The 144,179-nt window shown below is 40.4% G+C and overlaps 1 protein-coding gene across 2 annotated transcripts; it reads left to right on the top strand.

Annotated features, from left to right (window-relative positions):
• Positions 1-49,377: 49,377 nt before the first annotated feature.
• On the top strand, positions 49,378-125,329 carry LOC126194661 (proteoglycan 4-like). 2 transcript variants are annotated; one of them, XM_049932862.1, is made up of 9 exons: positions 49,378-49,567; positions 70,957-71,092; positions 71,175-71,349; positions 71,467-71,629; positions 72,282-72,408; positions 72,791-72,971; positions 88,565-89,422; positions 91,726-91,915; positions 121,796-125,329. In XM_049932862.1, exons 1-9 carry the CDS (start codon positions 49,561-49,563, stop codon positions 124,477-124,479), a joined length of 4,521 nt encoding a protein of 1,506 aa, XP_049788819.1. In that variant the 5' UTR covers positions 49,378-49,560; the 3' UTR covers positions 124,480-125,329. The 2 variants fall into 2 exon arrangements, with proteins under 2 accessions (XP_049788819.1, XP_049788826.1); XM_049932869.1 differs by lacking the exon at positions 88,565-89,422 and having other exon boundaries at positions 49,383-49,567.
• Positions 125,330-144,179: the final 18,850 nt, after the last annotated feature.

Genomic DNA, 144,179 nt, shown 5'->3' with positions numbered 1-144,179 from the left:
ATAAAATTTGTATGTGACAAGAGTACTGAAGAATTGTTTTAAGAGGTATTGAGTATGAAAGGCGATACAGAAACAGTGTAAAAGCTAGACAGTTTTCACAGCAGAATATAAGGAGTAAATAATCACGATAAAATAAATAAATACAGGATAAAGTGAGGAACAGAATACAACAGACAGCGTGGGAAAAATTGGCCAACTAAGAGGATTAAGTAAAGTTTAGAAAAGAGGACGTAATGAGCTGCGTTTGGTCATTTAATATTAAATCAGAACTGTGGACCAGATGTTTATTGATTTTCAATGATTCCAACAGATTAAGTTTCAGGCCTTTATTTGCTTGGTGGAGGACGTGGGACAATGGCTGAGTGCAATGCAGAAGTGTATCCATAATAATTCGGCGACCTCCAGCTGCATACGTTTTTCTGGCTGATAGCAACTAGGTTGACTGAACATGATCGCAACTGGAGGTTACAGAATTATGACTCCACTTCTGCAGAGCATATACTGAGTGACGGCTACAGCTACCAGCCACAGCCCCACGTGTTCCACTCAGCAAACAAAGGCCAAAAACTTAACCTGTTGGAAGCCCTGAAAATCAATAAACGTCTAACCCCGGCCCTGATTTAATTTCAAAAGACCAAACACAGCTAAATAGGCCGCCTCCTCCAAACGTCAGTTAATCCTCTCAGTTGTTGTGATTGTCTGTTCCATAGATTCGTTTGTTACAAATATCTATCTTTTACTCCGTATCTGTACCATCTCCAATATTATGTAAAACGTCTTCAAGTTATTCTTCAGTACCCTTGCCAAATACTAATTTTATTTTATTAGGATTGTTAACTTAATTTAAGTTATTATATGTGTGTGCTATCTGTTTTGTCAGACTGTAAGGAAATCAAGACATCAGTCGCAATCGGGCATTGAAATAAATTAAACAGTGAAAGTCGAAAATTTGTGTCGGAGTCGAACTCGTACCGGATCTCCCGCTTAACACGAGCAGTTGCCTTAATTGGCTTTTTTTAAAAAAAGAGAAGAAAAAGAAAAAGGAAAAAAAGCTCGTTGACATTTGAAAACTTGCGTTTTCTTCCGACAGTTTGGATGCAAATCATGCGTTATGTAACATTTTCATTAATATCGGTGCGGAAGATTGGTGATCTTCACGAGAAGGCGAGTGATGAAGTTTTTAACTTGCCCGCAGAAGTAAAAGTCACATAATATCTCTTATAATAATAAAAATTAGTGAACATCGAAATAGCATAGTAAATTCGTTAAGCGTTCCTGCAAATACAAGTGTCTTTTCATCATATTACCATTCAAATGTAATATGTACGAAATAATAAGACTAATGTTCGAAAGAAACATAAATTACAAAAAAATATGAGCGGCACTCGACCCAATTCATTTTTTATTTTTTATGTTTTTCATTTTTTTTACAAAAAGGAATGTATGGGGGCGAAAGGCACACAAGATTTATACATTATTATATTATGTACCATCATCACCAAAATAACCAACAATTAAGATCAAATAGAACACTGTCGAGGCAAAAAATAACGATGTGCAGTTGTCATCAATAATAAACAAAAGTGGAAGTACGGACGACCTCCTAGCGAAACAAACAAAATGGCATTCACACGCCGCCAGATTGTGGGTAGATGCATTCAGAATCCCAAATCAGTCAGGCAAGTTTGATGAAAGAAAATGAAATGTGTGTGAAGTCTTATGGGACTTAACTGCGAAGGTCATAAATCCCTAAGCTTACACACTACTTAACCTAAATTATCCTATGGACAAACACACACACCCATGCCCGAGGGAGGACTCGAACCTCCGCCGGGACCAGCCGCACAGTCCATGACTGCAGCGCTTCAGACCTCTCGGCTAATCACGCGCGGCGCAAGTTTGATGTTGGTGGTTCAAATGTCCGAGTCTTGTCATTAAACACTGACAATGAAATGACCAAGTCATACTCAGGACACCCTAGTTGAAAGTAGAGGGGAGAGGAGGGGTTGTCCAAGAAGGCTACTGACAAAGTTAGTATAGTGTTGACGCTATCTCGAATTATGCAAGTGAAAAGTAAAACGATCTGGCAGGAATATCCGAAAACCGAGAAAGCTCTTATCTCGTTAATGAAACAAGTGAGAGATCGATAGACCTTTTATCCAATTCCCTGCATTGGTCCTCATAGGTGGGGAATACATTTCATCTAGAAACAGATGTAACTTCAGTGCAATGGCATGAGGAGCTGTGTGTACAAGAGAGACAGGCATTTACGGAATCAGCTGACACACCTCCGCAGAACATCCACGTTCTCCTTCGTTCATCAGTTTCACATACAATCCACTGCTGGCCGTGGACAGGTGGATGTCAACAAGATCTTGATGATCAATCTGCGCTTCGTCTCTGATAAACCATTCAATTTCAAGTATTTTCGGTCGTGCGTATTCAGTCGAAAACCTGATATTCAATACCGATTTTCGGTGGGCATAAGCCATTCTGCTTCTAAAAAATACAGCTCGCTATGGCAGCTGACTCACGTAAACAACACTGTGAGTGATCTGTGTGGTGAGGACGTAAACAAGACGTCCATTCCACTACGCTGCCAGTGACACACTGCCGTCTCGGTCATTGGACACGCTCAATAAGTGATCCAGATTCTCAGCCTGTCACATGCTATTAGCTTCCCTGTACGTCCACATCATCGCTAACAACATGATCTGCATTGCTGCAACAGTTCAGACGCAGTGTGCATCAGGAGTCATCTTCGCTCATTACTACACTGGTGTCCAAACTTAAAGCAACAAACCGCTATTCCCTGTCCTATGTCTAAGTGACGGTATAATCATACCAAATGTCAACAGATGTCCGTACGATCTTGTTCTGCACGGAAGATGGCTTTCAGGTCAACGGAAAACCACGCCAGCGATGACGGCAGGACACCCATCAAACGGGGTAGTATTTGTCGGGTACTTCCACATCCACAATCGCCGTTTACACAGTCATAAACGGAGCAGTATGGAACCCCTGTCAGACTCTCTGCAGTGGAATGGCGTAGGAGTAATGGAAGCAGGACAGTCGGAAGCTGATATGGCCCAACGGCTTAAAATGAATCCTTATGTTGTTTCACGGATGTGAAGATAGTTTATAGAGACTGAAACTGTATCCCAAAGACCGGGGCAGGGCGGACAACGTGTTCCATAGGAAAGAGAAGACCGTTATTTGGCGGGAAGGGTACAGCGGTACCGCCTCAGTAGTGCACGGCGACTGGCATCTGACCTGACAGCATCCACTGGAGGTATTGTATCCAGGCAAACGGTGTAGAGAAGGCTTCAGCAGAGTGGCCTTTACTTTCGGAGACTTGTTGTATGTGTCCCTCTGAAGCGCCTTCACAGAAGGGAACGTCTAGACTGACGTCGTCAACATGCCACCTGGACAGTCGAACAGTAGGCCAATGTTATACTCACAGATGAATCCCGATTCGGTCTGGAGAGCGATTCTCGACAGATTTGCCTCTGGAAGAAACGTGAAACACGATTTCGGAACCCAAACATTGTGGAAAAAGGCCTATATCGAAAAGGATCCATAATGGTGTGGGCAGGGATTATGCTGGCCACTCAAACAGTTCTTCATGAATTTGTATGGGTGAAACAGTGAGGTTTAACTGCTGACAGGTATCGTGACAAGATCTCAGGACACATGTGCGATTGTTGTGAGGTGCTGTAGGCCCACACTTTGTATTGATGGACAAGAATGCTCGACATTATGGAGAGCACAGGTGGTTGATGTTTTCTTGGGAATGAAAGATATTGCATGCATGGCGTGGCCTGCTTGCTCTTCTGGTCTGAATCCCACAGAGCATGTCTGGGATGCATTAGGGATACGGGTTGTAACACGTTAGCATCCACCAACCACTCCCCAAGATATGCGAGCAGCTCTGCTGAAAGAAAGGGCGTTATTGCCCCAACAGGAGATTGATGATATCGTTCACTGCGTATCCCGTCGATGTCAGGCCTGTGTTACAGCCAGAAGTGGTTACATCCCATACTGAGCACATCAATCAGTTGTCGGAATGTGTATACAAATCCGATAAGTAGAAAATAAAGAAGAACATTTTTGTCTACCCTTATGCATGTTGCAGTTATTTACGTTCTGTACTCTGTACATTGTTTCTACTTTACTTTCACCTGTTTATACAGTTTCATGGCAAAATAAACGCAGCCTTGCAAAATGTTCGTTTGTTGCTTTAATTTTGGACACCAGTGTATATACGTGCCCGGACATCCGAGGCACTTCCGGCAACCACTTGCGGTAAGCAGTAGATCTGGGTTCGAATCTCAGTCCGGCACAAATTTTCAACTTCTACCACTGAATTTATTTCAGTGCCTAATGCCTTGATTCCCTTACCTTGTTAATTTAACCTGTTTGAAAGACACTGTTTTTTCGAATTTGTCTTTAATGTATTACTGGTTTGACCCATTTATATGTATTTACTGTTTAATATTTTAAAGGCATTACCACTGCACTGTCAAAGATAAGATTTACCCTATGTTCATGTCTTACTGTCGATGTGTAAAATTTTTTCAGTGTTGTTCATGAATATTGTACCACCTTTGTACACGAAATTTAAGGCCCGATGACGGCCTAATAAGCCGAAAACAACAAAATAAATTAATACTGTAGAACATCCACAATACTGTGCTTTTCGGAAGATGTTTTACTAAGAAGCGATGGAAGAGTCTGTTAACGTGGACAGAGAAGAGCTGTACGTTTCGTATAGCGTCTGTTTCAACAACACGTAAGTGTCACATAAATGCTCTTAAAATTGCAAGGGGACACGCTCTAAGAAAGTTGCTGTGCATTGCAGAGAGCCTTATTGTCAATATTCCGAGATCTGACGTTCCAGTATGGAACAAGAAACGTATTACTCCCCCCAACGTACAACTGACGCTGTGACCTCAACATTTATTTATTTACTGCTGCTGTGACCCAAACTTGCAGTATCGTTACCTCATGGGGTTATATAACACAAACTGCAACTGTGGCAGATATTAAAATACGCATTGGTCCAGTTATACAGTGTTGAACATGTTTGCTACAGCTATAATAATCTCTGAGACCCCACCAACTAACATTTCAAAAAATATCAGGTTTACTTGTATGTCACTTTGCGTGGATGTGACATCTCATCTAGGAATTACGACCTGGATTCTTGAAGTAACTGGCGCTCCGGCGCTATTCAAGAAAAACGAAGTATAACTACTCGCTATAACGATGTATTATATTCCTACCGTCGGACTACTTCTTACTTACTTTGTCTCATATTATATTATCTAGTCCACTGTGTTTCAGAAATGAAACTATTTCCTTCCTCTCAGCGAGCGATGACCACTGACTGTGTCATCAGGGAAGTTTTCCTGGTATCAGATCAGTGACTACATCCTCAGAGTGGCGCGGCGCCAGCTTCCAACAGCGGATTCCCAGCGGTCTTACTTTGTCAGTCCACCTAATTTACAACGTTCTTCTGTAGCAACACATCTCAAATACTTCGATTGTCTTCTGTTCCCGTTTTCCAACAGTACATGATTCACTAACATACGATGTGTGTTCCAAGCACACGTTCTCAGAAACTGCTCCCTGAAATTAAGGTCTATGTTTGATACAAGTAGACCTCTCTTGGCCAGGAACACCCATCTGCCTTTGCTAGAATGCTTCTTATGTCCTTGTTTCTTCCATCATGTGTTACTTCGATTCCAAGCTAGCAGAATTCCTTAACTTCGTCTACTTCGTGATCACCAATTTTTATTGTGTATTCCTCGCTATTCTCAATTCTGCTTCTTCTCATTACTCTAACGTGTCTTCGGTTTATGTTCAATCCATATTCTGTACTCAGTAGATCGTTTATTCCAGTCAACAGATCTTGTACGTCTTCTTCGCCTTCGCTGAGGTTAATAATGTCATCAGCAAATCTTATCATAGATGTACTTTCTCCCCGAATTTTAATCCCACTCTTGAACATTTCTGTCGTTTGTTTGAACAGTAGAGTGAAAAATTTCACCCCTCTCTTACACCCTTTTCAATGTGATTGTGGCCTGTAAGTGAGAAAAGGTCACCTCGATCTCTTCCTTAGTTACACACACAAACACAATGAGGCATCTTGAACAGAATGTCCTCCTAAATGCCAACCAGCATAGATTTCGAAAACAGCGATTGTGTGAAACCCAGCTCGCACTTTTCACACAATACAAACTAAAAACTTTGGATCAAGGTAGTCAGGTAGATGCAGTATTTCTTTATTTCCGAAAAGCATTTGAGTCAGTGCCACACCTACGCTTACTGTCTAAAGTACGATCTTATGGGGCATAAAGTGAAATTTGTGACAGGATTGTGGATTTTTTTGGTAGGGAGGGCGCAGCATGTTATCTTGGATAGAGAGTCATCGTCAGATGTAGAAGTAACTACAGGTGTGGTCCAGGGAAGTGTATTGCGACCCTCGCTGTTAATGTAGTATGTTAAGGACCTTGCAGACAGTACTAATAGTAACATCAGACTTTAGCATATGGTGCAATTATCTACAATGAATCACTATCTGAAAGAAGCTGCATTGGGATTAAATTTCAGGGAGAAAGTACATCAAAGAGAAGACTCGCTGATGACATTATGCTTTCAACCGCCAGGAAAGTTGACAAACTCATTACTGTATCCACAGACACTATAAAATCGTTCAAATGGCTCTGAGCACTATGGGACTAAACATCTGAGGTCATCAGTCCCCTAGAACTTAGAACTACTTAAACCTAACTAACCTAAGGACATCACACACATCCATGCCCGAGGCAGGATTCGAACCTGCTACCGTAGCGGTTCCAGACTATAGCGCCTAGAACCTCTCGGTCACACCGGCCGGCACAGACACTATAAAAGTGGATATGTACTGAAGAGACAAAGAAACTGGTACACTTGCCTAATATCGCGTAGAGCCTCCACGAGCACGCAGAAGTGCCGCAGCACGACGTGGCACATGGACTCTCCTGATGTCTGAATTGATGCTGGAGCGAAGTGGCACCGTGAATCCTCGAGGGTTGTCCGTAAATCGGTAAGAGTACGAGGAGGTGGAGATCTCTTGTGAACAGCACATTGCAAGGCATCCCATATATGCCGAATAATGTTCATGTCTAGGGAGTTTGGTGGCCAGCGGAAGAGTTTAAACTCAGAAGAGTTTTCCTGGAGCCACTCTGTAGCACATCTGGACATGTGGGGCGTCGTATTGTCCTGCTGGAATTGCCCAAGTCCGTCAGAGTGCACAATCGACATGAATGGATGCAGGTGATCAGACAGGATGCTTCCGTACGTGTCACCTGCCAGAGTCGGATATATACGTATCAGGAGTCCCATATCACACCAACTGCACACGCCCCACACCATTACAGAGACTCCACCAGCTTGAACAGTACCCTGCTGACATGCAGGGTCCATGGATTCATAAGCTTGTTTCCACACCCGTACACGTCTAGCCGGTCGGTACAATTTGAAACAAGACTCGTCCGACCAAGCCACATGTTTCCAGTCATCAACAGTCCAATGTCGGTATTGACAGGCCCAGGCGAGGTATAAAGCTTAGTGTCCTGCAGTCATAAAGGTACACCAGTGGGTCTTCGGCCCAGAAAGGCCATATCGACGATGTGTCGTTGAATGGTTCGCACGCTGACACTTGTTGATGGCGCAGTATTGAAATCTGCAGCAATCTGCGGAAGGGTTGAATTTCTGTCACAATGAACGATTCTCTTCAGTCGTCGTTGGTCCCGTTGTTGCAGGATCTTTTTTCCGGCTGCAGCGATATCGGAGATTTGATGTTTTACCGGATTCCTGGTATTCACGGTACACTCGTGAAATGGTCGTAAAGGGAAAATCCCCACTTCATCGCTACCTCGGAGACGCTGTGTCCCATCACTCGTGCGCCAACAAACACCACGTTCAAACTCACTTAAATCTTGTTAACCTGCCACTGTAGCAGCAGTAACCGATCTAACAACCGCGCCACACACTTATTGTCTTATACAGGCGTTGCCGACCGCAGCACCGTATTCTGCCTGTTTAGATATCTCTGAAATGAATACGCACGCCTATACCAGTTTCTTTGGCGCTTCAGTGTGTAAGGGACAGCCTGGAAAGAATCCCTGTGAGAGTAACAGCTACCTCATTCTCAAATGGGTGGTGGTGAGGAGGAGGATAAAATACACTCCTGGAAATTGAAATAAGAACACCATGAATTCATTGTCCCAGGAAGGGGAAACTTTATTGACACATTCCTGGGGTCAGATACATCACATGATCACACTGACAGAACCACAGGCACATAGACACAGGCAACAGAGCATGCACAATGTCGGCACTAGTACAGTGTATATCCACCTTTCGCAGCAATGCAGGCTGCTATTCTCCCATGGAGACGATCGTAGAGATGCTGGATGTAGTCCTGTGGAACGGCTTGCCATGCCATTTCCACCTGGCGCCTCAGTTGGACCAGCGTTCGTGCTGGACGTGCAGACCGCGTGAGACGACGCTTCATCCACTCCCAAACATGCTCAATGGGGGACAGATCCGGAGATCTTGCTGGCCAGGGTAGTTGACTTACACCTTCTAGAGCACGTTGGGTGGCACGGGACACATGCGGACGTGCATTGTCCTGTTGGAACAGCAAGTTCCCTTGCCGGTCTAGGAATGGTAGAACGATGGGTTCGATGACGGTTTGGATGTACCATGCACTATTCAGTGTCCCCTCGACGATCACCAGTGGTGTACGGCCAGTGTAGGAGATCGCTCCCCACACCATGATGCCGGGTGATGGCCCTGTGTGCCTCGGTCGTGTGCAGTCCTGATTGTGGCGCTCACCTGCACGGCGCCAAACACGCATACGACCATCATTGGCACCAAGGCAGAAGCGACTCTCATCCCTGAAGACGACACGTCTCCATTCGTCCCTCCATTCACGCCTGTCGCGTCACCACTGGAGGCGGGCTGCACGATGTTGGGGCGTGAGCGGAAGATGGCCTAACGGTGTGCGGGACCGTAGCCCAGCTTCATGGAGACGGTTGCGAATGGTCCTCGCCGATACCCCAGGAGCAACAGTGTCCCTAATTTGCTGGGAAGTGGCGGTGCGGTCCCCTACGGCACTGCGTAGGATCCTACGGTCTTGGCGTGCATCCGTGCGTCGCTGCGGTCCGGTCCCAGGTCGACGGCACGTGCACCTTCCGCCGACCACTGGCGACAACATCGATGTACTGTGGAGACCTCACGCCCCACGTGTTGAGCAATTCGGCGGTACGTCCACCCGGCCTCCCGCATGCCCACTATACGCCCTCGCTCAAAGTCCGTCAGCTGCACATACGGTTCACGTCCACGCTGTCGCGGCATGCTACCAGTGTTAAAGACTGCGATGGAGCTCCGTATGCCACGGCAAACTGGCTGACACTGACGGCGGCGGTGCACAAATGCTGCGCAGCTAGCGCCATTCGACGGCCATCACCGCGGTTCCTGGTGTGTCCGCTGTGCCGTGCGTGTGATCATTGCTTGTACAGCCCTCTCGCAGTGTCCGGAGCAAGTATGGTGGGTCTGACACACCGGTGTCAATGTGTTCTTTTTTCCATTTCCAGGAGTGTAGTTTGCATCTCACGGCACGTTAACAGCCAGATAATATTCAAACAGTAAGAATACGATCACCTAATGACTTGCAAAAGAAAAAAAACCTTTAACATAATTTCAAACCTTTTCTCGCTGAAAAAAGTTCATCGCGTACTACATTGCCGCTGTTCGTGCAGTAAATCTGCCGAATCAGGCATGACGTTTCAAATTATGACTTCTTTACTCCTAGCTCTATTCGCAACCCATTTTACAGACAGTATTCACTTATACCACTGAATGTACCTGAGCCGTGCGTGGCTCATGTTAGTGCCATCTATTATGTAGCATCTTGTTTTACTGTAAGGCCCCTCGTCATTTCAAATTTCAATTACTGGTGTCACTGAAATTACTGTCTTGCCTGCCCGTGAGTGGCAGCAGCTGAGCGTATCGATATTTGCCCTGTCCTATTATCTTTGCTGGACGGCTGTTACTTCCCCGTCGTGGTGTGTCGTGGAGGGAGATCGGACCTTGAGTCGTGGAGTTGGAACGCGGCAAAAGTGCAGACGTGAACGGAGCGCTAGGGAGGCGCGGACAGCCAGTACTTGCCGACCGCTCGCGACTCAGGATGAACTCTCCGACGAACAGAGATGGCAGCGTGATCGACGGTTGGTCGGTTGTTCAGTTGGTCGCCTCTTTGGGCGACTTGTGTTTGGTCTTTTGACCGTTTCTGGGCCTCGTCACTCGGTCATCTCGCTGGACACGGCTCGCTTCCTTCTTGTGCGGAGACGTCGTGGCCAATGGGCAGGAGCTACCTCTGCATAATTGGGTCCGAGCCATTGTTCGCGGATCGCCGTGTCTCCCAGTTCCCGACAGACAGCGGGCGCTCATGGTTTGAGTGCCAATGACCTTCGTTGGTTGTTGCTTGGTGTGTGTGTTTCGTCACCGACCGTCCTTCGGGTTTGTGTGTGTGTGTCTGCCGGTGATTTGTTCTAGTTATTCATCAGTGATTCGTTTTACGAGTGTTCGAGTTTCTTGTGGCAGTGTTTCGTGCAACACTGTTTACCCCGTGTCAGTTCGACTGAGCAATGCTTAAATGCGGTAATGCTGTCTGCATACTGCAGTAGCCAGTTGGTCGGCTGCGACAGAACAGCGAGTGAGTATTTTCTTACCGAATTGTTACTGTCCGTCACGGCGTGTAGTTCCACAGCTGTTGTGATGTTCATGTACGTCAGTAGTTATTGTACCGTTGCTTATTAATAAACTAATATTCGAAGACGAGTGTTACTGGTCTCTTCGCCTCGCTGGCACTTTGATTGTGGTGTTTTTGGTCTGGTAACCGAAATCAGATAGTTGATTGGTTCCTCGGCTGTCTGTCGGTTGGGTTGCGTTCCGATTAAGAGACTGTTGGTCAGGCTGCCTGTCTCGCCTAAACGGGCGTTAGAGTTACAATTCCAGGCCGACCCTTGGAAACTTATGAGCGCCATTCCGTATCTGTTACATAGTAACTTCCCGGTTTGAGTTTCTTTTTTTTAATTTATGAATTTGGCCAGCTATGGACCGCATACAACTTAAGACTTATGGCGTTTCTTTTTCTTCCGTTCTTCCCAGTGCTTGTTCATTTTCTCGCCAACTGCTCGTCTCTGCTCATCTGTCCACACTCTCTTGGGTCGAGGTCTCTGCTCATCTGTCCACACCCTCTTGGGTCGAGACTCATTTTCTTCATATTTTGCGTTTTCTATCGGTAGCCTGAAGTGATTCCTGTCACGTATTATTTCTTCTGTAACACCTATTTTGTTGGCATCTTTCTTTACTGCTTCTATCCATCCTACAGTTTTTTTCAGCTTACTAATGTAATTAAATATTTTCTTTGTAATCCGTGTTTCTTTCGTTCTTTTTAAATGTCCATAAAATTTTAGCCGTCTCTTCCTCATTGTTCAAAAATGTGTGTGAAATCTTATGGGACTTAACTGCTAAGGTCACCAGTCCCTAAGCTTACACACTACTTAACCTAAATTATCCTAAGGACAAACACACACACCCATGCGCGAGGGAGGACTCGAACCTCCGCCGGGACTAGCTAGACAGTCTATGACTGTAGAGCCTCAGAGCGCTCGGCTAATCCCGCGCGGCCTTCCTCATTGTGTCTGTGATCTTTTCTGTATTTTTGTATAAGTCTTCATTTCTCCTTTTAATCCAACTAATCTCCTTGTTTTTCTCAGGACCTAGAACTTTTCTTAGTATTTCTCTCTCTCTTTTTTCTAGTTCTCTTAATTCGCCTTTCTTATTCAATGTTAGGCACTCTGATCCATACGTTGCTTGTGTCCTAATAACTGGATTATAATGTCTAATCTTCGCTTGTATGGATATTGATTTCTTATTGTAGTATTTTTGTGTTAATTTATATGCAAATTCTAACTTTTTTATTTTTTCTTTATTTTTTTGTGTTATGCAGTCCATTGGCTTGGATCCACTCCCCCAGGTATTTGAATGTATCAACTCTTTTAATTTTTCCATATTTTGTTTTCATAAACTTTTCTGTATTATGTTTGTGTTCTATATACTCAGTTTTTTCAAAGGATTTTTTTAGCCAAGTCTTTTCAGCAATTGCGTGTAACAGATCAAGCATAACTGTTGCGTCTGTTCGGTTTTCAGTTATCTGTTCGAGTTTCAGTATTGTGGTTAGTGTGTGGCCTTCAGCCGAGTTTTAATATATCCCGAATTAATGTTCTTGTCTTGCCCTTAAGGCATGAGCTTGTTATCTTTTATATGGGGCCTTCAGCCGAGTTTTAATATCTCTTAAATTAATGTTTTTGTCTTGCCCTTAAGGCATAAGATTATTATGCTTTTGTTTAAGATAAGGCCTTCTGCCTTTTGATCGAAACTTTTCTTATTGTCTAATACGCGGCCTCCAGCAAAGTTCCCTTAAAATTAAATTGCTAAGGCCTTCAGCCTATCTAGATTGAAGATTTAGAAAATACTCTTGAGTGAAACCTCCAGAAGAACCTTGTATTTCAATTCTTGCTTAGGCCTTGTGTCTTGGATTTTGAGTGTGGCCTTCAGCCGATCTAAGGTTAATCAAAGGAGGTCGATTAAGGTTTTGAGTGTTTTCACCCTTGTTGTAATATTGTGTGTTCATGAATAAAGTTTGTATGCTGAGTGCAACTGACAGCAACTCATTTTGACCCCTTTTCACAACCTAAGCCGCTCTGGCCTGCTAGTCCAGGCATTTCAGTACCTGCTTATATGATTGTACGACACATAAGTCAGAAGATGCGACGTCAGAAGACTGAGAGGCGTGAAAGACTGCCACGTCATGCTGACGTTTTAATTTATTACTTCTCTACTTCTAACTCTATTCACAACACATTTTACAGAACGTATCCACATAGACCACTGGATATACCTGCAAAATCGTGTCACTGTACGACACATGTGAGGAGCGTTCAATAAGTAATGCAACACACTTTTTCTCGGCCAATTTCGGCTGAAAAAATGCGGAAGTTGTTGTGGAACATCGTGGGATGTTGCCGCTTGAGCCGCTATAGCTTCATTAAGTTCCGATAGGTGACGTCGCTGTAGATAGGCTGCAAAAGATGTCTGTAACAGAGCTGCGTTCCAAGCAGAGAACTGCCATTGAGTTTCTTTTGGCGTTTGCGGGATGTCTACGGAGACCTGTTAGTGAACAAAAGCGAGGTGAGAGGATGGGCGAGGTGCCTGTCATCATCGCTACAATGTCGCGCAAACCTGTCCAATCTCTCGCTTGCGGCCGGCCACGCACAGCTGTTTTGGGAGACAATCTTAGTAGCACTCTTACATTGTTTGCAAAAAATGGTTCAAATGGCTCTGAGGACTATGGGACTTAACTTCTGAGGTCATCAGTCGCCTAGAACTTAGAACTATTTAAACCTAACTAACCTAAAGACATCACACACGTCCATGCCCGAGGCAGGATTCGAACCTGCGACCGTAGCGGTCCCGCGGTTCCAGACTGTAGCGCCTAGAACCGCTCGGCCACTCCGGCCGGGCCATTGTTTGCAGATGCTGCTGCAATAAAGTCGTCAAATGGTCAAAACAAATTGCAAAACGATTTAGAGGAAATATCTGTGTGGTGCGAAAAATGGCAATCGACTCTAAATAATCAGAAGCGTGAAGTCATGCACATGAGTAACAAATGGAATACGCTAAATTTAGGTTGCACGATAAATCATACAAATCTAGGGCCTATAAACTCAACTAAATACTTAGGGATTACAATTAGGAATAACTTAAACTGGAACGATGACACAGATAATGTTGTGCGGAAAGCAAACCAAAGTATACGACCTATTGGTTCAAAAATGGTTAAAATGGCTCTGAGCACAATGGGACGTAACATCTCAGGGCATCAGTCCCCTAGACTTAAAAATACTTAAACCTAACTAACCTAAGGACATCACACACGTCCATGCCCGAGGCAGGATTCGAACCTGCGACCGTAGCAGCAGCGCGGTTCTGGACTGAAGCGCCTAGAACCGCTCGGCCACAAGGGCCGGGTACGACCTATTGGCAGAACACTTAGAAAATGCAATAGGTCTATGCTTGTACGTCCTCTTCTGAAGTATTGCAGTGCAGTGTGGGATCCGCATCAGATAGCATCGATGGAGAACATCGGAAAGTTCAAAAAAAGGGCAGCTCGTTTTGTATTGTCGCGAAATAGGGGAGAGAGCGCCACGGATATGATATGTGAATTTGTGTGGCAATCACTAAAAAAAATGCGTTTTTCGTTGCAGCAGGATCTTCTCATGAAATATCAATCACCAACAGTCTCCTCAGAGTATGAAAATGTTAAAAGTTGGCGCCCACCTACATAAGGAGAAAGATCATAACAATAAAGTAAAAGAAGTCAGAGTGCGCGCATAAAGAATTAAGTGTTCGTTTGTACCACGTGCTGTTCGAGAGTGTAACGGTAGAGAAACAGCTTGAAGGTTGTTCGGTGAACCCTCTGCCAAGCATTTGCAGAGCAATCATGTATATCTTAAAGTTGATCGATAACTTCTGACGTCGGTTATCTTTGGTTTCTCATGGAGCTAGTGTTTACAGAGTGTGTTGTGTGTGTGTGTGTGTATGTGTGTGTGTGTGTGTTATCTTTCCGGAGGTTGCACAGCGCCTCCTTGCTGTATCCCTACAACGTACCATACGAATTTTCCATTGATGGAAACAGTGCTGGAACTTTTCCTCTCCTTGATGACACATGTCGCTTTTTCCTACACTCCTTCAACGGACCGAAATCTTGTTCTTTTTAGGGCATGTTGGACTTGGGGAATAGATAAAAGTCACATGGTGCTAGGTGAGGCGAATAAGGTGGATGCCCTAACACTGAGATGCTGCGCATCGAACCCATGACTTATTATTCCACATTTCGGGTCGTTTTTTCTTATTTTCTCATGGAGTTGAGCAAGGACCTCAAGATAGTAACGTTGATTAATAATTTGACCTTCGATAAGCCAGTGAAAATACACAATTCCACGAATATCGAAAAAAACTATCATCATCGCTTTGAATCTTCATTTGCTCATTCGAGCTTTTTTCGTTCTCGGTGAAGATGGGCGCGTTCAGCGCATGGATTGGCGAGTGGTTCCTGGGTCCTAAGTGAAAAAAAACAAAATTTGTCACATGTTATCATTCTTTCCAAGAGATTAGGATCATTTCAATGGTATTCAAAATGCCAGTATAAATATTTTCGTAAGGTTCTTTTTTATCGATTGATAGAATTTGCAGCACCAGCTCGCACATACTTTTCTCACGATAAAGTCGTTCTGTAGTATTTGCTTCCTTCGTCAATTCCTACTGTTTCAAAAATCAATCGAATACGCAACCGACTGTCAGATCGAATCAGGTTACGCACTTTTTCGATATTCTCGTCCATTTTTGATGTTGTTGGTCGTCCCGGGTGTGAGTCATCTTCATCGTCTTCTCGGCCATTTTGGAAAGCCTTGAGCAACTACAAAACTCGTGTACGTGATAAACAGTGTTCGGCATATACTTCTTTTAGTGACAAAAGGTTTTCAGTAGGAATTTTTCCAAGTTTCATGTGAAACTTCAGAACAATTTGTTGCTCCATTTTTACACTTATCATTTTTTTCCCGCAAAGCGAAATAACAGCAATTACGCAAACGAAGGCCACGGCCACACTGGTTTGTCCACAGATACCAGAGGTGCTACATTCGACTGAGAAAGTGTCACACTTCACAGTTACTGGTCGTTCATATTTGGAGCATGCTTACTTCCTCTGTGACAGCATCAGACCCGTTATTTTTTAGCCACATCTTGTACATACCTAGGCGAAGCCGGATATTCAGCTAGTATTTTTAATATATAGGGCCACACTCCACACTTTGGAGTGTGGCCCTATACGGATGTGAAACGTGGACAATTGAAAGAGAAGCGAGAAGACGGCTAGAGGCCCTGGAAATGTGGTGCTACAGAAGGATGATGAAGATCAGCTGGAGAAACAAAGTAACAAATGAAGAGGTGCTTAGAAGAGTGCAGGAAACCAGATCTCTGTGGAGGCACATCCAAACAAGAAGAGACAAACTTGTAGGGCACATCCTACTACACAACAACGTCGTTGGAACAATAGCAGAAGGAGCTATTGAGGTAAGGAATCGGCGGGGGCGACCAAGGATATCATACATGCAACAGATCATGAATGATGTTGAATGTAACACGTACGTGGAAATGAAGAGGAAGGCAGACTGAAAAGAGGAATGGCGCTCTGCTGCAAACCAACCTCAGGGTTGAACTCTAAAAGAAGAAGATTTTTAATAAGTATGCTGGGCTTCACGTCGTGGCTGTAGATCAGAGGAACACTGATAACATCCAGAAGTACAGAGATGAGATACTGCAACCAGATAGTAGATTTTTGACAGGCGCAGTTGGCCAAGAACTTTACATCAACGTTAATTTTCAACCGCATGGAACTACTCCAGTGAATGAATTTGTGAAAAGTGATGATATTGACTTCTTGGACTGATCAGCTTGATTTCTGGCTCTGAATCCTATGAAGCATTGTTCGCAGTGTTAGCTGCCCCAAAAGAAAGTTTTTTTGTGCTCTGCGTTTTATGTCATTTTTCTGAGAAATACTGGCGCTACAGTGTTCATCTTTGGCACGCTAATGTAAAATGTAAGTGAAAAATCCATGCATTTTGCACGCTTATTTAATTATATTTATATGTACAAATCGACTTTCGTTATTTTCTTTGTGTGTGAGTAAAATCATGTGTGTCTGATAAGTTCGCTTAGGAAGGTCCAAAACTTCACGTACAATTTAGACTTTTTTTCGTGTTAACTATATAAAAACTTGTGAATGAGTCGTGATATATAGTTTATTTTTGTACGACGATTGCCCTGAAAAACGTATTTTGTGCTACAGCGTCAGTTGCACTAATCAACGTCTTTATTTTGTACAGTAGTATCCTCGTCTGGGAAAAAATTGTATACGTAAAGTATTAGTTTTTATCTGCGTGAATGAGCGCATATTTTTGAGAATTTTAGGATATGAATGACAGTAATGCAAAGCATATTTCGTAGTACGTCGGCGTTTGGGAATTACATTCACGGTAGCACATATTATAACTAACATTTCCGGTACCACGCAGTTTTTCTCTTTAAATAGGAATGCATAATGTCTCTATTTGTCGTAAATCAACGCTATTTTTGAGTGTGTTAGCGACGATAATAACAACAAAGTTTCAAGAAAGCAGTAATTTTTGCTCTAGTTTTTTTTTCTGTTGCCTGAACAGAAATCTCATTTCGCATATTAAATGACTCTTAAAGGTTCTTAAAGAAAATCAATAATATTTTTACATTAACAGATCCAAAAATTAAAAAAGAAATAGAAACGTTTTAAATTGCTTATTGTTCAGCAAAACACTGCACCAACGCAGATCAACTGCGATTGCTGTTCTCGAACACAGGATGAGCTAACTGACGTTTGAAAGCAGCAGCAGGAAATCGCCCTTACTACTGTCAAACGGCTGGAATCTGTTGCGAATGGGTATGTTTGGAGGGCTCCCGAGACCCATTTACTAGAGTTACCAAAGATACCTGCGGTAGTACTATCCTCTCCAGAGCATCCTGTCTCCACAACAGAAAGTACGGCATTTGTCAGTACTCGTGCACAGGACTGTGATGGCGTTTCAGTGGTAGAGTTAGGAGCCCTCCACAGGGGACACAGAGACCAGGGAGAACTCAGGATGGAACACTCATCGCCCTGGCCAGCAAGGTTGGAGTGCTGTCTTCAACAGAAACGGAAACTAAGCCACTGTTGTGTCCTGTGCCAAGGGAAGGTAAACGCAGATGGGTACGGTTCTATTAATGTTCGACAGTTCAAACATACAGGGTGTTACAAAAAGGTACGGCCAAACTTTCAGGAAACATTCCTCACACACAAAGAAAGAAAATATGTTATGTGGACATGTGTCCGGAAACACTTACTTTCCATGTTAGAGCTCATTTTATTACTTCTCTTCAAATCACATTAATCATGGAATGGAAACACACAGCAACAGAACGTACCAGCGTGACTTCAAACACTTTATTACAGGAAATGTTCAAAATGTCCTCCGTTAGCGAGGATACATGCATCCACCCTCCGTCGCATGGAATCCCTGATGCGCTGATGCAGCCCTGGAGAATGGCGTATTGTATCACAGCCGTCCACAATACGAGCACGAAGAGTCTCTACATTTGCTACCGGGGTTGCGTAGACAAGAGCTTTCAAATGCCCCCATAAATGAAAGTCAAGAGGGTTGAGGTCAGGAGAGCTTGGAGGCCACGGAATTGGTCCGCCTCTACCAATCCATCGGTCACCGAATCTGTTGTTGAGAAGCGTACGAACACTTCGACTGAAATGTGCAGGAGCTCCATCGTGCATGAACCACATGTTGTGTCGTACTTGTAAAGGCACATGTTCTAGCAGCACAGGTAGAGTATCCCGTATGAAATCATGCACATACTGACGAAACTGAAATGAGCTCTAACATGGATATTAAGCGTTTCCGGACACATGTCCACATAACGTCTTTTCTTTATTTGTGTGTGAGGAATGCTTCCTGAAAGTTTGGCCGTACCTTTTTGTAACACCCTGTATGGCGAATGGTGCTATCTCTTAAGGAAATTTTAACAAAATTAGAAGGGACACCAAATATACTCAGTGGGCATCACCGGAGACCTCGTTCAACATTCCAGCAGCCATTGAAAAACTAGGTGAAACCAACTGCAGACTGTGGTTCACATTGCAACAAACGATACTTGTCGTCTGGGTTCCACGGTCATACTTGGATCGTTCCACTGACTGACAGAGAAGGCTGAGATGACAAGCCTTGTTCACAGTGTTTCAACAGAGCTCAAAATTTTCAGTGCTGCCTCAGAACTGATCGTGGCCCCTGGTAGTGAGTCGAGTGGAATGGTTGAAACACAGACTTCGAGGGTTCTGTGACGAGCTATTTCGACTTCATAGACTTGCACCATAGGATTGGGAACTGTAGGATCTCCCTAAGATCATCAGGTGAGCGCTACGCTTGGTGGGGCGCACAGAATGTTTTTCTTTTTTTCTTTTTTCTTTATATTAGACGACTCTCCATCCAACCCAGATAACTAAGCTGCAGAACATCAGAAGTGTCAGTAGAATATCCAAAGAAATCTCATCTACAGGCGATAGTCTTACAGTCGTAGTCGTCAACTGCCAAAGTACCAGAACCTGAAGCGCTCCTAAACAGCAATGCTCACATAACACTGTGTACGAAAAGTCGATTAAAAGCCGATATTGATAACAGTGGGGTACAAAGTAGACTAGCCTCCAAGTGGTGTACCCCGGGCAACGTAACTAAGTTACGGCTAAATAGTCTACAGATATAGGCTGCTGGACCTCTGGTGGTTGCAAATTACCTTAGGATATCCCAGCTGTTAGAGGATACATAGCAATGAAGCAAAACAGTTCTGCCAAGAACTACCTGACAAAGGACTTAGGGAATACCCTCCGGCTCTTACAGCTAAACATAGAGGGAACAAGCAGAGCAAAAAGTGAGTATCTCACTCAAATATTGATTGAAAACAAGGTGGACGTTGTTCTACTACAGGAAACCCACTGCTCAGACGAAACCCAACTTCATTCCAGGTGTGAGCTCTCTGGCTACACGTTAGCTGCTGCGACATACCATGCAAGTTACGGATCTGCAACATATATCAAGAATGATGTTGAAGAGGTAACAGATGTCCAAACAAAAACGGAAAATAACATCCATACCATCAGGCTGAAAGTCGCCAACACAGAGATTGTGAACATCTATGAGCCCCCAGCACAACCATGGGTAAATGAAGCTGCTCAAAATATTCCACATCCAGGAATAGTAATTGGAGACTTCAACAGCCATAACACACAATGGGGCTACAGAACCACGAATGAAGATGGTGAGAAAGTAACAGAATGGGCTGAAATGGAACGCCTTTTCTTACTATTTGACGGGAAGGACAAAGGGACATTCCGCTCAGCTAGATGGGCTCAGGACTACACTCCCGATCTCTGTTTCGTTACCACTAACAACAAAGGGTTACCCTTGCAGAGCAGCAGGAAGGTGCTCAGTGATTTTCCTAGAAGCCAACACCGACCTGTACTGGTGAAAATTGGACTCGAAATCCCAGTTGTGAAGTCTATACCAAAGCCACGATGGAACTTCCAAAAAACCAAATGGGAAAAATTCTCTGAAGAGGTTGATCATATTATTCAGTTTATTCCACCTAAAGTTAGGCACTACGACCGCTTTGTTAGACTAATTCATTCCATTGCCATAAAACATATTCCAAGATGCTACAGAGAGAACTACATTCCTGGATGGAGCCCTAGATGTCAAGAATTGTATGACGAATTTAAAACGACTCGAGACACCAAGGTAGCAGATGAATTGATTTCGGCCCTAGATTCAGCTAGGCAAAAGAAATGAATGGAACTAACTGAAAACATGTCCTTCCAACACTCGAGTAAGAAAGCTTGGAATTTATTAAGAAAGCTTGGCAGTGCCACAAAAGTTAATATATTATCAGACAAAATAAATCCTAACAAAATAGCAGCCAGGATTGTTAATATAACAAGAATACCAAGCAACAACAACAAACAGAAAGCCAAAGAAATAAAACATGAGCTAAAGTCTAAATTGTCTCAAGCACAGCCTTCCGAATTTGCACAGAAAATCTCTGCAGCCGAAGTTGTTTCAGCCCTAGATACTCTGAAATCTGGTAAAGCGGCTCGTTGTGATGGTATATACCCGGAGTTTCTTAAACATGCTGGCCAAGGTGCAGTGCAGTGGCTAACTGCACTGTTTAATGAAATTCGCGCAACAGGAAGACTGCCAAATCTTTTTAAGAAAACTAAAATAATTGCCATCCTTAAACCGTCAAAATCTGGTAACAATCCTGAAGACTATAGACCCATTGCACTTCTAAGTGTCTGCTATAAACTGCTGGAGAGAGTACTCTATAATAGAATTGCACCAACTATCCTGAAACACATTCCTGCAGAACAGGCTGGCTTCAGACGAGACCGCAGTTGTAGCGATCAAGTGCTAGCGTTGGCAACATACATAGAGAAGGGCTTCGAAGACCTGAAGAAAACAATGGCCGTGTTTATTGACCTAGCATCAGTATATGATACAGTGTGGCGGAAAGGCATGCTTCTTAAGTTCTTAAGAATAATTCCATGTAAAAGAATTGCACAACTACTCAATAACATGCTGTCCAACAGGAAATTCCAAGTTCACCTAAAAGGTCAAGTAAGCAAGGTATACAATTTAAATGACGGACTACCACAAGGATCAGTATTGGCCCCCCTACTTTTCAATTTATATGTCGCTGGCTTGCCAGAAACGAAAGCAAGAACATTTATCTATGCTGATGACGTAGCCTTGGTGACGCAGGCTAACGCTTTTACAACTTCAGAAATGGCTCTCACTCAGGATCTGCGAATTCTAGATGAATTTTTTAATGGATGGCGACTCAAAGTAAACAGAAATAAAACTAAATCCTCCACCTTCCATCTGAGTAATAGGCATGCTCGCTATAAACCGCAAATTTCCTTTAGAAATCAGTTGCTGTTAAATAACCCATTCCCAAAATATCTCTGCGTGACCCTGGATCGTTCGCTAACATATAGAAAACACCTAACTGAAACAGCTTTAAAAATGAGAACCAGAAACAATATATTACACAAACTCTCCGGAACAAACTGGGGAGCTAAGGCATCAGTACTCAAAACAACTGCCCTCTCACTTGTATACTCTGTTGGGGAATTTTGCAGCCCAGTATGGCTGAACAGCGTTCGTACAGCTATGGTAGACACACAGCTGAATGTAGCCATGAGAAGCGTATCCGGGACAATAAAATCCACACCCACAGAATGGCTACCTGTTCTGTCTAATATTGCACCACCGAAGTTACGACGACAAGCAGCGTTGAAAAGGGATAGGGAGAAATACTCCAAGAATCCCGAGTTACCGCTACACCAGGACTGTGATGCTACTCAAAGGCAACGTCTTAAGTCCAGGAAACCCTCCTGGAGACTTGGAAAAAGGCTTACTTCTGAAGGATTCCAACCAGAAACAGCATGGCGGGAAGAATGGTTCGTAGCCAATCCAGATTCTGCAGGTCTCATTGCTGATCCTACACGAGTCCCTCCTGGATTCCACTTACCTAGGAGGTCGTGGACCACCCTAAATCGCATAAGCACCAAGCACGGAAGATGCCAAGACTTGAAGCATAAGTGAGGAATCGCTGAAAGTGCCAAGTGTGACTGCGGACACCAACGACAAAGAATACACCACATAGTCACAGAGTGTCCCCTACGGAAATATGCTGGAACTCTGACCAGCATACACGAGGTCTCTGAGGAAGCAATCTCCTGGCTGGATACTTTAGATATTAGCCTATAGTTTTTATTACAACTTGAAGCTCTGTTTGTCAATATTACTGTTTATAAAAACCACATTTTCTCTTTTACATGTAACTCGTCCTAGTGTTTTTATCCATATGTATATTATTGATTTATCGATCTAATCTAAGACTTTTATTACCATAAATGAATGTAATCTATTTTATTTGTAGTATATGCATATTGTGTTACCAGTAACATCATTGCTGTTCAATTCAAGTAATGTATCCATGATGCCAAACGAAATAATAATAATAAAAATTGATAGCAGTGAGATTTTTTAGGAAAATTTAAGTGTATATCAAAAGGACAGGATAATGGAAAATGGAGGAGGTTGATTTGTCGTAAGAGGCAAGAAACTCCGATCAACCGAGACAGTAGTTGAAGCTGTATACGAGATTGTTTAGGCAAGACTCAATATCTAGGGTGTGCATAAATTTATAACTGAATCTGATTTTTTTACTTCAGTTCATAATCATACTTTTTTGTCCTCAGTTTGTCACCTATTTATTTCGGTTAATGGCGACCATCTTCAGTCTTGTTAAAACATATCCTGATTTAATAACTGAGACCTTCTGTCGACCATCAGACCTCCAAATGTAACTGAAACCTTTAGAGAATACCTCCTTTCGCTAATACGTAAGTTTCTTGATCATAGTATCATCATTGTGAGAGACTTTAATCATCCAAAAATCTATTGGGATAACTAGAGTTTTATAAATCTTGGCTGTGACTTGACATCCTGTGAAACATTGCTAAATGCCTAATATGAAAAATACCTAACCAAATACTTCCGCGGAAACACACTGGCTGGATGTCAATATAACTTCATACATGTACACTCTATCGGCAAAAAAGTGAAGCACCTGGAAGAGACAAAGGTATCATCAGGAGTGCCCAGGGAAGTGTGGTATGATCGCTGTTGTTCTCTACGTACAAAAACGATTTGGCGGACAGGGTGGGCAAGTCTGCTGTTGTTTGCTGATGATGCCGTGGTGTACGGTAAGGTGTCGAACTTGTGTGACTGTTGAAAGATACAAGACGACTCAGACAAAATTACCAGTTGGTGTAACGAATGGCATCTAGCCCTAAATGCGGAAAAATGTAAGTTAATGTGGATGAGTAGGAAGAATATATCTGTAGTGTTCGGATACAGAATTACTAGTGTCCTGCTTGACACAGTCAAGTAGTTTAAATATCTGGGGGCCGGCCGCTGTGGTCGAGCGGGTCTAGACGCTTCAGTCCGGAGCCACGCGGCTGCTACGGTCACAGGTTCGAATCTTGCCTCGTGCATGGATGTGTGTGATGTCATTAGGTTAGGTTAGGTTTAAGTAGCTCTGTCTAGGGGAATGATGACCTCAGATGGTAAGTCAGTGCTCAGAGCCATTTGAACCATTTTTTAAATATCTGGGCGTAACATTGCGAAGCGATATGAGGTGGAGCGAGCATGTGAGAACCGTTGTGGGAAACACCAATAGTCGACTTCGGTTTATTGGGAGGATTTTTGGGACAGAGTGGTTCACCCGTAAAGAAGACCACGTATAGGATGGTGGTGCGACGTATTCTTGAGTACTGCTCGAGTGTTTGGGATCCGTTCCAGGTCGGATTGAAGGAAGAAATCGAAGCAATCCAGAGGCACGCTGCTAGATTTATTACCGGGAGGTTCGAACAACGCGTATTACAGAGATGCTTCACGAACTCAAAGGGGATACGCTGGAGGGAAGACGATGTTTTTTCGATAAATTCTATTGAGAAAATTTAGAGAACCGGCATCTGAAGCTGACTGCCGAACGATTCTACAGCCACCAACATACATTGCGCGTAAGGTTCAAATGGTTCAAATGGCTCTGAGCACTATGGGACTCAACTGCTGAGGTCATTAGTCCCCTAGAACTTAGAACTAGTTAAACCTAACTAACCTAAGGACATCACAAACATCCATGCCCGAGGCAGGATTCGAAACTGCGACCGTAGCGGTCTTGCGGTTCCTGACTGCAGCGCCTTTAACCGCACGGCCACATTGCGCGTAAGGACCACGAAGATAACATACGAGAAATAAGGGCTCATACGGAGGTATATAGACAGTCATGTAAACTGAAGGCGGAGAGGGGAAGAAAGGAAAGGAGAGGGGAAGGATCAGTACTGTCAGCTGCATTCGGACATTATGCGGAATCAGCGGCGACGAGTGAAAATGTGTACCAGACCGAGATTCGAATCCGGGATCTCCTGGTTAGTAGGCTGTTGCGGTAACCACTGTGTAATGTGTAACAGCTGTGGATTCTGCGTGGTGTCTGTTCTTTGGGACATGCAATGAATCCACCTTCTTCGCACTTGTCCATTTTCTCCATATTCGCTCTTCCGAGATTCCCTCAGGAGCTCGGACGTATTTGTGCATCGGCAGTGGATAGGTGGCGCTCAATGGGAATTTGGATCGGCCGTGAGGCGAGCCGAGCTGGTCCGTGCAGCTGCGATGACACTGTGTCCCGGATGGCCTAGTAAGCAGGAGATCCCGTGTTCGAATCCCGATCCGGTACACATTATCACTCGTCGCGGCCGATTCCGCGTAATGTCCCACTGCAGCTGACAGCAGTGATCCCTCCCCTCTCCTTTCCTTTGTTCCTCTCACCACCTTCGCCCGCATCTCGTGGTCGTGCGGTAGCGTTCTCGCTTCCCACGCCCGGGTTCCCGGGTTCGATTCCCGGCGGGGTCAGGGATTTTCTCTGCCTCGTGATGGCTGGGCGTTGTGTGATGTCCTTAGGTTAGTTAGGTTTAAGTAGTTTTAAGTTCTAGGGGACTGATGACCATAGATGTTAAGTCCCATAGTGCTCAGAGCCATTTGAACCATTTCTCTCCACCTTCAATTTACATGTAATGTATAACAGCTGCGGATTCTGTGTGGTATCTGTTCTTTCGGACATGTCCGACAGCACACAATCATATAATGTAGACAGTCGTTCTTCCCTCGCTCTATTTGCGAGTGGAACAGGAAAGGAAATGACTAGTAGTGGTGCAGGGTACCCTCCGCCACGCACCGTGCGGTGGCTTGCAGAGTATTTATGTAGATGAAACATGATCGGCTGTCAGTGTAACTTCGTAAAGGTGCTCACCGTCAACGGGTATGCAAACGATTAAACTTGCACTTCTCTGTGACAGGTAGAACGGTCGTCAGATTGTATTAGAGTTGTTCGTGGTGAGTGTTGTTATCAGGTGTGGTAGGGCATATAAGGGCCTGAACAGCGTTAAACGTTGAGTGATCAGTGTGAAGGACGCACAGATGCCGCACACTCCTATGAGACAGCGTTACCAGCACCTGAAACAGTCTGAAAAGGGTCTCGCCTTGTGGGTGTGCATTTGGCTGGCTGGTCGAATCGCTCAGTATCCATATTGCTGGGGCTTTCGGATGTGACAATCACCAAGTGACGATCACTGTATTTTACACCAAACACATCGGAGCCCCTTCTCATGTACACCTGTCGTCTATAACGACAGGTGGACATCATGTAATATTCTGTGTCATCCCGCACTAGCAGCAGCTGTCCTAGGGATTTACCATCCCGCGCATAGGCTGTCGTTAACACCACAACACAAACGGCTGCGTTTGGAGCGGTGCCGCGAGTGGGATGTATGGAATGCTGATGAATGGCATCGCGTTGTGTTTAGCAACTAATCGCGGTTCTGCACTACCTACGAGGTGCATTCAAGTTCTAAGGCCTCCGATTTTTTTTCTAATTAACTACTCACCCGAAATCGATGAAACTGGCGTTACTTCTCGACGTAATCGCCCTGCAGACGTACGCATTTTTCACAACGCTGACGCCATGATTCCATGGCAGCGGCGAAGGCTTCTTTAGGAGTCTGTTTTGACCACTGGAAAATCGCTGAGGCAATAGCAGCACGGCTGGTGAATGTGCGGCCACAGAGAGTGTCTTTCATTGTTGGAAAAAGCCAAAAGTCACTAGGAGCCAGGTCAGGTGAGTAGGGAGTATGAGGAACCACTTCAAAGTTGTTATCGCGAAGAAACTGTTGTGTAACGTTAGCTCGATGTGCGGGTGCGTTGTCTTGGTGAAACAGCACACGCGCAGCCGTTCCTGGACGTTTTTGTTGCAGTGCAGGAAGGAATTTGTTCTTCAAAACATTTTCGTAGGATGCACCTGTTACCGTAGTGCCCTTTGGAACGCAATGGGTAAGGATTATGCCCTCACTGTCCCAGAACATGGACACCATCATTTTTTCAGCACTGGCGGTTACCCGAAATTTTTTTGGTGGCGGTGAATCTGTGTGCTTCCATTGAGCTGACTGGCGCTTTGTTTCTGGATTGAAAAATGGCATCCACATCTCATCCATTGTCACAACCGACGAAAAGGAAGTCCCATTCGTGCTGTCATTGCGCGTTAACATTGCTTGGCAACATGCCACACGGAGAGCCATGTGGTCGTCCGTCAGCATTCGTGGCACCCACCTGGATGACACTTTTCGCATTTCCAGGTCGTCATGCAGGATTGTGTGCACAGAACCCACAGAAATGCCAACTCTGGAGGCGATCTGTTCAACAGTCATTCGGCGATCCCCCAAAACAATTCTCTCCACTTTCTCGATCATGTCGTCAGACCGGCTTGTGCGAGCCCGAGGTTGTTTCGGTTTGTTGTCACACGATGTTCTGCCTTCATTAAACTGTCGCACCCACGAACGCACTTTCGACACATCCATAACTCCATCACCACATGTCTCCTTCAACTGCCGATGAATTTCAATTGGTTTCACACCACGCAAATTCAGAAAACGAATGATTGCACGCTGTTCAAGTAAGGAAAACGTCGCCATTTCAAGTATTTAAAACAGTTCTCATTCTCGCCGCTGGCGGTAAAATTCCATCTGCCGTACGGTGCTGCCATCTCTGGGACGTATTGACAATGAACGCGGCCTCATTTTAAAACAATGCGCATGTTTCTATCTCTTTCCAGTCCAGAGAAAAAAAATCGGAGGCCTTAGAACTTGAATGCACCTCGTAGACGACCATCGTCGGCGAATATGGCAGCAACCCGGAGAGAGATCCCATTCACCCGCACTGTCAGAACGGCACAACAGTGGTTACTCCCGGCGTCGTGGTGTCAGCAGGCACCGGGGTATGACTTCAGGTAACGGCTGGTAGTGATTGAAGAACTCTTAACGACGCAGTGGTACGTCACGAACATACTGCGGCCTCATGTTTTACCTCTCATGAGGCGTGCTCTGCGCTCGCTGATGATAAAAAAAATGGCTCTGAGCACTATGGGACTCAACTGCTGAGGTCATTAGTCCCCTAGAACTTAGAACTAGTTAAACCTAACTAACCTAAGGACATCACAAACATCCATGCCCGAGGCAGGATTCGAACCTGCGACCGCAGCGGTCTTGCGGTTCCAGACTGCAGCGCCTTTAACCGCACGGCCACTTCGGCCGGCTTCGCTGATGATACACTCCGTCCTGTACTCACCCACCGCGGCGCTCGGGGCACAGCATAAAGTTATAACACCTGATGATGGACATATAAGAGCCCGAAACCGTTCCTGTTTTAAATAAAAAGATCTTACAACTGAAGCGATAATTTCGACCTCTGCTCTTATGAGGGAGTATCGTGGTGCCTTTTTTTGCAACATGATAATGCTTGTTAACTCATGGCACGTGTCACTACGAACCATCTGCGTAGTGTTGAAGTACTACTGTGGCCAGCAACATCCCCAGATCTCCGATAGAACACGTATGTGACCAGCCTGGACGTGAGCTACGTCCTAGTGACAGTACCCAGGATGTCAAACGCCAATTACAGCAGGGGGGGGGGGCGGGTGGGGGGGGGGTGCAGCTTGCTCAGGAGAGAGTAACACTCTTCCCAATAGAATCACTGCATGCATCCAGGAGGGAGGTGTAACGTCGTACTGATATGCGGGCTCATGCATCAAGCCCTTCGTAAATTTCAGTCGGTTTTGTATCACTGGAATAATATCACACACTCTCTCAACCTACGAGCTTTCGTTTCTTTTCCCACTCTCCTTCTGCGTACTTAATTTTTTTTGGTCAGGCAGTGTACACTGGATCCAACTGCGACAAACAGACCTGAACTCTTTGAGGATATCGACGATGAGACAGCAGTAGCAAAAATTATTACCAAAATACAAAATTAAATTAAAACATGTAGAAGGATTTATTTATTCGGGCAGAGAAGATAAAGAGGCAGTAGTGTCGTATCTCAGGGAGTAACTCGAGACATTTAGCTATGGAGAGGAGCATGCAGCGAAACTGTGGCTCTAGTTTCAAAGAACAGTTGACCATGCATTTGATAGATATGTATCTAAAAACAATTAATGATATGAAGAACCTTCACGGTGTACAGTCTCTGTAAAGAAACTTCTGAAGTAACAGAGACTACTGCATTCCAGGTGTAAGACAAAGCGATAGACCATAGTTAGAACGACGCTGGCTGTCAATAGGGTAGTGCGTAAAGTCTTCTACGACTCCCGTAGCAGAATATTATAAAAAGATCTCTCACAAAACCCAAAGAAATTCTCGTCATTTGTAAAAGCTGTTAGTGGTACCAAAGTTAGTGTCCAGACACTCAAAGTCGGGACCGAAACTGAAATTGAGGGATGCAGAACAAAAGTAGAAATGATGAATTCCGTTTACAAATACTCCTTCACAAAGGTAAATCCAGGTTTACTTCTCCAGTTTAATTCTGGCACTAATGCAAAGATCAGTGATACAGATATTGCCGTCAGTGGTGTTGAGAAACAACCGAAATACCTAAAACCGGACAAAGCTCCAGGGTCAGATAGAATCCCTATCAGGTCTTATGCCGAATTTGCGGTTAAGTTAGCCCTTCTTTTAACCATAACATGCCTTGGAGCCCCTCATCAGAAAATCGTGACAAGTAGACAGAAGAAATGACAAGTCACACGAGCTTAAAACAGGGATAGCAGAAGTGACTCACAAAACTACCGTCCAATATTCTTGACATCTATTTGTTGTAGAATCCTAGAACATATTCTGAGTTAAAACGTAATGAAGTATCTAGGTATCATACAGAATTACCTCCCTCGTGCTAACCAACCTGGATTCCGAAAAAATCGATCATTTGAAACTAAATTCGCACTTTTCTCACATGACACACTGAAAAACGTGGATCAAGGCTCTGCAGCGGGGTGTGTACTGTTATGAAACTTCCTGGCACTATTTCTTGATTTCCAAAAGGCATTCGTCTCAGTACCACATCGGAAGCGCGATCGTGTGGTATCAAGCCAAATCTGTGAGTGGATTGACGAGTTTGTGGTAAAGGGGACCCAGCATATTACTCTGAATGGAGAGTCATCGACAGATGTAAATAGAAGCAACTTCAGGTTTAACACAGGGAAGTGTATTGGGTCCGTTGCTGTTCATATTGTGTATTAATGAATAGTAATAGTAACCTCAGACTTTTGCAGATCATGTGACGACCTATAATGGAGTACTGTTTGAAAAAATCTGCATCATTATCCATCCGGGTCTTCATAAGATTTCAAAGTGGTGCAAAGATTGGGAACTTGCTTTTAATGTTCCGAAATTTACAATTGAGTACTTCACAGTATTATACGTCTACAATATCAGTGAGTCACAGTTAGACTCGATCAACTCATAAAAATTCCTGGTATAAGAATTTGTAACTGTATGAAGCGGAAGGATGACATAGGGTCGGTCGAAGGGAAAGCATGTGGGACACCTCACTTCATTGGAAGAGTATCACATTAATGCATTAAATCCACAAAGGAGATCGCTTACAAAACACTCATGTGACCTACCCTAGAATATTGCTCAGCTGTGTGGGAGTAACAACGGATATTGAATGTACAGGGTGGTCCATTGATCGTGACCGGGCCAAATATCTCACGAAATAAGCGTCAAACGAAACTTGTCTAGCTTGAATGGGGAAACCAGATGGCGCCATGGTTGGCCCGCTAGATGGCGCTGCCATAGCTCAAACGGATATCAAATGCGTTTTTTTAAACAGGAACCCCCATTTTTATTACATATTCGTGTAGTACGTAAAGAAATATGAATGTTTTAATTGGACCACTTTTTTCGCTTTGTGATAGATGGCGCCGTAATAGTCACAAACGTATAAGTACGTGTATCACGTAAAATTCCTGACAAACATACAGAATCCTGCAAGCACTGAGATACCAGGGGGGAAAGTCTGATCCTTAGTCAACTGCAGTGAAATGCCTCCCATTCTGGTCGGATAATCCACTACTGCGGTTAGCCCAACTTGAGAGCCAATTTGTCCTGGGCGACAATACCTCAGACGAAACAAATTATAGTTTTTTGGTAACTGTGAAAGGAGGCTGTCCTATTTGCCATGACGTTTTTCAGGAAGCTTTGGCCATAAATGTGAATGAAGTTGTGAATTTGATAAATGTCCTCAACTTCTGTAATATCGATACAGTCATATTCTTTGTAACACTTGTTTGAGACCAGAGATGTTGGTCAGAGTAGTTAACTTTGCTTTGTCAGAGTAAGTCAGAGAGCAGCAGTAGCAGAGTATGGGAATGTACTTCGTTTAGAAGGAATGCAAGTTGGCTTTCCGTGCAGTGGAGGCAGCATTATTTAAAAAGAATTTTATAATAATATGTTTTGATGGAAGATATTAAGCAAATGAAATTATATTAACGGAAGAATGATAAAAGCCAACTTTTAAGGTAATTCAGCTTTTATTTTTGTAACTGTATAGCTTTTCATTGTTGGAACACTGCGTATAGTTGAAGTTTGCTGTAGAAGTTTTATAATGAAGCATATGGTCTTGTCTTATAGTCGAAACAAGTGTCAAGGGAGGCAATTTTACACAGGAAAGTTATTAAGAAATATTTGCTAACTTGTCTAGCTGTGAGAACTTTATGAAAAGGTGTGTTGTTATGGTTTAATGAAGCACAGTTTAAAAAGTCTTTCATCTCGTTTATCAGTCGTTAGATTAGTTTCCCATTTTCATTTACTTTCATGACTGTTTGCACAATCTCTTTGCACGTCGCGAATTTTGTACTGAGAAACATTTATGGAAATTTGATTTTTGACAGTCACATCATTATTCCTAATAGCAACAAGTTGCAGACCTGACGAGCGTTCCTTGCGCACTGGTAGGCCAATAAATTAAATTACCATCAAAGTTCATGTTCACTGCAGGGCACAGAGACTTGCAGAGTGTGTCTATGAAAGTAGTATCTGTTCGGAGGCTTAACCCTTTGAACGGAACATCGGTCTGAGATACCGCCATAGTTGACATTAACAATGCTAACGGCGCTGCATTGTTCGTGAGGGTGGGGAGAAGCCCAGTAATCTTCAGTCGGGTCCCGAACCGCAGCTGGCCAACAACGTATTGTCGGCGCATGCATTGTTTTCAAGTAAGTAGAATTTTTGTTACGTATTGTCGGTCTGTGAGACCGTGTTCCGAAAAAATGCATTCCCCTCCCGGTCTGACAGACCGGGTGTTCCTAAAAGTGTCAAATTTTTGCCGGTCTCCCAGACCGGTGTTCCTAAAAGTATCACGCATTTGTCGGTCTGTATGACCGATGTTCCACTCTTTGAACTCTTCTGTTTTCTGTGTAGCAACATTTCATCTATTTGATTGAAATTTTTGCCACCACACGATGCTTAATACTTTTGTGTTCATAGAAGAACGAGAAAAAAGTGTAACAACTCGTATTTAACGTTTTAATTTTTCCTCTTTCCGTTTTTCACACACATTCTCCAATTTACCGCGCAAACTTATTACAGCGATAGAATTATCCCCATTAAATTTCGTTAAAACTCATTTTTCCCTTTTTCCTTGCAGGTTTACAATGGAAGGTCCGAAATATGTTTCAAATCGGTCGAAAAGAATTGTAGCCCTTGCACGCTCTCAAAATTACCTTGAAGAATCAGACTCGGAAGTGGATTCAGATGAATCATGCATTCCAGATGAGGACCTTACTATCCAAGATCCTCGCAATGAAACAGATAATGACGATGACTCTCCCAATGATGATGATCGCGATGATGAAACTATTCGAGAAATATTTGAAGTCGAAAATACCGCAGTTCGCGAAGAAACTGGAGAGCAACCACAGTCTGACATAACTTCTGGTGGAAGCAGACTAATCACTCCACAGAAGCCTGCTGATGTTGCTAGCTCATCTACGCGTTCTGATGACACTCTAGATGAGAGTCGTCTTCCAGTTTCTTACTACGGAAGAAACAAGTGTTTCACATGGTCATCAACTCCTGTTCGCTCTAAGACGCGAACAGCAGCATCCAATATAATAAAGGTACGGCTATCAAAGATACAAGGGCCTGCTCTTACCGTGGGGAAAAACCCACTCCCAGGTGAAGTGTGGCGCCTTTTGTTTACTGACGACATGATTGAGACGATTGTAAAGCATACTAATGAAAAGTTGGCCAAAATTCGTTCTGTTATTGAACTAAAAGAAAGTGTAGCTTACAGAGACACTACTGTGCAGGAAGTGAACGCTGTGATTGGAGTCACAGTTCTTTGCAGCATATTCAAATCTGCGAGGGAGCCTATGACCTCGCTGTTTTCCACTTCGGTCTTGGGGAGGCCAATTTTTCGATCAATAATAACAGAAAAGCGATTAGGAATATTGCTTAGGGCATTTAGATTCGATGACTCGAGCACGAGGGAACAGAGGGAAAAATATGACCCAGCTGCTGCCATTACAGACATATTTAATAAGTTTATTTGGAACTGCCAACAAATTTATAGCCCTGGAGCGCATTTGACAGTTGATGAAACTTTGGTGCCTTTCAGAGGGAGGGTTAAATTTCGTATATATATGCCGAATAAACCGGCTAAATATGGCATTAAGGTCATGGGTCTGGCAGATGCACACAATGCATATATTTACAATGCCTACATCTACTCCGGCAAAGGCTGTGATGGAGCCACACTTTCTACAGCAGAAAAGAAAAAGAGCATTCCCACGCAGTCTGTAATCCGCCTATCTAAAGGGCTGTATGGCACAAACAGAAATATTAGTTGCGACAATTGGTTTTGTTCTGTGGAACTTGCCCAGGAGCTACTAGCTCACAATTTGACATTAGTTGGGACACTAAAAAGAAACAGACCCCAGATACCAGCAGAATTTCAAGCAAGAAGCGATCGTGAAATTGGGTCCAGCCTTTATGGCTTTACGAAAGAAATGACTCTGCTTTCTTATGTCCCAAAAAGGAATAAGGCAGTCCTACTTCTTTCGTCAATGCATCATTCCAATTACACTGACGTTTCAAATGATAAACCTGAAATCATATCTTTTTATAACGCCACAAAAAGTGGAATAGACACGCTAGATATGAAGTGCAGTGTTTATTCTACTAATCGCAAAACAAGAAGGTGGCCGTTGGCTATTTTTTACCACATGGTGGCCATGGCTGGATCAAACGCAAGTATACTTTATGGACTTTTTGGAGAGAAGAAAACCGTATCACGTTTTGATTTCCTGAAAAGAGTTTCTCTATATTTGGTCTACGATTTCGTAAAATCCCGACTGGCAATCTCCAATCTGCCTCAAGAGCTACAAAGTATTATTTCATCTTTAGAAGAAGAGGCAGCAAAAGAAAAGCAAATCGTTAGCCAACGGAATAAATTTGTTGTTCGAGTTGATGAGTGTCCGACGGACACACTTGGTAAAAGAAAAACCTGTCGATTTTGTCCATATCAAAAAAAGAGGAAAACTGCCTACAAGTGTATTTCTTGCGAAGAACCAACGTGCTTGGAGTGTTCACGAAAAGTGTGCAAGACTTGTGCAATTAAAAATAAAAGTTAAATTTTTTCTTTGCATTACATTTTAGTATTCATTTTCTTTGTGTTGTAACTATAATAATGTAAAAAAAAAGTATTTCTAAAGGAGTAATGTGTAAACAACAAAACACTGCAAATTAAAGTTTTTCCTAGTAATAAACTTGAATTTACTGGTATTTTAACAAATATTATGGTTCAAAAACCTATTATTATGTTTAATTACACCTTAAAGAGAGAGAGAAGCAACGTAGAAGTGCGGAAAAGTCATAAAAATAGAGAAAAATACACTTTAAATGTCCTAGCGGTCTAGCAGACCGATGTTCCATCTTACCGCCGAGTAAAAGATGTTCCGGTTAGAGGGTTAATACCAGTAAAACATTTCAGTTAAGTTCTGTCTTGTGAATTTTCAAGCAGTTTTATCAGAAAGTCAGATGCGTTAATTTTTATGGTCATTTCCTGTATAATTACAATAACAGTTCCGGTAGAGTGATTGTTTGCAATATTAAAGATACAGATTAGCAATATTCAGGATCAAATTTTAAACTCAGTCATTTTGTTTTGCAGTCAGATGACGTATGTAAATTTCATTGAAAACGGATTTCTTTCTCGAAGACGAATTGTTTGATGTACCGGCTAATCTGGATTTCGTATCGTAAAGCGTGAGCTCCACGTATTTCTGTTCAAAACTAAATGTTGACGTAGTTCTGTTGCCCCGCACTGTGGTTTCGTATTTCAATATGAAAAATAAGTTTTACTGATTTCTCTGATACAAACTTGGCATTGCGAATACGAGTTTAAGTATATAAGAAAATTTCAACTGTATCTGACGAGCAAAATGGTAGGGTAGTACAAGAAACACTAGCTTCCCCGCCGATCACTGAAAAACACACCTCTATCACGTACGCACATGTAATGCGCATGTCTTATTCAGAAGCTTAGAAATTTGAAAAATTGGCCCGCACTGAACAACTGCCGACAGCACACGTCCTCAGCTGCTTCGTCGTAGTTGCGCGCTGGAAAGCAAGGCAGTTAACGACGATATACTCCGGAATATTAAACTGAGGTGACAAAAGTCATGAGTTGACGATATGCACATACATAGACGGCGGTATTATCACATAGACAAGGTATAAAAATCTAGTGTATTGGCTTAACAGTCGTTTGTGCTCAGGTGACTCACGTGAAAAGGTTTCCAAAGTGATCACGACCGCACGTCGGCAATTGACAGACTTGGAAACGCGGAATGGTAGTTGGAGCTAGGCGCATGGAACATTCCATTTCGTAAATTGTTAGGTAATCCTATATTACGCGATCCACAGTGTCAAGAGCGTACCGAGAATACCAAATTTCAGGCATTACCTCTCACCACGGACAACGCAGTGGCCGACAGACTTCACTTACAATCCGAGAGGAATGGCGCTTATGTAGAGTTGTCGGTGCTAACAGACAAGCGACGCTGCGTGAAATAACCCCGGAAATCAATGTAGGGCTTACGACGAAAGTATCCGTTAGGACAGTGTGCCTACGGCAGCAGAAAATCGACGCGAATGCCTTTCGTAACAGCACATCGCCTGCAGGAGTTCATTGTCAATTCTCATTAATAGAACAGTCTTAAAAACAAATGAGCCACGAAATAAAACATGGTAGTTCACGGCTGTGATGTCAGCGCGAGCCAGCTCGCAGGAGCAGCTGTGTTCAAATGCGAGATTCCTTAGTGCGCCTGTGCCTATGGGAAGCCTGTTAGCTCGGCAAGAGCCCCAGACCCCGTGCAAGTGTCACTCACTCCATGCAAATGTCTCTCTGTGCAAGTGTTCCAACCCCGCCTGCTGCGCCTCCCCTGGACTGTGACCATATCGGATGGATCCTAAATAACTGGAAAACCGTGGCCAGTTGGTAAGAGCTGATGGTAGGGTTTGAGTATGGTACAGACCCCATGAAGCCATGGACCCAAGTTGTCAACAAGGCACTGAGCGAGCCAGTGGTAGCTCCATAAATGGTTTGGACTGTGTTTACATGGAATGGAGAGTGTCCTCTGGTCCAATTGAACAGATCATTGACTGGAAATGTTTACGTTCAGCTACTTCGAGTCTATTTGCAGCCATTCTTGGATTTCATGTTCCCAAACAATGATGGAATTTTTATGGATGACAGTACGCCATATCAGAACATTCTGGACAATTCGAGCGAATGATTTGGCCACCCTAATCGCCCGACATGTATCCCATCGAACATTTATACGGTATAATCTAGAGGTAAGTTCGGCACAAAATCCTGCACTAGCAACACTTTGGCAATTACGGACAGCTATAGAGGCACCATGGCTCAGTCTTTCTGCGGCGACAGCCAGCGACCTGTTGAGAGCATGCTACGCCGAGTTGCTGCACTAACAAAGGGATCGTAAGAAGTGTAAATAACGGATGGATTTTGATGGGGCTCAGATATGTTGTAGAGGGACATGCCCTGAGTATGAGGCTATCCGCTTTTTTTAGCGACGGGCTTTGGTCTTCGAGAGAATTGATTTTGAAGTTCACTGCACGCTGTAATATGCGTAACTGTAGCCCTGATCCAACAAAGAGAGCGTGGCGCAGCGGTTATGGTCTGCAACTACGACGCCGTCTTTTTGCTTTTTTTTATCAGATTAGTCGGATACTTTTCGATTTTATTTTTCAGAATATCAACAAACAGTGAATGACGTGAAAATTAAATACTACGGAAAAACAGAATATTTCTTAATAACTTCACTACATTGTACAAGAAGTAATTCAATTTTCACGTCATTATTATAAAATTTTACTCGCTATCACCTGCATTGCTTGCTATGCCACAACAGAAATCCGGATGATATTTGTCATTAAAGTAACCGAAACACAGTGTTCTACAGCAACAAGCACATTTCATAAAAGCTACTGTCTTGCAGGCCCACCGAGTTTTTAAGAGCGATACCGGAAAACATTGTTCATTTAAATCTTCCATCCATTTACTGTGATCCATTTGCTTGATCATATTCGAAAAAGCAGGTGCCTTGAATTGATGCAAAATAAATGAGTGTAGTTTTATGGAATCGTCCCTGGACACGATTGTTCCGTTAATCTTCAACAAATCGGGAGCATTCTGGATTTTCTCCGTGAAAACTTTAATCTGTAGGTAAAAATATACGTCACAAGGCTGGCAAAGTGGAGTACACTTTGGTGGAATAACTTTTACGGTGCAGGTGCATGCTTTCCTCTCATCCACGAATATGTGGTCGTGTACGGTCAGATCAGTCTGCCCTCCCCACGTATATAGAAATTTTTCCTGTCCCACGTACGGAAGAATCACAGATTTTAAAAAATCTTCGTACACCAGTTTCGCGAATTTCCCTGTTTTCGTGCATGACACAGTTACGTTTTTAAATTTGAGGATTAATTCATCCACTCTTTTCTGAACATCAGGGCCAAATTTTCCCGACGGTTCCTGTATACATAAAAAAACGTACGGGATCACCTTTCCTGACGCAGTTAGTCTGTACTGTGCTGTGTACGAATGACATATCTTGCTTAAATCTTTCCTCTGCATGAGAACGGTTCTCGCCCCTTTCACTGAGAGGGATCCATTCCATGTTGAGTGATACTGACAGCCCGTTTGATCGGTTTTGATTACGTAGTCGAGGTTAAAATTACCAATAAGTATTTTCGTTTGTGTCCTCTGGTCCAATTGAACAGATCATTGGCTGAAAATGGTTATGCTCGGCTACTTGGAGACTATTTGCAGCCATTCATGGACTTCATGTTCCCAAACAATGATGGAATTTTTATGGATGACATTGCGCCATGTCAGAACATTCTGGGCAATTCGAGCGAAATCTTCCTTTCCCTGATTTTATGCTTTTGTTTAAATCGTTCGACCCATGCCGAGCTGGCCACGAAATTAAAGGTATCGGATAAAAGTGGAACAGCAGCGTTCATCGCTCATTGCTCTAAAGTTCTGGCTGTCACCTGCTCGCGGAAGAAATTATATTATGACGTTCCACCTCGTTTCGCATCCTTTTTTCCATCGATATAGCATTGATTTATGTTTTAATCGAGAGACGCCGTAGGACTGCAAACTTTAGGCTTCGTTTCGGATGAGCTACTGCAAGAGCGACTGCTCATTCTTTGTAGGATAGAGGCACATGATCTGCTGGTTCATACGCGAATTTGTCGGCGACGAAATCGCCGTCTCCCTCCACCCCCTCCACTTACTGCAAGGTAAATAGCTTTATATTATATCGATTCGTCCGCAAGAAAGAGAAATCCACACAAAAGTGAAACTTACCGCCTCATATTCGTGCACCTCGTCTTCTTCGTTAATAAATAATAATGGCGTGTGACGAGGGCCTCCAGTCGCGTAGACCGCTCGCCTGGTGCAAGTCTTTCGATTTGACGCCACTTCGGCGACTTGCGCGTCGATGTGGATGAAATGATGATGATTACGACAAAACAACACCCAGTCCCTGAGAGGAGGAAATCTCCAACCCAGCCGGGAATCGAACCCGGGCCATTAGGATTGACAGTACGTCGCGCTGACCACTTTTTTTTTTTAATCTCGTTTTGTTCGTATTAGTTCGTTGAATCTGCTCGGGGCGGACGTCGCAAGACACCCGTTTCAGTTCGTCGTTGATCCATTAACTCAGTTTTTTTTTATTACAGAGGGCAGCTAACCCTCTGACCGAACACGCTGAGTTACCGTGCCGGCGTCCACTCAGCTACCGGGGGCGGACGCCTTCTTCGTTGATGTTTAACAATTCACCGCCATAAATGATCCGTCTCTCGGCCAACAGGTCTTGTATTGCGATACATATCTCACTGCCAAATACAATTGAATTAGCAAAGATCGTGCTGGGCGGTGTATTTGTTAGAAGATTTAAGTCACGAAGCAAATTTTCTGCGCATTTGATGGCGTTAGTGATTTCGCCTCTCGATTATTCATTCAACTCCTCTACCTCTGATGTATTTTCTTCTGGATGCACTCCTGTAGACACATTTGGATCGTCCATTTCACTGTATTCTTCGAACGCGCAAGGCACCAACAACGCGTTGCGAGCAGCGGACGTTGAAGACAAATGCAAACTAGCTGTTTACGACCTAGATCACGGCCGTTTGTTTGACCATGGCGATACATGTTCATAACACGTAGAGGACTAGGACTGTCCGTGCGAACTCTGTGTATTACGACATTATACCGCTGTAGCTAAATAAAAGGCGGTGACCAGGGCGATACTCTGTCACAATACGCAGAGTTCGCACGGGATTTCCGCGCGGTCAGTCCGCTTTCTGTTTGACCGAGCCTACACAATTTAAACCTCTTAACAATTTCGCACAGTTTACACGTTTTGTTGATATTCTGTGAAATAAAATGGAAAAATATCGAACTGTTCTGATTAAAAAAAAAAAAAACACGGAAGGGACCCGAACACAGTACCTCCAGCGTCGTAGCTGTAGACCGTAACTGATGCGCCACGCTCACTTGGTTGGAACATGGTCAACGTTACACATATTACAGCGCGCAGTGAATTCCAAAATCAATTTTCTCGAAAACGGGCACCCGTCGCTAAAAAAGCGGATAGCCTCATACTTAGGGCATGTCCCTCTGCAGCATATCCGAGACCCGTCAAAGTCCGTTGTTTTACACTTCTGATGGTCCCCTTGTAAGCTGGCTGAAAGGAGGTCCGGCACGATATTAGGAGGTATCCCATGACTTTTCCACCTGTCGCGCTTGCCTGCGTTTGCACAGAAAATACAGTTGATATAATATTGGATTATGTTTTAAAATCAATAATTCTAAAACCGCTAGTAGCTTGAGTGTCGGAGCCACACTCATTAGGTAATATACCACCGTCAATTTTCCTCGACAAAACACCTGTTTTCTTGCTTGAAGAGAGGTCTCCATCCCTTATTACCAAGCTAGTTTTGAAGTTGTTTTTACGACATCGAGAAGAACGCCATTTCTTAAACTTTCTAAACACTGTACTGGAACGAGGCATGGTGCAGATTGTAATAATTGATCTACACACATGTTACTCCTTTGCGACCACTTGTCAACAAGCGCCATAAATCAAAGAATACAAAATCAGTGGCAGAGGTGATATTCCACGGCCTTCACGATGTTCTACACAAACATTCCCGGCATTGTGATTGAATAAAACTGGAATAAAATGATGCAGAAATAAATAATATGAGGGAGCATGGTACAAGAAAGCGCGTGACACCGTGCAAGCTTTTGCCAGTTATTGCTTTTATTACACTTAGGAGTGGAAATGGAACGAAATATTCAGGAATTGAAATTTAAGTACTACACACATAAAAAAAAAGATTTGCGTCAACTTAGTTCCGAGAGCTGCGGAACCTGTAGAGAAAATTGGAATAGAGATCAACATAAACATCATTTCTGGCCTTTTTATTGCTCATGAAAACGACACATTGCATGTTGTACCACCAGACAGCGAGACCTTCAGAGGCGGTGGTCGAGATTGCTGTACACACCGGTACCTCTAATACCCAGTAGCACGTCCTCTTGCATTGATGCATGCCTGATTCGTCGTGGCATACTAGCCATAAGTTCATCAAGGCACTATTAGTCCAGATTGTCTCACTCCTCAACGGCGATTCAGCGTAGATCCCTCAGAGCGTTTGGTGAGTCATGTCGTCCATAAACAACCCTTCTCAATCTATTCCAGGCATTTTCGATGGGGTTCATGTCTGGAGAAAATGCTGGCCAATCTAGTCGAGAGATGTCGTTATCCTGAAGGAAGTCATTCACAAGATGTGCACGAGGGGGGCGCGAATTGTTGTCCATGAAGACGAATGCCTCTACAGTATGATATCGATATGGTTGCACTATCGGTCGGAGGAAGGCATTCACGAATCGTACAGCCGTTACGGCGCCTTCCATGACCAACAGCGGCGTACGTCGGCCGCACAGAATGCCAACCCAAAACAGCGGGAAACCTCCACCTTGCTGCACTCACTGAACAGTGTGTCCAAGGCGTTCGGCTTGACCGGGTTGCCTCCAAACATGTCTCCGACGACTGTGTGGTTGAAGGCATACGCGACACTCATCGGTGAAGAGAACGTGATGTCAATCCTAAGCAGTCCATTCGGCAATGTTGCTGGGCCCATCCGTACTGCCCTGCATGGCTGCAAAGATGGACCTCGCCATGGACGTCGGGAATGAAGTAGCGCATCACGCAGCCTATTGCGCACTGCTCGAGTCGTCATACGCCGTCCTGTGCCTGCACGAAAAGCATTATTCGACATGGTGGTGTCATCCACTGCAGAAGTAGCCCTTGGGCGGCCTGAGCGAGGCATGTCATAGGCTGTGATAGTGAAGAGAGACGAAAATTTCATAGTCATGGGTGACTGGAATTCGATAGTAGGAAAAGGACGAGAAGGAAAAGTAGTAGGTGAATATGGAATGGGGGTAAGGAATGAAAGAGGAAGCCTCCTGGTAGAATTTTGCACAGAGCATAACTTAATCATAGCTAACACTTGGCTCAAGAATCATGAAAGAAGGTTATATACATGGAAGAGGCCTGGAGATATTGGAAGGTTTCAGGTAGATTATATAATGGTAAGACTGAGATTTAGGTACCAGGTTTTAAATTGTAAGACATTTGCAGGGGCAGATGTGGACTCTGACCACAATCTATTGGTTATGAACTGTAGATTAAAACTGCAAGAAGGTGGGAATTTAAGGAGATGGGACCTGGATAAACTGAGAGAACCAGAGGTTGTACAGAGTTTCAGGGACAGCATAAGGGAACAGTTGACAGGATGGGGGAAAGAAATACAGTAGAAGAAGAATGGGTAGCTTTGAGAGATGAAATAGTGAAGCAAGCAGAGGATCGAATAGGTAAAAAAGATGAGGACTAGTGGAAATCCTTGGATAACAGAAGAAATATTGAATTTAATTGATGAAAGGAGAAATTATAAAAATGCAGTAAATGAAGCAGGCAAAAAGGCATACAAACGTCTCAAAAATGAGATCGACAGGAAAGGCAAAATGGCTAAGCAGGGATGGCTAGAGGACAAATGTAAGGATATAGAGGCACATATCACTAGGGGTAAGATAGTGACTGCCTACAGGAAAATTAAAGAGATCTTTGAAGAAAAGGGAACCACTTGTATGAATATCAAGAGCTCAGATGGAAACCCAGTTCTAAGCAAAGAAGGGAAAGCAGAAAGGTGGAAGGAGTATATAGAGGGTCTATACAAGGGCGATGTACTTGAGGATATTATTATGGAAATGGAAGAGGATGTAGATGAAGATGAAATGGGAGATAAGATACTACGTGAAGAGTTTGACAGAGCACTGAAAGACCTAAGTCGGGACAAGGCCCTAGGTGTAGACAACGTTCCGTTAGATCTACTGATAGCCTAGGGAGAGCCATCCATGACAAAACTTTACTATCTGGGGAGCAAGATGTATGAGACAGGCGAAATAGCCTCAGACTTCAAGAAGAATATATTAACTCCAATCCCAAAGAAAGCCGGTGTTGGCAGATGTGAAAATTACCGAACTATCAGTTTAATAAGTCATGGCTGGAAAATACTAACACGAATTCTTTACAGACGAATGGAAAAACTGGTAGAAGCCGACTCAGGGAAGCTTAGTTTGGATTCCGTAGAAATGTTGGAACACACGAGGAAATGCTGACCCTACGACTTATCGTAGAGGATATATTTTAAGGAAAGGCAAACGTACGTTTCTAATATTTGTAGACAGAGAAAGCTTTTGACAATACTCTCTTTCCAATTCTGAAGGTGGCAGGGATCAAATACAGGAAGCGAAAGATTATTTACAATTTGTACAGAAACCGGATGGCAGTTATAAGAGTCAAGGGGCATGAAAGGGAAGCAGTGGTTGGGAATGGAGTGAGACAGGGTTGTAGCCTATCCACGATGTTATTCAATCTGTATATTGAGCATGCATTAAAGGAAACAAAAGAAAAATTCGGAGGAAGAATTAAAATCCATGGTGAAGAAATAAAAGCTTTGAGGTTTGCCGATGACACAGTAATTGTGTCAGAGACAGCAAAGGACCTGGAAGAGCAGGCGAATGGAATGGACAGTGTCTTAGATTAGATTAGAGATTAGATTAGATTAGTATTTGTTCCATAGATCATGCATACGACACTTCGTAATGATGCGGAACGTGTCAGGTTAATAAAAGATGTCTATCCAAGATATTACATTAGACAAAATATTACATGGCACTCAATATTTTAAATTTTATTTATTTATTTTTTTAATTTTTTTGTGGGGGTTGGGAAATTACCCACTTACTATATCCAAAAATTCATCTAATGAGTAGAAGGAGTTGGCATTAAGAAATTCTTTTAATTTCCCTTTAAATGTTGTATGGCTATCTTAGACAAGAAGAGAATACAAGCTTTCGAAATGTGGTGCTACAGAAGAATGCTGAAGATTTGATGGGTAGATCACATAACTAATGAGGAGGTATTGAACAGAATTGAGGAGAAGAGAAATTTGTGGCTCAACTTGACTAGAAGGTAGGACATGTTCTGAAGCATCAAGGGAGCACCAATTTAGCATTGGAGGGCAGCGTGGAGGGTAAAAATCGTAGAGGGAGACCAAGAGATGAATACACTAAGCAGATTCAGAAGGATGTAGGTTGCAGTAGGTGCTGGGGGATGAAGAAGCTTTCACAGGACAGAGTAGCATGGAGAGCTGCATGAAACCAGTCTCTGGACTAACGACCACAAGAACAATACAACAGGTAGTTTATACAAATCAAGCCCTACTTCCTCCCTCATCCGTTTCCAACTGGACTATTGCTTCATACCTAGTGTCGTCGACGTTGATATCACATTAAATCTTGCGTTCTTTTTTCTCGTCACTGTTCTTCCCGGGCGCTTGAGCACGCCGTAACGTAAAAAATAAAAATAAGAACATGGTTAGAATTAGGGCTACTAAAGATTAGCTGTTCTGACATCGCATCGGCATAGGAAACAGTCGAGAGAATTGTATTCTTTCCCCCTTGCTTTGCTTGTAAGGAAATCACTTAAGAGCGATATCCGTTATGTACGTTCCGTTTGAGTGAAAAAACAGTCGGTAAATGTCTTCTAGGACATGGGGCAGTATAAGGACATTTTAATGTTCGTTTAATTTGTAGAAATCAGGCGCAGAGTTGTAGATCATACTGAATGTTAGCTGGTTACGAGTCCTTCGTCTTCGACTGTAAAAAGTGTTTGTGAGCCCTACTGCAAAAGGCTTCAATTCGCTTGCGTTATTCAAGAGTCATATTGATCTGCGCTGTGTAAGTGCAAGACATTCAAAGTTATAACTACTGGACGAAAAGGTGCATAACACAACTGTGCAGTTGGGCATTAACAAGCTTCGTGTTGACAACCCGCGCTGTCTGTCTGCACTGGCTAAACAGTAAACACTCTGCGTCCAGTGAGCCCGCTACCGCTGTTCACGGGCGGCGCCACTAGCATTGCATTCCAAAACAGTCGCTGCACGGCTGCCAACACAGCAGAATTTTGGCGCAAGGCCGTAGTGCTCAACTTGTTTCCCTATTGCATGGAACTTAGTGGCATGATAAAAGTGCTATTGTGCGGCAAAATAAACTACTTTTACCACTTTTAGACCTCATGTCGTGTTTCAAGCTGTATAATTATTAGATAATATCGAAAAGCCGTCCGAAATGATCATCGGCGTAAATGAATTCTGGTAATGTGGGATAACTGTCTGCCATTGAATGACCGATTGAGGTGGAACAGTGGTTAGAAGCATTGAGCTCGCATTACGGTGGCGCAGAGTTCATATCTTCAACACGGTTATTAACCAGTGATTTTAAATCTTTTTGTGGTTTCACTAAATAACTTCAGGGAAATGCTACGTCGATTTGTTCTGCACGCTGTAGCCGATATCTTTTCTAAGTCCAACGGAGTTCTGCTCTGTTTTCTATAATATCAGTTCTTTTATGCTGTTACTACCGTAAAAAAAGTCAGAGAAACTCCCTGTATCCTACATGGAAGGCTTTTAGTCACAATCCGCAGGTTTTTACATCAACTGGAATGTTTTTCTTATATCAAACTTGTGGTGCAACAATTGTTTTAGAGATTTAAAGTTTGAAGAGACCAATGAAATAATTGACAATATTACGGTACCGCGTATTCATAAACGAGAGCTTAATTGCACGACTGTGTTACTATAGCTGTAAGTCCCTAAAATTCATTGGGAGGGTCGAAAGCTGTTAATGCGAAGGCCGGCCGGTGTGGCAGAGCGGTTCTGGGCGCTTCAGTCTAGGTTCGAATCATGCCTCCGGCATGAATGTTTGTGATGGCCTTAGGTTAGTTAGGTTTAAGTAGTTCTGAATCTAGGGGACTGTTTAACTCAGATGTTAAGTCCCATAGTGCTCAGAGCCCCTGTTTACTGAATCCATTTACTCTAATACGTCAGTGACACAGACTTCCAATCAAATTTAAATAAAATATTACCATCAAAGGGATATCAATTCTAATAAGCCTCCTTCTCATTTGTTTCTTTAACGAACTCCACTTTTAAATACTAAAGTCCGTCCAATATTGAGACAGAAGAAGTATGAATATAATATCTTCACGTCAAAAGAAAAACTTGAAGTACTAAAAATAATTTATATTTTATTTCATAATTAACAGAAGACAAATTTGTTTATAGACTTATGAGCCTAAACATTATTTAATTATTGATGAAAAGGCCGCTACTGTTGCTCTGTAGGACTGAAACTGCAGTACACGCGATAGTTGTATGCCTGTACATTACTAAAAAAAACATAGCTTACGTATGTTTATGTACAGATAGATCATAAAACTTACTGAGAATGTCTTAACAAAAAAGCCTTAACCGATAGTGGACTCAGTAAAGATCTATAGAGCAACTGGAGCGGCCTTTTCATTAATTAAACAATCAGCACATGGGGAAACTAACAAAATTTTATTGCCATCTGCTTAATGGCATTTTGGTCCACATTTGAAACTCAGTGCAGTAGCGATACGGTGTGGCATTGATTTGACAAGTCCTTGATACATTTGTGAAAGTATGTGGTGACAGATGTCTGTGCACAGATCCCTCACTTTCAGTAAATTAAGGGCGGGTGGTGTAGGGTGCGGAGCTGACCCCCGATAGCTTCCAGATATGTTACATTTGGGTCAGATCAGGCGAATTTTACTGTCAAGATATCAACACTTGTTCACCAGCATGCTCCTCAAACCGCCGTAGCACGATTCTGGCCTTGTGATGTGGGTGGTTATCCAGCTGGAAGATACATCTGCCGTCGAGAAAATTTCCAGCATGAAGGGTACAGGTGGCCTGCAATAATGTCCACATACTCCGTAGCTGTCAGGGTGCTTTTGATTACTACCCTATGGTCCATGGGAGACCACGTGAATGTCCCTATAGTATAATACTGTTCCTACCATTCTATGTGTGCAGCGTGGTGCACGTTTCGAGGAGCCGTTGACTTTCGTGACAGACTATCCGGTCACGACCGTTACAAGAAACGTGATGCAATCGACCGGACGACGAATTTCGATTGATCCACGGTCCAATCTCGATGAGTCCCCACTAGAGTCGCAATTGACGATGTCGTTGTGTCAACATGGCAAGATGCAGGGATCGTCTGCTGTAGAGCCCCGTGTTCAACAATATACACTGAATGGTATGCTCCGGAACACTTGTGCCTGCACAAGCATTGTACCCTGTCGTAAGGTCTGCCACTGAGTGCTGCGTGCTTTTCAGAATTGGTAAGCCTCCAACATCCACTTTTATGAAGCATGAACGTCCAACACGTTGTCGCCTATTCGTTGGTTCACCATCATTCAGCCAACCACTTTCCGTAAATAAGCCTACCTCCGCAGCTTAGAAGACCGGCACGGTAGCTCAGCGTGTTCGGTCAGAGGGTTTAGCTACCTTCTGTATTAAAAAAAGCTGCGTGAACGCGGATCAACGAACAACCAGAACGAGTGTCATCGGACGTCCGCAACGAACAAAGTCAACGAACAATATAGAACAAAATGAGACTTAAAAAAAAAAGGTCAGCCTAGATGGCTGCCATGCGGTAGATCCGGGTTCGATTCCCGGTACTACAAATGATTTTTTTTTTCCTTTGTGAGGGGACTAGTAAAGAGCACACTCAAACCTCATGACACCAACAGAGGAGCTGCTTGTCACAGCATTTGCGGCTCCACAGTCTGGAAAGTCTGCAAAACGGCCGTGGAGTGGTGTGCTGACAAATGCCCCTCCATGCCGCATCCGCATGACGCCACAAGGCAGAGGATGACACGGCGGCCGGTAGACATCCCTTGGGCGTTCACGGCCTGGTGAGGAGCTCGTGCTTTACATAAATGCTTGCGTTGGCAGCACGTGAATAGTCAAGAAGCTACGAGATGATTGTTCGCAAGCGCCGTTCATAACAAGCCGCCCTTTGTCAAAGCCTCTTATATCAATGGATTCCCCTTTTGCGTACCCTTACCGCCCCCCCCCCCCCTCTTCACACCGTCCGCGTTTATACACTTCCCTTATGCGTCACGTGTCCCCGCCGTCAGAGGTTCAGTCTCGCAGTGTTCATTAGCCATAAGGTTTTGGCTCATCATAGTATGTTTGTCGTCGAAAAAATATACCAATAGATGCGTTTTCGATTTTAGATCTTAGAACCATAAATACTTGTAAATGTCAACTACGTGAACGCTATCCGTTGGGTTCCATGAGTTGTTTGAATCTTTTGTAAATGCTATTTTATTCAGTTACTAACACATGCCTTCATCGATTTCTTCTTTGCGTTCACCGAGCGAGATGGCGCAGTGGTTAGCACACTGGACTCGCATTCGGGAGGGCGACGATTCAAACCCGCGTCCGGCCATTCTGATTTATGCTTTCTGTGATTTCCCTAAATCACTTCAGGCAAATGCCGGGATTTTTCCTTTTGAAAGGGCACGGCCAACTTCCTTCCCTAGCCCGATGGGACCGATGACCTCGCTTTTTGGTCCCCTTCCCCAAATCAACCAACCAATCTTTCTGTTTCTCCATTTCTTCTTCTGTATTCCGCGCTAGCAGGGTCCACTTATTGACTCACGTACCTCCATTTGGGTCTGTCAAAGGCATCTTTATAGGTGGCATCGATGAATTCCATATCCTTCTTGATATCCATCGTGTCTTGGTTTTGCCATGAGGTCGTCGGCCATTTATGTCCAGGTGCATAGCTGTTCTTGCCATCGAGTCTGCTTCATTGCGCATGACGCGAGCGTACCATCTTAACTACTTTCTTATAGTTTGTCTGATAAGTGAGATGGGTGCAACTCCAAGTCGCCGTCGGACGTCGACATTTTTTGCGTAGTCAAGTCGGAGAAGTCCAAGTGACCATTCAGGTATACGCATTTCCATCGCTTGGAGAGCGAGCTCATGCTTCGTTGTTGTTGGCCAACGCTCCGACTATTTTGCATAAATTTCTATAGTCGATAGATGAACATATTTTGCTAAATTGCAAGACAGAACAACATTACTATTCAGAGCGATGTAAGCCAACCTAGTTCCTGTATTTATACTTATCCGATTGACAGGTAATCGTGCGAAGGGCCTAAGAGTATATGCGGCGTTGATTGTTCGAATGTTGTGTCTGTTGGTAGTGAGATTACTAGAGACAACATTCGCTCAATTCGAGGACGTGGAGTATTGGCATCGATACACACACACACACACACACACACACACACATACATACACATGACCAGTTCATACTTAAAGAACGAATTAGTGTGTTGCCAGAATGAAGTATAAACTATTGGTAAGCAATGAAACCATAGTTTATGTAAGGCTAAATCTGATGTTTGTATCTATGACCAAACTGTTTATGCTCTCATATACATTTCGGAAGGCGATACTCGGAGCCAGAGGATCGAAATTGCTCTGAGCTGCAGTGTGCTCGTTCCCTTGGGATGTTCATTTTTCAGTCGTTGGCGACACTGCTTGGAACAAGTAGTGGGGAAAGGGGGTGGAGGGACTCGAGTTTACTCGCAACACATGTGTTGGACGAATCAGTCGTAGGAGGTGCGAGTGTAAAGTGTCATCGTGAGCCAGTGTAGTGTCAGCTGTGTACAAGTGTTAGAAACATTGAAACGAGTTGTGACGGATTATTCTGCCGTCAGTACAACACAGATACTAGGAAAGCTCTGCAGAAAATGAGTGGTGAGTGTTCTGTATTATACTGTCCAATTTCTTTCCTATCTGGTGGGTAGTGTTGCAGACCAAAATCTGTATTCCGAAAAAGAATTTCTAGGACATCGCTGAGAAACAGGTATACATCTGCCGGCCTGTTTGTGGAATTAAGTCATATGAAGGTCATTCTTAAACGCAGAGGTCAATTTTCATTTTGACCTTGCTGATGCGTTGATGGCTTTCCTGTACGAGAGAGCTTGGAGAACAAAGTAGTTAGATTTACTGATTCTACCTACAAATATCAATTGCTGTTATAAAAAAGTAAATATAGTAGAAAATAGAATTCTGTTTACTTGTCTCCCTCTCACTTATTTTAACCGCGTAAATGCAAAAAAACTGTTCACTCCAGTATTCTGTATGACATAGGGATCTTCATAGGGACCTTTTTTTTATTGTCAGTCTAGTTTAAATGTATTTTTGTTTATGGACTTAATCTGGGAATTATTTTCTTAGCGTGGCCAAACTGTCCGGTGTTTTGTTATTTAAAAACTATTATTTCATTATGAGGATGGAATAAGTCGACCTGTCACATTTCTCTCATCTAGTTGTTAGAAAGTAATCTCATGTATGTACCGAATAATCAGGCAATTAATTACGCTAATCCGTGTTCTTGAGAACACTGACTGAATCTTATAGGCGAACAGATGAAACTACGGCTTGCAAATAATGTTTGGTAGTCGTTCACATAGTTCTTTGGCAATACCTGGTGTTTAGTGGTAAGAACTGAGGTGCCAGTATTGTATAATTTGTAGTGACTACTGAATAGCTATAATGTAGAACATTATTCGCAAGTAGCAGTGTGTGTCCTACACTCTGTTATTGAAAGGGCACTGGCGTCACTCATGTGAAAGTACCTAGTTTTTTTATTTTTTTATTCCATGGTAACTGTAGAATTTCTGTTTGTCAGCGTTTCAGCTTCTAGGGTCAACTCTCGTTTTAGGAGAAGGTAAAATTTCATTACATTCTTTGCAAATGTAACAGTTGTTATTAGCCTTGGATGAACATTGTTTACATCTTCAGTGGAGAAATTGTTAATAATGCTCTTCCATAATCTATTGCACCGTTTCTCTGGATCACAACACAGGCTGCTATAATTTGTGTGTGATGTGAAGGAAGCTGATGTTGCACAAGTCAACACACTTTCTAATCCCCGCATATAATCTTAGATAGAGACAAGATGATGACTCTAACTTTTGGTGTTTTAAAAAGTAGAAACACACATTTTAGGCATGTGTGACAGTCATTTTTAGTTTGAATATTTACAATGTTTTTAGGTAATTTGTCACGCAATATGTAAGAAATATTTATTGTAAACCAAACATCCACAACCAGAATGAAAATTTCGAATTAGTGATGTGTGTGCAGAACATAAGTCACAATATAAGTGTATCTTGAAAATGGAATAAGCAAATGTACTGTAATTATCTTTCTTTATATGGGTAATAACTGATGCTTCAGATGTAACAGTAATGCTAATAAAATAGAATGGGCCACAGTTTTATTTTTTGTTGTTTCAGATATATGAGGTTTTTTATTTGCAAAATATCCATTCACATGGCCTTCACAAAAAGGCCTGAAAGAGCGTGGTATACCTTGTAAATAACATATTGTATGACAAGATATGTTCAATTTGATTACTATTTATCTACACTTTAGGTACCATCCGCACCAGTGAAACATGTTGTTCCTCCAAGAAATGCCTGTGCCTGGCACAATGCCTGTGAGTGGCTCAAAATAGCCCAGTTGATCGTTACACTGCCTGTGTATGGGTGAGAGAAAGGGAGAAACAAAACTGTATTAATGTATCTGTTGCATTTGCTGTTGAGATGTCCCTGAACTGTCCCAGACATGACTGTAGTTCTTCTAACAGTACATAGGAGACAGAAATCTTTCAATTTTTGTTGAGTAAAAGTGAAAGTGGCTCCTGAAAATAAGCATGATATTATTAAATATGTATTTTTAAACTATGACTGCCAGATACAGTAATAAAAGCTCAGACAAAATCTAACAAGTTAAAAGTAATATTTAACACTCTCAATTAAAAATTACATAGCATAGGAGTGACTTTTTACAGCATGAGTGGTGTTAAGTGCATCAGCTCTGCCTCAGCTCTCCCAGCATTTGAAAAGATCCAGAGGCTTATACCTGCTCTGTCTTGACAGAAGTAGCTCACCGGAATGTTCTTTAAATTCAGATATTTCAACATAGTCAAGTAATGCATTACAGCAGATTGCTGTTCTAGATTTTAACATGATCAATCCTTGCAAGCCTCCCTGCAACATATGCTGTGGATGTGTGGTAGGTGGCTCCATTCAGTGCAGCCCACTGTACATAGCCTGAAATTCCTGAATGTGAGATATATATCTGTGTAAAAGTACCACAATTAAAGGCAAGAGAAATGCAGTAACTTTCTGGTCAGTCAGTAATTAAACATCAAATGATTGCAACAAGGCTATATGTTTTTCCAGTATGCTGTCAATGCCAGACAGTAGCAAAATGCCATATTTATCAGTCCAATCCATTTCTCACCAACATTATGTACATCATTGGTACCACACTTACAGATTAAGCACTGTTCAGCCAAGTAGTCTACTTTGCTTATTTCCATTCACTTATGACATATGATATTATATTTTGGGGGTAACTCTTCCCATTCTCAAAGGATATTTTGGGCTCAGAAATGGGCAGTTCGGGCAATAAGTGGTGTAAGTTCGCGAACCTCTTGTCAACACCTGTTCGTTATCTGGGTGTTCTGACTTTGGCCTCTCAATATATATATATCCTTTACTGTCATTTCTTGTTAAGAATATCAGAAGAAATTCAATCTTCATTTGGATTGACTCTTGTGTAGAAAGCCATAAAGTATACTGCTGCATCCATTTTCAATAAGCTACCACAAAAAGTCAAAAATCTTGGCAGTAATAGACATGCTTTCAAATCTAATGCAAAAAGTTTCTTAATGGGTCACTCCTATTGTCGAGCAGTTCCTTGAAAAATTAACCAGATTTCATTGTTATATTGTTGATTGCATTTACATAAACTTATGGCTTGTCGTTATTGGGCTCATAAACACTTTAATTTATCTATTATTACTTTTATGTTGTAATTTCATGTACTGGCATGTTCCATGACCTTGGAGATTAGCTTCTCAATTTGGTCCTATGAAACTACACGTGTGAGTCTATAAAGCCCCCTTACATTACTTAAGGGAACTGGACCAAAAAATGAGGGGGAGCTGTAGCCTGTCTGCAAACTGAAAAGCGAACAGTGCTGGTGGGGAAGTTGCCTTTCCCAGAAGAATGTTGCAACTGCTGTACAGGATGACTAAGAATATATTTCCCCTCTAGCAATGTAGAATAGTGTGCAGAGATTTATGTGGAAAATAAAGTGCCCTAGGGGGATCTATGTGCTTTGTTGTCATCGACTGATAGGGAAGTCTCTGGAAGGATCGGTATAACTTTGTGAAATACCATGTATTTATCACAATGGAAACTGCAAGGTGGAATGTAAAAACGTTATGAAAAGGTTAGTTGCTACTCACCATACAGCGGAGATGACGTGTTGCAGATAGGCACCCCACCATCTGGCTGCATCTCCCACCATGTGCAGCTGCTCTGTGTGGCCTCAGTAGCCAGAGACTGCAGTTTGTGTGCGTGCATGCGTGTTTTAACCCCGCTGAAGGCCTTGTTAGCCAAAAGCTCGTTTTGTGGCCGCATTTTTGTTGTGCCTATGTGTGAGTCAGCATCTCAGCTATCATCATCATCATCATCATCATCTTGGACAGTTTCCAGCCACTGGCTGGGTCTGTCGGGAACACAAGCCTCTCCATTGTGTTCTGTCTTTCCACCATTCCCCCTCTTCCACCTTCGTCCAGTTCTCTCCTCTTCTCGTCACACATTCCTTCACTCCCTTCACCCATCTATCTCTTGGTCTTCCTCTGGGCCTCTTCCCCTCCAGTTGCAGATCAAACATCCTCTTTGGAATTCTTCCCTCTTCCATTCTCTTCGTGTGTCCATACCACTGCAGTCTTGATTTTTCTATCCTGTCCTGTACTGGTTCCTCCTTTAGTCTTTCCCTCACATACACATTTCGCAATCTGTCTCGTCTTGTTACACTCAAACTGCTCCTCTGGAACTTCATTTCACTAGCCTGTATTCTACTTTTGTCGCTTTTGTGCGTTACCCATGTCTCACTTCCGTATGCCAATATGGGGACAAAGTAGGTTCGGTATATAATTCCCTTGGATTTCTGTGGCACCTCCTTGCTCCAAATAAGCCCCCTAATGCATTTGTAGAACTGCCCTGCTTTTCTGCACCTTTCATTTATTTCCATTGCGTTTCCCCCCTTACTTTCAATCATGCTTCCCAGGTACTTGAAGTTCTCTACCACTTGTAGTTTTTCCCCGCCACAAGTTATATCCACATTTGGCCTATTCTTCTTCCTTGTTGTGACAATTATTTCACTTTTCTTTGCAGAGAAATGCATTCCATATTGTGCTGCCGTTGCCTCCCATACATCTAACTGCTCTTGCACCTCCTTCTCGCAATTTCCCCATAACATCAGGTCATCAGCAAAAAGCACTGCTTTCATTTTATGATCTCCAGTTGCATCTGATACTTGCTGTAGGATTTCATCCATAACAATAATAAACAATAAAGGCGAAAGTGCACTTCCCTGTCGCAGCCCATTTTCCAGCTTGAACCATGCAGTACGTTCCCTCCCCACTTTCACACAACTCTCACTTCCCTCATACATTTTTCTGACTTTTCGTGTTATCTCTTCATCTATCCCTTTTGCGTTCAGCACATCCCAGAGCTTGTCCCTACAGATACTGTCATACGCCTTCTCAATATCTAAAAAGGCCATGATTAAGTCCTTCCCGTACTCATAGTGCCTTTCCTGCAGTTGCCTTACCGCAAATATGAGGTCCGTTGTTGATCTTCCCGGTCTGAAACCGTACTGCTCCTCTTGCAGTCTACTTTCAATACTGCTTCTTATTCTCTTCTCCAGGATCTTTTCATAGATTTTTCCACAGTGGCATAGCAGGGTGATTCCTCTGTAGTTCTCACATCTCCTTTTATCCCCTTTCTTGAAGATCGGGACTATAATTCCTTTCTTCCAATCCTCAGGAATTCTGTTCTCCTTCAACACCACCCTCAGCACTCTGTATAGCCACTGGGTTCCTACTTCTTCTGCTGCTCGTATCATATCCACTGTTACTTCGTCCCAACCTGGTGCCTTGCCCCCTTTCATCCTCTTTATGGCTTCTTCCACTTCATTCCGATCATCAATTTCCCCACTATTATAATCGTCTGCTGCCTTAGGCTCTCCATCGCTGTTAGTTACCCGCTTGGCGGCATTCAACAGATCTTCAAAGTACTCCTTCCAAATCTTTTTGAGCTCATGCATTTCCTCCACAACTCTTCCATTATTATCCATGATCCTCAGGCACTCGCTTCTGTCATTCCTCTTATTTATTACCATGGTGTAAAGTACTTTTTTGTTCCCTTCACTGTCCTCTTCTAATATTCTTGTCCATTTTTCCATCCACTTCTTCTCCGCCCTTACTATGGTCTGTGCCGCTTTCTTGCTTTCCTTATATTTTACCCTAGCTTCCTCTGTTCGGGTCTGGAACCATTCTCTGAAGGCTTTGTTCTTTCGAAGTACTGCCTCTTTACATATGTTGTTCCACCATGGGGTTTCCTTACTTCTTCTCTTTGTGCTAGTTCTTCTGCACACAGTCTCAGCTGCCTCAACTAGAGCCCTCTTAAAATCTCCCCATTCTTCTTCCACTGTTCTCTGATCTTCCTTTGGCAGCTTCTTCCTGATCAGTGTCTGGTACTGGGTCCTCCGTTCATCCTCTTTCAGCATCCATGTCTTCAACCTTTTCTCCTGTATATCTGTTGCCCTCCTATCTTTTTTCTCTCTCAGGGTGGCTACCAACAGCCGATGGTCACTGTCTAAGGCCTCAGATGGAATGACCTTAACATCTGTGAGGCTGCTCATCATCTGCCTATCCACTAGTACATAGTCTACTACTGAAGTTTGGGACCAGTCTCCACTGTACCAAGTTATTTTGTGGCTACTTCTCTTCTTGTACCAGGAATTTGCGATCGCCAGCCCATTCCTCTTGCAGAATTCCAGCAACAATTTTCCTTCTCTATTTCGGTTCCCCCAGCCCTCTGGTCCCATTATCTCCTTGAATCCTTTCCTGTCTGTGCCAACATGTGCATTGAGGTCCCCTATTATAATCTGATTACCTCCATTTAGCTGCTTTTGCATGTCATCTTCAAATTCCTCCTTCTCCTTTTTTGTACACCCCACCTGTGGGGCATATGCGTGGATGATTTCAATGCTTTTTCCTTTCACTCGTACTCTGGCTTTCATCATTCGATCATTGATACCTTCCACCTCCTCCTGCAGACCCTCTCTGACCACTATTGCCACTCCATTTCTTCCCCTCTCATTCCCCATCCAGTACAGTTTACATCCTTTACTTACTGGTTTTTCACCAACTCCTCTCCACCTAGTCTCAGCAAGTCCCAAGATGTCCAATTTCCTCCTTTCCATTATTTCTACAATTTCTTCTAACTTCCCAGTTAGTCCTTACGTTTAAGGCGCCCAGTCGTAAACCATCTCGTAATCCTTTTCCATTGCTTGGTCGGTTTCCTTTGAATCCGTTCCGTGATCCGAGGCATGTTCCCTTTTTAAAAGCAGTTGATTTATCCACTACTGGCTTGCTAGGCCTATCGCAGCTTCACCAGAGCCCCGTTAGCCGTCACGTTTCAGGGTTCCCATAGGGCCTTCCCAGCTACCGTAGCGGTCCTGGGGCACACAAAGTCCCCGCTGTACATCGCCCCTATAGGCAGTCCCCTACTTTGTGCCGTTGCCCATCTCCCACGACTTGGACGAGGGGTTGGACTTATGGCTATCCTTTTCATAATATTGTTGAGATACCATGTAGTTGCTTTTCATAATGTAGTGGGTTAGAGAGAGGGGGACTCATTTGCTTGCTCTTCAGTTACAGCCCTGCGAAGGAGGGGAGTGTCTGAATCTGGCAACTTGCCTTCAGTCACCCGTCTACACTCCACATGCACCCCTCCCCCACCTGGGATAGAGATTATCTCAAAATAAGTTTCAGTGAACTTAGAAGTGGCACAAACATTAAATAATAGCTCTTGACCCATTTGTTTTCCATCCTTTGTAACGTGGAAACTTAGTCCTAGACAAAATATGAATAATCTTTTTTGTGTAAAATTTAATGTATTTTAGGTTTGCACTGAGAAACATTTTCATTGGAAGCCACAGTCATAAAGATTTCCAAGAAAAACATAAAAAAGGGATTCCCAGAGATCCCTGCTCCACCCCATGCACACACCCCACTGACTAGGAGTTTTAGCTTGTTGTTAAAGACACTCCCTCCCCCCCACCCTCCCCCACTAATATACAAAAAATTGCGACCACATGATTTTTTTTTTCTCTGTCAACCTTTGTTTACTTTCGTTGACTGGCCTACAGAATGGTATTAGGTTCATACAATATTATCTAAGTTGATATTTATTTTACTGGTTACCTGTAGGAAATTCATGATCCGTCTGCAAATACTTCCAGTGATTTGGGTTGACCATGAGAGAGTATTCAAGACCCATTTTATCAAGAAGAATGCTGTTCAGGAAGTATACGTCTCTCATATATAATGGGTGTAGAAGAGCTAGTGGGAGTTTTAAAGTCCACAAAGCATTTGTGTAATGGAACTATTCTCTTGGAGATATTTACTTGCAGTCAAATCAGCGAACTGATGAAAAGTAATATTTTAGTGGAATATTCCAATAAAATGATATGCACACCACCACCGTTAGATTAATGATTGTTCAGAAACATTACAGATATTACAGTAGTAGGAGAAAGAGGGCATCCAGAATGGTAAAAAAATTACAACAGGCAGCGGTTTTGCACTTCCGCAAGAGTTCACTATAGTTTGATTAATTGGCAAGTGTCGACATTTATTCCAAAAATGGTGAAATGCTAAAAGTAGAACTATCACAAGTTTCGTCATTTTGCTGTGGCCTGTGTAGGGCGACCAACTTTGGGTTACTACAGCAAGGCTACATATGAAGCTGGTCCGCAATTCTCTTTGACACTAGTTTGCATTCATTGCCTGAAGCAGAGCAGAAAAATATTGAGGTAGTTTAATGTAATAGAACAGATGTATTTGAATGTAGCAAAAAAGGTATAGGTGGTAATGGCTACCAATATTTACAACATCTTCATCAGTGTTGAAGGTAATGGTGAAAGACAGAACTTTCCAGCACAAACAAAAATGTCACTTGTTGCAAAATCCATAAATCAATACATAGCAGTATTACAGAAAAAATCTTTGAAGAGTAGTATTCCACCACCTGCACCTATATTCACCAAAGGAGAAACTTGAAGGAAAGATAAAAACAAAGAAAAAAATAGGTCATAAGCCAATTAGTAAAAGACCAATACGTCTGTCCAGCAGTGATATCAAATCGTAAGTGATATTGTAATTTGTGTGCATGATGGAATGTGAAAGCCCCTAAGTACATACCCATTTTCACCACAAATTCCCAGTCCAGATGGAAAGAGAGAGACAACATAAAACATCAGCACTGACTGCCATAATATGAAGATAATGAGTTTGAAACACAAGAATTGAACCTTTCATTACTTTAAAGGCAGTGCATGTTATTATGGAGAAATATGTTTACATTCATTTTAGATGAGAAGGAAGTAAAAAAAATTCTGGAAACAATTAAGGTTAACAATTTTTGTAGTTTTCTGACAATGATGTTGGCAACAATGGTGATCCTCCTTTATCACTATCAAAGATAGAAATCAATATCTGAGCAACTATGTTAATTGTTTACTCAAAAAGGATTTATAGCACAATGACTGACAAGTGTAGCTGGTTTGATGTAACTTGGTAGAAAGATTAGGACTATGGATCGATATTCACTTGTTTCTGATTGCTACCTACCTTAGCTTTCAATACAGTGTGTAGAGAATATTGTCATTGAACATATCAATAAATTCATATTATTTAAAATTTAATTACTTATGACATTTTTGTGATCTGTAGCTTTGTGGTGATGTCTGCTTTTGCTGAAGAGTACATAGACATGTAGAACACTGTCATTAACTAACTATGGTTGTCTAGATTAACTGCGTTGAAAAATCTTTTAGCATTGAGTGAAGCCTTTCCAATTTTATCGAAGCCACTGCACTGTAACTCTTGTTTGAGTGAGCAATTAGTACTATCCAGAATGATCTCTTCACTCTACAGTACAAAGGGTAAGTTCTGCATGCCTCTGCTGTAATGGAGCACAGAGGTGAGCATAAGTGCAGGAACTGTCATATATGTAAAACATAGAGAGAGGACAAGTGAACTGAAGATTAGTGTTGTATCGTTCCTCATTGTATACATTGTAAGCACAATAAAACTCCTCACAACTTGTGCAGTTATGTATGTCTGGTATTCCTCGTGCTGGTAGGGTACAAGTTCCTTTGCCAAGAGTAAGCTCATGTAAAAATAAATGGATCTCTAGGTATATCTGTTGCTCCCCCTGCCCACTCCCCCCCTCCCACTGCCCCTCCCCTGCCCTTTTTTAACTTGTTCCGTATCCCTGAATGTTCTCCTTCTTGATGGCATGTACGGAACATAATGAATGAATGGAATTGTCACTACATCCAATGTCTATAAAATGGTAGCAGTTCTATGCATTTGTTCTTTACAATTTGAAAGTGGCATTTTAGAGTAAATAAATGCCTTTGTAGACTACCCCATTTTAAACTTTTTGGCATTGTGTCCTCCTTGATTCTTTTAGGTGGTGATTACAAAGTATTTTCAAGGCAAATGTAATGCACAGCATGATTGCCTATGATTCAGGCTTGTTAGAGGAAGATCTTGGTAAAGGTCATGGTTGTTTAGTTGCAGGTGCAATAATAGTTAGTGTAATGTGAACTATATGTGGTGAGTCAAAAAGGACTTTACAAATTCGGTATGATATAGAATTTTATTGAGATAACTTACTGACTTGGCAGATCTGTCATTTCATAACAATCAACCTCATGTTTGATTCACATAGTGCATCAGTACCCCATTTAACTGGCCATAGTGGCCAGTTAAAATGGTTACTTTCCCTGGTGCAGAAAGTGTTCGCTGTGTGTTTTGTTGTCGTGAAATGAACTGTGCGACAACTGTTTAGTGTAAATTTCACACCAGATATGCCTACTATTTACTCTCAGGACAAGAACTTTGAGACAGGTTGTTCAGTGCGATGTGATAAATCACCAGGTTGCCTGTGTGTTGTTGATTATGTCGAACAGGTTGGGAAGAGTTTTGTTGCAGTCCACAAAAATCAGTGTGCTGTGTCTCTTGTGAGACTGACATTACACAAAAGACTGTTTGGTGAGTACTGCATAGACGTCTGTCTGAAACCATACAAGTTTACAACAGCACAGCACATTAGTGATGCAGATAACATTGCTTGTGGGGAATTCTGTATCGAAATTTTGCATCGGATAGAGGATGACGAAACGAATCCAAACACAATAATCTTTAGCAGTGAGCCAACATATTAGTGACTTGGTGAACACCCACAACTGCAGACTGCGGGGCAGAGAAAATTCACCTGCAAGCATGGAACATATTTGTGACAACTCTAAACTTAATGTGTTTTGTGCCATTAGCAAATTGAAAGTGTATGACTTCCTCTTCTTCATGGGGAAAAGCATCATTGGTATTGTATATCTGGATTTGCTCAAACTTTTTAGTTCCACAAATCAGTGAAGATGACAGAGATGGGATGGTTCAGTACTAGCAAGCATGTCCACCACCTCATTTCCTCATGGAAGTTTGAGGTTTCCTTGATAATTTCTTCCCAGTTCAGTGGACTGACCACGAAGGGGCAATTGCATGACCACCTCGCTGTCCGGACTTGACACACTAGATTTATTTCTCTGGGATGTCATTAAAGACTGTGTGTATGTTCCTCCCCTACCAAACAATTCAACCAGTCTGAAAAATTGAATCTATGCTGCTGTTGCACAAGTTATGGCAGGTATGCTGCAATGAGTGTGGAAAGAATACCAGTGGGATGTTTGCCGCACTACAAATGGTAGTTGCATCAAACCAAAATTACACTTGACACTTTTATATGAAACTCGAGGAAGTTTCCCACAAAATGACACATCTGCCGATTCTGTTAGTTATCACAATAAATTTCTGTATCATTCCAAAGTTGGCGAGTCCTTTTTGACCCACCCTGTGTAACTGAGGTCACATCAGTGACACATCTGAGAATAATCTGCTTGATAACATGATTATTTCATTATTTGAATGGTATGACTAGCCTTGATTGCTGTGTTTTGTGGAATGTGTTAATGAAAAGCTTGGACCCGGTACATGGGAAGAGGGCTGTTTACACACAAGTCATTGCCACATCCCTAAAACTCCATCTTGCAACTGAATGCTTTTGGTAATAGTTTAATTGCTCAACTTGCTCAATTAATTGCCAGAAACAGCAAGTCGGACCAAAGCAGGATCCATACTCTGCCAGTTATTTCCAATGCCTCCATCAGATCAGATTAGATTAGATTAGATTAATACTTGTTCCATAGATCATGAATACGATACTTCGTAATGATGTGGAACGTGTCGGTTAATAAAAGATGTCTGTACAAGATATTACATTACACAAAATATTGCATGACACTAATGTTTAAGTTGGGTTGTTGGTGTTTTTTTTTTTTTCCCCGCCCTTAATTTATATCTAAAAATTCAGCCAATGAGTAGAAGGAGTTGTCATCTAGAAATTCGTTTAACTTACTTTTAAATGTTAGTTGGCTATCTGTCAGGTTTTTGATGCTGTTTGGTAGGTGACCAAAGACTTTTGTGGCTGCATAATTTACCCCTTTCTGTGCCAAAGTCAGATTGAACCCTGCATAATGAAGATCATCCTTTCTCCTGGTGTTACAGCTATGCACACTGCTATTACTTTTGAACTGGGCTGGATTATTAACAACAAATTTCATAAGTGAATATATATACTGTGAGGTTACTGTGAGGATCCCTAGATCCTTAAATAGATGTCTGCAGGATGACCGTGGGTGGGCTCCAGCAATTATTCTGATAACATGTTTTTGAGCAATGAATATTTTTCTACTCAACGATGAATTACCCCAGAATATGATGCCATACAAAAGCAGTGAATGAAAGTAGGCATAGTAAGCTAATTTACTGAGATTCTTAGCACCAATATTTGCAATAACCCTAATAGCATATGTAGCTGAACTCAGACATTTCAGCAGACCCTCAATGTGTTGCTTCCAGTTTAACCTCTCATCAATGGACACACCTAAAAATTTTGAAAATTCTACCTTAGCTACAGACTTCTGTTCAAAGTCTATATTTATTACTGGAGTTGTGCCATTTACTGTACGGAACTGTATATACTGTGTTTTATCAAAATTTAAAGAGAGTCCGTTTGCTGAGAACCACTGAATAATTTTGTGAAAAACATCATTTACAATTACATCACTTAGTTCTTGGTTTTTGGATGTTATTACTATACTTTTATCATCAGCAAAAAGAACTAACTTTGCATCTTCATCAATGTGGAATGGTAAGTCATTAATGTATATCAAGAACAGTAAAGGACCTAAGACTGAACCCTGTGGGACCCCGTACTTGATAGCCTTCCCCCAGTGCTTACAACTCTTTTGTGAGCACAATTGGCAAGTAAGTCCCTAAGCCTTTCTGTGCTTAGTCTAACTCTTGACTGTCTGCTGATATATTCTCCCTAGTACTCAACCAGTGATACTTTCGTACAGCTGTAGTGAACCTGGGGCTCCTGAGCTGTTGGTGAGTCAGTTGTAGTAAAAGTCAGTACTGATACAAAAAGCAGTAGGCATTTGCGCAAATACGTGTATGTAAAGGTAGGTGTAACAATGCTCTAACTACTAAGTTTACAGCTGTTTCTAAACCAGTTCCAGCAGAGGTCACTAGCAAATTGTGGAAAGTACTTGCTTCACAGTAACAACCAAGCAAAATCCATGCTGAAAAACTGGTAAAACTCAAAGAAACTGGACATGCAAACATCATATAGATGGAGGTCAGTACTAATGAAGATTATTCTGAAATGAAACTGGAAATATATATATACACACAGATGAAATGACTATCCATTCATTTTTCATCACTCACTGCCCAACATGTCACCAAAAAAAAGGAAAAAAGACCCCTTCCGATGAATGGTTTCTATCTCCGGTGGAGTTTGAGTGGCTTTACATACTCATGGAGAGGAAGTAAAACTTTGTAACACAGGATAAGTCTTTATGGCTACGCATACGAGGGTTTTCAAATCTTCAGCCACCTCTTTGTTTGAAGGCTAATACCGCTCACAGGAAGGACGATACACATGAGAGATTTAAGAATGGAGTGACAGTATTCATACATGGTACATGCCATTCTGCATTATTCTCACAATCCACCTTCAAGCAGTATCTCTTTCAGTTTACACATTATTAAGAATAACTGTTGGGTCCCTGTACCTCCCACCTTATGAACATATTGCCTTATAGATCTTATCCCTTCCCCCATGAACCATGGACCTTGCCGTTGGTGGGGAGGCTTGCGTGCCTCAGCGATACAGATGGCCGTATCGTAGGTGCAACTACAACGGAGGGGTATCTGGTGAGAGGCCAGACAAACATGTGGTTCCTGAACAGGGGCAGCAGCCTTTTCAGTAATTGCGGGGGCAACAGTCTGGATGATTGACTGATCTGGCCTTGTAACATTAACCAAAACGGCCTTGCTGTGCTGGTACTGCGAATGGCTGAAAGCAAGGGGAAACTACAGCCGTAATTTTTCCCGAGGACATGCAGCTTTATTGTATGATCAAATGATGATGGCGTAAATGATGGGTAAAATATTCCGGAGGTAAAATAGTCCCCCCATTCGGATCTCCGGGCGGGGACTACTCAAGAGGACGTCGTTATCAGGAGAAAGAAAACTGGCATTCTACGGATCGGAGCGTGGAATGTCAGATCCCTTAATTGGGCAGGTAGATTAGAAAATTTAAAAAGGGAAATGGATAGGTTAAAGTTGGATATAGTGGGAATTAGTGAAGTTCGGTGGCAGGAGGAACAAGACTTTTGGTCAGGTGATTACCGGGTTATAAATACAAAATCAAATAGGGGTAATGCAGGAGTAGGTTTAATAATGAATAAAAAAAATAGGAGTGCGGGTTAGCTACTACAAACAGCGTAGTGAACGCATTATTGTGGCCAAGATAGACACAAAGCCCATGCCTACTACAGTAGTAAAAGTTTATATGCCAACTAGCTCTGCAGATGATGAAGAAATTGATGAAATGTATGATGAAATAATAGAAATTATTCAGGTAGTGAAGGGAGACGAAAATTTAATAGTCATGGGTGACTGGAATTCGTCAGTAGGAAAAGGGAGAGAAGGAAACATAGTAGGTGAATATGGATTGGGGGGAAGAAATGAAAGAGGAAGCCGCCTTGTAGAATTTTGCACAGAGCATAACTTAATCATAGCTAACACTTGGTTCAAGAATCATAAAAGAAGGTTGTATACCTGGAAGAATCCTGGAGATACTAATAGGTATCAGATAGATTATATAATGGTAAGACAGAGATTTAGGAACCAGGTTTTAAATTGTAAGACATTTCCAGGGGCAGATGTGGATTCTGACCACAATCTATTGGTTATGAACTGCAGATTAAAACTGAAGAAACTGCAAAAAGGTGGGAATTTAATGAGATGGGACCTGGATAAACTGAAAGAACCAGAGGTTGTAGAGAGTTTCAGGGAGAGCATAAGGGAACAATTGACAGGAATGGGGGAAAGAAATACAGCAGAAGAAGAATGGGTAGCTCTGAGGGATGAAGCGGTGAAGGCAGCAGAGGATCAAGTAGGTAAAAAGAAGAGGGCTAATAGAAATCCTTGGGTAACAGAAGAAATATTGAATTTAATTGATGAAAGGAGAAAATATAAAAATGCAGTAAATGAAGCAGGCAAAAGGGAATACAAACGTCTCAAAAATGAGATCGACAGAAAGTGCAAAATGGCTAAGCAGGGATGGCTAGAGGACAAATGTAAGGATGTAGACGCTTGTCTCACTAGGGGTAAGATAGATACTGCCTACAGGAAAATTAAAAGAGACCTTTGGAGAGAAGAAAACCACTTGTATGAATATCAAGAGCTCAGATGGCAACCCAGTTCTAAGCAAAGAAGGGAAGGCAGAAAGGTGGAAGGAGTATATAGAGGGTTTATACAAGGGCGATGTACTTGAGGACAGTATTATGGAAATGGAAAAGGATGTAGATGAAGATGAAATGGGAGATAAGATACTGCGTGAAGAGTTTGACAGAGCACTGAAAGACCTGAGTCGAAACAAGGCCCCGGGAGTAGACAACATTCCATTAGAACTACTGATGGCCTTGGGAGAGCCAGTCATGACAAAACTCTACCATCTGGTGAGCAAGATATACGAGACAGGCGAAATACCCTCAGACTTCAAGAAGAATATAATAATTCCAATACCAAAGAAAGCAGGTGTTGACAGATGTGAAAATTACCGAACTATCAGTTTAATAAGTCACGGCTGTAAAATACTAACGCGAATTCTTTACAGACGAATGGAAAAACTGGTAGAAGCGGACCTCGGGGAAGATCAGTTTGGATTCCGTAGAAATGTTGGAACACGTGAGGCAATACTAACCTTACGACTTATCTTAGAAGAAAGATTAAGAAAAGGCAAACCTACGTTTCTAGCATTTGTAGACTTAGAGAAAGCTTTTGACAACGTTAACTGGAATACTCTCTTTCAAATTCTGAAGGTGGCAGGGGTAAAATACAGGGAGCGAAAGGCTATTTACAATTTATACAGTAACCAGATGGCAGTTATAAGAGTCGAGGGACATGAAAGGGAAGCAGTGGTTGGGAAGGGAGTGAGACAGGGTTGTAGCCTCTCCCCGATGTTATTCAATCTGTATATTGAGCAAGCAGTAAAGGAAACAAAAGAACAATTTGGAGTAGGTATTAAAGTCCATGGAGAAGAAATTGAAACGTTGAGGTTCGCCGATGACATTGTAATTCTGTCAGAGACAGCAAAGGACTTGGAAGAGCAGTTGAACGGAATGGACAGTGTCTTGAAAGGAGGATATAAGATGAACATCAACAAAAGCAAAACGAGGATAATGGAATGTAGTCAAATTAAATCGGGTGATGCTGAGGGGATTAGATTAGGAAATGAGACACTTAAAGTAGTAAAGGAGTTTTGCTATTTGGGGAGCAAAATAACTGATGATGGTCGAAGTAGAGAGGATATAAAATGTAGAATGGCAATGGCAAGGAAAGCGTTTCTGAAGAAGAGAAATTATTTAAGTGTCAGGAAGTCGTTTCTGAAAGTATTTGTATGGAGTGTAGCCATGTATGGAAGTGAAACATGGACGATAAATAGTTTGGACAAGAAGAGAATAGAAGCTTTCGAAATGTGGTGCTACAGAAGAATGCTGAAGATAAGGTGGGTAGATCACGTAACTAATGAGGAGGTATTGAATAGGATTGGGGAGAAGAGAAGTTTGTGGCACAACTTGACTAGAAGAAGGGATCGTTTGGTAGGACATGTTTTGAGGCATCAAGGGATCACAAATTTAGCATTGGAGGGCAGCGTGGAGGGTAAAAATCGTAGAGGGAGACCAAGAGATGAATACACTAAGCAGATTCAGAAGGATGTAGGTTGCAGTAGGTACTGGGAGATGAAGAAGCTTGCACAGGATAGAGTAGCATGGAGAGCTGCATCAAACCAGTCTCAGGACTGAAGACCACAACAACAACAACAACAACAACAACAACAACAGATCTTATCCACAGAGTCCTCTGTCTCTTTCTCCTCTGGAGGTTTCATCATTAATTACATGCAGTTGGGCTCTACATACACTAGCCCCACAAGTTGGGTACTGGAGATGTTCCTCTTCTAGAAATATGTCTGGCTCCTGAATATGGAAAAAGCAGAATTCTTCAATACTGTAAACAGATCATCCTCAGTCACTGACCTATCACTTTGTTCTCCTATGCTATCTGATGTTATCTTCCTCCTGATGTCATGTGTTAAACCTGGCAGATATTAAGTTCCATGGTGGAGCAAGGAGTGTCGTGTAGACCTGGGGGAAAGGCAGGTGGTAATGTGAAAATTCCACCGCAGTCTTTGCTAATGATCTTAGTCCTTTGCAGTGCTTAGATAAAAGCCTGGTGTATCTGAAAGAGCAAAAAGCTGTCATCACAAGAATTCTTAAAATCCATTAACTGTTTCACGTCATCTGTAAAGGTAACATATTCAATGCATTTCTATAAAGGACAGTTAATGGTGAAATACTTTCAACAAATAATATCCAGTGGCAATAAAGATGTCAGTTCCAGTGTAGACTAGGAATATCCATTGGACATTGACTCCAGTAACGTTGAAGAGTACAACTGCCCCTTTAGTATGGAGATGTTAAAGCATGTGTATTTACACATGTTGTGGCAGTTGAATACTGATTAGAACAACTGCCTCCTTGTGCTTTTCAACAAAATCTGGTTTGAGGGACAATACCGTAATTTTAGGAGAGAAGAAGAATGATTTGCCTCTTGTAACCTGGGTAGTACAACACCACTTCAGTAAGTTATTGCGGTTGAGTGCTTATCAGTTCATAGGGAACTCGTGGGAATGTCAGTTATCCTCAGTGTGATTTCTGTATTTACTATTCTACACTCTTGAAAATCTTTCATGGTCGTATTTTAGGTTCAGAGCATTTTACAGCGCATTTGTTAAGGTGCAGCTGAATCCTGGCCGTTCTGTATATAGTTATGCATAACAATGAGGGTGTTAAACCAGTGACAATAACCTTGAAAGCGAGCCACATACCCAGCATCAGTGCTGAGGCTGGGGAACAACCTTCAACGATCTGGTAATAATTCATGTTGTGACATGCATATAAGGTTCATTCACTCTCTGTGTCCAGCATTTAATATTCTTATCCAGCCAACAGCAGAACATGTGTATATGAATTGTAGAAGACCAATAGGAGTAACTTGCAGAGCTTGGTGTGGTGAATCTGAATGTTTTAACACAGTAAATATCCTCTCTGATTTGCAGTGAGGCTCAGGCTCTTTGTAATTTGATAAACTACAAAATAGCATGTATACCACTTTCAGACACACCTTATATGAATTATTAGACAAGTATCAAATGTTAACAAGGTAGTTATTTACACTGATGGGTATAAGCAGGGGCAGACTGTCTGCTGCCTAGCAAGTTCCTCCAAGAAACGACTGTAGGATTCAATTCCCGGGTAAATTAACAATCTGTGACACAAAGCTCTATGCTGTTGTAAATGCCTGGGAGAAAATGAGATGTAATCAACAAAGTAATTTTGTTTGTTCTGATTCCATGCAGCAAAATGGCATACAACATGCGAGGCATCCATCACACCACACTGCCAAGAGGATGCTCCTCCAGCTAAACTGAGAAGGGCAAAGAGTATTGCTAAAAGAATAAAGAAAGTTTTCTTCACTGTAATTGGGGATGATGTAAATGATTGCCCTTAAAAAAAAAAATGCCTCTGCGTCCTAACAATCTATCCCATTTTAGTTGTAAACAGTATTAATACACACAGAAGGAAGATCAAAGCTGACATCATTCAGAAATGTCTCTGATACTATTCTTGAGATGTGGTCTTATTGTTTTCATCAGATTCTTTCCCTCTTAAGCTTGTATCTGTTAAGGAAATATCATAAAATGGTATATTCGGGGTGTGGTGCAGCAACAGTGTTTATATTAGAATCCCTCCCACATTCCCCAACAACCCAAACAACAATCTATTGAGTGCAACAGCAATTTCTGTTGTTGTGGTTTATCATATTTAGAAATTAATCTGTAGCAAAAGGGACTAACACAGTGCTAGGCAGAAAAAGCTGTCTAAAACCTGAAATCAACAGCAGTGAAATTCTGGAGTAAACCCAGGTGGAGATTGAAAGGATAGGCTAGTAGGAAATGGAGGTGGTGAATTTGTCAACATAACAAGGAATCACCTCTACTAAGATACAAAATGAATCACCATGGAAGGCTGTTTGGGCAAGGCTCAGTATCAAGGGTGGGCATAAAACTACCATTGAGTCTTTCTACCAACCATCTGATTCACCCCCAGATGTAACTGAAAACTTAAATGAAAATCTCAGTTCACTGACATGTATGCTCCCCACTCACATTATCATCACTGGAGGAGACTTCAGTGATTCAACAATTTGTTGGGACAATTACAGTTTTACATGTGGTTAGCATGGCACAAGATATCCTGTGAGATAGTACTAAATGCCTTCTATGAAAGTTACATAGCAATGATACTTCGTAATTCAATCGTAATGGAAATATATTTGATGTAGAGGCAACAAATAAACTTAGCTTCTTTGAGAATGCCTATGTTGAAACTGGTATCAGCGACTATGAATCTGTTGTAGCAGTAATTATTGCCACAGTGCAAAGAGCAATTAATACAAGTAGAAAGATCTATATGTTCTGTAAACTATGCAGCTGTGTCAGATCTCAAGGAAGAACTTGAAACCTTCACTGCTGGTCATGAGCATGTGGAGGAAATGTGACCAAACTTCAGAAGAATGATTATCAAGCACTGGATAGATACATACGTAGTGAAACAGTTTCTGATGGTATTTAACCTCCATGGTATACATGAAGAAACAGCAGCTACTGCAAAATAGATCTAAAGCAAATCATAGTCCTATAGATGGACGGATGTTAGTGAAACACATGTGGCCTCAGAATGACTAAGCATGAAGTCTTTGGTGATTACCTTAGCAGAATTATATTGAAAAACCTCTCACAAAATACCATTCTTGTGATATGTAAAGGCTGTCTGTGGCACAAAAATGAGTGGTCTGACACTTGTGGATGGCACAGAAATTGACAGTAGTAAAGCAACAGCAGTAGTGCTGAAAATTTTCTAATGTTCCTTAATGAAGTAAAATCCAAGAGTTCCACCGCATCTTAATTCTTACCTCACTGCAAAGATACGTATTTTCTGCTACAGTATATGATACATCCCTAGACCAAAATCTGTGACTAGCAGTTGGAAGAAAATATAGCTCACACCTATCTGCAAGAATAGTAGCAGAAGTGATCCACTAATCTATGGTCCAGTATCATAGACACCCCTATGATGCAGATTATTAGACCCATATTACAGGTTCAAAAAATTGGTCATAAGAAAGTCATCTCACACTTTTCTTACATGCCATTCTGAATGCCATGGATCATGACAGATAGATGCAGCATTTGACTCCCAAAAAGCATCTGACTCAGTACTACACCAGTGCCTATTAATGAGTGTACAATCATATGGGTTAACAAATGAAATTTATTACTGAATTGAGGATTTCTTGGTAGGCAGGATGCAACATCTTGTCTCAGACGGAGAGTCACCAGCAGATGTAGAAGTAACTTCAGGTGTGCCCCGGAAAGGGCATTAGCACAGGTGACATCTGACTTTTTGTAGATGATGCAGTTAGGTTTAATGAAATAGTGTCTGAAAAAAACTTACACAAATATTCAGTCAAATCTGGATAAGATTTCAAAATGGCATAAAGACAGGCAGTTTGCATCAAAGACACAGAAATGTAACTGTAGAAGATTTAGAAGTTTAAAAAAAGTAGGGAGGTGAGGGGGAGGTTAAGAAAGTATCAGTAAAGCAAGGCAAATGAAATAAAAGTTACGTAAAATTTCATAAGCCGTGTGTGTGTTGCAGTGCCTTGGGGTTTTAGATCAAGGATTTACATTGACTTTCTTAATGTCAGAGCTGTTGTTTCTAGTTCATCTGTGCAAAACTTATATGCACTGAAACAATGCTATTTCATAAGACATTTGTTAAAGACATGCACTCAGGAATATGAATCACTACTGTTGAATATTCTGAGCTAGCCTTGTGTATTTTTCCTGTTTCTGAGTGATTTGAGATAAAGTGGGAATAGTAGAAGGTCATAACTTGCATGTCCCTTTCCATTGCTTAAAATTGGTACTTCATGCATTTAATTGAAGAATGTATGGCTACTGTGAAAGGAGTATTTGCATTATGACTATTAAAATTTACCGAATGGTTCCTGCTCTACAATGAATACATAAATACTTCATCCTGTGAAAGTGTTGTCAGTACTTACCATAAATCACACAACATTATTAACAATCCCCATTTCATAATGAATGTTCTATATTATATTTGTGATGTCATTAAAAGTGTTATTTGTTCCTTTTTAGCAACATCCTGGGTAACATTAGCCACAAATGACTCGTATGCCTTGGGAGCACTTGTTTTGGGACATTCTCTCCAGAATGTTGGCACAATTCATCAACTGACAGTCCTTGTCACACATGGTGTTACAAAACCGATGAGGTAATTAGACTATTTGAAATATTACAGCCAATCAGTCCTTAAACATTTGCTATTGTGTTATGCGCTATAAATGTGTTCCCAGGGCTCAGTTGTCAACTGTGTTCAACAATGTGAAAGAAGTAAATGTTTTGGATTCTCAGGACAAAGCCAATTTGGCTTTGTTGGCAAGACCAGATCTTGGCATTACATTCACCAAGCTGCATTGTTGGCGTTTAACAGAGTTTTCAAAAGCTGTATTCTTGGATGCCGATACTCTGGTGAGCAGTGCCCTGTAGAAATTTTTATGTATGTATGAAGATATGCCCATTTGCTTTTGTGCAAAGGCATCTGATAGTTTCTATAATTATGTTTTAGTAATTATTTTTTTATGACAGGTTCTAAAGAACTGTGATGAGCTATTTGAGAGAGAAGAATTCTCTGCGGCCCCAGATGCAGGGTGGCCTGATTGCTTTAACTCTGGTGTGTTTGTGTTCAAGCCTTCAGAGGAAACGTACCAATCACTCGTCCAGTTTGCTGTGACACATGGAAGTTTTGATGGTAAGTCATCCTTACATTCTCATTGTCGAATTTGGCAAAAATGTGTTGCAATTTTGATATGTCTCTTAACTTGTTTATATTTAATGGAAAGTCAGTAGAAAAGAAAAATTTCCCTGATTTATTCTGCTTCCTTGATGCTTTCAATGAGGTCTCTGGTCTTCTGTTGTTTCAGAATCCATAGTCATCTTAGTCATGTCTCTTCTTTCTTATTGTTTTCTAATTTGCAATATTATCATTGATTTCTGACAAAAATATTATGTTACTCCTATGTTTGTAAAACCTCATTTATAAAATTTCTATTTTAAAATAGACCTAATCTTTCATTATCTGTCCTATTCCTTTCTAAGACAAGTTTCCAGACTTGGCTTTTTTTTTTTTTAATATAAATTTATGCAAAATGCTACTATGCTGTAAAGAGGGAAGCCAGGAGTATGTTGTGCATATTGTGCATAATAAATGTACTTGATTGCGACAAATAGCTTGAGGAAAGCAAATGATTCTTTTATCATGATGATAATGTTAAGGGGATCAGTTTCTCTTATCCTAGGGGAAAAATTGTATTTTTATCAGTATATGTTTCTCTTAGTGTTAGATGTAATTGATTTCTTAATCATTATTGTACTAGAGTTAAAAGATTGTTAATTTGAAACAGGTGGGGACCAAGGACTTCTCAATTCATACTTTTCTGATTGGTCAACAAAAGACATTAGTCGCCATTTGCCTTTCATTTACAATATGGTTTCTTCAGCATTTTATTCTTACCTCCCAGCTCTGAAACAGTAAGTTTTTCAAGATTTACTTTATAATAAATTCATAAATATTTCTTATTTTGAATAGCTTCAAATAATTTTGTTTTGTTCAATATTTATTTCTCTTTGCTGTTGTTTAGGCTCTTCATAAATAATGGCACTTTCAAACAGAAAGGAATCTGTTTGTGACAAAATGATTTTTCTTAAAATAAAGCTATGATGTAATTCATTTCATTACACTGTGTGGGATGAGTTATTCGAATGCCATTTCTACATCATGGTTTAAACATTTGTTTGCTATGTCTTCTAGTATTACTTGATGTTTTATTTCAATATCTTCAATGTGCTCTTTAGAACTGAAATTGAAATGAAATTGGTAATGAGATGCATATTACTAAATAATTGTTTTTAGGTATGGTGACAAAGTTAAAATAGTTCATTTCATTGGTACATGCAAACCCTGGATGCAGTACTTCGACTCTGAGACAAAGAGAGTAAAAGCTCCGCCCAATTCCGAACACTTGCAGCCACTTCTTCAGTTATGGTGGGACATATTTTGTAGTCGGGTGCATTCTGGCCTGAGTACGGACATGGTGAGTCATTTTTTTTGTAAGCTTTCATTCAGTTCTGTGTTAAATTCTGTTGTGGAAACATTTTGCTACTTATTGCCTTGTGAGAATTGCTATTAATCTCCAGTTGTAAATCACTGCTGAATGTTGTACATTAACAAAAGATTTTCTTAGTAAGTTTTGTTGTTTCATTTTCAAGCTTAATGTGGAAGAAAACAAGGTAAGTGCAGTGTGAGGAGAGCATTTTAGGAGCAGAGCATAAAAAAAGTTTCTATGTTGTTGCTGAGTTAGATGTTGGCAGATAAAATCTGTAGTTTGTGATAAAGTTGAAATCAGTATTAAAACAAAAGAGCAAAGTTTTTTTAGTAAAAACAGTCATGGTTGCTGTTACTTTTTATTCGTAGATGACAGGTTTCCATCTACTACAGAGATTATCATCAGATCTGCATTCCTTGGGAATAGTAGGAATCACTGGTGTGGGGCAGGCTCATCTGTGCTGGTGTTGAGGACACTGTACTATCACGAAGGAATGTAGATCTGATGATCATCTCTGTAGTAAATTGAAACTGGTTATCTACAAATTGCAGGTAACAACAGTATGCAACCACAACTGTGTTTACTAAAAAATTATGGTATTATTAGATTGCTGTTTCATGAAACAATATTCCAAAAAATTGAAAATAACTGTTAGAAAATTCCATATTTGTGCCAGAATTGGATGAAAATATCACACGCAGTACTGTTGTGAAACTAGTGAGACAGTGATGCACCAAGAAACAAAAGCGGCCACTGTAATTTTGGTTATAGATGAACATCTGTTTGCAAAACCATGAAAGCTTAAAAATGTAAGCACAAAGGACACGAAAAGGTACCTGCATATTAAATTTGCAGTAAGTTATGGTATGGAATAAGGTGAAAGGAGGGGGGGGGGGGGGGGTGGAGTGGACAATTGTATGTGAAGTGTATAGGTCTGTTAGGCTCCATGGAGATGGGACAGGACAGTTGACTGTCTTCTTGTATACAGTGTGTAACACGGGATACAAAGATAACTCGACAAAAACACAGAATGAGATGTTTCTTCGGTTTGTGACAAATAAGATTACTTCCCAAGGCAGCAATAATTTCTGCAGGGTAAAAGTGGTACATCTGGACTTTTTTGGAATAAATAATCCAGAGAAAAGTGCTGTCAAATGGATGTTGGGATGGAGTTCCACCCAAGAGGCCTTTCATCATTGCTGCTCACAAACTTGCATGATTACATTTGCTATAGAGATAACAAACATTGGACTGTGGAGGACTAGAGTAAAGTTATCTGGTCAGACCCTGTTTTTGTATCTAAATGATACATGTCATGTTCACAATAGACTTTAGGACGCGACTAAAGACCGAAATTTAAAAATGTTAGGAACTGGAGGGATTTCTATAGTCTTTCACAGCTACTCAAGAATGGATTCTTTGAATCGCCTACAGAGAATTAAAAAAAAAAGGCTTCATTCAACTGGTGTGCAATCAAATTTTGTTTGCCTGTCACTTGAATAAGGATCATAAATTTCCAACCATGCTTGTCAAGATGACAATTTTGCATTCATCAGGCTAAAACTGTGATTGTCTCTCACTTAAAAGGAGCATTCTGGAGAAATCTCACTTTTGTACTAGCTTAAAAAAGTCCTGCCCTCTGAACTTCATTGAAAATCTCTGGACAGTTTCGAAAAATTTGTCGGATGTCACATCAGCCAACCTGCTCAGGTTTGCAAGGCACGAGTGATCGGGTAATGGTATCTCCTAACAGCCAGAAATAAGCAGTGAATATCAGCTGCTACTGAGACTTGGGTGCCCACTACACACTATTAAGATATGGTGACATTACTGTTCAATGTGCCTGTGTGTTGTTCTTCAAAGTGGATTGTGGTCAACTGATTATTATGGTGTGTGTTTAAATCTTTTATGTAGAAGACTTATTTACTAAACAGCTCACTCATAGTTAACTGTCTTACATTTCCATTTAAATGTTTGAATGTGTGTTTTTACTTTCAATTTTCTAACATTTTCACCATTAATACAGTCCTAGTACAAATAGCTCATTCATACTCATTATTTCCTTATGTCTCTTAATTCCTGCACTTCAATCTTTACAAATTTTTTTGTTCTCTGTTTCAATTTAATTTATATCTGATAAATGTAAATAGCTACAGTGGTTTACATTTTTTTTATCTCTTTGGTATGGAAAGCAGTCTAATTCATAGAAAATACCTCAGATTCATGCAGCTTTGATTTTGCTTAGTACCTTTTAAGAGGAACTGAACAAAATGATCAGGTTGCGTTGTGTAATGTGTAACTACTGTGAATCATTCTGGCAGATTAAAACAGTGTGCTGGCAACTCAGACTTGGAATCTTTGCCTTATGCGGACAAGTGCAGTTTGAAAGGTAGGAGATGAGATACGGGTGGAAGTCAAGCTATGGGACAGGTTGTGAGTCGTGCTTGGGTACGTCAGTCAGTAAAGCACTTGCCTGCAAAAGGCAAAGGTCCCAAGTAAGTCTCTTCAGCTGGCACACTGTTTCAGTGTGCCAGGAAGTTTCATATTAATGCATGCCTAATACACAAATGTGCCTAGATTTTGTGATTGTGTTGGAGAATGCATGAAATCATTCTGAAAGAACCTCTTGAATCAATAAATTGATGAAGGAATGTTTTGTAACAAACCCAAGACAACAGAATTTATTTTCCAAACTTTGCAACTATATTTCCTATATGGAAAGTGTTTTAAGTGCTTCGTAAAGCCATCACTCTCATCAGGCAGAATGCTCAAAGATTTTGGAATTTTTTCCCAAATGCTCTTGGAGAGGCAACAGAGATGCAACTCATATGTACACTAAGTCTGAATACAAAGTCTGCTGTGTTGCAGCAGTTACTGGATTGACATTTTCAGTGTCACATTGCTATATTTATTAGCAAATGTATATTTTTATATTCATGATTGGCTAATTTAGGCCTTACGCCATTTTAAGTGGTTCTCTATAAATTACAAATCGTACATTGTATTTCAGTTACTGCATACTTCCATGTCTCGTGCGCAAATGATCCTCCAGGATAAGTTAATATGTACATGAGGTATGAAAATTTGATAAGTGTGGTACTTGATGTAAGATCTGTGATATGTGGATTAAACTGGATACAATCAATAATGGATACAGAAATTCTACATCAGGAATGGAAAATAAATAAATAAATCTCTTAAGAAAAATGCAATTTTTTTCTACACCTCGGTTGAATCGAACACATGATAGAAAGCACCTTTAATTTGGAGATAGCAGAAGAATCTGATCGTAAAGTAAGCTTTACAAGAGCAGACTGTATGAGCAACAAGAATTAGTCCACAGACATAGTAACCTTAACCAAAGTATTTTATGTGAAAGTTAAAAGAGCTATCTTTGTAAAATAGAACACTGTAAAAGATAAATGTAGCTAACAGTAATTTATCACTGTACTCATATCCTTCAACAAAATGGTGTTCCTTTTCAAGTATAAAAAGCACACTGAATATTCTGTAGAAGCAATGCAAATTTCTGCTTATCTAGAAATAAACCTTCACATAGGTCTGAAACCTACTCTTGAAAATTGTGTGACGTAGTGTCGACCCTAAAACGTTGCCTAACAACTATTTTATCAGGAACATTTCAAATAACACCCACAAATGGTCTCTCCCCCCCCCCCCCCCCAACAAACACACACACACACACACACACACACACACACACACTCTCTCTCTCTCTCTCTCTCTCTCTCTCTCTCTCTCTCTCTCTCTCTCTCACACACACAGGTCTTGTGTGAGATCAGATGGGGGCACTGTGGTGAACAGGGAAGTGTTTGAATCGTGGATTCCTTGAGAAACGTTTATTTTGCACCCAGGTGCAGATCTTGTTGTAGCAGAGCAAATAACAGTCTGAGAACTTCTGTTAGCTTCTTAAATACAGCTATGGAAAGCTGACTCCTCTGAGTCAGTCTGTAGTTAAAACTTCTACATCAATACTGCACATCCCATTTGATGGTGTGTGGCGGAGCGTACTTTTGGTACCACTAATTGACCTCCTTCCCTGTTCCACTTGCAAATGGCATGTGGGAAGAATGATTGTTGGTAAGCCTCTATATTAGCTTTAATTTCTCGAATTTTCTCATTATGATCATTTTGCAAGATGTATATGGCAGGAAGTAATGTTATGACTACCCATAAACTACTCTTCGAAATTTCAATAGTAAACTTCTTTGTGATGCACACTGTAAGGTCGGCTATTGGAGTGTCTAGAGCATCTTTGTAACAGTACTTAAGAATCAGTCTAACAAGCACCTTGTAAGCCGCTTCTTTCATGGATGAGTTACATTTCCTTAAGATTGTTTCTATGAAGGTGCCTGGCACATACCTTTCCTACTATTTGTTTTGTGTGTTCATTCCACTCAAGGTCAGTCTGGATAGTTATTTCTAGATATTTTACAATAGATGTTATTCCAACCAATGAGTCATCAACAGTGTACTTGTATAACAGTGGGTTTCTTGTATGTATGCGCAATATGTTACATTTATTAATGTTCATGATCAACTGCCAGAGCCCTCACCATTCATCAGTCTTCTGTAGGTCAGTCTGCACATCGATATGATCTTAGGGCATTGCTACAGTCTTACAGACAATAACATCACCTACAAACAGTTTTAAAAAGCTTCCAACGCGTTCTACTAGATCATTTATATGTTGTTGTTGTTGTTGTTGTTGTTGTTGTTGTCTTCAGTCCTGAGACTGGTTTGATGCAGCTCTCCATGCTACTCTATCCTGTGCAAGCTTCTTCATCTCCCAGTACCTACTGCAACCTACATCCTTCTGTATCTGTTTGGTGTATTCATCTCTTGGTCTCCCTCTACGATTTTTACCCTCCACGCTGCCCTCAAATACCAAATTGGTGATCCTTTGATGCCTCAGAACATGTCCTACCAACCGATCCCTTCTTCTAGTCAAGTTGTGCCGCAAACTTCTCTTCTCCCCAGTCCTATTCAGTACTTCCTCGTTAGTTACATGATCTACCCATCTAATCTTCAGCACTCTTCTGTAGCACCACATTTCAAAAGCTTCTATTCTCTTCTTGTCCAAACTATTTATCGTCCATGTTTCACTTCCATACATGGCTACACTCCATACAAATACTTTCAGAAACGACTTCCTGACACTTAAATAATTTCTCTTCTTCAGAAACGCTTTCCTTGCCATTGCCATTCTACATTTTATATCCTCTCTACTTCGACCATCATCAGTTATTTTGCTCCCCAAATAGCAAAACTCCTTTACTACTTTAAGTGTCTCATTTCCTAATCTAATCCCCTCAGCATCACCCGATTTAATTTGACTACATTCCATTATCCTCGTTTTGCTTTTGTTGATGTTCATCTTATATCCTCCTTTCAAGACACTGTCCATTCCGTTCAACTGCTCTTCCAAGTCCTTTGCTGTCTCTGACAGAATTACAATGTCATCGGCGAACCTCAACATTTCAATTTCTTCTCCATGGACTTTAATACCTACTCCAAATTGTTCTTTTGTTTCCTTTACTGCTTGCTCAATATACAGATTGAATAACATTGGGGAGAGGCTACAACCCTGTCTCACTCCCTTCCCAACCACTGCTTCCCTTTGATGTCCCTCGACTCTTATAACTGCCATCCGGTTTCTATACAAATTTTAAATAGCTTTTCGCTCCCTGTATCATTTATATACATTGTAAAAAGTAACAGTCCTGTCACATTTCCCTGGGGTGCTCCAGAAATTACTTTTACGTCTCTCATTTGTGATCCATAAAGAGCAATGTGTTAATTTCTATCTGCAAAGAAATCTTGAATCCAATCATAAATCGGTCACGATACTCAATAAGCTTCTGGTTGGTTTTTTTTTTTTTTTTTTTTTTTTTGCTAGATGACAGTGAGGGACGATGTAAAATGCCTTCCTGAAGTTAAGAAACACTGCATCAACCTGAATGCCACCATTGTCTACAGCACTATTGGCCTCGTGAAGGAACAGAGTGAGCTGAGTTTTGCAGGATCTATGTTTATAGAATCCATGTTGATTTTTATAGAGCAGATTTTCATTCTCCAAATATGTTGTAATTCTTGAGCATGTAATACGTACCTTAATTCTACAACAGATGGAAGTCAACAATGTAAGCCTATAATCATGTGCACCTTCCTACAATCCTTCGTGAAAATGGGAATGAACTGCACTTTCTTCCATTCGCTAGATACCTTTCGTTTCTCCAGTGAACTACAATGAATTGCTTCTAGGAGAGCAAGTTCTTTTGCATAATCTTTGTAGCATATTACAGGTATCTCATCTGGTCCTGTCTGCCTGCTTAGCTGAGTGGTAAAGTGATTGCCTCCCATGCAGCGGGCCTGTGTTCAGTTCCCAACTGGGATGGAGATTTTCTCCGCTCGTGGACTGGGTGTTGCATTGTCCTCTTCATTTCATCCTCATCACTGGCATGCAAGTCACCCAGTGTGGCATCAATTGAAATAAGACTTGCACTCGGCAGCCAGACTTCCTCGGATGGGGCCTCCCGGCCAACGATGCCACATGCTCATTTCATTTCATCTGGTCATGAAGCCTTTCCACTATTAAGAGATTGCAGTTGCTTTTCTATTCTGTGATTGGTTCTCAATATCTGCCATTTGAACATTCATGAAATGTTTGAAAGGAGGGACCGTGTTACAACCTTCTGTGGTGAAACAATTTCAGAAGACCGAATTCAGTATTTTGCCTATCTCTGTTATCTTTTTGTTTCAGTGCCAGCATGGTCACTGAGTGACTAAACAGGTGATTTTGAACTGCTTACTGATTTTACATAAGACCAAAACCTTTAGGGTTTTCAGTCAGACCAGTTGATAAAATTTCACATTGAAAGACATTGAATGTTTGTGTAATTGCTCTCCGTACTCATTTTTGCTTGACTTGGCTTTAGTTTGTCGGCTAGGTTTTGACTTCACTTGAATCTGTGATGCTCTCTTTGTTTACGCAGCAGTTTTATGACACAGCAACTGAACCACGGTGTGGTTTTCCCCATCCCTTTAAGTTCTTGCTTGGAACATATTTGTCTAAGGCATATTGAATGATGGTTTTGTGTTTCTTCCATTTGTACTCCACATCTTCTTCCTCAGCACTGAATTTTGATATTGACTACTCAGATATCTCTGCTATTTGTATCTGTCACTCTAGTGAAGTAAAAGTCTACTCCCTTCTTGTTTAACATCCCTTGTAATACCCATAGTTATAGTTGCTATCAAGGCCTTATGATCTGATATCTTCCTGTACATTAAACTGTTTGATAAGTTCAAGTCTAATTGTTGCCAAGGAGTCTAAGAGATTACCTTCTCAAATTGATTCTCTAACTATCTGTTCAAAGTAATTTTCGGACAAAACATTGAGAATAATTTCAGATAAATCCCTGTGTCTGGCATCATTATTCAAAGCATGACTGTCCTTGCCTGGCAAGTTGAAGACACCTCCTATTAAAACAGCATGAGCAGGTTATTAATGATATGCATGTTTTCTCTGAAGCACTCTTCCACTACAGCTCCTGATCCATGCAGTGTATAAAAACGTCACATCACCATTTAAAATGCTTGATGCTTAAATTCACCCAAATTAACTCGCATTTGGAATCCGTGATACCCTCCCCAGATATTTTCGGCATTCTGTAGTACAATGCTGCCACCAGTGGTGAGTAACCTTATGATAAACATTCCATTTTGAAGTTAAGATATTGTTGCTATTCACTTCTGCTTTGAACTGACTTTCTGTTCCTAATATTATGCCTAAGCAGTGGGCGTCTTCATGCTGATATGTGCCACTATTTGCAGAGCCTTGTCCACATTTTGGATGAGACCCCACCGGCATACGTACTGAGTGCACACTGTCATTCTTTCCCTAAGGGGTTCCATTGCCTGCCTATGTTGGAACTCCCAGTGATTAACATAACCCAGCCTCTGCACCTGTCTGGACTGGACAGGAAAATCAGCCACTGGTCAAACGGGAGAGGCATCTTGCCCTGGTTCAGAAGTATTATCGACAATGGGTAACACCGCATACATGTTGCTAAGGTGTAAGACACAAATTGTGCATCCCCGTTCCCTATTTCACCTCCCACACAGTGGTGCTTTAACTTACCATGTCCATCACTCACTCACTCGCAAGTGAAGACAGACCAGTCAGATGTTGTGTATCGGAAGTTGCGGCAACATCCAGATTAACAATGGATTCCAGTGGTGCCAAAACTGTCATGGGGTCTCATTACTGGTGCTCCAATGTCACTGCAGCTTTGAACAGTATCCAGAAGCCTCCCGACAGTGGCCATCGCAGCTTCCAGCTGTTTACGGACAGCAGCTAGTACTCTTTGTGTCCGCTTACAAGAACTGTCTCCATCCATACCATACTGTTTAAAATGTCTGAATAATATCTCAAACAATACCAACAAAGCCGTTTGGAGTAAGTGAGAAGCTACAATCAGACTCCCACAAAGGAGAATATTATTAAACTGTGATGCTACTGAGGTTGGAATGTTCACAAATTAAAAACGACAAGAATAAACTGACATTAAAATCTGCCCTCCAGAGTTCTCACTATAGCCTAAGAAATAATAGCTCACTGAACACGAGTGACCAGCACTCAGGCAAGTGACAAACTACCCTGTCTTCATAAAGCACAATTGTGTCGCTGCATCCATATTGAGTGAAAGGTGACTTCCTACTTATGGTAGAAAGGCCATGAATTTGAATCTTTCCTCCATATTCTCTGCCACTAAGACTTTCCTGCTGAGAATTGCAAAACATAGTGTATTAAAAGTGATGAATAGTAATATCATTTGTGATTGTTGTTGTTGTGGTCTTCAGTCCTGAGACTGGTTTGATGCAGCTCTCCATGCTACTCTATCCTGTGCAAGCTTCTTCATCTCCCAGTACTTACTGCAACCTACGTCCTTCTGAATCTGCTTAGTGTATTCATCTCTTGGTCTCCCTCTACGATTTTTACCCTTTGTGATAATAAAACCTATTAAGCATTTATTGATATAAATTCAAATGAAGAGCTTCATTTTTGTCTCCACTCTTTCCTCTCCTTGCATTATTGTTTGAAAAAGTGTGATTAGGAAGGAAGGAATATTATATTCAACATCCCATTAATGACAAGATCACTGGATGTTGCACGTGAGCTTGTGTGGAACCTTCATAATACTAGTCACAGTGACTGAATCAATGTGCCAACTTGCTCAGTAGCATGCTTAGGGTAAGTCCAGATGCACAACTGCCATTTCATTGTGGTCACTTTGATACAGTTACAGTCTGTTGCCGTACATGATGCTCAACGTACATATTACCAAAAAAGATAGGTTGCTACTCACTGTAAAAATGTGGCAAGTTGTGGGCAGGCACATTGAAAAGACTGTTACAGATTTAGCTTTTGACCAAAGCCTTCAGGAAATGGCTGTCATGTGTGAATGAATGCAGGCACACGTGTGTGTGTGTGTGTGCAACCTTGAATCTCCATTGTTCGTTATGTATCTTCATATTTTCATGCTTAATGAAGCCATTTCCATAACCAATACCTTTCATCTTCTGATATTTTTGCTACAAGATGTCCATCTGTCTTTAGACTGACATTAAGCAAGCTGATGTATTGTACTGATGTGCATACAACCACTAGCACTAACAGCTCATGAAATGTCACTCATGAGGCAGAGATTTATCCTAATTGCACGCCATTTGTAATGAACACTGTAGTAACTTTGGTACACAATAATTATGCATTATCAACATGGGTGCTGTACTATTGTTGTTAAGAGCCAATTACTGCAAGTGCTGGATTTCATTCTCTATCCAAATTGAAGCTACTAACATGATTAAGTCAGTCCTTTGCCACATTATTTCAATAGCTTTCTTGATGGTCAATTTCCAGAGGATGAAGCAGATGCCAAAATTTGGACATAATTGTAAAACCATACAGTTGTCAGGCTGGCTGCTTGATATGGCATCTGACTTTTGAATTTACACTTGTGGAGGTCTAGCCTGGCTGGCGTATGAAATATACACACTTGTGCAGGGGACAAATAAGTTTTATTGCATGGCACAGAAAATAAGAAACTTATTAATAAGAATCAGCAATTTTGGAGAAGTTCAGCAAACGTGTAGAATATTCTCTCAAGATACAAGAATAACTCTTAATTTAGTGTGTAACTAAGTAACTCAGGAATATATCTCTGAAAAACAATAAATAAGTGCAATAATAGGTACATTCTCAATAGAAATAAAACAGCAACTCCAACAGCTGGCTCGAAAAATGCTTTGACAGCCATGATGTAAATAAACGCGTGTGAGGCAACATGGCACTGCACAAGGACTGTAATCTTGGTCATGAGTGGTCCATCGCAGTGCAGTGTTCATTCACCACAGATTTGTCAGGTGGTAGCATCATCAGTGTTCATTGTACTGTTATTGAACAGTTCGTACCATTCACCCAATAGAAGATAAACCACATTCACTTCGGATCTTGTACAACTTTGCAAGGCAATGGATCGGACATCCTTTAGAGCCAGTGAGTGGTATGTATGGTGGCAGGTGAAGGATTACTCCAACTCTTTTGAAGGTTTGACCTATTTTGGAAGAAAGATTCCCTACATACCATAGAAAACCTGAGTTTAGACTTTTCCTCCTAAATTTCTTGAAACAGAACATTCAGTTTTAGGTTTAATTGTGAATATTGTATGGTGGTAGCTATTATCTTTAAAAATTTTGAATATCAGTACTGACCTGCTGTAGTTAAACATATTTAGTATTTATGTATGGGACTTAAATTATGGTGCTTCCTATTTGCAGTTAAATGCTGTAGTATTTGTGAAATAAGTTTTCCTCACATAAACTATTGTGTACAATCTGAGAGGCAGCAGTCAATTGAATTACAAAAGATCACACTGACTCTGCAGATAGGTGCAGTAGGTACTTTTAGCATTCACTGTCTCAGGACGACATGGTAGTGGCTCTTATTTTATACTGAGATAGGCTTCAGTTTTTGGGAAGAATTCCGTTGTTTTTTTACCTCGTTGAACTAATGAATGACAGTGACTGGGAGGAGAAGAATCCATAAATTTGAGATGTATCACTCAAGGCATTGTTTCACACTAGTGAATTATTTAAAATTGTGCACATTATTGCACACATTTCAACTTTTTGTGTGACAACAGATGACTATCACAATAGCAAGACCAAAGACCTACCTTTTAGTCACAGATTGTCAAAACGTGCTACAATGGATTGTATTGTATGTTGCTACCACTTTTCTGAAAAGTGTGATAATGTATCAGTTAAGTTCTGCTCTAACAGCTGATTGAGCATTTTAGATGAATAGTTGTTAAACACTCCCGACACAGAAGTGAACCAAAATAGAAACTGATGGGCCACACAGCATTATTCACAAAGTTGCATTACAAAGCTGAAAATAAAACTCCATTTTATAGGTGGGAAAGATGCACAAAATTGCACAAATTGATAATTCCCACATGGTAACTCTACTGGAATAAAAAAGGCTATTGTGCCAGTAGTTACATAAGTGGTGAGTTCCCCATAAGGTGCTACAATGTGAAGAGAATATTTGTCTTAAATTTTATAGTAAATACTAGCAGAGTACCTTATGTTGCCCAGGTATGTATTTATTCTACCTCTATTAGTCCATCTCCTCCTCACCTCTTCTCTCTCCTTGTTATCACTTCAACCTCAATCAGAGGTTGCTGGTTCTTACCCCCACAGTATTTCTCTGCCAGATAGTAAGTTATATGTGTACCAAGTTCAGTTGAAATGGGTCCAGTGGTTTAGGAGGTGATGTGGTACATACGTACATTTTTTTATAACATGTGTGGATTACTGTACGTAGGAATTCAAGCATAGCTCATTAACTTTGTAGTAAATGCAGCAGAGTTTGCAGTGTTTAGAGTGAATCTGTGCTTCAAAAGTAAGCATTTCTTTCACCTCTCTCTCTCTCTCTCTCTCTCTCTCTCTCTCTCTTTCTTTTAAGCATGTGCATTTGTCAGTCTGCATGGATAAGCCTGTATATTTATATAAAAAGCCATGGTTCTAAATTATTTGCCCAAAATAAAAAATCTAATAATATGGAATTGTAACCTTTTCTTTACCACACAAGATCTAACAAAGAGGAGGAGATGTATTATGTTAATGAAGCATTGTCATGGCACAGTGGTTACAACACTTTTTATCTTGGATTGTTTCCTGATTCTGTGTCAATCAACTTAGTGACAGTTGACCGCGGACACGCTGTTGTATTGTGGCAAGCATTCCTGTGAAAATCTCATTCTTGTTAAACAAACTTGTTACAAAATTTGCTGCTGCTCTTTCAATCTTCTCTCTTTATACTACACTGTAAAGGTCCCAAATTGATGAGCAATATTAAAGAATCAGCCAAACAAGGATTTTTGTGAGCTAATCTGTCTTGTGAGTGAATTGCATTTCCTTAAAGTTCTTCTGGAGAATCTCATGTGACCCTTATATTATTTTGTGCTCAGTGCTTTGCATGTGTTTCTGTTGAGGATCATCTGCCAATTCCTGCACCATGCAGTGACACTCTGCAGGCCTACATACATTTCATTTCTGTGTTCTGGTATAATACTTTCCTTGATGACAGCCTTTAAGTGAACAGCATAAGGGAACTTCAAATTGAAATTCCATAAGCTTGTATTTTGTCAACTAGGTGACAGTGTAGAAATTGCTTCCTAAAAGTCAAATAACATGACATAAACTGTGTGCTTGTATGTACTGCTGTCATGATTTGTGAACTAATAGAACAAGTAGTGTGTAACAAGGGTACTGTTAAGGCTCCATGTTCAGTCACACAGTGTTTATGATGTCCAAAAAGATCATATTTTCTTGTGCTTAAAAAGTGTTCCACTATTTTACAAAAATGATCTACCTTGAAAATTGAAATGGCCTGCACTTTTTTATCTAAACACTTGCAACAATTTGATGTTCAGGTGACCAACAATAAACTTTGATTAATTTGGTATTTGTGCAGTGAGTGATAGGAGAAACTATAATGCAATCTTTCGTAGTGAAAGAATTATGGAAGATAAAATTCAGTATTTTAGCCTCATGTCATCCTCTGTGCCTTTGTCAATATAACTGAATATGTGCATGACTGACATTTTTACTGACTTTATGTAACATCAGAACTTATTAAGATATTTTATTGTGTCAGCAATGGAATGTTCTCTTAAATTTTGTGGAATGCTTAATGTGGTTTTTCCTTTATTCATCTTTTGTTTGTCCACAATGCATCAGATTCATTTAAATTTCTGACGAAGCCCTTTGCTTCTGTTACAACATTGCAACATGGCTAATGAATCACAGTGGGTCTTTTCCACCCTTCACAACTGTTCTCAGAATTGAATTGCATCCAATGTTACTCCTTATTTTCATCCCCAGAGGTGAATTTTCAGTGAAAATTGCTCAGTCTTCTGTAATCTGTTTCTTGTCACACTTCCTAATCAGAAATATAATGTAACTGCATAGATAAAAAAAATCTACTCAACAAGTGGCAGTTGGAGAACACACATATAAAGAAATGTTTGATGTATGCAAGCTTGTTCAAGGGGAGGGAAGATGGGTGAAGGGAAAGGACTGGAGAGGTTTAGAAGAAGGTTATTGTTAAAAAAAAGTCACCCAGAACCCTTTGTCAGTGAAGTCTTACCAGAAGGGATGAGAAGGAAAGAAATATTTTCCTATTGTTCTTAAAGTTCCTTTTGACACCCTTTGGTCAATGACTATAGAAACCTTATGGGCACTGTCTGTCTTCTATGTTAACCGAATCAATCAGTTCAGATCTGTATGTTCCTAGGGTGTAGCTATGAGTTGGTTCTCTCATTGCACAAGGTAATTGTTGGGTAAGAGGTTAAGACCAATACCACATTAATTCCGGTCCCTGAAACCTGTTCTAATCATATGAGTCACCCAGTTTTTAGCTGTAATTGAAATATTTCGAATTATCATAACATAATCAGGAAATTTACATGTGACATTCACAGTTTCCACTGAAGATTTTTGGCACTACATCTATTAAGCCAAGCAAGCTACCGTAGCATGCTTGACCCCATCTTGGATGATTTTTCACCCAAATTAATCATATTCAGAATCTGTAATAACCTTACTAGATGTAAGATATCTAAATCGTAATAAAATTCTGCCACCATTGGCATCTTGCCTATCTTTTTCCTAGCAGTTTGCTTATTAAGAATTATACTTTATTCCATTCTTCTGAATAATACAGTTCACAATGTACAGACCATATTGCAGGACATTTTTCTTCTGTGCTTTTAATTTACTTTAGGGAGACTATTGAAAATCTGTAAAGGCATTTCCCATTCTTTCAAAATATTCTTACCTGTGACCAATTTTTCTCCTTTATGTAGTTAAGGTAAAAATGTGTGAATTTCTGTTGATTGTGTAACCAGTTGTTCACAAAGGGTAGAATGAATGTTAACTGGCAATTCTGTATTCTCTCTCGCCCATTTCCAAGAAAAATTGATCATTTCTTGCTGTGTATGCTCTTGGTTCCCAACAAAACACAATACAGCAAAACTATCTCTTTTACATAAAATTCTTCATGAATAGAAGTGAGCTGTAAGAAACCAGCCATGTTCTGATTTAATACAAAGGGCTTGTTCTTAATCACAAAGATTTAAGCTCAGTAAGTCCAGTAATTGAACCACTTACTCATGAGCTGTGTATGATACGCATAAAAGTATCAAAAGTTAAATTGCCTCACCGATGTCCTCTGGAGAGTAGAGTTTGAGCTGTGCATGTCATTTTATACTTACTAAATACTGAAGATTTTTTTCTAACTAAAGTTAGTGTTCTAAATCGTGACTATTACTTACTACATATAAGAATTATGCTTCAGCACATAAAATTTGTTATAAAGATTCAATTAAACAACCACATTTCAGCTTCCTAGTGTAGACATGTAGAGGTGAAAGTGTGTGAAATAAACAAAAAGAAAATAAATGTGTGTGTTTGTGTTACTGTATTTGTTGATGTTAAATCATAATTTTGTAAAATGTAGCTATTTCTTTTTAAAAAAGTATATTTTTGTTTTACAATTTTTTTTAATTCCGTCACCATTCTGGTAGAATTTATTACTTTCTAGTAAGAGGTGAAATGTAGAAAAATCTTACTTTGTTGCCGGCTGGAGTGGCCGAGCAGTTCTAGGCGTTAGTCTGGAACCATGTGACCGCTACGGTCGCAGGTTCGAATCCTGCCTCGGGCATGGATGTGTGTGATGTCCTTAGGTTAGTTAGGTTTAAGTAGTTCTTAGTTCTAGGGGACTGAGGACCACAGCAGTTAAGTCCCATAGTGCTCAGAGCCATTTTGAATCTTAATTTGTTGTTAACAGTTCACTAAAATTCTAACAGAATGGTGATGGTTTCCTGTGTAGTACCTCATTTTATTGCTTTCTTACTCATCCAGTTATTATAGCATTGATTTTGACTAACTTTTTTAATTTCTTCTTTGTTTTGCATGATTTGCTCTGATAGAAACATCGAAGTTCTTATGTGGCACCGCTTACTGCACATTCTACTGCACGTACTGATGTACATCCTGCACGTGTAACAGCTGATACAAACTTTGCATCCAATTTCTCTAATAAACAGAACTCTAATCTTGCTGAAACTGTGTACAGTAGCCCCGATGTGAGTAGCTATTTCACTGATCCGTGGGAAGAGCACAATGAAAAAAAATGTAATCCAGAGCACTCCAGTGATGCAAAACATGTGGAAAGTCAGGAACACTATAATAACAATTGTATAAAATCATTGCCTGCTTTTGCACCTTCAGTTGTGGAAGATAAAACCATTAGCATAGTATATGAAACTGAGAAAGGTGATTCTTCCCCAGAAAGTGAAATTACAGCTAGTAGTTCAGTTCATTTAGACAGTGATAAAGATTATGAAGTTAAAAGTACTGATGCCATCAATAAAGCATTGCACGATGACAACATTTATTGGCAGCAGAATTTAGAATGTTCTGAAGATAGGTCAACATTATTACCTGTGGTAGTAGATTGTATTATTGAGGACGAAGTTCGGCATAACTGTTTTCACCAGTCTGGAACTGGTTCTGAAGATGTCTCACGGACTGAAAGCACTTCTGAAGACAAGCATTTGGATGAGAATCAAAACAGTGAATTAAGTGTACCGGTCATAGAGAACAAAGACAGCAAGCAAGTGTCCCAATTTCCTAATACTACACAAGCCTTAAACTTCCCTAATCCTCTTAACACTGGCCAGATAAATGAGGTCCACAGTGATCATAATGTGGACAGTAGTATAGAGAGTGAATGTGACTATATCAATACTGGACCTGCAGCAGACAGAGTACAGCAAATAACAGAAGTAAGTAAGCATGCATTTTCAATTATTTCAGTTTTTGTGGCTTTACAAATCCATCCAAGCAAATAACTGATTATTTTTTCATTCTTAGCTCCATTATTATTAAAAGGTATGCCTTAGCCAGTTCTAGATCCCAACTGTCTCAAGACAGAGTGAGGCTACATAATGGGAGGAGCAAAATTGTCCAACTTATCACAATAATCTGTGGAAGTAAGATGACAATATTTCCAAGATGTTAATGGATTCATGAGCTTTTTGACCCTGAAAAATTTCTGTTGTAGAGCTAAGGAAGATAGTTTCACTGTTAATGGAGAAATAATTTGGAACTTACATGTACAGTTTCCCAAAAGTGTTCAGACACCCATCATTATTCATTCCAAAGATGCAAACCATTTAATAAGAGCACACAGGCTTTCTCTCAGTTTGTCTGTATTTAAACACAGAGGAAGGCTATCTGTCAAGTGCTGATATGTTAAATGCATTGTTACCATTCTTACTGAAGCATGCTGTAGTATTGCTACACTTTCTTAGTATGTTTACATTTTACCTAACTGACAGTCAAGTTCATCCTAGTCAGGAATGCTCCCTAAGCTATTAAGGAAGATATTTAAAAATTGAGTGGCTGGCCATCTATTATGTTGGTGATCAGCCAGTCATGTGTATCTGGGGAAAAATGAGTCTGTTATCCAGCTAATCTTAATTTCATCACACAGTATTTCATCCTAAGTAACTCAGTGATCATGCCCATAGGTTTGTGCAGTGATGAGTAACCACCATGTCATTACCTGCCTAATGGCTTTATGTGAATGTTTTATCTGGGAGCCATTACTACTCAATCAAATTTGGTCAGTCAGTGTTGGCAGTGATGGAGTCTGCAGATTGGTGTTATGTTACATCATTTCACACCAACATTGTCACACATTTTCAAAAATGCTGCTAATGTATTTTCATAGTACATCACAGTAAATTTATTTTTGTATTGACAGATTTCTTTGTTAATTTCAGAAACTGCATACATTAATGTTCATAAAATATGCTGATAATCATGCTGTTGAAAGTCCTAAAACCACCATCATCATCATCATCATCATCATCATCATCTGTAAAGCCTTCCTCCATGACCCACAGTGCATAGCCTATTGTGTGTGTAGAGCATATGTAGTGATATTGTCTGGAGGCTCTTGGCAACATTGTATTTTAATAAAGACTGCCAGTCCTCCTCCTACCAAAAGAAGTTCCAATGGAAGTTGATGGCTAATGACTTAATTTGCTTCCAAACTTATCACTTAGTAATTATAGCTGTTATGTGTTCCAATATGATAGAAGTTACCTGAGATTGTGTATCATATGCTGTGTTACTTGAATGGGAGTTGAATCAGACAATGAATTTCATACATGTAAATAGTTCATGAAACAAGTAACTGCTTAAATCACATTTTGATATCAGTGCCAAATATGAGCAGCCTCTGCGTTTGCTAGATGGTAATCAAGGTTCAGTTGGTGGCAACAAGTACTAAATATTCTTCCAGCATTGTAGACCTCTTCCGCAACAACTAATAAAAAAAATTGCAAAAGTAAATTATTAATAGTAGTGAGAGCAGTATCACAATTTACACATTACATTGTTATTTGTCATATTGTATACATTTTCTATACAGCCCTTTTATCAAATTTTTCACACAAATTCTGATTACTTGTTTTTTGCTTCCTTACACTGCTGATTAAAGAAATTTTAATCTGTAGTTTTATTTTGTTAAATACCTATTATAAATAAATTCATTAAATTGTCAGGACTGTATTACGATGTGAATTTGGAGCCTAATAGAGTATATTTTATTGTGAATACAAATGGTCAAAATCATTAATAATCTGTGATGTTGGCCATTAATAATACTGGTGAATGGAAAAACTGCACCTAAGTTAGATCACAATTCTTAGATAATCTGAAATAACATTTAAGCATGTACCTAGACACATTGCTTGGTGTGTCATAATAATTGATGAGTTGTAACTGATTTGTGACTGAGATGTCAATTATTGACCAAACATTTTATATGATGAGCAAGCAGAAAATAAAATTTTGATTTTGTTACATAGGGGGTCATTTTTCACTTCATTTACTGTCTCTCTAATCATAAGTTGGTGTACATTCAGTGATAACTTACTTCTCTCTCCATGGATTAACCATTAAATAAAAGAATATAATTAAAAATGAAATTAATCCAAGTCTTTGGACTCTTTGTTCATTTTTTAAAGTATTTAATGTACAGTAGTAAAATTTTTACTTTGTGTTTAACTTATCACAGGCTGGCCTTGCTGGAGCATTTGCACAACTGACACTGGGAGCACCTCGAACAGCAGCTCAAATCGCATATGATGAACATGTGCGCCGGCAGGCATGGGAAGAAGGCAGATTTGATTACATGGGCGCTGATGCCTTTGACAATATATGGCAGAGGATAAGTGAAACATTGGCTACAAAGCCTGAAAGTAAAGGTCAGGAGTTGACTTCCACCACACAGCAGTAATAAGTTTTCAGTGTGTGTTGTGCATGTATACACTTTTAACGTGCAAAGGATGCAAAACTGAATAGTCTAAACCTCACAAGAAGTGTAGAAAATTAACATAATCCCAAGAATGCTTTTTGTAGTTTCTGTTTATCGATACTTAAAGAAAGTCATAATAGAAAAAATATAGTGTTTGTATACTACAGACATGCTATATTTTGATACAGCAATGATGCATTGGGCATTATATTTGTATAATTCTTTCTGGTGTGTCTTTGGTCATATCAAAAATTCATTTGTTTTATGTTCTTCCCAGTTCAATTTCTGTTAAGACAGTTGATAGATGTGGTTGAGGTTCAGACTATAGAATGAAGACTAAAAGCCTAATGTTATGCAGTTGAATTTTGTGAAATACTAAAGACTGGCAGCTAATTACTATTGTTCTGTATTCTCTTGAAAGTGCTGTCTCTTTTCTAATATATTTATGCTTTATTTTGAGAGAATTAACTCTTTATACTCTTTTCTATGCACTGAATATTTCTGCAAGAACTCTGTTTATCAAGAAGGCTATGTAATATTTAAATTTAATTTTGTATGTTTGTGAGTGGATGCGTGAAGGCATGTTGCAGGATCCAAGAAGTGATCTTTGAACTACAGGGCAGCAGACTTCTATCTGGGCAGCTTCTCAATGTAGACAACACTCAATACCTAGAAAAAGACCTAATTGGGAAATTTAGTTCTTTCAGCTCCATTGTCCACTACTGTATTTCTCTGAGAAATTGTATATGTTCCAAATTTGTATTTCAGAATCATATGGAAGCTAGATTTATTTTGAAAAGTACTCAAAGAAACATGGTAGCAACATTCATTATACAAAAATGCATTGCTGGAGGATGAGTATTCTGTATAAAGCATTGCCACCTGAAATGGCTTAACAGTATCAATCTGCTGTCATTTGTTGAACAACAGCTTTAAGACAAGTTAATTTGTGAGCATTTTGATAGACTTCAATCTTACATAGCATTTCTTCAAATACAATGCTCCGAGTACTGTGCTGGAACTTTCTTTTAATACTGAGAAAGTTATATTACAGTGGCTATTAATATATTTTTGGAAAAAAAGAAAAGAAAAAAAAGGCTGTTGTATGCACAGGTAATTCAGCTGTTTTTCCAAAGGCAAAATCGTAGTTACCATCACAGCACAAATGAAAATTTTAGTTTGCTTTCTGCTTTCCAGTTGTTTAAAACAAAAGCAGTGTGGAATGAACTGCTGCAAACTCAAATTTTGTTGTGTGATCAGTAGTGCTGCAATGATTTCAGTTTGAATGAAGACAGATAGGTAAGCAGTTCATCTAGGTGCAGCAACTTTCAGCTTTTGTAACTATGAATGAATGATATTAACTGAAAGATCTGTTATCTTTTACCTTCCTTTCTTCTGTCTTTACCACATCCAGGTCAATCTAAGACCTGACTTGTTACATTATAACTCAGTTTGTAATACTTCTTATTTATGCTTTTGTCTGATAAGCAATATATGGCAGTGTTCTTAAATACTTCTGTGTGAAAATAGAAGTAGTATTTGTATTTCATAAATACTGTTACAAGGAAGATGATAAAAAAATTTAAATTTTTCATATTTTATGCAATACTGCCATTGTGTTTTGACTGCCTCGTGTGAAACTTCTTTCTTCTGCAGTCAGATGTGTGTGTTGTAACATTCTTTAAAAATGTAAAATTTGGAGCATTTTCTGTAAGAATTGCTTTGTTATTTTAATAAAAATTTACCAAGAAGTTGCATGTTGTTTTTTGTTTTTTTTTTTTTTTGAACTGTACTTTTAAAGTGTAGTTTGTATGGCTATGAGAACATAATGTATATCGCACAATAACATTATGATTTTTTTAATTTGAAATTAATGTTGCCATAATAAATTATTTTCGGAAAATTGAGGTGTATTGCTGAAGCTTTAATATCACAACTGATAATGCTTTAACAAAATGCATAGTGTTATGTGTCTAACACTGAAAATTGGTATTAAAATAAAATCATCATTCCAGAAATAGCAGGACATTTTAACAGCATTTAGTAACATACATTGTTGTGAAAATAGAGGCATGACACTCTTTATAAAATATGGAACAAGCAAGTTGTTATACAGCTGGTCTTTTAATTAATTTTACAAGTTTATGAAAGATTATCGATAAACAATACACACCAAATACTCAAGACATATGCAAATAAATATGTATAGTGTTATAAAACAATTAAAGACCTTGTTTTGACTGATATAGTTTGCATAATGAGGTGGGAAAATTTTCAAAATGTAAACCATACAATAATCTGATAAATAAATAAAATAATAATGATAATAATTTGGTTCCCTAGCAAATCTATGAATGTGTGGTCTTGGTTAGATTCAGGGGTTGTGAGAAATCAAAGAATAAGACTTGTGAAACTAAAAAAAAGTACATTACAGTAAAATAAAACCAAAACTGTAAGTGAAATAAAACACTCTTTTCAAAGTACAAATCTTCAAAATAAAAATCTACTTTTGGTAAAATTCAATTATGTTTCCTTCAGCCTGTACACTGCAAAATGCTTAGATCCTCCTCCATACATTTTCCACAAAATGGTGAAGTCATTGCTGCTTAAGCCTCTTCCAGCCTCCTGTGGTCATCCTGTGTGCTAGGAGGGTATTTATGACAAGGAACTTAGTCTCAACCAGTCAGAAATATGCTCAGTTGGGTTCATGTCAACAGATACTGCAAACCATTACATTCAGTTGATTCCTGCCTCTTGGAGGGATGCATATGAGAGATGAGTGCACCATGCTCATTCATGACATCCTGAAAGGGACACTCTCCATTGAAGTGTAGGGCTGGAAAATAGATTGCAAGATTGTCCCAATACTTCACTTACCCTCAATTTAATGAGAGCTGTATGACTCTCATACGTGATACCAGCCCCAAAACATGATTGAGCCATGTCCCTGTCAAACCCATGGAAAAGCATACCTGTGGCATACATTGGTGCCTGCCAGTTGTAAACTCTTTATATGGAAAACAGGTGTTGGACAATTCCTGAATCCAACAACGATGAGAACATGACATCACTGACACAGTTTCTATCCCACGTGTTTTCTTGCCCATCTTTTCTGCATGCTGAAGTGCTGTTGGGATTTGTACCCAAATTCCGTTTATTGAAATGGTTAAGTACATGTTGAGTCATCCCAGTGGGTTACACCAATACCCAAACTGTTTATTTTATTTGTTTATTTATTTTTCCCTGTCTTCCTCAAGATACCTATAAGCAATAAATTGTAGGTAGTGGTTGTAACTGGTGTCACTAACTGTAGGTAACCCCTTGCAAAGTAGATCTTCAACATTTTGTGGTCACGATAGCAGTTTAATGTTCTAATGAACTCACTGGGGTGCATGCCATTTCAGTGGGCAACTTCTCATGCCGACAATCCTTCTTGCTGTAAAGTGACTGTGGGTGTACTGTCTCAGGTTGAAATGATGTTCCACAACATGATTACAAGATAAGACAAGACAATTTTATTGTCATTAGGCCTTTACAGCAATAGACAATTTTTTTTATATGTATAACATAATCATTACATTAGCAAATAGAACTGTTTGGCCGTGTCGGTTGTTAGCTTACAGTTCCATGTTGCAGTCAAAAAATTCTTTCAATTCGTAGGAGGAGTTGACAACAAGCCATTTATTTAATGTTTTCCTAAATTTACACTTGTACCCTATGCGGAAGCTTATTAAATAGTTTATGGCCCACTAGCTCATTGCTATTGATTGACTTTGATAATCTGTGGTATGACATATGTATGGAACTATTATTTCTTGTGTTGTGCCCATGAATATTGTTTCCATGTTTTATTTCATGTAGTTTTTGATGGGTTAACGCTTGGTATATATCCATATTTATAACAGACATTATTTTACATTCAGAGAACAAAGGTTTACAATGTGATTTATGCTGAGAACTTGTAATGACTTAGATTGATTTATTCTGCAGAAGTTAATATGTTTTGAATGTGGCTCGAGTTTTCCCAGAGAATAAGTCCATGTAACATGGTACTTGAAACAGTGCAAAATAACATGTTTTAACATAAGCTTCTGGTACACATTTCATAAGACATCTTAATAAGTAAATAACTCTGGATAATTTAACACTAATGTATTTTGTGTGTTGATACCAGGACAATTTGCCATCTAGGTATACCCCCAAGAACTTTAATATAAAAGGGATCATTAAAAGGACTTTTGTCCTTTAGACTAAATACCATTTTTTGTGTTTTGTTCTTATTCAGGACAAACCCATTTGATCTTAACCAATATGATGCTTGGGCGAGTGTATTGTCAGCAGAATCTTTTAACTTATTTGGATCATTGTTGTAGTTTACAGACTGAACATACACAAGTTGCAGTGTCCTGACCGATATATGATATAGAAACTGTGTAAATGACGGTGAGATAAGAAGATTGTAACTGCAGTTTTCTGTAAACATGAGTAAACTAAGGTAAATGACGATGAGATAAGAAGATTGTAACTGCAGTTTTCTGTAAATATGGGTAAACATGAGTAAACTAAGGTAAATTGCTTTTCATATACATAAAAAGTATGTGTATGTTCCACATCTATTCCTAAACCACTGTGGGGGTAAGAACCACCTACTTCTCAAAACGGGTGGACATGAAAAAGAAGTCTAGCTCATAACATGTGCATAGCTAGATTAGCTTCATCCAGTATTTGAGAATGAGAGCACTTAGTGACTTGCAAGTAACTTTACACAACATTTACAAGACTTTTTCTCACTGACACCCCCCCCCCCCTCCCAAAAAGTTTTTCGCTTACTACATTTACACTGTTCATGCAGTAAAACTGCCAGATCAGGCATGACCCTTTAATTTATTACTGCTTTACTACTAACTCTATTTGCGACAAATTTTGTACACAGTATTCAAATATACCACTGAATGTGTTTGCAAAAATATGTCATTGTAGGACACGCCTTTCAGGAGACGTGAACTCATAAACATCAAGCTGTGTGTGAACAGAAGAGCAAGGGGAAATTTGCTGGAGATACAGATGAAGTATGTATACAAATATACCGAATATATGTGATCTGTGTGTACATGGGGAAAACCACAGGTAAGGAGCTCCTCCTAAATCCCTGGATCAATTTCAACCAAACTGGATACACAAATTAGTCACCATCTGAAAAGAATTACTATGGGGTGTAAATCAACAACCTTGTATTTGGGTTCAGATTATAACATGGAGAAGAAGGGAAGAGGAGATGGATAGCGAGAGGGAAGGAGGAGATGGACTATTAGGAGACTGGAATTAATACACATCCAGGCAACACCATGTATTCAGCTGAGAGAGAGAGAGAGAGAGAGAGAGAGAGAGAGAGAGAGAGAGAGAGAGAGTGTGTGTGTGGGGGGGGGGGGGGCGCGCGCGCACGCATGTGCATGCATGCATGCACGCACGCACGCACGCTCAATCGTTTTCGAATATTACTTCAGAAAATAAAATAGTTTCTGAAAGTTTTAATACTCAATGGGTCATTATCATCAAAATAAATCTGATACTAATATTCGTCAATATCTGCTAATGTTCAAGCATTTTAGAACCATCTATGGTTCCCTCTTGATCTGTCTCTTATAATGAAATGCCTTTGTGGTTTGAGACTTAATGAGAAAGAATAGTAATATAGAAATCAAAATTAAGGCAGTCGTAAATTTGAAGAGAGAAAACAGGTAAAATATCGAAGAGGTATTGTCCATTGATTGCTTCTTCCTCGAATTATTTGGCATAACAACTTTTACTGCTACATAATCTTTCTTGTCCTTCATCGAAAGTTCTAATTTGTTCATCTTTATCTCCCTCCATCTGTTGTGTAGTATGTTAGAAAGGAGGAAAACTGTTTTGAAAAACGAACATGTTTGCCACCCATCCTACCATGCAGTGCATTCATTCACTCATCTAGCCAATTCCATGTGGCAACAGCAGTTATTCTAATGATATTGATAATGAATAGTGTGAACTTCAAGACATTTCTCACTATTGGGGCCTCTTCTTACAATAGATTGAAACTGTGATAGAACTGAGGAAGATGATAAATCAACAAATTGAAATTTTTTTTTCAACCAGAGTCACTGTGGAGGGTAAATCTAGTTCTGTGTTTGTTGTCTTAGCTGATCCTTTTTAGGCTCACTTGGTGTCTCTTTTATTCCACTTCACTTACTCTGTAAAGTGTATTCTCTCACTCCCAGATATCGTTTTGTAAAATCCTGTATGGACTGAAACATTCAGGGACATGTAATGTACCAAGGAATGAATTTATAGTAAGTTTAGTTTAGTTTTTAGTTTTAGTTATGTCATGTTCCGTAGATCATTTTCCCGATTGTTTTATCGATATGATGTGGAACAAGTCAGATTAACACGCACATACATGAATAGTGCTAATATTAATATTACTGAAATTTTTAGTTCTACGCATGCAACTACAGTTGAGGTACATTTCTGAAACAGAAACTCGTCCATGGAGTAGGAGGAGTTGTCCAAAAGAAATGATTTTAAGCTAGATTTAAAACTTGATCTGCTACCTGCCAGACACTTTATGTTGTTGGGCAAATGATCAAAGGTTTTAGTTGCTGAATAATGTACTCCTTTTTGAGCGACTGACAGCTTCAATAATTGATAGGAAAGGTCATTTTTTCCTCTAGTGTTGTACGTATGATCATCACTGTTCTTCGCAAATTGAGATGGATTATTTATAACGAATTCCATTAGCGAATATATGTACTCTGATGGTGCTGTTAAAATACCTAACTCCTTGAAAACGTGCCTACATGACATCCTTGGGTGAACACCACTATTCTCACTGCTCTCTTTTGTGCAATCAATACTTTATATCTAAGTGGTGAGTTATCCCAGAAAACTATCCCATAAAACATTATTGACTGTAAATATGCAAGGAGGCTGATCTGTTTATTACCAAGACTAGTGATTATACGAAGAGCGAAAGAAGCTGAACTTAAGAAGCTCAGTAATATACTTCTTCCAGTTTAAGTTGTCATCAATGTGAACACACAAAAATTTGGAGAAATCTACCCTTTTCATGTGCTACATCAATTGTCAGTATGACTCTGTTCGGTGTACAGACCTGGATATAGTGAGTTTTTTTCAAAATTAAGGGAGAGTCCATTTTCTGAGAACCACTTAATAATTCTTTGAAAGTCATCCTTAACAATATCTTCAGCTGCTTTTTCTGGAATGGGATTTTAGTATAACACTTGTGTCATCTGCAAAAAGTACTAGTTCCACTTGCCGAACATTAAGTGGGAGGTCATTCACATGAATGAGGAACAGCAGAGGACCTAAAATTGTACCCTGTGGACTCCCTTTGTGATAACTCCCCATTCACTAGAATTTTCAACCCTCCCAACGTTATTTGTGGTACTCAGCACAACGTTTTGCTTTCTGTTCATTAAGTATGATTCAAACCAGCTGTATGTATAGTCTTTAATTCAATAAAACCTGAGTTTTTCTAAGATGTGATGTGATCCACACAGTCAAATGCCTTTGAGACGTCACAAAAAATACCAACTGGAGATAATTTGTTATTTATGGCTTGTACTATTTGATGGGTAAATGTGTAGATGGCATTCTTAGTCAAGTAAACCTTCTGGAATCCGAACTGTGACATGTTGCGTAAATTATTTTCACTTAAATGTGAGACTACTCTTGAATACAGAACTTTTTCAAATATTTTAGAAAATGAAGTCAGCAATGAGATTGGTCTATAATTATTTAAGATACTCTTGTATCCTTCCTTATAAAGAGGTTTAACAATTGCGTATTTCAATCTGTCTGGAAAAAATCCCTGTGCCAGCGAAGCATTACATATATCACTAAGGACTCCACTTATTAAATTAGAACAACACTTCAAAATTCTATTAGAGACTCCATCAACAATACATGAGCTCTTGTTTATCAGTATATTTATAATTCCCTTAATTTCAGTGGGGGATGTTGGTGCTATTTCTAAAGGCCTAAAGTCCTGGGGAATGACGTTTTTAACTACTTTTTGCTTCTTCAACTGAACCCTTTAACCATATTTTTGCTGCTACATTCAGAAAGTGATTGTTAAAAATACTTGCAACTTGTGAATTATCACTCACAACATCATCATTTAGCTTTATTGCTGGTATGCTGTGCACTGTCAGGCTGCCCCGTCTCCCGTTTGACAATATTCCATGTAGTTTTAATCTTACTATCCCCACTATTATCTTCTGTCAGAACACGTTTCTCGACTTCTTAATGACTTTCCTTAAAATATTACAGTATCTTTTGTAGTAAGCAAGTAACGTCAGATCCTGACTTATTCTGGCCTGTCCGTATATTTCCCTCTTCTTCTTACACGATATCTTAATTCCCTTAGTAATCCATGGCTTACTTGACTTTGTAATGGCTTTTTTGGATAATGTTTCAGGAAAGCAACTCTCAAATACTGAGACAAATTTACGGTGGAATAAATTGAATTTGGCATCAGCATCATTTTCTGTGTATACTTCATCCCATTCTACCTCTTCTAGGCTGCACTTAAAGCTCTATATCCTGTTTGCATTAATAAGTCTCCCTGCCTTGTATGAACCTGTCTGAATCTTGTAGGGTGCTATACATGTTATTTCCATTAACTGTGCATCATTATCAGATGGCCCATTAACTACTGGGTACACATTAATTGTTTCTGCCTGAGCACTGTCTATGAAAATGTTATCGATAAGTGACCTCCTATCCTGGTGCACACGAGTAGGAAAATTTACAACAGATACTAGATTGAAACAACCAAACAAAGATTCTAGCTCATTTTTCCTATCTGTGTCCTTTAAGAAATCTACATTAAAATCACCACTAACTGCTTCTTTTTGTCTGACAGGTAGCTCAATAATGCCTCAAGATTTTTCATGAATAACTGAAAGTTACCTTGAGGGGATCTGTAGATTGTTACAATTACTGTAGAAGTATATTGCAGTAGCAACTCACAAGCACATGCTTCAAGAATCTGATCCACACAAAAGCTATTTGTTTCAATATTTTTGACTTTGTGTCCAGTTTTTATATAAGTAGCAACTCCTCCTTTTTCCCCAAGTTGACTGTACATGGATAGCTGGCCGCGGTGGTCTCGCGGTTCTAGGCGCGCAGTCAGGAACCGTGCGACTGCTACGGTCGCAGGTTCGAATCCTGCCTCGGGCATGGGTGTGTGTGATGTCCTTAGGTTAGTTAGGTTTAAGTAGTTCTAAGTTCTAGGGGACTGATGACCACAGCAGTTGAGTCCCATAGTGCTCAGAGCCATTTGAACCATTTTTTTGTACATGGATAAAATGCTAATCTGTAATCCCTTAAATTTAACTTCTCCATCCCTGTGGTTACATGGTGTTCAGATAGACACAAAACATCTATACCTTCAGAATTTACCCCATTTTCTAGGCGTACAAGAAGCTCATCCATCTTATTTTTCAGTCCTCTAATGTTCTGATGAAACACACAAATTTTACTTCTGTGGATACTGCTACAGACATTGTGGCACTGTTCTGTTTTAATCTCTTTCAATACTCTCTATCTGTAACCTGACTCTAACCTAAAAAATATGTCCCTTTGACTCCAGTAAACACAGGCATTTTGTCTTGTGTGCATGTGGCCCCCCTTACATTTTCTGCAAGAAGATCAACTAATCTATCCTTCCCTCTCCTATTATTCAGGCGCAGGCCATGACTAGTGTAACCCCACCTCCCAATTGCATCAACAGGCACAGCACAGATATGAGATTTAGTTTCTGCCAACAGAAACACCCCCACCTGCCTCCCCCCACCTCCCCACACCCCCAGCTCTCTGTTAATACGGTTGACAGCCGTATTAACTCAGGGCTGGTTATTGTGCTGCAAAACATCCACAAACCCTACACGAGTGTGAGCTGTTGCTGCACCTATTACATCCAGGTCACACCTAATACTATAGTCCAAATTTCTAGCCAGGCTGTTTCCTGCTCCTCCTATTATAAGAACATGGTCCTCACCATCAAAATATTTGCACAAGGCCCCTAGGTTTTCTGTAACCTGGCTAAGCTTAGCACTAGGTTTCACAATGCTTGTGACCTGGTACTCGACTCCTAGCCTATCCTGTAGCAACTGGCCTACACCTCTCCTGTGACTGCTACATAACAGCAGGACTCTTTTCTTTCTGCTTGACTTTACTCCCGACCTAGCATTACAATTGCTGTTTGAGGCTCTTCTACTTCAGGTAACAAATCAAACTGATTGCTCACTGGAATCTGAAAAGGGATTTCTGAGGTTTTCTCCTTCTGACTACGACTTGTTACCTGTTCCCAGCTCCCATTGTCCCTTTTCCCCCTTCAACCTGTCTAATTCAAAGTAAACCATTTCTAGTTCAGCCTGAAGGGCACAAATCTTTTTCCCCTGTTCCACGATTTTCTTGTCACGGCTACATAATCTACAACTCCATTGGCGAGCCTCATCTGACACTATAACAGCTTCCCCGCTACAATCTCCCTAGTGAAACATCAATCCACAATCCTGACATTTCGCTCCTGTGCTCACTAATCTATGACAACATACACATTTGTCACACATGACGGCAGATTAAACAATACAAATTGCACTACAAGCAATTCCTCTACACCAATTAATAATTAGCAGAAAGTAACTTACTTGCGGTGAGATGAGCAGAGAACTTATGGACGTCAGGCGAATGTAGCAGCAGGCAAATGTAAACAGTGCAAAGTTAATTGCTGACGTAGGTTATAGTGGCGGAAATCATGAAACGAGCAAGAAACTGAAGAGAGTCGATATTTTCTAATGATAAATTTGATCAGGTGCTATCACTGAATTATGTATAAATACTCTAATGGAAACAGAAACACCACTTAACGACTTTACTGCACAATATGGAAAATTAACTGTACGGAAGTATAGAAACACAGAAAACATGAACCGAATGCAAACTACACACCCACGATACTCTTCACAATAAAGCTACACACACTACCCAGAAATTATTGAATAATAACATAACTTACTGCGGTCAATAACGAAAACAAACCCACGCCAAAGGCTTGCACTTTACAACAGTTATCTTTTCACGAAAACTACACAAGTAAAAGCGAAACCTTCAATATTCACGTCACAATAGATACTAATTTTACTTATTTAAGCTACAATATTACCTTAAGAAATTGTTTTTCCACGAGAAAACACCTATATTTATGAGTGCACTAAGTAAATGTTCATCAGGAGCTAAACTGACTTTTAATTAGCATTAACTCTGCTCTTATGATATTAATCAAAAGCATTTTGCTTTATGTTCTCCTGGAGTCAGTAGGAGAGAAATGGAAACAAACAAATGGAACAGTTAACTGAAAGGACTGCAAGACATAACTATGAGTGCAATGGAAATGGAAATCCAGGTATGCTGGACATGAAGACTGGCAGATGGATAGTGGATGGAGGAAGGTAGTTTCTTACTGAATTCAAATAGGTAAGAAATTATGGAGACATTGACCTAATGGAAGGTCAATAAACAATATTAGAAAACATGAAGGAACAACACAGATGTGTTTAGCTAAAATGCATAAGAAAGTCAGAAGAGGTGTTTATCCAATAGTGGATATCAAATGTATGATGATGATTTATTATTATAGTATCTAAGTAAACTTTATGCCACAGCAGCCAGAAACTGCAGCCATGAGTGTGTGTGTTGCATTTGCACACACGTGCTTTTTTTTTGTGTGTGTGTGTGTGTGTGTGTGTGTGTGTGTGTGTGTTCTTTTTCTATCTCTGACGCAGGTCTTGTTGGCAGAAAGCTCATTTTCTGACAGTCTTTTTGTTGTGCCTATCTGCGACTCAGCATCTTCGCTATATGGTGAGTAGTAACTATCCTTTTCATAATATCATTACTGGTTATATTTTGATTGTTCAAATGAGAACCTTAATTGTAATAACTGTTAACACACTGAAGTAATTCAGTTGCATTATCTCCCTCAGTAAGCTGTAATGCACCTATGCTTCGAATGTGCACACACTTCTTGGAAGAGTCTTCTCCACCGTGTTTTCCCTCTCTTCATTGGAGAAGGAATGCTTTTCTCAAGTATCTTTCAATGGCATGAAAATTCAGTGGAATTAAGGTCTATCAAATGGACCAGATGTGAAAGGCACAGTTCATATCTTTAGTGGTCTGTCCTGAAGTTGTACAGTCAATTGCTGTACCACAAATCAAAACTTTTGTGGAATTGCGTAACATGTTGGAGAATGTAATGTAATGAACTGACACCTACACACTCATATTCATTGTTTATTTCCTTCAAAGCAACACCTGCTCACATATCTTTGACAACGCATTTCTGTGGCCTGGTCATAGCCCAAGCAAAATGGATGACATTTTTAAACTTCCTAAATCTATTGCAGGGATAAGCTGCGTTGTTTTCTTATCCTTGGAACATGTTCTATCTACAGCAGGATCCATTTAAGATAAACAGTTACCCATCTGTGATACGGCTATCACTTTTATTTCTATTTTGTGCCTGGATATTCTTCTTGTTGCCAGAGACATTAGTTATTATAAGGGAGGAAAGTTGTGTGCACTGTCTGTGGATGGTAATATAATAGTTCTTATATAGTCATATTTGAAATGTTTGTACTTTGTGCTTCTGAGACAGAGATCAAAAGCTAACCTGTCATATGTCTACAGACTATGAAAACTGTTTAAAAACTCCAGCCAAGCCAGCTTAAGTACCAGTAAAAAGGTCATTAACCCAATGTATAGATTTGATCCAAGTTTGCCTGCTTCCATGTCTTAGGAGCTTCTACACTATGTAACAATAATAATAATAAAAAACGTACTGCAGAGTCATTACCGCTGCTGTTAATCTTCACCTATGGAGTGGCCATCTTTGTTTAGTATTCCTGATTTATGTTGCAATCTGCTACCTAGTAATCAAACTGAGAGCACCACTGTTAACAACTGTCAAGTCTCTCCATCTGTTGATTTATCATTGTATTATTAAAGTTTTACTTTGAATGAAACACTCTCTCAGCTATTTATTATTTATCTTATTGTCATTAAACTATATACCGGGTGATCAAAAAGTCAGTATACATTTGAAACCTGAATAAATCATGGAATAATGTAGATAGAGAGGTACAAATTGACACAAATGCTTGGAATGATATGGGGTTTTATTAGAACCAAAAATACAAAAGTTCAAAAAATGTCCAACAGATGGCGCTTCATCTGATCAGAATAGCAATAATTAGCATAACAAAGTAAGACAAAGCAAATATGATGTTCTTTACAGGAAATGCTCAATATGTCCACCATCATTCCTCAACAATAGCTCTAGTCGAGGAATAATGTTGTGAACAGCACTGTAAAGCATGTCCGGAGTTATGGTGAGGCATTGGCGTTGGATGTTGTCTTTCAGCATCCCTAGAGATGTGGGTCGATCACGATACACTTGCGACTTCAGGGAACCCCAAAGCCAATAATCGCATGGACTGAGGTCCGAGGACCTGGGAGGCCAAGCATGACTAAAGTGGTGGCTGAGAACATGATCATCACCAAACGACACGCGCAAGAGATCTTTCACGCGTCTAGCAATACTTTTTTTTTTTTTTTTTTTTTTTTTTTGTTCTAATAAAACCCCATGTCATTCCAAGCATATGTGTCAATTTTTACCTCTCTATCTACATTATTCCGTGGTTTATTAAGTTTTCAAATTTATACAGACTTTTTTATCACCCGGTATTTTGTTGAAGAAAATACTTTGCTGTATGAAAGCACGTTAATTTCTCAAGGAGTATTATTCCTTAAAGTATCCACTGAGATTTGCAAATGCAGAAACCAATATTAAGTTGTTTTGTGGGAAAGGTAATTTATTTGTGAGTTTCTGTGGAGTTTCAGTTTCGTACTTGATGTTTACGCACAGTTTTATAAAAATTCTGACCAAAGTTTTGGTTGAAAATTACATATTATTTAGGAATAAAGGAGACAACTTGCTGAAAGGCAGAAGCACTGCATCATCGATAGGCACACAAACAAAAGGTGCAGAGCTTGGCTAGCTTTCGGAATGCACTTCCTCTTTCTAGCTGTAGCAAAAACATGCGCGCGCGCGCACACACACACACACACACACACACACACACACACACACACACACACACACACACACACACACACACACACACACGTGCCTGGCTCCCTACATTGTGCTCAGTTGAGTGCCAACTCTACTGGCCCACAGTGAGTCTTCTGTGGTGAAGTGGGGTGGGGTGAGGGTTGGAGAGAGGCAGGGATGGAGTTGGGAAGAAGTGGCTCATGGGAGAGTGGGGAGCCATCTGTGGGCTAGCTATGGGTGCAGGTAGAGGGGGAAGATGGTAGACAGTTGGGCACGCAGATTCGTAGACTAAGGCATGAGATAACAGCACACGGTTAGCTGATGTGAGACACACATTTGCCAAGGGTACTGGGGCAAGGGATGGTGTGTGTGTGTGTGTGTGTGTGTGTGTGTGTGTGTGTGTGTGTGTGTGTGTGTGTGTGTGTGTGTGTGTGTGTGTGTGTGAAGGAGATGCTGCAAGGATAGTACCACCTATGCAGATCAGAAAACAGGTGATGGTGGGGAGGACCCAGATGGCACAGATTGTGAAGCAGCCATTGAATACTTCTTTGTCATGAACCCCTCCAACCAAAACCAATCCAGTCCCAACATCAAACCCTGCCTGTTCCAATTCATACCACCATCTAACCATGACCCTCCTATACTCCCACCCAACCATCTCCTGGTCACCTTCCACAAATTCCTAACTTCCAGCCTGACCTCGTCATCCTTCCCCAGGTCCCCCCTAAGAAGTAAGGACTGCCCTACATAACCAGAAAATGGATTCTGATCTCATCATCCTCCCAGCAGACAAAGGTTTCACCACTGTTGTTATTAACCAAAGTGACTGCCTGGCAGAGGCCAGTTGCCTGACACTTCCACCTACAAGCTCTATCGGTGTTACCCCATCCCAGAAGTCCAACATAACCTCCAATCCCTGCTGAAATCCTTAGGCCCTCCCCAGAATCTCTCCCCGCCCTATTGTGGATGGTTACAGTGCCCCTATCAAAAGAATCTTGCCCTTTTTGATCAACATCTCTAACCAATTGGCCAAAATCTAGTCTCCTGCATTAAAGATACCAACCATTTCCTGCACTGGCTCTCCAGCATCCCCACACCCTTACCTCTTGGATCCTTACTCGTCACTGCTGATGCAACCTCCCTATACAACATCCCTCATGCCCACGGCCTTGCAGGGATTGAACACTACCTCTCCCAACACCCTTCAGATTCCCAAACATGTCACTTCATTCCTCGTACCCTTAACCAACTACATTCTAACCCCTAACTGTTTCACCTTTAAAGGGAAAGTATACAAACAAATATGTGGCACAGTCGTGGCCACCGCATGGCACCCTGCTATGCAAACCTCATCATAGGCCACCTAGAGGAAACATTCCTAGCTTCCCAAAAGCCCAAACCCCTGGTCTGGTTCAAGTTTATTGATGACTTCTTTATAATCTGTATCCAAGGCCAGGAGATCTTATCCTCATTACTCCACAATCTCAACATCTTCTTTCCCATCCACTTCACCTGGCCGTCCTCCACCAACTGGTCCACCTTCATTGTTATCAATCTCCTCTCAGATGGCTCCATCCACACCTCAGCCCACATCAGACCCACCAATCACCAACAGTACCTGCACTTTGACAGCTGCCACCCTTTCCTCACCAAAAAATCTCTGCCATCAGCCTGACAACCCATGGTAGAGGTTTCTGCAGTGATGACAACTCTCTCATCCAGTATGCTGACGGCCTCACAAAGGCCTTCACAGACAGGCAATACCCTCCAGACCTAGTTCACAAACAGATTTCCTGGGCCATATCCTCACACATACCTTATCCTCACATCCATCCCAGGAACCAATTGCAAAGGAGTGCCCCACCTTGACTCCCAGTACCATCCTGGACTGGAATGATTGAACCATGTCCTTTGTCAGGGCTTTGTCTATCTATCATCAAGCCCTGAAACAAGGGAAATCCTACCCTAGACACTTCCAACCCCTCCCAGAGTGGTGATCTGCCAACCACCCAACCTCCACATCCTAGTCCATCCCTATGCCAATCTCCTCTGTGGAAGACCCAGATGCAAGACCTGCCCAATCCACCAACCCAGCACCACCTACTCCAGTCCCGTCAGAGGCTTATCATGGCCCATCAGAGTCAGAGCCACCTGTGAAAGCAGCCATGCTCTGCTGCAAAAACCACACAGCATTTTACATTGGTATGACAACCAGCCAGCTGTTACCTAGAATGAGTGGCCGATGCCAAACTGTTGCCAAAAACAAGGTGGACGACCCAGTGGAACAACATGTAGCATAGCACAACATGCAAAATTTCAATGGCTGCTTCACAACCTGTGTGACCTGGATCGTCCCCACCACCACCAGCTTTTCTGAGCTACGCAGATGGGAGCAATCCTTACTGCACATCCTACCTGCACCCGAGCTAGCCCACAGATGGCTCCCCACTCTCCCATGAGCCACTCGACACCCCCCCCCCCAACCCCTACTCTGCCTCCCCTCTATCTCTCTCTCCATTCTTCACCCCACCCCAAACCCCCACCTCACCCCAGTCCACCCACTGTGGGCCAGTAAAGAGCTGGCAGTCAACTGAGCACAATATAGGGAGACAGGCATGTGCATGTGAATGTCTGTGTGTTGTGTGCATGTTTTTTCTACAGCTAGAAAAAGTAAGTACAATCCAAAAACTAGCCAAGCTCCATACCTTTAGTTTCTGTGCCTATCGATGATGCAGTGCTTCTGCCTTTCGATGAGTTGTCTCCTTTATTTGTAATTGTGACGAAACAATAATCAAACATCTCTCTAAGTCACTGAGAAGATACAAAGTGTCAATGAATATTATTTTGCATGTTATGTAGTGGTTACATTCATCACATTTCACTATATACTTGGTTGTAGATGCTTTAAGGTGGTCATGTACTGCACAAGAGTGACAGGCACCTGTGTGATTTACTGCCATTGACTTCACCATATTCTCACTGCTCTGCTCAGAATAAATACTTACTCTTTCTTGATGTTTTACCCAGCAAAATATCCTGAATGATAATAAGGGTGGGAAGTATGCATAACATATTAGAATTTTTGTCTGCACATCAAAACACAAACAAGGTGAACTGAGTTTCCGATTAGATCTGTCCCTAAAAGTGAAAATACCAGCAATGAACAAGGGCATGTAGATGCAGATGCAGAAGGAAAAATAAAACCACCACATTAAATACACAGAAGTTTCTTCACAAAATTTTCATAAAAACCACGAAATTAACAAAAGAAATCACGGACAGAAACTAAATCCATATTTGGATCTCTGTTTGGAGACATCTCAGGTGTTACTTATCAGGACAATGAAGAACAGGGGTCAGTGAAATAAAATGGAAAAAGATTTCTATTAAGGTAATTATAAGCTAATAACAAGAAGAAGTACAACAATATTAGTGGCTGATGCAACATGTTGCCACTTTAAAAACATGGAATATGAAATGGAGAGAGTTGTGATGAGCAACATGGTGTCTAAATTATTTTTCCAAGGACTGAAACAAAGCCCACATGAAACACCACTCAACAGTTATATATGCTTATGTCAAAAGCTGATGATTCAGCACAAAGAAAATCTGATAGACCTAGACAACTGGAATGTAATAGTAGAAGAGAAAAATAATGGCTGTATTATTAGAGAACTTGTGATTTGGGGACAAAGTAAAGGCAAAAGAATCTTTCAGTCATGTTATGTATTTCAGCTGATTGTAACAAGGACCTTCTTTGAAAATCACAAAGGAAGAAATTATACCTGGAAAATATCAGCTGAACTACATCATAATATTCCATTTACAAACATTAGTAAACTGTACAGTGTATGCAAATGTAAATGTAAATTCAGGTCAAAACCTTGTAGTGAGAAAACAGTTGGCTGAAATTCAAAATAATAAAGAAAAAAGTGAAACAAAAAATCTGTAAACATCAAGATGGCATATGACTCCACAGATAGAGAAATACTCTTCAACACTCTGGAAGAAATGAAGGTGGACAAGATGAGTACGCTAATCCAGGACACATTAACAAATACACCTTACAAAGTGAAGAGATATTGGAACAATTCAAAATCAAGACAGGAGATGACCTGTCACCCATTCTTTTTAACTCAGTTTTGGAGAAAATAATCAAGACATGTGACAAAGAAGTAAACGGGTAAAGATGTGGAGACCCAAGGATAGAACTGTCAACATAAAATGTCTGATCATTGCTGATGATGTAGCCATCACAACAAGTAACAGAAAAGAATCTCTAGAGACGCCAAATGAAATCTCAGCCGAAACAGGACGACAAATCTGTTTCAAAAATCTGGGATAGATTATACAGAAAAATGGACTGAACTTGACATTCAATGAAGAAAGGACCACAATACTACAAAAAGCATACAGACTTGCATGAAACCCCTGCAACAAAAGAAATTCTCTGTCAATGTCAAATTTAGACACTATAGTACAGTAGTCTTATCTCAGAAACAACAGTAATCAAGAGAAGAATGAAAATCAAGGAAATGCAAAAACAAAAGACGAAAGCATTGAGAAAAATCTATGAACTGGTTCCAAAATAGGATATCTGGATAAAAAGACCAACAAAATAACTGTATGAATAGGCAGACATGATTACAAACATTATCAGGAAGTAAGGACCAAGTTCTACAGACACACATATGATGAATGAAAACCGACTTGACCAAGAAGATTTTTAACATAGTGATCACTATTACAGTGAAAAACCGCCTAGGTAAAGGAAACCAAGGAAGACCTCAAGAAACTAACATCTCCACAGAAGATATGACAGACAGGACAAAATAGAGAGAAAACAGAAATTTCAGCAAACACCAAAAGAGAAGAAAATAGGAAAAACTTGGACAGAAGGGAGGAAGAAGAAACAGTGAATATATGAGAAGCTTTTGGGGAAGGAAAAAGAAAGAGACAGAAAAATATGCAATGAAAATTGATTGTGTTTTAGTGGGTTCCTTAATAATATAAAGAAAAGAAAAAATAGCATAAAAAGATGACGAATTTGAGGGTCTCCTCTTCATGTCTTTACAAACAACTATTATAGAGATGTGAAACTACTGATGTTCTAAAATTTGTTATTGTTTGAACAATGGAAGCTCAGAATTTGATTGAGGACTTAGTTTATATTGAGAGTTCAATGAAGACAGTTAAGTGAAAAAACATAATTTTCACATGAAGGTTTTCGTTAGATGTTTTTTTACAATTTTTGTAAAGGTCTAACTCAGCAACAATGCTCTGAATTGTTTTGCTAAAGTTTTGGTAATCAGCCTCCGTCAGAGAGGTGTCTGAAATTGGTGTGCAAAATTTTGTCATGGTCATACAGTGGTGAATTTCATGAACGTTGATCAAATTCAGTTGTTATTTCAAAAATCATTGATGCTGTGTTTGACATGTTTGAATGATCAGCATGTGATTTACAATGAGTTAGAGGCTTCCTTAAGCATATCAAAGGGTGCAGTATGTTTGATTTTTGCATAACATTTAGCTGTGAAAAAATATCTATTCTCAATGGGTTTTGAATAATTTGAGTATAGCTTAAAAATAGACTTCACAACATTGAACTAAGATACTCTAACTGCTGCTCCTGAAATGTAAATATAGGCTTTACTTCCAACTATTTTAAGGTGTTGAATATGAAACCTCTCATCTGTTTAAGTTTGTTTCATACTTTTGAATGCTTTAGCTGGAGAGCAGTTGTGATTAGATAGACTGTAGCAGACACAGTTTCTGCCCAGAATTTACTTAGACAATTTGTTTCAAAGGGCAAACCTGTTACTTTTTCCAACATCATATGTTTATAAAGTTCAGTTACTTCACAGCCCATCCATAAAGCTTTACTTCTTCCAGTACCTCATCTTCTATCTTCCTACCAAAACAGAAGTTCTCCTGTATGACTTGCGGGACTAGAAGTATTGGAATAAAGGATATTGTGAAGACATAGCTTTGCCACATCCTGAGGTATTGTTTCCAGAATGAATTTTCACTCTGTGGAATGGTGTATGCTGATATGAAACGTTCTCGCAGATTAAAACTGTGTTTTGGACCTTTGCCTTTCATGGGCAAATGCTCTACCAACAGGGAACGGAGCTATCTGAATGCGACTCATGATCGATCCTCTGAGCTCTATATCTGCTAGCACTCTGCATTTGTTGGAAAAACTTACAATTGTGCATCACCTGAAAAACTTGAAGGTAAGACATCCAAAGCTTTGAATATGCTGCAATGTGTGAATAAAAAGAGCTTGAGAACAGACAGATCACGGTTATTTACTATCCACCTCCATAGCCAAATGCTCAGCACAGCAGAATGCCATGTGAGGGGCCTGGGTTCAATTCCTGTCTGGGTCAGAGATTTTCTCCACTCAGGGACTGGGTGTTGTATTATCTTCATCATCTACATCTACATCTACATCCATACTCCGCAAGCCACCTGACGGTGTGTGGCAGAGGGTACCCTGAGTACCTCTATCGGTTCTCCCTTCTATTCCAGTCTCGTATCGTTCGTGGAAAGCAGGATTGTCGGTATGCTTCTGTGTGGGCTCTAATCTCTCTGATTTTATCCTCATGGTCTCTTCGCGAGATATACTTAGGAGGGAGCAATATACTGCTTGACTCTTCGGTGAAGGTATGTTCTCGAAACTTTAACAAAAGCCCATACCGAGCTACTGAGCGTCTCCCACAGAGTCTTCCACTGGAGTTTATCTATCATCTCCGTAACGCTTTCACGATTACTAAATGATCCTGTAACAAAGCGCGCTGCTCTCCGTTGGATCTTCTCTATCTCTTCTATCAACCCTATCTGGTACGGATCCCACACTGCTGAGCAGTATTCAAGCAGTGAGCGAACAAGCATACTGTAACCTACTTCCTTTGTTTTCGGATTGCATTTCCTTATGATTCTTCCAATGAATCTCAGTCTGGCATCTGCTTTACCGACGATCAACTTTATATGATCATTCCATTTTAAATCACTCCTAATGCGTACTCCCAGATAATTTATGGAATTAACTGCTTCCAGTTGCTGACCTGCTATTTTGTAGCTAAATGATAAGGGATCTATCTTTCTATGTATTCACAGCACATTACACTTGTCTACATTGAGATTCAATTGCCATTCCCTGCACCATGCGTCAATTCGCTGCAGATCCTCCTGCATTTCAGTACAATTTTCCATTGTTACAACCTCTTGATACACCACAGCATCATCTGCAAAAAGCCTCAGTGAACTTACGATGTCATCCACAAGGTCATTTATGTAGATTGTGAATAGCAATGGTCCTATGACACTCCCCTGCGGCACACCTGAAATCACTCTTACTTCGGAAGACTTCTCTCCATTGAGAATGACATGCTGTGTTCTGTTATCTAGGAACTCTTCAATCCAATCACACAATTGGTCTGATAGCCCATAAGCTCTTACTTTGTTCATTAAACGACTGTGGGGAACTGTATCGAACGCCTTGCGGAAGTCAAGAAACACAGCATCTACCTGTGAACCCGTGTCAATGGCCCTCTGAGTCTCGTGGATGAATAGCGCGAGCTGGGTTTTGCACGACCGTCTTTTTCGAAACCCATGCTGATTCCTACAGAGTAGATTTCTAGTCTCCAGAAAAGTCATTATACTCGAACATAATACATGTTCCAAAATTCTACAACTGATCGACGTTAGAGATATAGGTCTATAGTTCTGCACAGCTGTTTGACGTCCCTTCTTGAAAACGGGGATGACCTGTGCCCTTTTCCAATCCTTTGGAACGCTACGCTCTTCTAGAGACCTAAGGTACATATGATCCTCATCAACACACAAGTCACGGAAGTGGCATCAACTAAAAAGACTTGCCCAGGTGACCAGTCTACCCATGGGAGGCCCTATCAATACAACATTTCATGGTTATTTACTAAGTGTTACATTTGATACCATTTGGAATATGGTTGCTTTAGATATGGGTAGTCATGACTGTTTGCATCCAGAGACAAAAATGTAAACTGTGATGTTACCAGAAGACAAAGAATTTAATAGGATTCCATAATAATTTGGATCCATTCAGACTGTAATGAACATCTACAGGTATTAGCTAATCACTTATTATTTACAATTAGGTGCCAGGCCATGCACTATGGCATCCGACCAACCGAGTCTCCATTCATTATCATTCCCTCCCTCACAGTGGCAATAGTATCATTAGGCACCCTTGGAAGGGTAGCCTCCTGTCATTGTCTCTTGGGTACAAATACTTTCAGAGAGGACAGCGTTCCCTAGTGGCAGTAAATACACAAAACATTGTGTCTTTCAACTAGGTACTGTTGATAATAGTGTTTGGTTCCTGAAAATCATGATCTCTCTCTCTCTCTCTCTCTCTCTCTCTCTCTCTCTCTCTCTCTCTCTCTCTCACTTTCTCAGTCACTCACACACACACACACACACACACAAAATTACACATAAAAAAATGATGAAATACACTGAGTCTGAGTCACACAGAACAAAGAAAAATTTAAAGGTAAAAAAATAAAAAATGAAACAACTAATATATTGTTCACTTTTGTATCGCTACACCTGGTAAAGGGCATGTGTCAATAGTGATCATGCACAGCATTGCATTTTGCCTTCAAAGATGGGCAGTTTTGAGCATGAGGATGGCAGGTAGTCTACACTCGGCAAAGAAAATTGCTTGCAGATGGATCTTTTGAAAACCTCTTGTGGTGTGTGAATAGTCACTTGCAGCATTCCATCATGCCTTCAATGATGGCCAGCTTCCAGTACAAGGAGGGCAGGTTGTCATCTCTTACTATGACTGTGCACATGATGTAGGTAACCAGATGACCAGTGTTGTGTAAGACCTGGAATCCTTGCTGCTGTAGTTTCCATCTTGTGAGCAATTGCAGTCTGGCTGCACAAAGATCTGGCTGAGGGATACTTGTGATTGTGGTTCCACTCAGGAAATGACTTGGGGTGAAGACTTGGGGATCAGTAGGACTGCAAGATAGTGGCATGAGAGTTCAAGCAAGCCTTAATTTGGCCTGTCAGAGTTGTCAGCACATCGAATGTTGCACACACTGTTCCCATCATTTGCCACAAGTTGTGTTTGGAGGGTGTCACTCCTGCTTCCCATATTCACCAAAAGGGTGATGCTGGAGGAATGAAGTGCGAACTGATGCCTTCTTTGCCTTGAATTGTTCTGCTAATGTGACAGAGGATTTTAGCTGTTTCTTCTGGCATCTCGTCAAATACAGAAACATTGGAGGTATCTGACAGAGGCTATGAAATGATGTCTTAAGCAAGGCTGGCACCTTCTACCACAGGCTGTTTTCCTCTAGGTGTGCAGGCGACACTTATCATGATGTTATATGAGCTGGATTCTCCATTATAAGTACAGGGTTCCATACCACAGCTGATGAAATGTTCTATATCTCTGACACACTGTTCCTCATAAACATCTTCATATTGCCTCATGAACTCAGCAGCTTTCCATAAACTTAGGTTGTCTTGATTGGCTCTGTTCAGTCTAAGAAAATCAATTGATGCATTGTGGAAAGAATTCCCTAACTGACTTGGCTCTTCATGAGTTGGATTTGGACAACAAATTTGCCTTTGGAATCTTCAGTCATGTATTCCACAATGTGTGTTTCTTTCTTTTTCTCTTCTTTCATCATTATAACTTCATTTAATTCTCCTGTCTTCCAGAATTGAATGTGTTTGAATGTCAGTGCTGGATTTTACACTGCCTGATATGAGGGACCATTGTGATGAACTGCTGGACTGTACCTTTGATAATGGCCTGATATGACCCAACCTAGTCATGTTCCCTGAAGTGTGGGATGATCAGTTCCTATTGAGATGGTACATGGCCTTTGAATGTACGGACAAAATTCTGCACCTCACAATACATCAATTATGCCAGTGAACCAAACCTCTGGATTAGTGAGTCGTATATTTGGCAGGTTCCATGTGCTGGCATCAATTATTTGTTCTAGCAAAATGTCAGTTACCTCCAGCAAAATTAAATATTTGACAGGAAAAAGTTGCTTATGGAGGAGCCTACTTGTACAGAGAGTGGTGTTATGTTTCTGAGAGGGTTGCACCTATTCCTTGAATCAGTGCTTGGCTGTGCCACCTTTGAATTCTGAGGCATTGTGCACCTGTTTCTGATTTAGAGCATGACTGCAACCCAGAGTCTAATAGAATATGACAGGTCTGCCATCTTGCAACTTATTCTCATTGTCACAAGGAATAGTTGTTTGCCTGGGCTGATCTTCAGTGAACTTGATGTACTTGACTGATGTTTGTCATTTTGCTCATGTTGCATGCCACTTGGAGAATCCTCCCTTCTTCCATCTTGTGTGTGCTGCGATTCTGCATGCAGTAATGTGTTGTGTTGTTTTCTACAAGTATGACAATTAATGGGTTTGCAGTTAGAAACCCTGTGATCACTCTTCAGTCAATTGTAACACACGCTGTTGTGAGCCATAGGGAGCTTTGCATTCGCTACATGCAGTTTGCCTGCATTTGTTGCACTCGTGCGATGCAAAAGGCTGATTGCACATAACACATGCAGCACTAAAAGTGACATAAATTTGTCTCGAAGACTCAAACTGCTGGCCATTGGAGGCACTCCATTCTTTATTATTAGATACAATATGACATTATGGTACTGTAGTCTTTATGATTTCTAATGATTTGCACTTGTTTTTGAGAAAAACACACATTTCTTTGAATGCCAGAAACCTGTTTGAACTCAGGTGCCTTCAAATTATGTTCTTGTAGATGGTTCAACTCTTTCTAGAAGAAACTGATATAATGATATCTTGCAGAGAGACATCTAGCTGTAATGCCATCAATGCATACATGTTTCTAGAATCCTTGTTCAGCACTGCAGAAAGTTCACTTGCACATGGTAGCATAAACATTCTCTTCAAATGTGCCAATACAGTCAGTCAAGGATTATTTTATCTGTTACAGACCAAACCGAAACCTACCTTAAGGTTGGTGTTAACGACTGGAAGATGACTAGTTAGGTGAACTAAGCAAATATGTTACTTAGCAATGCCCTCTAACTCCTCATTATTTATGATGAGACTCACAAATGTATTGTAAAAATGCCTGAACCACATTATATCATTATTAAATGATGGCACTTTTGTGGTGGGCAGCTTGAAACTACATTTTGATGCACTTGATGCTGATCCAGCATCTGATGAAACCCTGTCAGCTGCATTGGTACGATTCATCTGGATTGCTCCCATCTTTTTCAAAACCTCAAAAACCATATTTTCAAAGATATTTCTATCATAAGCATGTTCTTCTACATCTTCAAACAATTAAACCTGTGACTGCACATCCTCATACTTCTCCATGATCTTTGACAATTCTTCTATCATGACAATACTATCCAAAGTGTCCAATTTGCCTGTTATGTCGAATTTGTTTGCAAACTTTAACAACTACGTGAGGCTTGCTTTCACAGCCAAGTGTGTAGTAATAAGTTTCTTTTTTAAAATTCCACCCAGCTTGAAAAGTTAGAGGTGGCAAGTAACAGCAGAAGCAGCAATTACAATGAGTGGGAATTCAGGTAGTGGAATGGCCAGACCAGGTACTTTGCTTATAGATGCATATGTTGATGCTGCTGGCTGTCTCTCCAACTGCTTGCCACTGCCATTTCACCAATGGATGGCTGCCACTGCACATTACTTCATTGAACCCACCTGATGTGGCAACCAAACAAGTTAAATGTTAGTTTTGGTTCTGATTATTTATCCATACTTGGTTGTCAGTGCATATTCCAAGGAGATGGAGCATGGAATTACATGTGGCTGCCTTTCATTGCACTTATCTCTGGTGAGTTATCACTCCTAGTTGTATCAACATCTTTTGAAACTGAATATTTATACTACTTGCTTTAAACCCCCCCCCCCCCCCCCCAGTTCAACGCACAGGGACAAAAATGACCCTTCCAGTGTTGTCCGAGTTAGCAAGAGGGTGGAGTCTGGCAGGACAGCACTGGTGGCATTAAATGCATCTTCAGTTTTAATTACATGGTCATGGGTGGCAAGGATCTGGTCTTATATGCAACACTTGCCCTGTATTGCCAAATCTTGGAAGAGATTAGAGGATAGAGGACAGTATGAAACAGTCATCTGGTTGGCGATACACAGTGACAATGTTCAAAGACCAAGCAGGACCCAGGGTGGTGGTTCCTGATCCAGTTTTTGTAAAAGAAGCTCTAGTTGAACTGATGGTGGCAGAGATAGTAGCATCAATGGACATCATCTCAGGTAGCCACATCAGGTGGCCATTAATGAACTCCATCATGGCAAGAGCCCATGGGGCCACTATCCTGAAACTACATACATGTAGGAGTCAATCTAATCGGAAACAGGTGATATGAATGGAGTAGTATGTGTTTGGGTCTGAGAGCAGCCGACAGAGGAGTTCTGGGTTGCCACCCATACAACACCTTGGTCAATCTCCTTCTGTTAACTGGTTTGGTGTGATACACGCTGGGGAGAGAGGTCTGAGTGGCATCTGAGGATGCCCCCCCTACCACCCTGCCGTCAACCTCCATTGTCTGACCTATTGCTGTTTGAATGTCTGGACCATTTTCTCAGCTTCCACATTGCTCTGAGAGCTTCTGACACTAGCCATTGCTCTGCCTCTGATGCCATTCAGGTGATGTTTCTATCAACTATTTTCTATTAATCATGCATATGCTGGAAAAGTTAGAAATATGTATATTGTGAACATTAGTGTTAGCCAGTATTTAGATTCCTGAGTCAAAATACTCTGATAAATTATACAAGAAAAGGCTAATAAGGTACCATTTTACTTGATTTTCAATGTTAGGAGATTCCCAGTTGCCTGCATGATGTCTATTGGAACCTGTTAAAGACCTTGCACCAGAATATAAAACTATTCTGAATGCAATACAGGGCTCCATAACCTAGATGAAAATTATTTTTATTTCTAGTATTGCAGTGATGAATTTCGTAGTTAATCCTAAATTCAAGCTTTATTATTAACAACAAATACCTTTGTGAACTAAATACAATGCCATAAGAGTGTAACAGTCTCAAGGCCTTGGAAGAGGCTTCTACAAGATGTCCTTTTAGTAATTTGTCGTAAAATTCTTACTGCATATATTTGTAGAACAAATACTTCTTCACCATAGCAGTTTTGACCCAGATGATTAAGCAGTGGGACAGTACTGAGTGAAAGTATGCTACCAGTTCCATCTGCAGGTCAACACAAAGAAAAGAGATTTCTAAAAGAGACCGAACTAAGCTTTTCAATTAACTTCTCAGTTTTTTATCCATCTGGATACCTAGGAATTCCACACATGATGTTTCATTTAGTCCTTGTCCATTAATCTCTAGTTCTGGTACCTGAAGGTAAATTTTATTTGTTTGAAATTACATAATATAAGCTTCCGTATGATTAAGTGTTAAGCTGTTTTCTGCGAACCAATGATAAACCTGTAGTTCCTTGCTATGGCAGTGGGAAAAGAACATAATCTGTACACGTACAGTTGGTGTGAATAGTGATTTATTACCATGTATAACAGCTTACATAAATGTGACTGTCACAGTCAATGTCAGAGAACAGAATACGCTGCTGCCTGGAACCATAAAGTTATTTTTGCCTAATGGCAGCGGTGTTATTAGTCAAGTTCCCACAAACCTACTCCATTTTTCTGCTTATGTCTGGCATGGGTGTGTTAATGTCCTTTATCAGCAAATTTGTATCACTGGCAAACATCAAAGTTTTTGAATAATCCTTCAGTGTCCTTTGGGAGACCCATTACTTATGTTGTTAAGCACATAAGGGGAATGCAATTAATAGTATAACTTTATAGTTTCCATTGTGGAATTTTTCGATCTATGTAATTAAAGACCTTGGTAAAATCACTACAAATGCCAGCAGGCTAATTTTTTCTTGCTTCATTGCCTGTTTTTTATGGCCAGCAGTTCTATCCTATATTTATTAATTTTCTCTATAGAATTTTCCTTTGATACAGTTAAACACCTTGTTAATAAATATTTTTCAATGAAAGATATTTATTGCAAACAATATGATAACAAGTATTACATTGGAGAATGAGATCAGGATAAGTTGCATTTGTTACACAGGTTTGAAGGCAACAAAAATTTCACTGTGAAATAAAGTACCACAGCTATTATCTGAACCTATGAAAAAATTTGTTACTGCTCTTTGTTTGCAGATAATTAATGTTTTTGCTGTTTCCTTCAATAAGTGCTCTGCTACAGTAGCAATTTCATATTACAATTATTCTCTGTAAATATGAATATTGCAATAAAACATCTAAAGATTAAAGTGATTGTCAATAAGAAGAGAATTATCTAGAATTTTTAAGATTTAATTTTGCATCAGCTGCACAGATAAAAATACATTCTAATTATATCCAAAAGAGTTGGTTAACATCATTTACTTCTTTCTTTTTCTATTTGACTATGATATAAAAAGCAAAGAAATATGGTTGCTGTTGTTCTGTAATCTGAAGACAGAGACTCAGACTCCATGTGATGTGACTGCATATATAATTTTAATATGAGATGTGCCAAAAAATTATTTTGAATATATAAATAATTAATTTTTAAGTGTAAAAGAAATGCCCTTCATTATTTCAACTTGGTTATTTTAATTACCAGAAACTGTGTGTTTGCAAGTTTTTTTAGACAAAGAAGGTTAAAGCCACAGGTCAGGAGCTAAAAAGGTATACTTTTCCAAAGGAGAAACATTAATACTATTAGTCTGCACAAAAATGTTATGGGACATATTAACAAACTTTTGGCTTTAGAGATAAAGTTTTTTGGCATAACACATGAAATAAACTGAAACACCATTTTCTATACTGAATCCACCTGGATAGCCAAGAACACTAAAGCACATGCTTCTGAAACATGGGTATGTGAACCAGCCCCAGATTGATTTGTCTTGGGGATTAACAATTGAGGCTGTGGACCAAGCCAGCTGGTATGTGGGTTGTAAGTGGTTTCCCACATCCAACTACATAAATAGCAGGCTGGTATTCATGTCTCACCTCAGACACACAGCACAGCAACACTCAGAAAACAGTATCAGACTTGAACATGAGATCTGCACTAGATATAAACAGATGGATTACACAGATTCCTTCCCTAAGAGAGTGGTGATATTAGGAAGAGCATCCAGCCATCAAACACCACTAACACTCCCAAAAATGATGTATAATAATGCTGACCCCATAGAAAAATGAGACAAGGGAAAGGGAAAAGAAAGAAAGAATTAATTTTGATATTATCGTAAAATATTTACCATTAATTGTTCATTTTTTTATTCTTTAACTTTCACCCATACTTCTTTTGATATGAAACCACAAAATAAAAATCATTGTGTATGCAAAATCAGCTTTAGGTTATTTGTGGTTGCACTAAACCAATTAAGGTGGATGTTAGAATGATTTCTCTGAAAAGGAATTCTTCTTCTGTCTTTTTTTCAATCTGAGCTTGTCCTGTACCTCCAATTACTTTATCACTGATGAGATGCTAAATCCAACTCTTCCTTATGTATGTAAAAGTATTTTTTTAATCACCATGCATAATATTACTCTTTTTTTTACAGAAGAAGAACACCAGGAAGTTGTACCACCAGCACAACAAGAACAACATGGTCCCCCTGTGCCTCCTGAGACACTGAGCGAAACTTCCACAATCACTCCAACAGCAGCTGTGACTAGTGCTCAAGCACCATCAGCTCAGTTTCCACTAAGTGCAGAAATGGCTGCTGGCTCTCCCCTTGGTGCCACTGTTCCTGCAGTTCCAGGATCACCAACTCCTGCTATTCCTACAGTGCCTTCTGTAGCAGAAGCTACCCCCCCTCCAGCATCACCTATTCTTCAGGCAGTGATAGCTCCTGACAATAAAGACCTTTCCACAAAGGAACCTTTGACAACAACACCAGCAAAATCACCTTCTGTGGCAATGGCCCCCCAACCTGATCTTGCGCCAGTGCAGCAGGTCGAGGAATTGTCCACTCTTACATCAACATCTCCTACAGCTCCGACTGCAGAACCAGTGGGCCCAGAACTCCTTCCTTCAGAGACAAAGCAAACTACATTGCCAACTCCAGCACAACCATTGGCAGAAAAGCCACCAGCTGAAGTAAGTGCCACACAAGGAAGCCAGTTTGTTCCTGCAACAGTAGAGCCCACTGTGCATCCTACAGAACCTCAGCCAACTATCACTCACCCACAAACTGCTCCACCTGTTCCACCTCCAACAGGTCCCCCAGTTGCCCCTCTACCAGCATCTGTGAGTGGTGCACCACCCCAAGATAAAATACTTTCTTCTACACCACCTGCAGCTTCACCCATGCCAACAGCTCCAGCTCCAACTCCGCCAGAGCAAGTCATGACCAAGCAACCTCCAATGCCAGCAGTTGAAGCAACCCCTGCAGTTGCAACACCACCTCTGACTCCACCTGTTCCTACAGCTCCAACTCTACCAGAGCAAATCATGACCAAGCAACCTCCAATGCCAGCAGCTGAAGCAACCCCTGCACCACCTCTGACTCCACCTGTTCCTACAGCTCCGGCTCCACCACAGCAAGTCATGGCTCAAAAACCTCCAGCACCGGTGCTTGGAGCAGCCCCTACAGCTGGAACACAACCTCCAGCTTCACCTGTTCCGACAGCTCCAACTCTGCTCGAACAAGTTATGACTGAGAAACTTCCAGCACCAGTGGTTGGAGCAGCCCCTACAGCCGGAACACAACCTGCAACTTCACCTGTTCCAAAAGCTCCAACTCCATCGGAGCAATTCATAACTCAAAAACCTTCAGCACCAGTGCCTGAAGCAGCCCCTGAAGCAGCAGTCCCTACAGAAGTACCCAAACTTACTGAAAAGTCATCAGTTCCTGCAGTCCCTCAAGCAGAGACAACAAAGTCTGCCGCTGCACCAGCTGTCCCAGTAGCTGTAAGTCCACAAACTCCAGTGACACCAACTCTGACACAACCTTCCCCAGTAACATCACCTCCAGCAGCAGGAGCTGTGCCACCATCAGTTCCTACAGAACCAGTTGTAGGTGCACACATTCCATCACCACCAATTCCACCAACCACAACAACACCCTCTACACCATTACCAATTTCTGCTCCAACTGCAGCAGCAGGAAAACCAGCTGAATTGCCCCCTCTGGCATCTCCTCCATCTTCTCCCATTGATACGCTGACAAGACCAATGTCCACTGCTCTGGTATCTGTGCCAAAAACAAAACAGAAAGCACCAACAAAAACGCCAGAGCCACCAAAACCTCCTATTCCAATGCCAGCTCCAGAATCGCCATCTGCAGTGCAACCCCCATCAGCAGCCCCTGTGGTCTCTCCTGTGACAGAGCAGCAGATTCCAAAACCTGCTACTGCTGCTGCTGCTACTGCTGCTGCTGCTACTACTACTACTGCCACTAGTGCTACCACTACTCCAGAATTAAAGGGAGCTAAAGCTGAAGAATCACCTGAGAAAAGTGAAAAGAAATCTGGAAAACAGCAGACAACAACGAAACAAGAGAAAGACTCAGGTAATTTAGAAAAGCTACCTACAACTCAGACAGCAGAAACAGACAGCAAGACAACTAAGAAAGTGAAAGACACTGAACAAGGCACAGACAGTCAAGCTGCACATGAAAAATCCACTGCCAAAACCACCTCAAAACAGGCAAAGCAGACAAAACCTAAGGCACCAGACACCCCTACAAAGTCTGAAACTGCACCTCTTAAAGCTGGTGATGTGACAACGCCAACACCAGCCAAACCAGCTGCTGCACCTGCAACTGAATCTGTATCACCAGAAGCTGAAGCAGCACCCTCAATCACGAAACCAAAAACTAAGGTTGTTAAAAAGATAGCAAAGGAAGCTGCTACAAAAGAAACAATGCAGCAGGATTCGTCTTCAAAGACTGTTTCACCTCCCTCATCTCCTACTGCAAGCTTGGTTCCACAATCCCCTGATGTGGGTAAGATAGCACCAGCTAAGACATCTGAGAAAGATCAGTCAGCTGGAAAGGAAGCAGCTTCTGCTAAGGTGGCAACTCCCAAGCCTCAAGTACCTGCTGAGAAAAGTCCGGCAGTTCCAGTGAAGGAATCAGCTGGAGCAGAAGCAGCTCCACCTGCAGCTACAGCTTCCACAGAGCAGGCATCACCTGCTCCTGTGCCTCCAAAACGAAAAGCAGCAAAGGCTGCAGCTTCTGGTGAAGGTGCTAGCAAGCCACAACCTAAACCTGCAAAACCTACTTCAAAACCTAAAAAGTAACACAATAAGACATTTTCCATTGCTTATTTGCACTCAGGAGTTTCTCCTTTTAAGCTGCATAACATTTGGCTGGAGTTTTTTAAAAATATTTTATACTCTTTCTTTATCAGTCTGCCAGTTTGCTTGTTTGTAATCAAAATAAGATGAACTAATAGGAAATGTAATGCTCTACTTACATGCATTTTGCACAGCTTTATCAAAAATCTTCCATTGCATGATTTATTTTGGACAAAACACTACAGCTTTTTAAAATTTATGCTGTACATATTTTACATTTTCAATTTTTTAAAACTCTAATTAAAAGTTTAACTAGCACCCATTTCAACACAAGATTATGTAACATAGCAACATTATCAAACAACATTCAAAATTTGTATACTAATTTTTATGAGTAATAATTGAATATTAATGTAGATTAATTGCATTTTCAGGTCTGTGCATAGCCTTGTAAATTTTCATATGTTTAATGAGTGAACATTGAACTAAACCTTGGAGTTTGAATGTATGTGCCAAACTGAGTGGACCCCAGTGTGTATCTTTTATGCTATTCAGTCCCTTACATTTTCCATTCAGATTTCTTTGTGTATCAGAACATTACATAAAAGGACAAAGTATGTGATGTATAAGAGCCATAAAAGTAAAATAAAAGAACAGACATTAATAATAAAAGAAAAAGCTGTTCATCTTTGAACAGAGAAAACAGGGTTGTAGTTTCAGTTTGTAGTGCTGTCTGCATAATAAATGTTACAAATTCTGCCTTCTTTGTTATTTCCTGGTGTATGAAAATGTGTTTCAATTGTAACAGTATATTGTAATTTAAATGTGAAATTAAAAAGTGATGTTCTGTGTTTTCCATCTAAAAAATTATTTTAAAATCACCCCAAGTGTACAATTAGTCTGATCTTAAACACTTTTATTCTCTGCACTATTGTTAAAAAAAAAGAAACTATCTGTTATGTTGTGTAGTCCAGTTCAATATAACATAAATGAAATGTTATTCTGATTTAATAATAAATTATTGTCTGTTATTAAAATAATAGTAAACCAAGTGAAATTATGGTGGGGGGAACAACAAAATGTCGAATACTAAATCAAAGAAGATGTTGTGAGACAGCTGATGGTTACACATTAGACTTAATATTATACTATTATGCTAGGAAAGGTACAATGCAACGTTTTTTAAAAAATCTTTCCTGAGTATAGCAATAACTACTACTGAAGTTTTAGGCAACTGTTATTGTAATGTTATTTCGCTGTGGAATTAAGGTGGTGTATCATTTTATTTGATTCATACATTCAATTTGAATACTGTATGTGCAGAAAAAATGTCCTGTTATCTTGTAATTGTATGATGATAAGATGTATGATTTACTAAATGATTCTGCCTATAGGATTATTGATTATGACCCTCATGACACAAGGGACAGAAAACCTCTGCACTCTTGAGTTGTCTGCATCACCTCAAGAGACCATCAACAGGTTAAGACCACATGGTTGCTTACTTCCAAGATTGCCTGGCCTTCCTAAAAATCACAAGAAAGGCCTGCCTTTACAGCCAACAGTAAGCAACACTAGTGCTTGTACATATGATTTTGCCAAACACATTGCTTCCTTTCTGAGACCATTGGTGGACAAATGCTCACATCATACATGTAACTCAGTTTATTTTACCAACAGATTGGGGACTCTCCATCTAAGCAGTTTGAACTTTGTCATAGTATCAGTTTTTACATAGGTCCCTCTTGTAGATTCTTTGGTACTAATTGGTAATAAGTTTCAGGAGGCCACCAGCACTTTGTTTTAGCATGCTCTTTTCTCAACCTATTTTATGTTCAGCCAAGAATATTTTCAGCTGATTGATGGCAATGCTATGGGTGACCCTCTGTCTTCCCTGGTGGCCAACTTTGTTATGGGGGACTTTAAGAGCAGAGCCCTGGAATCATTGGCCCTTAAACCAATTGCATTTTGGAGGTGTGTGGACAATGCTTTCATAATGTGGCCTCATGGAGAAGGCAAATTAATGGAGGTTTTATTTCATCACCTTAGTTCCTTTCATAAGAACATCTGGTTCACTATGGAAATAGACAAAAACAGTTGTCTGCCTTTCCTGGATACTTTAGTTAGATGGCTCTCTGGTGCATTCAGTTTATTATAAACCCAGTCAAAATTATTTGTATTTACAGTTGTTGAGTTGTCATCACCTGTTGCATCCTATGAGTATCCTTAAAACATTTGCACACAGAGCTCACACAATCCCAGATCCTGATAATATGCCTCAAGAACTCGCTCACCTAAAGACAGTATTAAGGGAAATGGATCTTCTGCCCAGTAGATTAAAAGGCCACTATCAGTTAAAACTAAAAACCAGAAAGTGGATAAAGAGTAGAGTATTCCTGTAAAATCTCTAGTTTTTCTTCCCTTTGTTGGGAATATTTCAAATAAGATAGTAAGCTTAAGGTGAAAGAGTTTTTCTGCCAACTATCTATGATCACCTATCTTCTGGGAACAGTGAAGGACAATTTAATACAGCAGAAGGGTGGAACTTATGGGATATCTTGCCAGTGAAGTACAGCTTCTATAGGCCATACCACATGCACTAAGGAAGAAAGCTGCACTGAACATCAATACCATGCTTGGATTTTACAGCCAAGCAATCCTGCTGTTCCAGAGCATAGTATCTCCAGCAGACATTCAATAGAGTATGGTAACAGAATAATTTTGGCCACAACAACATCTTTTTGGGACTGTGTTATAAAATAACCCATGGAAATCTGCATGGCAGAAAATCTGAGCTGTGATAGTGGCTACCAGTTGCATATCACATGGAACCCTATCATCTCCATGGTCTGCTCTAATTGAAGATGACATAATATGCCAATGGCAGCAGCAAGCTACAAACCTGAGGCCAGCTGAGTTATGCATTTCTACAACTAAGGATGCTGCTGCCAGGTATTTTGGTCAGTCCTTCATTGCAATCTTGACACATCTGCAGAATACATGCAGCACACTAATAAATTGTGAATGGGGGACGTCTTTGTCAGTCCTTCTTGGCTCACCTGATGATGACTGGCAGATGCCCTGTCAAAATATCATGGAGTGTATTTAACAACAGCCAGCTGCAAGCCCAAAATTTCTTGACCATAACTTTTATATTCATTCTAAGAATATTCTGCTCTTCATAAATACATATTGTGCAAATAAAACAGAGATATAATTAGAGCAGACATCAGGCAGACAGAAATGTGTGGGCAAGCATGGAGGCTGCAATTGATGCATACATGAATGGATGAGCTAAAGGATCACACAATACTAATTCTCGGTGATGAGACAAAAACATTATGACTAACTGCTTAATAATATGGAATGCAATACAATATTGATTCTGCATGGTGTGGATTCAACAAGTGTTTGGTAAGTATCCATAGGTATGTGGTGCTAGCTGTCAATGCATAGGTTATGCAATGCTTGCGAACTATGAGCTGATAGTTTGTTGTGCCCGATAGCATCCCAGATGTGTTTCAAGTTCAAATCAGGTGAACCTGGTGGCCAAGACATCAATTTGAGTTCATCATCATGCTTCTCAAGCCACTGTAGCATGAATCTGACTTTGTGATATGGACAGTTATCCTGCTGGAAGGTGCCATTACTGTTGGGATAGACATCAAACATGAAGGGCTGCAGTTGGACCACAATAATGTTCATGTAGTACACAACCTTTGATTGCAGGTCGATAGACACACAAACAAACACAAACATACACACGAAATTCAAGCTTTCGCAACAAACTGTTGCCTCATCAGGAAAGAGGGAAGGGGAGGGAAAGACGAAAGGATGTGGGTTTTAAGGGAGCGGATGGATATGTGTGTGTGTGTGCGAGTGTATACCTGTCCTTTTTTTCCCCCTAAGGTAAGTCTTTCTGCTCCCGGGATTGGAATGACTCCTTACCCTCTCCCTTAAAACCCACATCCTTTCGTCTTTCCCTCTCCTTCCCTCTTTCCTGATGAGGCAACAGTTTGTTGCGAAAGCTTGAATTTCATGTGTATGTTTGTGTTTGTTTGTGTGTCTATCGACCTGCCAGCACTTTTGTTCGGTAAGTCACATCATCTGTGTTTTTAGATATATTTTTCCCACGTGGAATGTTTCCCTCTATTATATACAACCTTTGATTGCTATCACATGTCCCCTGGAAGACCTGCTGAATGTTCTCATAGAATGATACTGCCACCAAGGGCCTGCATCCATGGCACAGTGGGTAATTTGAGCCATTCACGTGGATCTTAGCATATCCGGATGTGGCTATTAACCTAGTGTGACAAGAAACGTGATTATTCTGACCAGGCAACATGTTTCCATTGATCCGTGATCTAAATTCAGTGATCCAGTACCCAATGCACTCGTAAAAATTGATGACAACATTGGGTGAATGTGGTAACATCTGTGTGTCATCTGCTGTGGACCTCCATGTTCAACAATGTGCACTGAATGATCTTCTCTAAAACACTTGTTCCTTCACCAGCATTGTACTCTGTCATCAGACCTATCACAGATTGCCACCTACTCTGCAATTCAGTACAGGCAAACCTCTGACCATCACATTCTGTAATAAGGAGGGTACGTTCAAAACCTTGTCACCTACTCATGGCTTCACTGTCCTTGAAATGCTTTCCATAAATGCTGACAACAGTAGCCCATGACAGCTGACCAGCTTCATTGTTTCTGAGATTCTCATCTCCAGATTCTGGGCATGACAGTCTGGCCTTTGTGAAAGTCAGTTATGACAGTGGATTTCCTGAGTTGTGGCTTATGTTATTGCTAGGATGATTCTTCACTCATCTCTGCTCCACTTATATACTTTAATTGAACCAGTAGTTGGAAGAAGGGAATAAACACCGAAAATAATAAATCGAGATTTTGCTGAATTCGAGTCATGAAAGGCTACACACAACTATAGAATACAAGAAAGGAATGAAAATTAACCCATCAAGCCTTGAAAACCAGGTCTGAATATTCCGTAAGTTGGAAGAAGGAAACAAAGACTGGATTTATTTCTGTCTTCCAACTACTGCCACGTGTGGCCAAGACATGGCAGCAGGGCATGGAACAAGATCGTTATTGCTCAATCTGCTGGATATCTTTTTAACTAGCTAATTTGCAAACAGTTGGTTAATGTGATTACATGTTCATGTAGAGCTTTTACTAATCATTAATTTCTTCACACTACAACATACTTATATGATGCCATCGATTTCTGAGAGTGATTCTGAAGTGGCTTCATCATTCAAAAACAAGCGGAAAAATGGAGTTCGTAATGTTCACTGCTATAAACGTGAAGTACAGAAGAGGCAGCGTCTTCTTGGTCAACAATATGTGAGTACCTCCTGCAAAATCAAACACCAACATTTCGTTTTCTTGCAAGTTGAAATGTACAGACTACTTCCCTCCTGAAGAGAAGAAATATTTTCTAGATAATTTATATGATGGACAAAACAAAAATGAACAAGATACATTCCTAATGGGTCTGATAATACGACGTGATACAAAACGCCACTGTTCGGATAACAAAAACCCTAAGAAACAAGAAACATTTTCGATTTCTTCATTCTGAACAATGCCAACAAAAGAATTTAAATTGTAGAAGTACATTTTCCGTTTTATATGCCATCAAAAATAAAGCGCTTTTCCGTTTGACTACTTTAACTGCTTCTGGAAAATCTGCAGTTCATATGTGTGGTAAACATATGAACCAGGGTAATGTGTTACCTCCACAAATACTAGGTGCTATTGATGATCATGTAAATGAGTTCCCAATACACCATTCTCATTAATGCAGTAAGGAAATTAAATATCTAAGTGCTGAGCTGGACATAAAGTCTTTGCACCACCTGTTTTGTGAGAAATATCCGCATTACGCATTTAGTGTCAAATACGATTTTTATTGGAAATATTGTAATGAAAACCATGGATATAGATTTTGGAGGCTCCAAATTGACGTCTGTAGCACATGTGAGGAATTGGAAATGAAGATCTAATCACCAGTTCTCAACGACACCGCAAAACGTGTCTCACTCACTGAAAAGTCCATTTACATCGAGCCAAGAAATTTTACTCCAGACACAAAGAAGTGTTGCAACTGTGCAATGTAAAAGAAGAAGTAGGGTGCTCCGTCTCTGACTACATGCAAAATCTTCCACTGCCAAAAATTTCGGTGCAAGAGACGTTCTATCTAAGAAAGCTTTGGTTGTACGTTTTCTGTATCCATGATGTAACAACAGAATGAGCAAATTTCTACACAAATCCAGAAGGTGTGGCTAAGAGAGTCCCTGATGAGGTATGTAACCTACTTTGGTTGAAGATTCAGGACATGAGTCCAACTGTTGAAGAACTTCACATTTTTAGCAACGCTTGTAGTGGACAAAACCGAAATAATACTGTTGTCAGGTTTCTACTTGCCTTGGTATGACTTTGACATTTTGCTACAATTCACCAATATTTTTCTGTTTGTGGACATTTGTTCCTGCAGTGTGATAGAATCTTTGGTACCACCAAGTGTAAAATTAGGAAAATGGACAGAATATACACTCTGGACGAGTACTGTGAGTTGATACAAACAGCAAGAGAATCTGGATATTCTGTGAAAAAAGGTGACTTCAGACCAAATCATGCACTGTAAGGATTGGTGGCCAAAGTTCTTCAAGAAATCAATGAAAAGTACTGACAAACACTCAATTTTTTGTATTTCTAAACATCGACATCTTCAATATTCAACTGATTCGAAGGGTACTGTAATAGCCTCTGAATTCATTGATGGCATCATTCAGACAAGATTTATCCTTCAAAAACCAATGTTATTGGATGAAATAACGCTTCCTACAGAGACAGCATACATAGGAAAAATACCCATAAATGAGAAAAAAATGTAAGATGTAGAGAAGATAATCACCTACATACCTACAGAAAAGAAGGACTTCTATGAGGACTTAACAACCTGGTCTACCATCTCAGATCCAGCTGATCATGATGATGAGTGATTTTTGTGTCCAAGTTTTTTTCTCTAAAGCTTTCTGCGCATTCTTGGGGTCAAATAAATGATGCCCTTATAAAATTTTTCAACTATATACACTTTTCCAATAGCCTATAGTGTTATGTTTTTACAATTTTGAATAAAATTTGAAAGGCATTATTGACTTACTTCTTTACTTTTAGTCACATTTTCAACCAATTGGAAGAAGGAAACAAATCCATCAACTTTTTTTTAATTTTACAAGTCAAAGTACAACACCTGGAAATTGTCTGAACACTGCAAACGGATGGAAATGTTGTTCTGTATGTGCAATAAAAAATAATTTCTCGTTCAATGAAAAATGCATAAGTTATACAGGTTTTTTTTTAATTTCCCAACAAACAGGTTTATGGAGTTATTTCCTTCTTCCAACTGTCGAATCAATTATGACATCATGTGCCTGAAACACCACCAGGGGTACATGAAAGGAACCTCCATGAATATTGCAATATAAGAAGAACAAGGAATGAGTAGTAGTCGGGTATACTCTGGGTAATGTAACAAGATGCTATGAAGTGCGCTGATGGCAGATCCTTTCACAACCGGTCTCCACTCAAATGGACTGCATTTCAACTGGTCTTTCTCAAGACTATTTGTTTTTATTTCCATTAACATCAAGGGATTTTCCCAAGAGAAAGAAGTTTTAGTAGTAAATTTATGTCAAAAATGTACGTGACATTCTGTTAGTCCAGGAAACACACAGAGGAAGTACAAAAAAACTGTCCAAGAATTGCTGGTATGGAATTAATACTGGAAAGGACACACAACAAATATGACTGTGCCCTCTTTACCAGACCTAAAGTGAATAGCACATCAGCCTCATGGACAGAAGACAACAATGTTGAGCTTCTCATAGTGTGAACCCCATTCTTCTGTGTAACATCGGTCTACAAACCACCCAATGCCAATTTTAGCATTAAAACAGCAGCCAACTTCAATGATCAGGACGGGAACTTTGCCATAAGTGATTTCAATTGCAGAAGAACATCATGGGGATACCCAGATACTGACACAAATGGAACGTGTCTAGAAACATGGGCTGAGGCTCATGACCTACATCTGATCCATGAGCTGAAGCTCCCACCTTCTTTTAACAGTGGCAGGTGGAAAAGAGGTTACAACCCAGACAACATCTTTGTTTCTTCAAAGGTACCTGTACGATGTATGAAGAATGTAGGAGAGCCCACCTCCCATACGCAACATAGACCTGTCACATGCACTGTGAATCCTGTAGTAGCACCTGAAGAGGTACCATTCAAGAGGAGGTTTAACTTCAAGAAAGCTGAATGGCAGAAGTTCAGTGACAAGTTTGATTCAAAAGTGATAAACATTCCACCTCAACCTGAAATGTATGAAACCTTCATCAAATGTGTCCAACAAGTTTCGAGCAAAACTATTCCGAGAGGATGCAAAACTCAGTATATTCCAGGCATGTCCTGTGACGACACACTGTTGTTAGAAAGATACCAAACTCTCTCTGAAGAGGATCAATCTGCAGAGGAAACGATTCAAGTTGGTGGAATATTGCTGCAATACCATTTCAGCAACTCGTAAGGCCAAGTGGAGTAACCTGATAGAGAACCTCGACATGAAGCTGAATGGTAGACAAGCCTGGAAACTGCTTAAAAACCTGAGTGTGACTCCTGATAAAGTGGCAACCCAGTGCGGAATGGGAAAATAAAAGGAAAGACACCCCAGAAGCTCTCCAGCGCAACCCAGAAACAGAGCTTCATTTTCTTAGGGATCCCTTCTCCATGGCTGAACTCAAAGCTGTCATCTGCAATCTGAAGATGCATAAGGCTGCAGGTGTTGATGACCTTAGAGTTGAACAGATAAAAAACTATGGCTGTAAAACAATGGAGTGGCTACTAACCCTAATGAACATATGTGCTGCCAGGCTACACATCCCCAGAATGTGGCAGAGTCATTGCAATACTTAAGCCTGGGAAGGAACCAAGTGATCCAAAAAATTTTTCACCTATCTCCCTTTTATGCCACATGTTCAAGATATTAGAACAGCTGGTACTTTACCAGTGCCACTCTTGAAGCAAAGTTTATCCCACAACAAGCAGGCTTTCGGGCTGGCAGATCATGCTGTAGTCAGATCTTGCTGTGCATCTAAATGCCTCTGCCCCTAATGGTGCTGGCTGGACCAACAATGCCAATGCTTTGTTTCTCGGCAGATGGACTGATTGTGGTGGGGTAGTGTCAGGTAGGTGTGGGGTGGGTAGAGGGAGGTGGGAGGTGGGAGGCCAGGAGAGAGATTGGGGGTGACTGGGTAGTACCTTGGAGGGGGATGGTCAGTTTGCTGGCTAGGAATGCGAGAGGGAGGGGTGACAGATATATGGGCTAGGCACTAATGCACGATTGTGGGTGCAGGTGGAGAGTGACACACATTGGTGACATGAATAGGGAGAGGGTAACAGAATGGAGGAAGGGAAAACTGTTGGATGGAGGGAGCAGGGACAGTGGGTTACCTGAGATTGAGGCCAGGACAATTACTGTAGTGGAGGATATGTTGTAAGGATAACTACCATCTCCATATTTCAGAGAAACTAGTGGTGGAGGGAACGATCCAGATGACCTGGTTTGTGGAACAGCCATTGAAACTAGGCATGTTGTGCTCACCTGCATGTCGTGCCACCAGGTGGCCAACTTTGTTCTTGGCAACAGTTTTTTCCTACAATGTCCAATAACATTAGGATACAGAAAAGAGAAATCAGAACTTTTGAGAAAACCTAGCTGAATACCAACAAAAATAACTGACATAGCCCTGCAAATACTCTTTGCAGTGGCAAAACAGGAAATAAACTTTGGAAGGTCTTATTTGACCTTAATTCCAACTGCAACACTATGTTTGCTTACAGTACTTCATGTCTTAATGGATTTACTGCATACTTATGAGTTTTTATTTTTTAATGTTGACAGCAGTAGCTATAGGTGAACAAAATGTATTTTGAAATCTAGTCTTTTGGGGTTGGTGAAGTAAAGGGTACCTGAAGCCAGTATAGGATTAGGACTACTGAGCTGAAAATGTCCAAATTCCTGGGGAAGATGTCTTTTTGACCTTGAAATTTGACAATTTTCCCCTTCTTTTATTGCAGAAAACTGTGTTTCTGCATCTAATATATTTGGTCCCATAGATTAAGTAAAGATGTACATATGAATTCTTCAAAGTTCGCAGGAGAGCTTCTGTAAAGTTTGGAAGGTAGGAGACGAGGTACTGGCAGAAGTAAAGCTGTGAGTACCGGGCGTGAGTCATGCTTCAGTAGCTCAGTTGGTAGAGCACTTGCCCGCGAAAGGCAAAGGTCCCGAGTTTGAGTCTCGGTTGGGCACACAGTTTTAATCTGCCAGGAAGTTTCTATTGAAATAGTTTTTCTGTGTAAAATTGAATGTAGAACCACCAAATCAGTATGAGTCCTTTTTGTCTGTAGTAAAATAGTAAACTACTGTAGTGCCTACTGGGCAGCAAGAAGAGAAGAGGGCATTCTTGTGAGAAATGGGGACAAATGATAGGCACATATATACTGCTGCCATGTTTCTGTTGTGTTAGGAATATGTGCATCAAGATACTGGATCGGTCCCTTCCTTCAGGACAGCAAGGGCTGTGGTAGTGAGAGACAGAGAAAAGATTGAGGACACTATTTTGGCAGTGTTCCATTAGGGTTCACATCCATCTTGACTGCTGAATAGGATCAAAACTGCTGCTGCACCAACAAATTGGCATAATTTCTTGTGAACAGGGTGACAAACGAAAAACTACAAGATATGTAGTGATTGCTAAATTCACATTGTTTGACATCACACTTGGCATTGTTAAATCTGCAGTTTAATAGAGTCATAGACAATCACCACTAAAAATTAATGAGATTTCTGCAATAAATAAAAATGTCTATCGTACCCTCCCCTCCCCCCTTCCCCTCCTCCCCCCTTCATCCAGATTCCGGGAAGGATGCAGTGTTTTGATTAAACACAGCTAATATTTACATTGAGCACTGTAGTTATTAGCAGAGACAGTAAACGCTTACAGAGAAACACTATGATTAAATTTCATCCATCAAATGTTTTGGGTGACTTTCATTCTTTTTCTTGTCCATCTGTACTTCTTCTATGAACAGCCATTGAGCAAACTGGATGCAATTAAACACCATTGCTTGACTAGTTTACTCAGTACTATAGTATTGGTGAATATACTAATATATACATCACTGCATATACACTGTATATACACACTGTAGACTGTTATCTTGAGGATAAATAACAACATTAAGGTAATGATGTCATTCTACACTTCAACATACTTATTTCTTAGTAGTAGAAACCATGAACATTATTTAAGCACTCACTCATTTGCTATTCTTGTGTAATGTTCTTTAGAGTACATTATGTAGCACAGTTTACACATTCTAAGTTGGAACACAATATGTGTCATGAAAGCATGCCACTCAGCAAAGGTATTGGTATTTAGCCAATGGTCAAGAGGACTTGCAGTTAGTTTTCACCTGAAATCTTCTAAATGGATCACAAATTGAAAGATTACTATTTAAGCTGAGATATTTGATTCATAATTTTTCATATATTTATATTTTTTTGTCTTTGTACAATGTATACTACAGGGGGCAAGTGTCCCCTTGTGGACACTTACATGTGTAACAAGAATTAAAATATAGTGTTAGTAATAATTTGTTTCAAATAAAGTATGTAGTGTTTGTCTCTGACAGATAAGTCTGTATTAATGTATACACAATCCTGAACGTTCTTCAGTGTAATATATCTATGAAAAATGATGAATGAATGAAAGCTTCTGCAGTGCACATTAAACACAACTAATATAAATGTGGTTGTTTGTGTTATTTGTTAAAAACATGTGTGACATTTCACTTATTTTAAACAGCCAGAATCTGATGAGTTATATACTTAGCAGAAAAGCAATTTTTCAAAAATGCTTCTGTTTTTTTAATTACACTATTCAACTACTTTTACATAATATTTAGGTGTGTACACAGTAAGACTGTTTTTGAATTTTTTTAAAATTCTGATATTTTACAGTAGTAGTGATAATTTTTTTAAAAATTTACTTTTGAATTTCTGGAAATTCTAACATTGTGGGTAGCAAAATTACATATTCCTTCCATCTTCTTTGCTTACTTCCTCCACTATGTGTCTTGCTCCAGTCCTCAGTTGACAGAGTCAGCAAAAATCTGAAGCCTTCAGTCAAATAGCATATTTGCTACAGCAGTTGCTCACTGTTCAAAATCCTACAATACTGTAAAGAAGTATCAACAAGAAATCCATTGTTGAGTACGAGCAAGCTGTGTAGGTGGCACCTGTGTGAACCAAGCACACTGTTACCACATGTACCAAGCTAGTGACAGACATCTGTTTTGTATTAGTCATTTCTTTATGATGCTGCTAGGATGAAATAATGCTATATATATGACAGTGACAACAGCATGTTTATACAGTCACAGGCTGAAGGAAATGCTTTATCTGAGTTTCAGACTACAGGGCACGTAGACAGGAGACACACATACCTCTCCCAGTTAATTCTTACGCTGTCTTTCTTTCTTTCTTCTTTGTTGTGCAAGTCATTTTTTGTGCCTCCTCTGTGCCTGCACACTGTGTACAGATATATCACCCTCTCAGTATATCAGTTATGTATTATGTGAAAGTGAGTTATAAACAATAACTAAAGTTTTTCACAGTACTAGCAGGGTGTACAAGCTGATAATTTCAATATTCTGATATTTTATCATAGCAGTAATCAATTTTTAAAAATTTGCTATTGTTTCTGCATATGTCACTCCAGATCAGAAATTATCATTAGTTTTGGAGAATAATGTTCTTGAGTAAACGTACTGACTGGTAAGTTAAATAATTTCAAGGCCCTTGAAAACATCTCTGCAAAAATTTCATTTACAGGGCCAATATAAGGCCAAAATGACAGTAGCAGCCATGTGGTGCACGAAGCCAGAGACACCCAAATGCAAGATTTGTATACTGAGAGTACCATAATCAGTAGCAAAATCTGACACAGGTGAAAGTGTACAATAATAAGCCACAAAAATGATGCACTAAACATGAGTCTGCAAACGAATATAACTGTGAATATGTGGTTACAAGCTGCCACTGACCTCAGTATGAAATATTGTTTTAATTAGCATAAATTTATTTTAAATCTAAGGTTTTTGATTAAGTCATCATCTAACTGGGTTCAAATTTCTCCCAAGGCCTACCTTACCTTTGCAACATTGTGGAAAGTGATACATGAATGACAGGACACATGTATATAATGTACCAGTATGGTCAAAGATAATGTGTAATCATATAATCAAAAAGTTCCATTATTAAACTGAAAAAAATAATGGAGATTTTATATTTTAATTATTTCTACTCGGTCTATTAGACAACACATTTCTATTGAAACTAGAGCACTACAGTAGATATAGTTCTTTCTGCTTCCACTAAAAGCTTTTTAAAAATCTCACGAATTACTTTAAATGTAAATCAATTGTTTCTTCTTTTAATATTTATCACTGGAATACAGTGGCAGATACATATGGGGGGCACGCAGGGCGCATGCCCACCACTTGCGGGGCCGCCCGCATTGCCACCCGCACTGCCCCCACCTGTCAGCCCACATGCTATTTGTTCATTTCTTTCATCAGTCGAATTGACTGAACTGAGTTATTGAGTAGTTGTACTTTCCTACGTAGCATGTGCGTCCACGTCATCATATTTTATACATTTCTGTCTGGCTAACACATACCGAAGAGAAAAGTCGCAGCTGTTCTAGTGATCGGGAAACATTATTCTGTCTGGAATTTGTTCGAGAAAAGTCATGAATAGAATAGGAAGCTAGTTTACATTCAGAAGCAGAAATATTAAGACTGAAGAATGAATAAGTAAAAAGTTCTAATTGTAGCAAGTGCAGGTGTGAAAATTAGTCAAGAGTCAGAGTGATCAGTTGATTGTGAAATGTTAACAAATAACTCATAACAATATTTTACTAATAACATAACAATAGTTTCCAATACTAATACGAGTTAGGTACTGGAAAATATTGATGCATATATCTTTGATCTTTGGTAATAGTGACTCTCACCCCCCCCCCCCCCCCCTTTTTCTTCTGCAAAGAAAACGTTACAGGACACGTGTATCTGGACATGCTGGAAAACTGGCTCATTCCACAACTGGAGACCGACAGTGCCGACTTCATCTTTCAACAGGATGGTGCTCCACCGCACTTCCATCATGATGTTCGGCATTTCTTAAACAGGAGATTGGAAAACCGATGGATCGGTCGTGGTGGAGATCATGATCAGCAATTCATGTCATGGCCTCCATGCTCTCCCGACTTAACCCCATGCGATTTCTTTCTGTGGGGTTATGTGAAGGATTCAGTGTTTAAATCTCCTCTACCAAGAAACGTGCCAGAACTGCGAGCTCGCATCAACGATGCTTTCGAACTCATTGATGGGGACATGCTGCGCCGAGTGTGGGAGGAACTTGATTATTGGCTTGATGTCTGCCGAATCACTAAAGGGGCACATATCGAACATTTGTGAATGCCTAAAAAAACTTTTTGAGTTTTTGTATGTGTGTGCAAAGCATTGTGAAAATATCTCAAATAATAAAGTTATTGTAGAGCTGTGAAATCACTTCAATCATTTGTAATAACCCTGTATAGATTTAAGTGTCAGGAAGTCTTTTCTGAAAGTATTTGTATGGCGTGTAGCCATGTATGGAAGTGAAATGTGGACGATAAATAGTTTAGACAAGAAGAGAATAGAAGCTTTCGAAATGTGGTGCTATAGAAGAATGCTGGAGATTAGATGGGTAGATCACATAACTAATGAGGAGGTACTGAATAGAATTGCGGAGAAGAGAAATTTGTGGCACAACTTGACTAGAAGAAGGGATCGATTGGTAGGACATATTCTGAGACATCAAGGGATCACCAATTTAGTATTGGAGGGCAGCATGGAGGGTAAAAATCGTAGAGGGAGACCAAGAGATGAATACACTAAACAGATTCAGAAGGATGTAGGTTGCAGTAGGTACTGGGAGATGAAGAAGCTTGCACAGGATAGAGTAGCATGGAGAGCCACATCAAACCAGTCTCTGGACTGAAGACCACAACAACAACAGTGACTTTCAAGAAGATTCCTAAAAACAGATTGTTACTATATAGGGCCTCTGTCGAATGCACTAGAAAGGAATGGAATCGACGACGTTTTGTCGAAGAAAATATTTATCATTTAAAATTCAGGATACTTTTGCCCTCACAACTACTGAAACATAACGGTAATGATCTGGCACATAAATTGAATCAATGCTTAACTGAAATGATTAAAAAGAGACTAATGGGAGTGTTCTTTAATACAAGCAAACAAGCATAAATGCCCTTAGTGATCATGATTCTCTTATGCAAGTATTGCCTGTTTGTGCTAGATCTTACTATCCTACTTTGCACATGCTGTACAAAATATCTGATTGTCTACCTGCATCTATGGCTACAGTAGAAAGAAGTTATTAAACATTGTGGCATACAAAGACATGGCTGAGTTCAACAATGAAGGAGGATCGACTTAATGGGTTAGCTCTGTTGAACACTCACCCTGGCATTGATTGTCCTATTGATGATGTAATTAACCAATTTGCCAGGAAGAATAGGTGCATAGAATTCATCATCTAGGGAGTAGAACCACAACTGTAACATTTTTATATCATAAGATGGCATTGTCTTGTATATGTGTTAAATCAGTTTAAATAAAACTTCCTTAAATTTTGCATGTGACTTGATTATTTTTTATTACAGTAAAAGTAAAGATAGCTCAAGATATATTTAGTGTCCCCTCCTTTAGGTTTTTCTGTGTCTGCCACTGCTGGAATATGATCTCAAAATTTGCTTCTGTAACAGAGGAAGGACTACATGGTGCTTACTGAAAAACAGTATATTTCCATGTTCACTAGATTTAAATTTATTTTTAAAGATCCTACCAAGAAACCACCCCTAAGGAGACATTGCCTTAATGAAATACTGTCCATGTTGGTGAGGGTTTCACGCGTTCCAATGAAGTGAAGGGCTATACTGGTGGTAGAAAAACTACTGGCAAGGTCTCCCAAGTCATTCAGGTCTCCACAGACGATACAGACAAAGTATGTCTCACAATATTGTGTCTAGTATCCTGCCATGAGGTAGCAACCACACCGGGACACTTGTGGTCTGTGGACTGATAACCTACACCACCAAAAAAATTCAAATCAAAGAACCTAAAAGGAGAAATAGCCAGGTGAATCTTAAGTATATGACCTTTGGACTGAAAAGAAAGCACATATTGGATTTTGGAATGTAAGAACACTAAGAGAGGCAGGAGGGTTAAGACAGGTCAAAAAGGAGATGAAGAATTATAGACTGGATATATTGGGACTGAGTGAAATGAGGTGGCCAGAATCTGGGGATACTCAAACACAGGATGGTGGAGTGCTGCAGTATGTAGGACAGACAGGTGAAGATGCATGTCTAAAAACTGCATACGATGTGTACTGGAGTGGAAAGCAGTGTCAGAAAGGATGAAAATTGCATGCTTTAGAACAAATGTGCAAAATATCACTGTAATTCAATACTATGCATCAACTGGAGTGGCTGATGGAGGATTAAACTACACATCTTATACAGAGCTAAATTCAGTCCTTAAACAAACTAATTGCAGACATAAAAATTTTAATTAGATGATTTAATGCAAAAGTTTGTTCAGAAAATGAAGGGCTTAAACACATCATGGGTATACACAACACTGAAGATTGAAGTGCAAATGGTGAACTGGTGACAGATATGTGCGTGAGCATGACCTATCATTGGAGGCACACTGTTTTCACATTGCAACTGCCATAAAATAACATGTGTCTCACAGGTTGTATTATTGAAAATCAGACAGATCACTTAGCGATCAGCTATACGTTTCAATACTGAAGTTATCACCACATAGTTTTGGCTGAGTTCAGATTGAAAATAGTGGCAGACAGAACCAAGCTCAAACACAGGAACGAAAAATAGATGTGGCAAGGCTTAAAGACCAAAATATATAAGAGAAATATTTGCCCTTTAACTACAAAACAGATTCCAGGTACACTGATGAAAATTTTATACAGGAAGGAATAGAAACAGGTTGGAAAAAACTTAAAGATAGCTATCTAGATGTTGGAGATAACTTATTAGGATTTAAGACACATCAAAGGAAAGAATGGATCTCTGACAACACATGGAATTACATTATTTGCAGTAAAGAACTAAAATGAAAGTTAAATTTTTGGAAGATGAGAGTGCAGAAGATCGAAGCACATAAAGAATACACAAAAGCAAATAAAAGAATGAAAATGAGGATAAGATGAGATAAAAGGAAGTGGATAGATGAGCAGGCAGAGTTAGCATAAGAGGCAACAAGACAGGGAAATATAAAGGATCTGTACAATATCACCAAACAACTCTCAATGAAGAACTGTAAACATGAAGGACCAATTAAAAGTAAGTATGGGTGATGATTACAAACCAACAGGCACAGCTACAAAGGTGGAAGGAGCATTTCATGGAGTTGTTAAATCATAAAGACAACCAAGTGGAACAGGTGATGGATGTTCCAGGAGAAGGTAAAGCAGACCGAGAAATAAATCGGAGTTGTCCCACAATGGGCAAAATTAGGAGTGCTTTGAGAAGTCGAAAAAATGCAAAGACTCCATTCCTAAACAACACAGCACCAGAGCTGTTAAAAGCCAATACCAAAAGTACCATTAAAATGCTTCACCCCTTGCTGAAGCATATTTGGCTCAAACAGAAATCCCCAAAGGAATTGAAAAATGTATTTGTGGCATAGCTCCCAAAAAAAGGAAATTTGACAGATTGCAACAACTGATATGGAATTACACCACTGTCAGTGGCCAATAAGGTCCTCACCAGAGTTATTTTAAATAGAAGTAAAGATTCAGCTGAAAATCAAGTGTATGAAAACAGGCTGTTTTTTTGGCACAAAACAGTTGTGTTGATCTTAGTCATTTCTTAACATAATATTAGAGAAAAGCAACTACGTACCTGGCATTCATTGATTTTGAAAAGGCCTTTGAGTCTGTGAAACACAAAGTGCCATGACAGGTGTTGCAGAAGTATGGTACACCACAGAATATTCTAAACATTATCAAAAATCTGTATGATGGCCACAGATGTGTGCTCCATGACAGAAATCTCACAGATCCAACAGAGGTAACAGCTAGACTCTAGCAGGGTTGTATTTTGACACCAATGCTCTTCCTACTTGTTCTTGACTCACTTATGAGAAGAGTCACAGTGGCAGTTGATGAGGAATCCAGTGGGGGTCTTCGAACATCTGGAGGATTTGGATTTTGCGGGCAACATCGTTTTACTAGCTCAAAGGCTGACAAATATGAAAGCTAAATTAAATTAACTGAAAAAAGAAGCAAAGATTGCTGGGCTCAATATAAAACTAGATAAAACAAAGGAAATGAGAAGAAATTCTGGGAACTTGGAAGTGCAGCTGGCTGTAGGGGAGTAGCAAGGGGGGATCTTCAATTCACTCTTGTATCTGGGTTTTGTGCTCACAGAAGATGATGGAGCCAGAGAAGATGTGAAGAATTGCATAAAGAAGGCAAATTATGCCTTCATGCAACTGTATCCAGTATGGAGAAACAGAAACATAAAAGGCAAAACTAAAATTCATATTTTTAATACAAATGTGAAGGCTGTCTTTCTATATGGCAGTGTAGGTTAGAAAGTAGGTAAAAAGATAACACCAGAGTTGCATATCTTTGTAATAAGTGTCTCCAGTGCATAACAAATATCTGGTGGTCAGGAAATATATGTATCAACAATCTCGGCAGAAAAATAAACCTCACACCTATATAAGAACGGATACATGATAGGAAGTGGAGATGGTTAGGGCACACATTGAGAAAGCCAGATGGAGGAGTAGAAAAGAAGGCACTGGAATGGAAATCCAAAGCAACAAGGAAGAAAGGCAGGCCTAGAGTATGTGGAAGAGGACAGTGGATGGGGAAGTAAGGAGATTTGGCAAGACCTGGGTGGAACTGAGGGAAATGGCCAAAGACAGACATGGATGGGGAGTTCTCCTGGGTGCTCCATGCCCCCAAAGGAGTCGAAGGAATTAAGTCAGTCAAATTAGGTTACCAAGAGCCCAAGGAAAGGCAACAAATACCTGAGGAGAAAGGAAGGGGGCAGGGGGAGCACTAAATTATATGTTGCTTGTTTTGAATAAATGTTCTCAAACAGAGGGTGTTTGACTGCTGCTCTAGCAAGTGTGTTCTCCAGATGTTTCACCCACTGAAGACATGTGGTCACAAGTTGCTGGGAGACTGGCATGTCACCACTGGCCAGCCACTATGACTGATGAACTGTGGCATAGATTTGAAGCAGCATGGAATGAGATACCCTTACCTGTCATCCAAGCTCAATTTGATTCATTTCCCAGAGAGCTGGAAACTAAATTTCACACTCTGTGTCTCCCCAAATCATTTACAAATTTGGTCAAGTCTTTTTCCTATTGGACTGTATGTGCACAACAAAAAGCAGTTTGTTATTTGCTGTCCTCCCAGTTGTGGCAATTTTAAT

The sequence above is a fragment of the Schistocerca nitens genome, chromosome 1 (genome assembly GCF_023898315.1).
Source record: "Schistocerca nitens isolate TAMUIC-IGC-003100 chromosome 1, iqSchNite1.1, whole genome shotgun sequence".
In the NCBI taxonomy this organism is placed as follows: Eukaryota; Metazoa; Arthropoda; class Insecta; order Orthoptera; family Acrididae; genus Schistocerca; species Schistocerca nitens.
The sequence above is the reverse complement of the archived record's forward strand: the minus strand, read 5'-3'. Positions and strand labels throughout refer to the sequence as shown.

Coding starts and splice junctions, on each gene's coding strand:
- LOC126194661 (XM_049932862.1), top strand. Junction 71,093..71,174: donor GGTGTTACAAAACCGATGAG/GTAATTAGACTA, acceptor ATGTGTTCCCAG/GGCTCAGTTGTCAACTGTGT. Junction 71,630..72,281: donor GACACATGGAAGTTTTGATG/GTAAGTCATCCT, acceptor AATTTGAAACAG/GTGGGGACCAAGGACTTCTC.